The 144,179-nt window shown below is 34.4% G+C and overlaps 5 protein-coding genes across 6 annotated transcripts in view; 3 read left to right on the top strand and 2 right to left on the bottom strand.

Annotated features, from left to right (window-relative positions):
• Nucleotides 1-7,838, top strand: part of LOC138335764 (homeobox protein HMX3-B-like) — a 13,068-nt gene extending 5,230 nt beyond the window's left edge. The window contains exon 2 of the mRNA XM_069284930.1: nucleotides 5,415-7,838. Coding sequence (XP_069141031.1) covers nucleotides 5,415-6,073 — 659 coding nt within the window. The 3' untranslated portion in view covers nucleotides 6,074-7,838. The remainder of the gene's footprint in view (nucleotides 1-5,414) is intronic.
• A 37,736-nt stretch (nucleotides 7,839-45,574) lies between these two features.
• Nucleotides 45,575-66,589, bottom strand: LOC138335029 (mitochondrial proton/calcium exchanger protein-like). The gene is made up of 14 exons (XM_069283929.1): nucleotides 66,450-66,589; nucleotides 64,316-64,373; nucleotides 63,552-64,059; nucleotides 63,060-63,215; nucleotides 62,516-62,659; nucleotides 61,914-62,120; nucleotides 61,252-61,503; nucleotides 60,531-60,680; nucleotides 59,699-59,801; nucleotides 58,367-58,542; nucleotides 55,757-56,016; nucleotides 55,354-55,495; nucleotides 49,825-50,002; nucleotides 45,575-49,606 (listed from the first exon to the last, which is right to left on the bottom strand). The coding sequence occupies exons 1-13, from the start codon at nucleotides 66,484-66,486 to the stop codon at nucleotides 49,826-49,828; spliced, it is 2,370 nt and encodes a 789-aa protein (XP_069140030.1). The 5' UTR covers nucleotides 66,487-66,589; the 3' UTR covers nucleotides 45,575-49,606; nucleotide 49,825.
• A 4,351-nt stretch (nucleotides 66,590-70,940) lies between these two features.
• LOC138335028 (transient receptor potential cation channel subfamily M member 8-like) lies at nucleotides 70,941-106,719 on the top strand. Of its 2 annotated transcripts, none has more exons than XM_069283928.1 (25): nucleotides 70,941-71,022; nucleotides 72,712-73,031; nucleotides 73,279-73,394; nucleotides 73,810-73,913; nucleotides 74,215-74,387; nucleotides 76,978-77,151; nucleotides 77,606-77,803; nucleotides 78,330-78,504; nucleotides 78,773-78,938; nucleotides 79,646-79,781; nucleotides 80,055-80,121; nucleotides 80,594-80,844; nucleotides 82,161-82,399; nucleotides 83,609-83,752; nucleotides 84,040-84,181; nucleotides 84,409-84,486; nucleotides 86,126-86,269; nucleotides 91,598-91,729; nucleotides 92,050-92,295; nucleotides 93,004-93,178; nucleotides 98,505-98,670; nucleotides 99,040-99,218; nucleotides 99,655-99,787; nucleotides 100,170-100,338; nucleotides 100,967-106,719. In XM_069283928.1, exons 2-25 carry the CDS (start codon nucleotides 72,771-72,773, stop codon nucleotides 101,531-101,533), a joined length of 4,335 nt encoding a protein of 1,444 aa, XP_069140029.1. In that variant the 5' UTR covers nucleotides 70,941-71,022; nucleotides 72,712-72,770; the 3' UTR covers nucleotides 101,534-106,719. The 2 variants fall into 2 exon arrangements, with proteins under 2 accessions (XP_069140029.1, XP_069140028.1); XM_069283927.1 differs by lacking the exon at nucleotides 86,126-86,269 and adding an exon at nucleotides 85,910-86,053.
• A 5,974-nt stretch (nucleotides 106,720-112,693) lies between these two features.
• On the bottom strand, nucleotides 112,694-123,301 carry LOC138335027 (serine-rich adhesin for platelets-like). The gene is made up of 6 exons (XM_069283926.1): nucleotides 123,175-123,301; nucleotides 121,399-121,573; nucleotides 116,846-117,120; nucleotides 116,318-116,557; nucleotides 115,642-115,737; nucleotides 112,694-114,774 (listed from the first exon to the last, which is right to left on the bottom strand). Exons 1-6 carry the CDS (start codon nucleotides 123,197-123,199, stop codon nucleotides 113,861-113,863), a joined length of 1,725 nt encoding a protein of 574 aa, XP_069140027.1. The 5' UTR covers nucleotides 123,200-123,301; the 3' UTR covers nucleotides 112,694-113,860.
• A 10,624-nt stretch (nucleotides 123,302-133,925) lies between these two features.
• On the top strand, nucleotides 133,926-136,168 carry LOC138335026 (uncharacterized). Its single transcript, XM_069283925.1, has one exon. It carries the CDS (start codon nucleotides 134,034-134,036, stop codon nucleotides 136,089-136,091), a length of 2,058 nt encoding a protein of 685 aa, XP_069140026.1. The 5' UTR covers nucleotides 133,926-134,033; the 3' UTR covers nucleotides 136,092-136,168.
• The last annotated feature ends 8,011 nt before the right edge of the window (nucleotides 136,169-144,179 follow it).

Genomic DNA, 144,179 nt, shown 5'->3' with positions numbered 1-144,179 from the left:
TAAATTGGCACCTTTAATGTCTACTAATTACCGACAAGAAAAACAAAAGCTTAGAGATAATTATCCTTGTAAATTCCGCATAGTTATTTTAGTGATTTATGTATACCGGAGCAATGCCTTGTTTGTGTCCGAAGGTGTTTACTTCTCTTGTCATACAATGTGACAGTTCAATATCAGAACCGTAAAGCAGTGTTTAGCGCTATAAAACTTGTACTCAAAGATATTTTATATACCTGTCGAATTGTTTATTATCGTGATAGTATGACACACGTGTAGGATTGTTTTTTTACTTCTGTCTTGCCCGATAAAAATAAATAACTCACGTGCACAACAACACTGTTTTGTAAGAATTACACCCGATTCTATATATGACATAACAGCACACCCATTGCCCAAGATGAATTATTTCCAATTTATGAAATCATTAAAAATTTAACATTATGCTTATTATTATGCTAACCTTAGCATTTATTACAAGATTCCTAAAACGAACTTTATTATAACAAATGTGGTTTTATTTAAATTCAAATTATGTTATATATATATTAAATATAATATATGCTTTACATTTTTTCATACAAATGTTCATAAAAAAGATACTTGAAACAAGAACTGTTAAATAGATAAAATGCCAAGTATCTAAATATTACAATTTCTTTTCTAATCAGTCATATAGGTGTTCTGATATTAAATTTACGATTCAGTTTTACAGAATATAGTACGGAAAATTGCAAGAAATTTTATTTTATTTAAAAAATGTAAATTTGTAAAAAAGATTTAGCTCTTATATAATAGAGTATTGGTGTTCCATAAAAAATCGTGTAATGTTATCCTACTTTAGCTATTTACGATTTTAATATCCATCTAAATGCTACAGAAAAAATATACTTTGTGCGTGATACTACGATATACTTTATGTCATACGTATACAACAGAATAAGAGTCTAAATTTTGAAAAATGGCGCATAAATCACGTGAATCTTTGCATCTTTTGACACCAACATTTTTGTTTTCTTCAGAGTAAATTGGCTGTTGTTCTCCCTCTCTAAAACATATTATGACACTGACGTCTTTGACATAGACGTTTAATTTCCCTGGGGTTGAAACTCCCATCGTCTTCCTTGTTTTTCTAATGTCGATTTACACGTGATTTGTTGGTCTAGGTCTGTCGCCGCCTTGTGCTAGGATTTACTTTCACGGTTTGAAACGTTTTGGGGTAAAACAACATCAGATGATTTGATCGTCATTCTTACGGACAGGGAGCAGTTTGATAAAAACATTAAACATCGCCTTTGGCGCTCGCAAATTCATCAAAATACATTGTAAAACTAATCTCATCTTAGATTGAATTCAATTGGCAATCAACATCAGCCGATCCATGTTCGTCTTTGTTTTTAATTAACAATGATTATAACTTCTGCAATAACAATAAAATGTTTTGTTTTATTCTAAATAATCAAACGACATTATTCAATAATAATGTTTATAAAATATATTTTGAGGATACATCGCTCACATGATACTAACAATTTTACCACAGAAATCAACAATGTTTAAAATATAAAATGGGTAAATGATTTCCAGTTCATCAGATGTTTTTGAGATCAAGTTGTATATTTTCAATTGCTACATAAAATGTATATTTCGAAAAAAATCTGCATTAGGATACAACGGAATACCATTTAACTGTTATAACGTAGTCATATTTTTAAGATCGTTGAGAGCATTACAGTTTGTTATGTTTTAAAAGAAAGGTACATATAAATCCTAATATTTGAAATTTACTATAAAATGCATTGTTGCTTATCGTAGAGGAAAATGGTAATGTAAACAAATCATCAGTTGTGGATTTAACGAAAAATACATTTGTTTCAATCATTAAAATTTCAATAACAAAATTAATGTATTTATTATTAGTTGGATATCTTTGAGTCATCTTCCCAATATAAGCTCATGTATTTATTGCATATTGTAATTAGAATATTTTACGGAAAGTTTTAAATTAAAAGATGTAACGACTTATCGTTTATTCAATGCATTTTCATTTTTAGAATTTGACTAGTTATAAGTAAATATATTTCAATAATTTATCTTCTACCCAAAGCAATAAAGGATAAGGTAAAGTCGATATAAAAATCAAAAATGTAATCTTTCGGATGAGTATGCATTAGCTAAGCTCAAGTTATAAATTTTATTTCAAGTTTGATAAAAAAATAATGTGTGATAAAATGGAAGGAAGAAATTAAAACATGTAAGAAGGATAAAAATCGTTAATGGGGCAGAATCGGATCATGATTTTCATCCTCTGTAAACCCGTTAGATGGCACTTGGAGTTTTTTTCCCATGTTACCTTGCAAAGCATGTTCTTGCTGTTGGTTTGAAGTCATCCATTATCCCGGTATCGTCTCCTTCACAAAGGCTATTAAATCGGGTAAAAAGGGAGCTTGCATTTCTACAGCTTGACTATAAATGACAGATTACACTAAATCATCGCCAAATTTAAATTATAAATAAGTTTTCAATCCAATCTGTCGTAATTGTAATGATTAAAAGTGTTGGAATTTCCCATATACGTTTAATAAAATTGACAGGAGATTTTGAATGATTGTTTGGTTTTTCCTCTGGGATTGTCAATTAACCGGTGCATCTGACAGCGGTGACACATGACTTTACTGTGGATTGGAGAAAACAAATACATATTTCACTTCAGAAAAATGATAAATTTCTCCTTCAATCGATTATACTTGAGATGTGTGCGTGGTGGCTCATTAAGGTAGTAATTACTGTCTGATTCCATCAAACGACAACTAATTGTATTGTAATTGCTGAAATTTTACTGACATGGTAATAGTGTTAGCACGAAATAGAATAGGGTAATAGATTATGTGTAACCTTTATTTCATAGGGCAATAGATAGCTTTTGTCATATTGTTTATATTAATTCATTATAAGTTAAAACTGAAGTAAAATTTTATTTGGATAATTGTTAAAATCAAGAGGAAATACTCTTACTAGTAGCTTTAGGGGGAAGACGGCTCGGATTTATCTTTAGGGGAAAATATACAAAATAACTTTAATTATGTAATTGATCATTATAAGGTAACGAAGCGAACAATCGTTGAGATCGTATTTACATATTATCTAGTTGTACATAACATTATACTGGCGAATGAAACATTAATAATCAAGTCATTTATGTTTCACGAGAAAACATACACAGGTACATTTAATTCGTAAACAAAACAAAATTGAATTTAAAATTTAATTTGATAATACTGGTAGTATATAAAAAAGAAATACATTACACAAAGAACCATTTCGTTTGGTTCAGTAATAAACACTTTTACAGGTAATTATGAAATTAATATAACAAACATATCACTTAAATAGCAACATCGAACCTAATTTCATTTGGTATTATGCATCTTTTATGATATCATAGTTACATAATAAAAATTACATTTAATTGGTATCATTTGATATCAATTATACAAGAACGTCGGTCAACGGATATGGAATTATGAAAGAGAGTTAATTACACGATTATGTAATAACTGGGAAAACCATACTGTGTTATATTACACATATACATCAGTCAATTACAAGAAGGAGACAGTTTAAAACTAAGGGTTTCCGTCTCTGTCTCTGTGAGCCTGGCGTGTACTTAAATTACCCTAGCTATTAATTGGACATAGGACAACAACTTGTGCATACATCAGCTGAAGATGTGAAAGTTAGTTAAAAACTTTATGTGATGCTATATAGTACTACAATGTACACTGTTTATCTCTTGGGGCCCTTTTAATTTTTATCTCTTGGGGCCCTTTTAATTTTTTTCTTCGAATCTCGTGGTTGATCCAATGAACGTTGGTAAGGCGTGAAATACGATAAAACATTATAATAACATTATACTTGACACTCTGCAGTCGACTGTTTTATGACTATTTACATAAATTAATTATTCAGATTGATTGGTGTTAGTCGTTTATTAAAGCAAGTTTAAACTTATCATTGTTTTTGTTAAAATTATTATTCCTTTGGGCGGACATCATCGCAATGAAATATTATTGCTTAGTTTCACACATTATTTTACATGGCTTCCGATTAAATATAAGATTAAAACAATTATCTCCAGAAGTCATCAAAAAAACATGCCTCCATTATTCGTTTCCACCAGAGTATAAAATTTTATTTTAAAATAAACGTCATACATTAATTCGTTTTCAATCATTATCAAAATGTTATCATGTTTGTGTGAGAAATAAAGTGTGTTTTCCACCGTTATTAGATACTCATTATTGCATTGGTTTGTCATTTCATTATAATAACGATTAGTTCAACATAGACGACAAATGGCTGGTGTTTTTATTACCATACCACCATGATTTATCACTAGCAAATCACTAGGTCTTAACCAAGTATCCTTAAGGTTAATGAAGAGCTCTTCGGTTTGTACTTGAGGTTTTCATCCTTCAGAAATTCTACTTGAGGGTATCACAGTTCTTTACAATTCTACTTGACATCATCACGACTTTTGTATTCAAGTCATTGTGCTCGATGAATGCTCAAACTTAATCACGGGTCGATAGTGGTCGTTTGAAGTGTATGGGATCTTGTACACATGGGATTTAAGTGGCATGAAATTGACAAGCCTGTAACATCTCATTTTACGCTAGCTTATTTTCCGCTGAATCTGTAATGAAACGTCCCTTGCCAACACGCACGGCTCGCGGGGAACTGACGTGACTATCGCAGGCTACTGGTACAGATTGAGTATCGAATGGCGTGTAAATACAGGAACATTGGCCACTGAATGAGATATCATTTACATTTTTATTAATATTGATATTTACTAAGTAAATAAAGAAATAGTAAGTTTATATAATCTAATAGATCCATCGCAAAAACTCCCATATTTACAAACTTTCAATAAAGTTATTAAATCATTAAAATTTACAGCTATCTTACATGAACATTTACATGAAATTAAGGAATTTATTTTAATCTATATAGTTCATCCATATTCTATAATGACATCTACATTTTAATTTTGCATTCAATATCTTATTTAAAAGGTCTTGAATTTGCCACTACCATTGAACTATTTACAATCATTTCCATTGTCCATGAAGTTTGGTTTATTTTGATATCCATTGGTCTTCTTGGTTTCATTTACATTCATTAAAAATATTTACATTTTTATCAATAAAGAAACCATAAACGACCGAAGCTATTGGTAATTTACTTATTTCATTTATTTAGTTATCATTTGTTTTATTGTTTTATCATGTTTATAGGACCAATCGATTTCATTATATGGTATCACACTGCATATTTTTATGTATTTAAATATTTTTCCTGATAATGCATTTTATTCTTAACCATCTCATTTTGACGTTCTTCTCTTCCAACAGAGGCCTCCAGAATGGTTTCAAAAGTAGCACAGCCAACAGATCTGTCTCCAATATTCAGAAACAGTTCATGCACATCCAAGTCCTCGAGCAACAAGGAAGTATCAGAAGTTCTCCTCTCGCCTCCTGAATCTCCTTGCCCGGACAATGAAACCAACGACTCAAAGTCCGATGACGAGCAGAAGGTCTCTGATGGACAACAGTCATGTGACTTAACGGACGACGACAAGAAGAACAGAAGGAAAAAGAAAACGAGGACGGTGTTTTCCAGAAGTCAAGTGTTTCAACTCGAATCCACTTTTGACATGAAAAGATATCTCTCAAGTTCAGAAAGAGCCGGACTTGCTGCCTCTTTACAACTTACAGAAACACAGGTGAAAATCTGGTTTCAAAATAGAAGGAACAAATGGAAGCGCCAACTAGCGGCCGAGTTAGAAGTAGCCAACATGTCACATGTAGCGGCCGGACACAGACTTGTCCGCGTGCCTATCCTCTATCACGATACGCCCTCGTCCTCTCATTCTAGTTCGTCACAGGAGACTTCTTCAGGGTGTCTCAATTCGACATTGGCACACGCCAGTTACCGGGACTCCATGTTCTTATCAGCGGGGTACACACAGATGTCTCCCGCAATTAGATCGACCATGACTGGCATGGTCTAGGCTCGTGGACAAAGACGCAATGCTGAAAGTGTTATGTTTGACCTTTGTTCATATGAAACTTTTTATAAAGTGTGATAATCTCATGTTAAGTGACAAAAGTCAAAGCTGTTTCTAGTGAAAGGACTTCGCTGTAGATCACTATAAATATTTGTCTTGAGTCAAAGGGATAAATCATAGACTCAGAAGTGAGAAAGGTTCTATATTTAAACATTTCTGCACTATAGACTTTCTCATTTTTTCTGTTGGAACGGCAATTAGACAAACTTTATAGTCTTTAAGAAAGCGCTGCTGCGGTGTTAAGCACATGGGACACTTCTTGTACTGTTCATGTGGTTTTTGAATGACTGGTTTGAATTAAGGACATGACTTACGTGTAATGATTTCGTGAAAACCATAATGTGATGAAAACATTTAATTACAAACGTATTACTTCAAGAAAAATGTTAACACATACACATAGGTACGTATGCATCAATAGGTTAAGTGTAAACATGCTACGCTTAAGTCATAAGCATACGTACAAAAATGTATGTACATCATGAAACATAATTGATATTGGTATGAATGATACAAAAATGACCTGTTTAGATAACATGAGTGAAAGCCTGAATGTTCACCTTTGTGTTGGCATTGGAGCATATCGAGTCATCAAAGAAAACAATATGTAAGAAGTTGATTATTCGAATCAAAGTAAAATAATTGTCAAACTCGAACCATAAGTGAGGCGTGAAACGTATTGACACAATATGAAAATATTATCTTTTTGTTATATTTGGTACTATGAGTGAGATTGATACTGTAACTTTCACTTTTTCTCTCGCATTTACAAAGAGAGTTAATGTGTGAAGTCCGGAGACAATTAATTGTTGTTTATTTAGTATTGTTGAAGTGTTTTGTCTATTACTGATCGTGGATTGGCAGCTCTGATTTATTACTAAAATCTTATCCATCATATACAAGTAAATGATACCATTTAATAATGTAATACTAGTAAGATTTTATGGACATTATGTTCACCGTACAGTTGTAGTTATCAATGGATAGTAGTTTCAAAGTTTCAAGAAAAGTGATAAAGCATCATTATTTATTGTCTTATAAATTTAGAAATTATCTACTACATATTCTAAATAATTACTGTATGATATTCAGTTGCTGCAAATTGAAATTGCTTGTCTGTGTGACTATTCACATTTTATTATTTATCCTACTATTATTAACATGAAATAAATAAAATCTTCTGCTGCTCCTTCTCTAGCATATTCACAGATTTATTTCATTTGAATTTTATTATAAAGTCATAATTGTGTTAAAATTGTAATTTTAAGAAAAATGAAGTTACCTTATACATTTTAATTGCGCTATCTGAAACGCACGTTTTTTTGTGAATTGTTTATTTATTTTGGTTTTGTTTTTGTTTCTTTGTTGTTTTTTTCCTTATCAGATTTACCATACTTTTTTCCTTTTTTTGTGATTTTTTGTCATTTTGTTTTATTTATTTTAAATGTTTGACATAATAAATTCATTTCTAGTCGTTATGTAATTTTCTTGCCACGGAAATATAAATAAAATAATCATTATTATGATTTATTGTTTGTGTTTTGTTTTCATTTGGCATGCAAATATGACTCAGAATTATTCGCCTGTGATTGATATTTATACTTAAATAGTTTTATCACATAATCCGCCTAATATCCAGTGATTTCGCCCGTGTCATATTTTTGCGTATGCTACTAGTGTAATATGACCTGGAGCGATTCTCATTTGCTGGAAGTTCATTGTGACGTCAGACAGAAACAATAAAATGCATAAGGAAAAAAATATGACGTGATGTCAGGATTACGCGGCCTTTGCTAGATATCAGAATACGTTTCGACGTAAAATTCTTGGTTATGTAGGTATTTGTGGTTAAGTGATAAAAAGCATCTTAATTTTGTGTTCATTTCATATAAGGTTTTATGAAACTGGTCAAGGCTTGCAAAAATAAAAAAATAAAAACTTCTTAGACTCGTTTCATCAAATCTCATATAAAATGAACAATCATGTAAGATCCTATACGTATCAACGTACATATCTTACAAATCATGAAAAAATTATGCTTTCCTCAAAATGACGTTTAGGTGATATATTTCTGATAGGTAAGGGCCATCTATAAAGGTTTAGTTTGGCTTATGAGGCAACTATGATCAAGGACTGTCTTCCACTGTATGTAATATGTTGGTTGTGTAAATGTATGTATGTTTTGGGAGGCTGAGGTATATTCGTGTTATCTAGAAAGTCCTTACAACATGCTACTTTCGAGTGAGGATATTTTCGCGCTTTTGCAAAAACTTTCATACGAGAAAAATTGAGAAATAGTTTGAACACTTATGCTATGAAGGTAGAATGACGGAAATTGAAAACCGCTAAACAATATTATTTTCCCGTCTACAGTTAAAATCGCAAAAAAATAACCCTCGTAAATAAGCAGTTATACGGTATCTAATTGATTTTTCTTTTGAATGATCTCTTTATGTTTTTGTTTAACTGAATTTCGCTAAATGAATCTAATATACACAGGATATTTCACGGTCAGTTTATCAGACCTTATACCATCGACATCGCTCAGGCTGGTTTTCAGAAGTGTTTCTCAGTCTTATTTGACTATTCCGATCTCGAAATTGGTCCGTTATTCGGAATTGGGAAGATTTGATTACATCACTCCCATGTTACGTTTCAAGAGGTGATCGGTTTAGGGAAGTTTCTACCACTACTGTAGAAATCACAGAGTTATAGAACATAGATATCACATACTGTCTGACTTGTACATCGTAGTGTTCATGGCAAATCATCGATATGTATATATACTTTATACCATATCTTTTCCTGTATTCTGCAGGCGATCATTTAATTGAGACGCAGAAAATGGTCATAAACAAACATTTCATTCAACTATACAATAAGTATGGACCTTGTCATATCCGTCAGTTGGTTTGGAATATGAAACGTGAATTAAAGTTATATGTGCCATAACTAGACGAAAAGTTTGACATATTATTTTTTCCTCGGTTATCTATTTAAAACCATTAAGTTTGACGAATTGAGCTGTAAATATCATTCAAATGGACAAACAAATTTGTATGATACCTTATAAATATAAGTTACAACATAGAAGTTTGAAATGTAAAATTCGTGTTTTTATGGCTTATATGTGTTTAATAAATAGAAACATGCCAACAGAAATCACTTAACAATTACTAATAAAACTGTAAAATGTTAAATGAAATTGTATACCACATCTTGGCTTCATGATCTGACGATTATGTACTCACTTAACAGTACTATAGTTCTAAATATAATTATTTGTACTTAGTCTTCTAAAAGATAACTCTATGCATTGTTATGTATTGTAATGTTCAAAATGGTGGTAATGTTGAAAGCTCTTTTTGATTTGTTGAGTATGAAAATTACAGCACATACAACTTTAAATTATGTGAAGCAAGTTGATTAACATTTAAGATGTATAAAAAAAGTTCTGCGGATTTGAAAAATGGCACCACTGACATGAGGCCAAAATTGTATCATACAAGGGCTGAAACAAGCAAACAAAAACCCCACATAAAAACAAATAAAATTCAGGTTTATGTTAAACTATGATAACATTATAATAGTTTGTTAAATAAGAATTAATATATCATTAAAAGATATTAAATGGGTTATTAATTTGCGGCATTAGCAATATACCTGCTATGTTATCGATGGTATCTGTTACACATGAGGTGGGCAAAGAGGCTAAACATGCATGGCATTGGTCTTTTGTCATGGTTTCAATCAAGTATCCGTCCTTAAGAACACATTGTTGTATTTCAAATTAACAAGTTGTGATTTCTAATTAACACGTGGTACCTTTAGAAATAAGGTCTTACATTTTTAGATGATAGTAATTTGAGATCCTCTTTATATCAATATTTTCATGAAAGAGGAAAATTATCATATTTGACTTGATTTATAATTACAGATTTTGTCAGTGAAGGAGAAAACGCGATATGTGCTGGAGCACATGGTTCCCTTTGTATTATGCATTTTCAAGGATTTTCGCCCTTGGTTGCAAGAGGAAAAGGTGCACCATAAAAATAAAATAACAAATACCAATAAAATGCAAAAAGAAACACTGGCACAAAAAATTATAAAGTACTGATATTAGTTTACCGTTCGTAGTTTCGTCTTTTTTTTAATTATAACACTGATTTGTTTGTTATATATAACTAGGTCAATACCTGCCATTTTGCTAGCATGTTAAGATGGAAATATAAGAGAAGCATGAAGAATCTGTAAAGAAAAACATCTTTATTCAAGAAGGCATTAACTATTCGTTGTATAATTATAACTTCGAAAACCATTTCCTACATACCACTCTACGCTGTGTCTGACAGCTCCGATGGCCCTCCACTTAGGGATCATACGTTCAAAACAAGCTTGAAAATCGGGCTGTTGTTAACCAGGTGTTAACAAAATGCAAAATAACAGGTAATCACGAAGTAGAAAATAACTTTTGATGTAACGATCATCGTATTAAGTAATTGAAAAACAATTGTACTGTAATGTAGCTTCTTAATTAAATGTTTTGATGCAGTAAATTGTAACAAGTTTACCTGTACACAAAATGCAATTAGCTGCGAAAGTGATGCTATCTGTAAAGAGGAGGTAATTTGTAAATAGAAGACAAACAATGTATCAGGTAAGAAAAAAGAAAATACTGTAACACAGATCAACTATCGACACAAAATAGATTTAATTATTGAAGGTATAGCTATTTCATTTGAGAGATTTGACATCTATATAAAGTAAACATAATTTCTTTGGTAGCGCGACCAGATTTGCTATTCTAAAGTTCGTGTGTGTTACTTTGGATATTAAAATCACAACCATTTTGAACGTTATATTTATTTTGTATATCTTTCTGTTGCTAATAATTAAGCTGTAGTTTGTCTTTAGTCAGCTAAATCTCCATATCAACAAACATATGAAGGGTAGTTAAGAATACTGGTAATATTCTACTTTCTAATTTTGAAACATGAGTTAAATAAGAATAACTTAAACTACATTTAAATATTAAACATTATTTACACCAATCAAAAAATAATTTTGAACGACGTATATATCTGGCATATGTACAATAGTAAGTCAAGTTTTTGCATGTTTTCAAGAAATATGCTTACTTCCAGTATTAGGATTTTTATTCTTAGTCTCAACATAAGAAATAAACAAGCAGTGTTCCCGGATATGGTAATTTTCCCTCTTTTAATTTATTGCAGATTAACATCAACTAGGAGTGACAGAAACTCATGTTTTCCTATGAAACGCCTTATAAAAGCATCAATTGAACATTTTGATTAAAATGCCTTATAATGTCTGAGGATATCAATACGAGCCAGAACTATTCTAATTATTTCTATTAGCACGGATTATAAACATATTGGCTGGCTTACTCTCCAATAATCCCTGTTTATAGCTTGTATATAGTAGATGTACACATCTATATTAATATATATATAATAAGACTGAAGAGACATCTGCTTGGGAATGGCATTATCGTTGTCTTCATCCCGTGATATACAAATCAGATCTGAATAATCATACACCAGCGGGACTAATATTGATCAGTAAATATACTGCCTCGCTTTCGATGGCCTCCGGAAGAGGGCGCTCCGGTCTTTTTCTCGACAATGCTTTAATTTAACTGAAACATTTGCTTCCCCGCGGGAGCTTATAGAAAACGCTAGAAAAAGGTTTCTGCTAAGGTATCACATAATTCAATCTTAAGATCATGACAATACCTTGTCAAATGAAAGAGGAAAACGGTTTCACGTCGATGTTTAATTGTACGGGCATTAAATCTGCAAATACAGGGAACAGTAATCAGCGTAGCATAATGGATGATCGGTACTGATGGTCTCGTACAAGCTTACGGCGCTTGGGAGCCTAATGAAGCCAATGGGAGTCTCATCCGCTTGCACGTCTATTACTTAAGGAAATCCGAGTAACATGTTCGGAAACTGACAGGGCTAAATGGAAAATAAATTGATCCTGAGATATACGCTATCAGCCGACAATTACTCCCATTATCGACTGTCTGTTAAGACCAAGGATGAGCCTTAAGTTTTCGAGGTGTAAGCACGGTTGTATTGGCAAAAAAGATCGAATTATCAGATATGAAATGTTATCCAATTCGATTCCTAATAAAGATCAAAGAAGCCGACTGGCGACAGGTAATTAAAGAAGCGCTAGGTAGTCGGTATTTGTGAGTGAGGAAGGAGATTACTTGTTTGCGATGTCCTCTCAAATTAATATAAGGAATCAAGATTAATTTTCCGCGATATTTGGAAGATAAAAACAAAGAGAAGAGGAAATTAGGTATAATCAAGTGAACAGCGGAAAAACTATTGGATTTTAAAAGTCGCTGTAGTTATCCAGAATGATGACTCCTAAATTTAACCAGACGAAAAATCAAGCAATTTGTTTTTAAATTGATTTTCTGTAAATCCAAATGGAAAAACTACAAGCTGAAATAGCGAGTTGTTTAAAGACACTTGAATTTAAACGCACATAGTATATAGCAGGGCATTTACATTAATAGAACATCAAACTGATAAAAACTTATATATGTAGACCGTATTAAATACGTAATATTTCCAATTACTTTTATATTCAGAGCTGTCAGTGCTTGTTTGTAACAGAAACGGATTATATTTTTAAATAGACTACATAGGAATTTTGGAAAAGTACCTATTACATATTTCATTTAGACGAATATTATTACTAACTATTATGATTTTAATATCCTTCAATACTGAAAGGATTTGAATCAAGTTTTACTTTTGAACGCATGTATTTAGACTTATGGACAAATGTATAATTTAATTCTGTCATTCAATTTTTTAATTTCTTTTTGTTTTTGAGCATATAACAGAATTCAAACAATTCTCTCACAAATTCGAAAAATCCAATACACTTTTTGAAAACCAAAAATGACTTGCAATCCTTTTAGTTTGTTATGAATACAATTTGTGTAAATAATCAATAATATACAACACTAAATATATAATTTACTGCCAATTAGGTGTTTTGAAATGCTTGAATTATATTAGATTTGTCAAAATATACACATGCTATTGAATAGAGCTCTAATTGAAAGCCCTTCAAATACATCGTTTTCTACTAGATAAAACCAACATTTTTGAGTATCCTTTAAGCAAAATAAACATACATGTATCCAATTCCATTTCGTCAAGTTTGAAAAGCAAACTCTAATGTTAAAAGCCACCTAGGAAAGTGCAATTAAGAATGAAAATTACTATTGAGGTCTGCAAAACATCCATAATGTAAAAATGTGGCTTTTTGGTAAATTACTAATACAATGGCGGAGACCATATTTGTGGCTTTTAGGGGTGAATATAATAAGACTGAAACTAAATCCTGGTATTAGCACTTTCCCAATTTTGGTCGTTTGTTTTATTAACAAAGAACGTTGACTAATGGACGTGTTTTGTTTAACCTGAAGGCACGGGTAATTCACTTCTGTATTTGCGGTCGGTTGATACAATTACACTTCCATTCACGCCGGATGAAATACGACATATGGAAATTGACGAAGTTAAACAGAAGACCCTCCAAGTAAAATATAAGTATAAATTTTTCTACCATTCCAGTCGCTGAATGATTATCCCCTAATCATCAAGTCTATTAGACCAATATACACCTCGTCAAGGAGGTATTATTGAAATGAATCCTAGAAGTAAATTGTGTATATCATTGTCTGGAGTTTTAATATCAGACCAACCCTCGGGCGTTCTAGGGATAATTCTAGTTGGGTTTGTTCGTTCTACACCACACACGTTAATTGTCATTACTGCTTTCGCTCTATGAAAGACATCGGGGCCGTAAACCCGCAGAGCAAAGAATATCGTCTCAGTGGTAGGTCCATGTAACCTTTTTGTTGGGATCCTCTGCTTAATGGCAATAATTATTCCCTTCCTTCTGTTTTTAGGAGAAGCCTTAGCTCTAATGGTGGTATTTAGGCTGTGATATTTGAGCCTAATATGACTTTATCTTCATAAACCAAATTAATTCCGAATTACAGCGAACACCATATGTGACGTTTGTGATATCTTTTGACGCTAAGATTTGACAGACACTGATTAAACCCAGAGGATTAACAATTCTCGATATCATTAGAAAAGCATAAAAACACTTCATCACAAACTTTTCCAACGTCTTCACAACATCTATTGTATTCAAATAGCAAAAATGAGGTCCGAACAATCAAATAAGATATAGGCTAAAGCATTCTACTTTGATATAATCAATGTTTTATTACTTCATTAATGAAAATTCACAGTTTTTTGCACTAAACTGGTAAGGTTTTTTTTTTATAACAGCAATAAAGTTCAGTCAGAAAAGAAAAAGAAAAGAAAAACGTTATACATGTTCATTTCATATAAAAAGGGATCATCGAAGTAAGTAACGGTTCATATTCTTGATATTAAAACAATAAAACAAAATGCATTTTAAATACGATATAATTATAGGTGTTTACCTATGCTGTTTAACTGCTTACCGTTGTTTTATTCGAGATCCCCAGAGTCTCAATTTGATTTAATTTTTTATTGTTTTAAAACTGCCGCAGTAAATTCGTGCCGCATAAGAAAACTTCAAATAAGCAGTCTATCATAATTTTATTTGTGCCGGAAATCCTTGATAAGGAAGTCGATTCAGCTTTTTAAGCATTTAAAACAGACTAGACATCGAATGAATACGAATATATATATTACAACATATAAATACAATATAGGTTTGCACAGGGACTTTATAACCTATACACCGATATGTTCGATAAGAGATTTATCGCCAACTGTCATGTGTCAATTCATAGCCTTATATGAGATTCGTTGGCCACAAAATTAAAAAAAAAAAAAAATTGAAAAGAAAAACATGGTAATTTTTCAAAATGACTATTAGACTTACCAATAGTATTCTTCGACTAGCATTTTTGACCAAGGTTTGTTCGACTGTACCGTGTAGTTATTTCGTCACCCTAAGCTGTTGCCTTTCAGCGCTAATTCATGTACAGCGCTAAATTTTATCAAAAAGTATTTCCAGTATACTGAACCACTGAATTGAACTAATTCGTGCTTATAAATAATAACTTACACAACGTACATTTTTTTCTACATTTGCGCTAAAATTTGACTGCTCTAAAATAAGTACAGTACATTGACAAAGATGCTGATAATGGGATACGGACCAAAAAAATGAAAATGAAAAAAAAAATATAAGAATGCAAGTGTCAAGATAAACCTTAAAATATGCTAAATGGAACATAAGACGAAAATTATCAGACTAATTCATGTACACCGTGATACCCGATAATGTTTGTGCTGGACTGGGATCTTCTGTGGTGATGGAGCACTTGTAATCTTCCAACAGAAATGACGTTAGCGCAGGTTACGTCATACCATTACCAATAGAAACAATATCACCATACAAACATAATAAGGTATCACGTGAACCAATCTCATTGTGTCCCATAAGGAAGTTAGAAGCAATTAAAATTATGTCTATCGAAATATGAAAATCTAAATGCGAAGGACTGAATATGATTATTTATATAAATATTTATAAATACACAGTTTTACTGTCTCACAACTGTTTGTGTGTACATGAATATGCCCATTATGTAAAAACGCCGAATTTCTAAGAGGTATTAACATAAGCTAACACACTTTGTTTACCAATCCTAGCATTAAATGTATTTGTAATTCCATTAACTAACTTTTTTGCAAAGGTTTTATATTAAGAAGTGTTGTAACGAAGATTGTTTTAAAGTATAGGTTTTGTATTATTCTAACAAAAAGAAATACAAATAGTAAAGCTATCAGTTATTTATTGCTTTGGTCCAAATGATTAAACCTAATTATTTTTTCTGGAAAAGAAAATGCGCTTCGAGAATTTTTGAATATTTCGAATATTAAGTTAATATAAGTTTTGTTATTGTTCTCGCATTATAAATACCATTAAAGCGATCACACTTGATAACGTAAAAGTAGATTTGAACGACCTTTAGCAAAACAATAAATCAATACACATTATAATTTATCGGAAATACTTTCATTACTGGATAGCAGGCCCATGGAAATGACATCACATATTGTTCAAGGAAATTATCATTAATTTGGTTTGACATAGCTTTTTGTTTAACGCCAAATCAAATTAAAAACAATTAATTATGAAGTAAATAACGTTATTTAAAAGATAAAAATATGTTCTTTGTTAACATATATTAGATTTGGGTTAATGACAAAAAACATTTAAGATAATCAACATAGGATAAATGTTCGTTGGTAATTTGTTATCTTAGTTTCAAAACCCTTTTAACCGAAATTTAGTAATAATATATTTCAGAAAGAATACCGCTTATAATAAGATCTATAATGTGTATATATCAATTTAAATATGTTGATTATATCATTTCAAATTTCAGAATACATGTGAATGGCTGTTACGCGAGAATAAACCATAATGTTTGTTTGGTTACTTGAAATTCCCTTACTGCTGATTTTGAATTACAAATGATAATATATACTTGTTTCATTTCTATTTTATAACCAATTAAAAGGATTATTATTTAGCATTTAAGTGGGATTCCTTGGTCGTCGTTTTGACGTATGACTTAACGCCAGTCCTATTTACAATGTTCAATAGTTTTTACTAAATTTTAATCGATTCATATCAGCATTTTATCCCTGCTACCTTAAAGGAATTTATTACATAATACCCATAATAAAACCTTTCGACTTACGATGAACCGACAAATTGCTGTTTTGCATGTTCCTTTTAATTATAATACCGTGGTTTATATTCATTTTGCTATTCTCCTTTGTTCTGATTTTAAATAGTCTTTGTACAAAGTGGTGTGTGTGGGTTTTTTTATGTAAAAACCATTAAGCGGATAACAGTAAGTTGGGGGACACTTTCAATTTAACCGTCAGTGATACAACATCATGTTTGGCTTACCCATATACAGCAGCAGATGAAGTAATAAAGAGCCTGCAAGCTCTGATCAGCCCGTCACATGGTAATGAGGTCGTTCTCAATCAATATCTCTATATACGCATTAAGTTTGATGGAAACCCAATTAAGAAAAATGGCAGCTTAAGACTAATCCCTAAAGAAAGAATCGTTCATCAAGATAAACTGACGGCTAGAAATTTGATGGTATTACTCCGAATTCCAATTAATTTTCTCGATATATCTAAAATGTCGATTAGCCATGGAAATAACCCTGGGCGATTCCTTCAATTCGACTTTTTATGCCATTGCTCGGTTGTTGCCTGCCTCTGAGCCGCTTACGGTCTTTGCAGAAGCGCACTAAAGCGCCAGACGACAGAGTAGATTAGGGAACACGCCTTCATATGGTTTCACAAAAAGGGGACCGCTTTGGGGAACGTGTCTTTTTCCAGTTGACTGCTGATTTATTTCAACAATTCTTTGTTGAAATCTATTGAAGTGATTTGTAAAGTACTATTTAAACGAATCGGTGTCCGTAAAGCTTTCATCAAACGTGCGTTTGACTGGATTAGTATATTTATATACCGTACAAAACTATTGTTCTCGTCAACAAACATGGCGTTCAGGAGTGTTTATCTTATTTATTTTCACAGTCGAACAATGGTGAAGAAAATTATTGATAATAAAGGATTCACCTGCTTGTATAGACGTGGCCTGTATGATTTTGGAAGAATTTTCCATGTGGTTATATAGAATGAAAAAATATATTTAAAAAAAAGTAAACGTTTATTTCCTATTTGAATTACATCTAAACTGTATGGAAGAGTACATGCAAAGGATACTGCTGTAACTTTCTCTATTCGGCAAATACGTTGTCGCTGTTAAAGAAGATTATTTCTGCGAGATTTAGAGGATAAAAAGATTTCACATGAAAGAATAAATTCCACCATTTTCACTTAAAATTGAAATATTAAAATGTGTAATGTTTTAAAGCAAAGATTATGAAACAAGTTTTTAAATAATCATTTCCTATGATTTAAATAACGCATGAAAATGTTTGCAACACTGAGATATCATTGCCGCAGATCTGAGCATCACGGAAGAAATTAAGCAAAGCTTGCGAATATTTTTACAACAGGTTTCAAATAAACAAATCGTGATTAACATGCTATTATTAACATTAATATCCGAAACTCTACCTTCGTTCTTGGTTTTCAACAATTCTTCTCAAGTTGAGCGTGAATTAAGATAGTAAAAGAAACCTCAATTTTGAAATATTCATTTTTTCATCATAACTGACACCGCCTCACTATTGGCCATCAGTTGAGTGTTCGCCCCAGTGAGGAAGCGTTTGGGTTTTGTGTAATAGCAGTGACGTTTCCTGCTTATCTTCAGCATACAGGGAGTGTGACGACAGGTTTGCCCGTTGTCAGTATAGTGTGGCCGGATTGGATGTGATGTTCGGTGTTTGAATTTTTGGCAATGTGCTTCAGTGTGATTGCACTTTAATGTTGGAATGGAATCCCTCTATTTCAAGGAGCCGCAGTACGAATATACCAGCCTCCCAAAACACATTCTGAAATAGTGCGGATAGTTTTCAGTTTTGGCAGTGACACTTTGATCTTTTTGACCGACTTGAGTTCACTCTAGCAAGTTCAAGTTATCATTTTCCCACTTCCATTCTTGTGTCCTCTGCTGTGATTTCAATTATAAGTAGATCAAACCATTGTGTCGATATTCAAATTAAAAACATAATAGCTTGTTTTATTAGGTAGGGCATTAGCATAGTATCTGCTGACCCTATTGCATGATCGTAAAAGGCGACTTACATTAGGATCTTATTTTTTTCTCTCCATTCCAACTGACTGACCTTCAGCTGAGCGTTCGCCCATGTGAGGTAGTGTATGGGTTCTGTCCCTTGGCCGAGACACACCATAGTCTATGAAGTGGTAGTTTCTGCTCCTCCTTAGTGCTCAGCATACAGGGGTAGGACGTCTGGTTCGCTCGTTGTCACTATAATGGAACCGGGTGGGGTGTGCTGCTTGGTGTCTTCGGGAGTATGGATCAGTGACCTAACACTTTAAAAGGGGCAAGAGCTCCGCTATATACAAGAAGACAAAGCACGAATATACCGCAGTTTCCAAAAACACGCACCGCACACTACATACACGCTGCACACCGCGTACGGGAGGCCGTCATTACATGGTCTTTGCTAATATAACGTTAATAATTCAAATATGAACAATGATATGAGTTTTAAAAATCGTGGTATTGGAAAATTTTAAGTTAGTGATTTCCTTAAAGCTAAGGAATATTCGTGGAATTCGGGCCTTGTTTCATGAAATATATTGGAAATAAATAAATTCATGATTACGATGTTTTAAAGCTATATATTTGACTAAAAGTCATTTTCGACTTTCCAATCACCATATTTTGGCATTTGGCCTATTTAAAGTTTGATATTGGATTCATTCTGCCATCTTGTGAGACAACACTAAATTGTTCTTTCACACCTACAGATATCTCTATGATAAATAACGTTACATAACAAACTGTACCATCGACCTCTTATCTCAGATATTTTTCACACGAAACATTAAGCGCGTTACATTAACATGCATTTCCACGTGTTTGAACATGCAAACAGTCAATTTGTGTTCATATATTTTCATTTCTATGTGATATACCAAACAAACTATCGATTTTATATCATTTGTAAGGAGTTTTCGAGAACAATTACTTAGTTAGGATTTATATTTTAATATCATTTATTCTGCTTATTGCATACATTGCTATCCCCCTTTTGTTCTAGTTAAAATCTTCATTTGTGCAGCGCCATAAAAGTGAAATTATTGCGTAACCATAGCATGCGATGGGGTCGTTTTTCCTATATTGCTTACACAGTTATCAGTGACAGGCAAGCTATTTATAGCTCCGTGGCGCAGCACGTGGCGATTAAACCCGATTGACAAAGGTATTTGATAGAATTTAAATGTAATACATACATCGTGTGAGTGAGTATATCATGGTTCTGTAGCCCGTCGTGTCTCTTGTAATTGGAATACGAGAAAAAGCGTTATAAAGTAGTACACACGAAACATCGAAAGTTAAAAAAGGCAATAGAACATTGAGCACTAGATATTCAAACACCATAGCTACTTCCTTCACGGTCGCATGTATTCATGGATTTTAATTAAACCGTGCCTGATTGAAATGTTGCAAATAACAAAAGTGATATACATTTATTATCATTAAACTATTTACAAAACTATTCATTATTACATTATAATCTCACAAATACTCTATACAAGAGTATTCAATCAATATGTTGATTGGTGTCATATAATTTAGAGTTACCTAATCGTTGAGAACAAAAAGTGACAAATATTTTGCATATTGCATATTTATAACTTAAACACTAAAACAATTATGCTATAAAAAATGACAACATTAGGTGTTCTGAAAAAAATACCATTTTAATACGATTTGATAATATTATTATCAAGATAGCACCACACAAAAGGTTCGCTTTACATTATTCTGATATTTTGTTCTGATATATTTAAATATATTCTGACATTTTTAAAAAAAATTTTTGGCAATCCTATCGCTGACTAGAACTACAAGGTTATAACGAAGTGACAAGGTTGGTAAATATGTGTCGTTTAAGGGATTTTTTGTGTTAAATTACTACAAACTAATTCCAAAACCTATATTCATCTGATAAAACATTCCTTTAGGATAGATCTTCATTTTGACTGAGTATACAATAGAATGAACGCAGTTACCAACAAACATATTCTATAGTGTGCGTTAGATCAATCCGTATATTTATGTCTCTGTTTTAGTTTTAGGAATAATAAAGATGGAAAATACTTCGAATGTACACGCAATCGAACTATACAAAGCCGAAGAAGATAAAGATGTTAATATTTTACGGTAATAAGGGTTAAATATGTTTTAAATACTAGACATTTAAAAAAAATTTACAAAAACAACATTTCGTCAAGAAAAACTATACAAAAAAACAATGCCCTTTATTACAAGGAGGCACAACATGAATATATCGCAGCCATCAAAATATAGATATGCACACATGCAACAGGGCAGGCCGTCCTAAAATGATCCTTACTGCTACAGGACAACTGATCAACCAACTAAATAATGTTAAGGTTCTTGAAATCACTCGAAGTAGAGTTGAAGCAGTGGACATTTCGAGCTTTCAGTCTGAGGAATAATCAGATATTATGGGAATTCTCAAGTTCATCGTGTGGAATGGAGAAGGTGGATACATGAGAAGATAGGAAGGTCGTTATAATCCTAAGGATATGTTTTCAGATCGCGAGCGTTACACAGCCTGAAGACAACGACAAATAAAAACCCTTACAAAATAAACAGTAGAAGTGGAAGCACTTAAATAGCGGATCACAAAGAAGCCGAAGACAAATTAGAACCAATTAACAGGCCTCGCCAACCCTCAAGTATTCCTTGCAACACTAGATTTTCCTGTACCAAACAATTAATAAGAGCTAAGCGACATTTGTCTTCCGGAAAGACAGGAAGGCCGAGTTAGCGATCGGTCTTCCTTTAATGGCTCGAAAATTACACTGACGTGGATAGTAATATTTTGGAATCTAAGTTTTCTTCAGAAAAAAGTATTAATCACTGAAAGGAAGTAATTACCAGACTACATGAAAGAAAATTACAATAAAAACATCTTTATTAACACGAGGGCATCACGTCCAATCCGCTGTCGTCTCAGACTCACCGCGGTCATGTTCAATTTTCAGGGGTTTATTACTCGCCATTTAACGTAAATCACACAAACGTTTGCTTCGCATCGAAATAGTTATTAGAAACAGTATATTGCAGTTAAAGAGGATGAATTCTCCGGTAAACAACCGGCTCCGCTAGTTACATGACACCCTCGCTTTCCTGTTCGTCGATGTAACCAGCGTTGAGGTCTGCCTTTAATTTGAATCCAGTTTGACGAAACGAAAAACTGTCTCATGGTATACAATGAGAGATTCAATTGGGTCATAAAAACTGAGCTTCACCATCAAAGGTTGTTAACACTGACTTCTCTTGGGCATTTATTAACAATAAAACCCATTTCTTATAGATCGCGGTATTGTAGTGTGTCGTGTTTCTCCATCTAGTGGTAGGATAAATATATGGCTATCAAATAGATTCAAATAATGAATCACTCGTGGATTGTATTGAGGGTCGTTTTGTTGATAAAATCGTGAGATTTTATTTTACTGCCTTTAAAGATATCAAATAATCTCATAACATATCATACTATGTGAAACTGTCAGAAGTAATATGTTTTGGGGGTGGGGTGATTTTAAATTAAAAATCAGTTTGAGCAATATATATTGTAGCTTAGATGTACGATTCGTCATATATCGAGCAGTTAGAAATAACATTATTTCTAAAGGTGAAGTGATTTAAGATTAAAAATCATTTTATCTCAAATTAATATTCATCACAGAAAGGATTTATGAAAACATCGATGTTCCTAAAAGATCTTAAAAGCACTAGCAATATATATTGTATCGCAAATGTGCCTTCATAAATCGAACAGTTAGAATTAATATGTTTTCTATAGATGATGGTGATTTAAGATTAAAAATCAGTTTGAGCAATTAACATTTTATCTCCCACAGAAAGAATTTACAAAAACATATTAGTGTTTGAGTGATGATTCTAAAATATCTTAAAACACTATGCTTAAAACATTTTTTTCTGTAAGAAACAATAGAGCACAATTTTGAACACACATAATATTTACTGACAATATGAAGACACATATAATACATCTTTAGGAGAAGTATAACAGTTTGTTCAAGGCTGCGCTCTATGATTTCTAGATGAAAATGCAAATGCCAATATAGCCCAAAATATTTTCATAACTTATGCATATTTTGGATGGTTTCCATAGCAACTGCATCTACAATAATACACAACAATTGTGCCAAATATATCAGTAATTTACTTAATATTGGAAATAAAACAATTTAATCACTACATAACAGGTTTTTGAAACATTGACGAATTTCAGGGTCATTTTAAGTTCAATGAGATTGTTCATTAATGACGTCGGAATTAATCGATTTTAAGGTTTAAATCATATTTTATTTGTTTTTGAGAGAAACTATCAAATTGTTTTAAAATGGGCAAAATAAAGTGTTTTTTTTTTGTCCTTTTAACAATCAGCGTCGGTTATTTACAGTTTGTATCGATATTTGAAAATACAGGTAAAAGTTTCAGTCAACGAAATATGTTGAAAGATTAGCTGCTAAAGATGAGAAAAGGAAAGTTTGCAATAAAAGAGTACACATTATAATTTTTGTCGTTTTCGGCTAAGATACAAAGTTCTAATGTAAAGCCAATTGATTTTTGTGACTGATTTATTTGGCAATTTGATAGCTTACGCCTAATTTATGTTAGTTTTATTTAGCGTTATAGATACACATGGTATGCACTGCGATTAATTCCAGATATCAAATGCGCGAAATTTAATTGCTCACAAAAGCAAGCTGATATACAATATTACCTACGGTATTGAATGAGGACAGACTCCAAATGATGGTAACAAGAATCAATTCCATAACAGATTCAACTTAATAAAACTATCAATAATTACAATAGTTATACTGTTATTGATAATCTGCATTATCAACACGAATCCAACCTCGTGAACACGGTATTACATAGCTTTCACATAAATGGGATGTGACGACTGGTTTGTGACCGGCTGAGGTGTGCTGTTTGGTGTCTTTGACGGTATGCTTCAGTGAGGTAGCACTATAAAAAGTCAAAAGACCCAGTATTACATCGGGCCACAGCACAAACATACCACAGTCTCCCAAAATGTACAGACATTCACACACTCAACACTCACTAGGGAGCCCGTCCTTTAATGACAGTACATTTTAGTAAGATATTACGCCTTATATACAAACCAAACCTGTCATGAACTTGTTTCATGGTATACATCATGGAGTGTTGACAATATATACGCCAACATTGAAGCCAAACATGGTACGTTAAAGTCGACTATCAAGTTATCAGGATAAATATAAACCAGAGATTTTATCATGAGTGGAAGTGATTTTTATATGGTTTTTATTTCATGTTATATTTAGGTTAGTATAACAAGAGCTGTTGGAGAACAGCAAAGCTCGCCTATTCAGAAGAAATTTATGTTCAAGTATTTACTATTTAAACATGGAAATATGACAAATTAATAGACTCAAAACCCCCCTAAAGGGCCCACGATTGGTTGTATTATCACGTTCAGCATCAATACACATTAGGAAAATAAAATCATAACATTTATGATGACTTATGCTTAAACAATTGACAAAATAGAAACTTGCTCAAAAACTTTAACATGGAAATATGACAAATTAACAGACTCAAAAAACCGCTAAAGGGCCCCAAATTGGTTGTATTATCACGTTCAGCATCCATACACATTAGGAAAATAAAATCATAAACATTTATGATGACTTAAGCTTAAACAATTGACGAAACAGAAACTTGCTCAAAAACTTTAACGTGAAATGGGACGCCGACGCCGACGCCGGGGTGACAACATTAGCTCCCCTATTCTTCGAATAGGCGAGCTAAAAAGTGAGCTTTGTACCGATCGACTTTAACATCTTGATGATTCCCGACAGTGAAATAAACACAATATCCAACAACTGTCAGTCACGTGATATGTTACTACCTTCTTATAAGCTTTCTTTGTTTGATTAATTAACGTCCTATTAACAGCTATGGTCATTTAAGGACGGCCTTCCATGTATGCTGTGTATTGCGTGTATGTATGAGATGCGTGTTTTAGGAGACTGCGGTATATTCATGTTGTGTCTTCTTGTAGTGGAACTGTTGCCTATGCCGCCGAAGACACCAAGCAACATACCCCATCCGGTTAACGGGTGAACCAGTCGTCTCACTCTCTGGTGCTGAGCGCTAAGCAGGAGCAGAAATTACCACTTTTATAGACTTTGATGTGTCACGGCCATGGGACAGAACCCAGAGCCTTCCTCACAGGGGCGAACGCTCAACTCAAGGCCAAAAGTGAGGCGGTGCCAAGGGAGGCACTGGGAAAGATAAAGTCAGTTAGGAAGAAGAGAAAATATAAGATACTAAATTTAGTCGCCTTTTACGATTATGCAATAGAGGCAGCAGGTACAATTCTAACGCCCCACCTGCAGGGTGTGCTACAGTAATGTAATCAAATTCAGGTAAGTTTGATTTGCGGACATCATTTTTGGGACTCTTTTTCTAAAAAAATTCATTACGCCATTATCTCAGTCAATCAAATCGACGTTACAAACGACGACGCAATTTTGTTCCTTTATGGACTATTTGAGTAAACTTTCAAGCCAGTGAAAATGTTGTTATAGGCAAATTTGAATTATCTATCCGCACGAACACGATATACAAAGATTAAAGGATGAAATAATAGATTGTTTTCCCTTTATGAAAACTGTGCCAATAAAGAAGATAAAAATGTGGAAATAACATTAATATTCCAATAAGTATTTGAGTTTTGAGCAGTGAGCAGTGCTTTTTGCTCAGTCATGTCATGCTTTGATCAGATGCAGTCACTTATTCCTTTGATTCTGAGCACGGAAAGTTCATTTTAGAGACATTGGTACATCTCGCTCGGAGGGAAGGGGTTATAAGGAACCTGTGAACTCACATTAACAAATACCATACAACGAAGTGGGTTATGTTGCTTGGTGTCTTCGGTGGCATTCTTCAGTAGTAAAGCACTATAAAAGGGCCAAGAGTTCCACTATACAAGAAGGAACAACACAAATACACCACAGTCTCCCAAAACTCGCACCTCGCACTTCACACATGCAAGACACCACATACAAGGGAGACAGTCCTTAAATCGTCATGACTGTTATAAGGACGTAATTATAATAAACCATACAAAACGATTTCAGTGGAAACATTGGAAAGTGGTTAGTGAAGTTAAGAAGTCTCATTTAGCTTCTTTAACGACTATACATTGTGGACAGAAGACCAATTTGAATGTCCATTTGGAGAGCATTGTCACCACAAGGAGACGATCTATGTCATGAAATTTGATAAGCATTTTTTCGTCTCTCTATAAGAATTCAATTTTGCTTGGAACGAGGAATTTCCTAAACCTAAAATTACAGTCAATAGAGGAAAAAGGCGTCGCCATTTGATTTTGATTTGCTTATATAACGGCGCAATGGTTTTATAAAAAAAGAGTCGCAAAATGAAATTGGAATTTTGAAAAGATTAACTAAAGTAGATTGAATTGTAAGGATTGAATTGAATAGATTTTTTATGTTATGGATATAACAATATGAGTGTACATTCACCATAATCACCTTATTTTCGGTTTATTAAGAGTATACTCAGATTTTTGTGTAATATCTCCATAACATCAAAAGTGTATTCAAATTAATCCTTTAAGAAAAATTGTATTACGTTCAATAAAGAAAATAATAATATTTAACCGATGTCATCAAATCCGTCGAATTTGTTGAGACTTCCAGAATCACGTGTTTCCTTGCTGCATCTCCTTATTAGAAATATTCCGTTGGATCGAATGAGATTCTGTTTCTAATATCTACCACTATGCTATAACCATCATCACTGATTAGCTCTGCAGAAGCTGTGAGATTTTAATCGAGAATTATATGTATTAGTAGGTGGTGTGTTCGTAAAGAATATGATATGTTTTTTTCGGTGGCAATTCAATGTCTCAACTTCATCAATTCTCATAAAATGTCAAACGGTGTTATAAGATAGACAATTAAAGTGTTCTTGATTTAGATGTTATATTAAAATTTAAGTAAATCAGAATTCCGTCATTTTGATCTATAAATCACCAGACTAAACTAAAATATTAACAGCAACATAAATTATTAAAACGAAGTATTTTAAACCTTTTATGTGTTTTTTTTTTAAACTTTATAATACACACAAACAGACTAAGGTCATTTAAGCATGTGTCTTAGAAGAAACCAATATCTTACCCATGTGAAATATATGTTATATATAACACCTGATTTTCTATATATTACTTAAATACTGTGTATACGTTACCTCTTATGTACACTCTATCGAGTAAAAAGTAAAACTTTTTTGAATAAGGGGTCCAACCATTATAACCGGCCCATCAATAATTCAATTAATTCCACTAAAATGTTACACCAGTAATGCCCCTGCCTGTTAATAGGACGTTAATTAATCAAACAAACAAGCAATTGACAGAACAACCAATATTTAAATAACGATACTCATAATTCATCAAGGTTATCATTGTTTATATATTAACCAACCAAGCTTCCTTCAAACTAAGAAATTACCCACGAATGTTAGCTTCATATTGTTCAGACTCTGTTTAAAAAAGCTGTATAAATCATGCGTGATTCATCTATTTATTACGCAATAGAGTTTTGATTTGAATTCTGACAAAACGTGTGATAAAGAACAGACCGTAATACAAACTATCCGACTAAATACTGTTGAGGGTAATAAGTTGGAAAGTGCAACTCATTTCAGGAGTATTTTATTTACTTCACTCGCACGCTCTGATTTGATTCTTGCATGTCATAATAGGATTGTGTTGATCAAAGAGGAATTGGTCCGACATTAAATACCGAATACTTGACGGTGTCGACAGACAGGGCTCTCTACCACATTACGTCTACAGTTTCGACAGTGATAGGATTGCTGTACGATTAAAAGGGTCGGTGTCCGCATGCTACATAACAGTGTGTGGATAAGGATGATGTTGTAGGTTGTAATTGATAGCATGTTTTCACAGTAAATGATACTTATTTTTGTGCCAAGTATCGTCAACGTTCGGGCTTCAATGAGATTTGATTTAAAGTGGTTTTACCAATAGTAAAAAATAATTATACACTTATGTGAGAGTCTAAAACATGTTCTAAAAGGCAAAGAAGTAATGTATTGAAAAGCATTGCACAAAAAAATGCTTGTTTCTTGAATGTAACGTTGTATTTAAATTATGTTTGAGAAACGTTAATCAATTATAGAAAACTTTGAGTTATAACTCAATTATTAAGACAAATTGTTTTAACGTGGAAGTTCAGACAGACTTAATTTTCACAGTTGTATGATTAAGACAAGTTGTTTTAACGTGTAAGTTAAGACAGACTTAATATTCAAAGCTGTATGACTAGAGCAAATTGCTTTAACGTGTAAGTGAACATCGACTTAATATTCGAAGTTGTATGATTAAAGATGCTCCACCGGCGACAGAGCGTAATTGATGGTTAATCGTGTATATATATATATGTCTAATTAACTCAAAAACTAATATAAAATAATTGATTTTGCTTTCGGTGCATGCGCAACAGTACTGCATTCCATATAAGACATAGTGCCACAGATTTTTTTCGGGATGCAATTGATTATTTTTAATATTTTTTTCTTGAAGTAAAATAATAAGTTCAGACTTTTCAATGGTGGAAATGGTGTAAAGTAAGTAACTTTTGTAACTGAAGAAAAATACGAAATCGTCTGGTCCTGTTTTTGATAGAGAAAAATAATCATTTGTCAGCGGTTGAGCATCTTGAAGACAATTTGTCTTAATGGGTAAGTCGACACAGACTTGATATTCAAAGCTGTATGACTAAAACAAATCGCTTTAACGTGTAAGTGAACACAGACTTAATATTCGAAGTTGTATGATTAAGACAAGTTGTTTTAACGTGTAAGTCCTAACCTGCCATTAGCACCTTATTCCATTTTTACCTTTATCTATTTTTGTAGTAAAAGTAGTGTCTAGCCGTTTTTTCCGTGTATATCATCGCGGTGTAGCTGTCAAAGCCAATGGATAAACATCTTCCGTAATTTCCTAATTACAGATTACAAAACAAACAGTTTTTTAATTCCAACAAATTATAAAACTTTTGCTATGTTTATTTATTTCTTTTATTTCTATTGTCTATTTAGGTTTTTTTCTTTTCTTATTTTTTATAATTAATATTACATATACATTTTTCTTTTATTCTAAATGTTTCCCCGTAAATCATGTATGTGCCATTCTTTTTGCATGACGAACGGTTCTAGGACCGGTCAGAAACGGCTTGTGTTTTTGGTTTGTCCTTTTAAGACTTGTTAGTAATATAAATGACGTCTTGTTGTCGGTGTGTCATTCTAGGACTCGTCAGTGATAGAAAATGACGTCATGTTTGTTGATGTGTCCTTCTAGGCTTCGTCACTGATAGAAATGACGTCATGTTGTTGGTTTGTCCTTTTAGGACTTGTCAGTGATAGAAATGATGTAATGTTGTTGGTTCGTCCTTCTTAGACTTGTCGTGATAAAAATGACGTCACGTTGCTGGTGTGTCCTCCTAGGACTTGTCAGAGATAGAAATGTCGTATTGTTGTTCGGTTGTCCTTTTAGGCCTCGTCAGTGATTGAAATAACGAATTGTTGTTGGGTTGTGTTTCTAGGACTTGCCAGTGATAGAAATGAAGTATTGTTGTTGGTTTGTCCTTCTAGGACTTGTCAGTGATAGAAATGACGTCATGTTGTTGGTTTGTGTTTCTAGGACTTGCCAGTGATAGAAATGACGTCATGTTGTTGGTTTGTGTTTCTAGGACTTGCCACTGATCGAAATGACGTATTGTTGTTGGTTTGTCCTTCTAGGACTTGTCGTGATAGAAATGACGTATGTTGTTGGTTTGTCCTTCTAGGACTTGTCAGTGATAGAAATGACGTCATTGTTGTTGGTTTGTGTTTCTAGGACTTGCCAGTGATAGAAATGACGTCATGTTGTTGGTTTGTGTTTCTAGGACTTGCCAGTGATCGAAATGACGTATTGTTGTTGGTTTGTCCTTCTAGGACTTGTCAGTGATAGAAATGACGTCATGTTGTTGGTTTGTGTTTCTAGGACTTGCCAGTGATCGAAATGACGTATTGTTGTTGGTTTGTGCCTTCTAGGACTTGTCGTGATAGAAATGACGTCATGTTGTTGGTTTGTGTTTCTAGGACTTGCCAGTGATCGAAATGACGTATTGTTGTTGGTTTGTCCTTCTAGGACTTGTCGGTGATAGAAATGACGTCATGTTGTTGGTTTGTGTTTCTAGGACTTGCCAGTGATCGAAATGACGTATTGTTGTTGGTTTGTCCTTCTAGGACTTGTCGGTGATAGAAATGACGTCATGTTGTTGGTTTGTGTTTCTAGGACTTGTCAGTGATAGATATGAGTATTGTTGTGTTTTTTTAGACTTGCAGTGATAGAAATGACGTATTGTTGTTGGTTTGTGTTTCTAGGACTTGTCAGTGATAGAAATGACGTATTGTTGTTGTTTTTCCTTCTAGGACTTGTCAGTGATAGAAATGACGTATTGTTGTTGGTTTGTGTTTCTAGGACTTGCCAGTGATAGAAATGACGTCATGTTGTTGGTTTGTGTTTCTAGGACTTGCCAGTGATAGAAATGACGTCATGTTGTTGGTTTGTGTTTCTAGGACTTGTCAGTGATAGAAATGACGTCATGTTGTTGGTTTTGTCCTTCTAGGACTTGTCAGTGATAGAAATGACGTATGTATGTTGTTGGTTTGTTTTGTTTCTAGGACTTGTCAGTGATGAAATGACGTATTGTTGTTGGTTTGTGTTTCTAGGACTTGCCAGTGATAGAAATGACGTATTGTTGTTGGTTTGTCCTTCTAGGACTTGTCAGTGATAGAAATGACGTATTGTTGTTGGTTTGTCCTTCTAGGACTTGTCAGTGATAGAAATGACGTATTGTTGTTGGTTTGTTTCTAGGACTTGTCAGTGATAGAAATGACGTATGTTGTTGGTTTGTCCTTCTAGGACTTGTCAGTGATAGAAATGACGTCATGTTGTTGGTTTGTGTTTCTAGGACTTGTCAGTGATAGAAATGACGTCATTGTTGTTGGTTTGTCCTTCTAGGACTTGTCAGTGATAGAAATGACGTATTGTTGTTGGTTTGTCCTTCTAGGACTTGTCAGTGATAGAAATGACGTAGTTGTTGTTTGTCCTTCTAGGACTTGTCAGTGATAGAAATGAAGTATTGTTGTTGGTTATTCCTTCTAGGACTTGTCAGTGATAGAAAACGTATTGTTGTTGGTTTGTCCTTCTAGGACTTGTCGGTGATAGAAATGACGTCATGTTGTTGGTTTGTGTTTCTAGGACTTGCCAGTGATAGAAATGACGTCATGTTGTTGGTTTGTGTTTCTAGGACTTGCAGTGATAGAAATGACGTCATGTTGTTGTTTTTTTAGGACTTGCGTGATAGAAATGACGTATGTTGTTGTTTGTCCTTCTAGGACTTGTCGTGATAGAAATGACGTCATGTTTTGTTGGTTTATGTTTCTAGGAACTTGTCAGTGATAGAAATGACGTCATGTTGTTGGTTTGTGTTTCTAGGACTTGTCAGTGATAGAAATGACGTCATGTTGTTGGTTTGTCCTTCTAGGACTTGTCAGTGATAGAAATGACGTATTGTTGTTGGTTTGTCCTTCTAGGACTTGTCAGTGATAGAAATGACGTCATGTTGTTGGTTTGTGTTTCTAGGACTTGTCAGTGATAGAAATGACGTATTGTTGTTGGTTTGTCCTTCTAGGACTTGTCGGTGATAGAAATGACGTCATGTTGTTGGTTTGTGTTTCTAGGACTTGCCAGTGATAGAAATGACGTCATGTTGTTGGTTTGTGTTTCTAGGACTTGTCAGATAAAACCTTCTAGGACTTGTCTTGACGTCATGTGTTGGTTGTGTTTCTAGGACTTGAGTGATAGAAATGACGTCATGTTGTTGGTTTGTCCTTCTAGGACTTGTCAGTGATAGAAATGACGATTGTTGTTGGTTTGTCCTTCTAGGACTTGTCAGTGATAGAAATGACGTCATTGTTGTTGGTTTGTCGTGTTTCTAGGACTTGTCAGTGATAGAAATGACGTCATGTTGTTGGTTTGTCCTTCTAGGACTTGTCAGTGATAGAAATGACGTCATGTTGTTGGTTTGTGTTTCTAGGACTTGTCAGTGATAGAAATGACGTCATGTTGTTGGTTTGTGTTTCTAGGACTTGTCAGTAATAGAAATGACGTCATGTTGTTGGTTTGTCCTTCTAGGACTTGTCGGTGATAGAAATGACGTATTGTTGTTGGTTTGTGTTTCTAGATAGAAATGACGTCATGTTGTTGGTTTGTGTTTCTAGGACTTGTCATTGATAGGAATGACGTATTGTTGTTGGTTTTTCCTTCTAGGACTTGTCAGTGATAGAAATGACGTATTGTTGTTGGTTTTTCCTTCTAGGACTCAATAGCTATGACGTCATATTTGCTGAATTGTTCTTATAGGACTAACCAGAAATGACATCAAAGTGCTGTGTTCTTCCAAGACAGTGACTTAATGGTGAGTATATAGTGCTGCTGATGTTTTGTCCATTTAAGACTCGCCAGTTGTGTATACAACACATAACTTATATGATTCGTCAGTAATGTCTAGAACACCATATAACCACGGTGATCTCCTAAAACACATCAGCAAACCGGAGTTCAACAGTTATTTATGATTAGTGCTGGCAGAAAATACAATCACACAGATCAAACGCAATCACATATGATACTACAATTCTTAACAAAATGGTATGAATAATGTTTACATGTTTTAGTTTCATTAAGCAAAATGGGAAACATGCATGTAGCGCGTTAGAATTGTACCTGTTTTTCGAATTAAGAAACTGAGTTCAAGCCAAAATTAGTCAAGTATATATTGCCACCAGCAGATAGGGACTACTTTTCTAACGAGGTCCGAATCAAGTTATATACGTAAATCATATAACAGAAAATATGTGTATTGCTGATTAAAGCTTTGTATTTTTTCCTGATTTCATTTTGTTATTTTGGATTACAAAAAAGGAAGAACCGTATATCAGATATTAGAATTAATAGAGTTAATAAGTCATGGTTTATTGTTACTAGCAGATATGAGCTTTTCCGGTTTCCTGAGCACTCTGGAATACAGCTTATGTTCGTTGTGGTATGCTGCAGGTGAGCGACCCGCACTACTTTCCTCTATAAACGCTACGCTAGAATAGAAGACAATATGAATCTCTGCCAGTATTGTAAATTGAATCGTTGGAACTGTGTAACACTATCGAGTCCCGTTAATTAATTGTACAAACTGCCTGTAAAGGTAGCTTAATTGATCACATGGGGGTTAAAAAAGAAGCAGGGACAATTACGAAAGGAAATTAATCGGTAGTTGAGGAAAGTAATTGCCGGTGCATACAACAATACACAATTATGTATGATTTGACGGGCTCCGTTAGTTTGAAACGAACGCACCGGTCACGTGCCACTCCGGGGTGCCCATTGGTTGTGGTGGTTTTCCGTGGGTGTTCCAACAATTATTGCTGTAGTCATGTGACCTGAGACTTCTTTTAGAATCCTTGAGTCATCGGATTATTCCTGGACTAAGATGGTTGGGGTTTGAAGAGTGACAAAGAAATTCAAAGATCATGATGTCTTAGTCTTTCCAGAACCTTCTTTTGATTTATGTGGCTGAATAATATGCTTGTACTAACACGTGATTGTTAAATGCCATTTGCACAAAAAGAAAGTATGCTTTTGGTATTTTTGCAACAATATTCTAAGTGCACTAAATGTAAAACCGTATAATCAGTTTTTGATATAAATGTATCTTTGTCATTGTCATCACAGTCCGCCTGATATTTAGTGAAATGTGTCACTAGTGCAGTGTAACATGGAAAGATTTCGTTGGCTGAAAATCCATTGTGACGTATGACTATTTAAGACATTGTGACGTATGACTATTAAGACATTGTGACGTATGACTAAACGTCAGTAACCATTGACGTGGTGGTAGTTTTTGAGTACATCGTGACAAAATGGCGGCCTCCTCTTGATTTTTGCAACACAACGGTAAAGAAAGTTTAATGGAAAAATAATTGTTGAAGGCTAACAGCCTCTAGGTCCATAACATGTTACAAACAATTAGCTTTACACATAAACATGTTCATATGACAAACGCATGTGTAATTAAATATTCAACATTTTATAGTAATGTAGGTTTGTTGTTCTTATATGATAAAAAGTATATTATTTGTTGTCATTTCATATTATATTTATGAAAATTGAAAACTTATACTAATAAGTTATCTAAAATGTATATGAGTTAAAAGATGAAGTGATATCCATGGGCAAGGTAAGATATCTAGGTACACTGTCATAAAAATGACCCTAGCTGTTAATTGGACGTTAATTTATTAAACCAATCCGAACCAAACTGTTGTTAATGGTTATTGGCGATATCGAAATCAGCTGTGACTAGATGATACCTTAATATGGAGAATGGTTTTCACGTGAAAATCATCTGAAAGAATTCACGTGAAAATCATAATTTTCACAAGCAATATTGGGTGTGTACTGCAGGCAAATTATGGAAAATGATTTAGGTGTTGTGGTTTTTTTAAACAATGACTTATGTTGCATTCTCAGTAGAAAAATATTTCTTCGATTTGATGGTTCGCCAATCACTACAAAGGTGGTTATTTAAAGTATTTATCGTTATCATAGTATATTTGATTGACAACGTCGTGAAACTTACTACAGAATAGTGATGGTAGTAAAGTGACAAGATATATAATGTTAATCGTCGTTACGGATGCTCCTTAACTCATCCACACCTAAGACACAACTGTTCTAATAATGTTACATGTTACCCCTAAAGACACAACTGTTCTAATAATGTTACATGTTGTGTTCTAATAATGTTACATGTTACCCCTAAAGACACAACTGTTCTAATAATGTTACATGTTACCCCTAAAGACACAACTGTTCTAATAATGTTACATGTTACCCTAAATACACAACTGTTCTAATAATGTTACATGTACCCTAAATCAAACTGGTTACATGTTACCCTAAAGACACAACTGTTCTAATAATGTTACATGTTACCCTAAAGACACAACTGTTCTAATAATGTTACACCTAAAGACACAACTGTTCTAATAATGTTACATGTTACCCCTAAAGACACAACTGTTCTAATAATGTTACATGTTACCCCTAAAGACACAACTGTTCTAATAATGTTACATGTTACCCCTAAAGACACAACTGTTCTAATAATGTTACATGTTACCCCTAAAGACACAACTGTTCTAATAATGTTACATGTTACCCCTAAAGACACAACTGTTCTAATAATGTTACATGTGTTGTAATTTTTATACTCACGAATCTAGAAGAGCTTTGATATTTTAATTTTCCACCAAAAATTACAATACCTAGAATTCATAGGTTTTAATTTTACAAGTACAAATACGAGCTGAATTGATTTTTCGCAGTACTTAAAATGCAGTTAAAGGAGAACACACGATCAGACCACGAAGCCAAGATAAAGAAGTCTACAATTTTATGTAACATGATTACCATGTAATACGTAATTTTCAAGTGATTTCTGCAGGTATTTTCATCTAAACATACATAAGGCGTAAAAGCAAGAATTTTACAGTGCTTAAATTCTGTCCTGTAAATAAGGATTAAACTGTGTCATACAAATTTGTCTGTCCATTTGAATAATTACCACGGGTTCATTCATCAAACCTGGCTGTTTTCAATAGATAACTGAAGAAAAAGATAACATGTCAAAATTATCACCAATTTACGGCACATATTACTCAGTTGGGTGAGCTCATTTTGAAAATACAGGGGCAGGTGGGTTTATATAATATACTGTCTTCGTTGCAATCAATTATTATTATTTATTTTTTTACAATTTAAAATATCTATTGTACTTGTAATAGAAACGTTTTTGCGGGGATAACATGCATAATTACACTTTTAAAAGTCTTTAAATTATTTTTCCATTTACAATTACGTCACTCGTTAACTTAAACATTAGATTAATATTAAACTTTTTATCACGGGAATATGTAATGTAATACTCGATGTGATAGGATTACTATAAGATATTTTCTTAAGCTTATTTAACACTATGTTACATTTTTAATGCTTTTATTATAGAAATGTATGTTATTATATATTAAATCAGTATTTGCAGTTTGCAATGAGATAATAGATGATTTAATGTCTACTGTTAAATTGCATTGTTTGTGAGCGATATATTATTTCATTTTCGTAAAGAAAGTTTTTTTTTCACACAATAACAGAAGTAATATTGATGTAATATGCGCTCATGTTTTGTCCTCTGCAAACATATATTATATCCTTTTTTTCCCTCACGTAAATATGTCAAGAGTTTTGTGTTATTACCAAGTTTGTTTGGATGCTTGATTGGGCTTAACGTCTGCTAGGGTCAATTAAGGATATCTCCCCGTATACAACACGTTCAGATAGGATCAATTAATAAAGGATATCTCCCCGTATACAACACGTTCAGATAGGATCAATTAAGGATATCTCCCCGTATACAACATGTTCAGATAGGATCAATTAAGGATATCTCCCCGTATACAACACGTTCAGATAGGATCAATTAAGGATATCTCCCCGTATACAACACGTTCAGATAGGATCAATTAAGGATATCTCCCCGTATACAACATGTTCGTTCAGATAGGATCAATTAAGGATATCTCCCCGTATACAACACGTTCAGATAGGATCAATTAAGGATATCTCCCCGTATACAACACGTTCAGATAGGATCAATTAAGGATATCTCCCCGTATACAACACGTTCAGATAGGATCAATTAAGGATATCTCCCCGTATACAACACGTTCAGATAGGATCAATTAAGGATATCTCCCCGTATACAACACGTTCAGATAGGATCAATTAAGGAAGTCTCCCCGTATACAACACGTTCATATAGGATCAATTAAGGATATCTCCCCGTATACAACATGTTCAGATAGGATCAATTAAGGAAGTATCCCCCCGTATACAACACGTTGATAGGATCAATTAGGAAGTATCCCCGTATACAACACGTTGCGTATTTGGGAGGCTGCAGCAGTATGTTCGTGTTGTGCCTCCCTGTAATACTGAAACTATTGTCTTTTTGTAGTACTTTCTCACTGACGCATGACGCCAAAGACCCAACCCAGTAAAAGTATGAAGTATAAAGCAAGATGCAATATACCGGTAAGTAATTTAGTATTCATAAAATATTGTATTAATATGAGTTTTAAAAATGAGAAAAAAATATATATAAACACATATAACTTAAAGGGATTTATTTGTCTCTCTTGTTATAAAACTGTTTGATGGATATTATAGAAATAACAGAATCGGTATTTTTATTTTTTTATTTTTTTTTCAAACATTTTACACAGTATATATTAATGGACACTAACACACAAACACTTGCATACGCACTCATTCACAATACTTAAAACATCAAGTTGTACGTTATGAAACAGCCATAAAAACATATATTATTCATTAATAGCCAACCATAACGCACATATATGCATGCTCTCTCTCTCTCTCTCTCTCTCTCTCTCTCTCTCTCTCTCTCTCTCACACACACACACTCACATACAAATGTACATACATACAGACAGACAGACAGACTAAAGAAGAAAGATAAGAAGGAAGAAGAAAGAAGTGGGAGGAGGAGGTACCGTTATACATACACGTACATTATAGTTTAAATATATTATACTAAATAAATAAAAAAAAATTGTTCTGAAGAATCGTTGTGCTGATCAGCTTTATAAACCCCAACAAAAGATAAAAAATTAAATTAAATTAAATTAATCGGTATTTTTTAATAATAAAATAATAATATATTATTGAAAATAAGAAAATCATTTTACAGTGAAATTTGCTATATTACAGAGTTAGCTCCCTTTCAGGTAGGTATCGATTGTTATATTCGTCACTATTTTTGAGGGCAATTAACGTTGTTTTCTCCGAAAAGTATGACGTTACGCACGCAAACACACGACGTCACAATCAACGCCTACCTTCAAGGGCAGATCAATCTGTAATATGCAAATACAGAATTATTGAAACAACACCAGGCTAGGTTTAGACTCTATATGTCAACGACTTGTATACAAAAACGTTATTAATATTTGCCAAAATATTGTAAAGGTGTGATTTCTTGCTTAGTTTCAGCAAAATTGGAAATGATCATAGTAAATTTCAGTCTTATTTTGCTCTTGATTTTTTAAGCATTGTGATATACATATCTTTAAAGAAAAACAAGAACTTTGAAATACATTTAGCATGAAAAAGACTAGTTTTGTTTAAAATGTCAATATTTCTATGCTTTTAAAATTTCTTTAATCATATCTTCGATACCTTTTTGGCGAAAATACTAATTTATGTTTTGCTTTAAAATTGTAAATTAACTGTAAGGAGGTATTAGTGTTCAATCAGGAGAAAAGTCCCCAAACACATCTTTTGGTCTGGCCTATTACAGACTGGACCGTAATCCCTACAACATAGACACCATTTATACACTGCACCAAATCCCTTTCTACAAGTAGACGATGGAACATTAGCCGAACATCCGAGAGAGAAGAAGCGCTATCCAATGTAATTGAATCGTTAATTTGGCACAGCCGTCTGCTTGTAATGTAGATAGACTGTTCTGTAATTTAAGCCAGTACCACAAAATGTCGCCAAAAAAGCCCAAAATTAAAGCATCAATTTGACATCGGATAAGATTGGTCGGTTTGTAGGACTGTCGCGTATTCCAATTTCAATCCTGGAGATAATTGCGATGTAATAAACACAAGTAAAAGACAATCACCGGAGCTTGTTAACATGAGGAGGTTGGCCCAGTCGGGAACGACGCACGGCTATCATCCTCCACCGATTGACTATTGGTTCGGTACAGCTGGGAGAATCTGGATAGACATCTATTATGGTTGGGAAAGGAGATCGGTCTAAAGAGGCTCAGATCTTACGATAACATGAACGCCTCGCTAAGTGGTTACTAAGGAATTACCAAGGTCTTTATTTAAAGGTTTATGAATAAAAAATACCAAAGAATACTTAGGATCTCACTTAAGATCGGTTTAAAGAGATTCATATCTTACGATAACATGAACGCCTCGCTAAGTGGAGAGCTACTTAGGAATTACTAATGTCTATATTTAAAGGTTTATGAATACAAAAAATACCACAAAATACCAAGGTTCTCACTTAAAATTCCTAGAAAATACTAATAACAACTAGCTATAAAGTTTAGTACCAAGAAGAATTGTTCTTTCTATGAAATCTGCTACATTGTGTACCTATATCACAATAGTATAATTAATTTACATAGTACTAATTAATTTTACTTCTAATTAATAAAATTACACATCTTTAAGGACAATAAATAAATAATAGAATAAACAATAAAACAGTATAAACTAATAAATGATAAGAAATCAGCGAATGAAATAGATAAATAGATAGAGAATGTATAGTTTCAAATCATTAAACGTACTCTTTATTGAAGCTACAACTGGTTAAAATACAAATACCATTTACGTATCTATAAACAAATGTATAATAAGTACATGTAAAGGAAAACAATAGGATAAATACATAAAACGCGTATAGTTTCATATTATTAGACGTGCTTTTTGTGGGAATATTAACCAATATCATTGGTTATTGTTAAGTTTGTACAAAATAATTCTCAATTACGACATAAAAAATGTTACCTCAGTAGATCTAACGCAGATTCACAAAGTTTGCAAACAAAATTTCTTTCATAACCCTATGAAGTTAAGAAATAGTTACATCAATGCTTATAATTAATTTTTCTGGCTATTTGATAGCATCAATTACGTTTAAAAGTACAATTCAATTGATTTTCCAAAGGAATATGTTTTCTACATGTAAATTAATACGCAACGTTGACGTCTCTATTGTGACGTCATGATTACGTAGGATTTTCGCGCCATTCTGCCAATCAGAGAGTTTTTTTTAGGATGATAACAAATAAAAATCAATTATTCAGCTTTAGTTTAAACAAGATTTTATTCAAATAATCAATGAAGATATACATACACTAACCAATACATACAGCTAGGATGGGAAAACAAACTAAAGGAATACATGTATCAATTCCTCTCCTTATTCAGATTTGGCTTGGTATTATATCTGACGCAAATACATCTTTCGGAATATGTTTCACAGAAGCGGAATACCATTTACCATACTGATCATAAAATAGAAATTTCTAAATGGGACATTCATTGGCATTGGTTTTGTTAATTAACGGTTTTACGTCAAATGTGTGATATTATTACTTTCTCCAAAATGAAGAGAACAGCATAGATAATACTTATGGTAATACATACAAACGATATATATTTACATCACTATTGCACAGTACCTGTATGTTGCTACTATGTATGATATTTCCGGTATTTATATTGGCAGTTAGGCTATGGCGTAATAATACCACAATCAGAGTTGAAAAGGTCAAGAAATAACCAGGCTTTACGTAAGTATGATATAGTTCACAGAATAATATAACATATTCTGAAAATCGATCAATATTAGTATTAGTATTCGTAAAGTATTGGTTGTCATATTTTAACGTGCATTGGTGTGTTACTGTACCATGATAGATATACTAGAACACCCAATGCATGTCAAAAATATGACAGCCAATGCTTAATTACCTGTACAAAATTTGAAAGTAGTTTAGTTTAAACATATTTTATTGTCAAAACAAAAGACAAAGGGATCAGGCAAAAGTTATTATAACTTATAAAAGCCTTCTCCTTACATACAGTGACGAGACAAAAGACAATAGACCTAGACAATATTAATAACATTAAATACAAACTTTACATTTTCATAAAATCAAAATCTTTTGCCGGATTTTTATAAATTGATGCACGTGTCTGAAAATAATTTGGTTTATATGATGAGCGTATAGCTCGCTTTCAATACGGATAACGGATTCTCACAAAAGTTTGCAAACAAAATTTATTTCACACCACTATGAAGTTAAAAAAGTAACATCAATGATTATAGTTATATTTTCATACTGCTTGCTAGCATAACATACGTTTAAATGTACGATTCTAATGATTTTCCAATGGATTATTTTTTTTTCTAAATCAATACGCAACGTCAACATCCCAATTGTGACGTCATGAATACGTCGGGTTTTCGCGCAATTCTCAGATTTTTTTTCATAGTAAGAATCTGCCAATCAGAGAGTTGGATTTAGTATGAAAATAAATAAAAATTAATTATATCAATTTCACATAAAAAATTAACGTAAAGTTACCGTGAAGAAAAATCACCGGTATATATCATTGCGTATATTGAGTGATCTTGTTTTGGGAGACTGTGGTATGTCCGTGTTGTCTAATTTCACTCATAGAAATAGTGAAGCTCTTCGGCCAATACACGAAACAGGATATCTTACCCAATCATATTGTAATGACCATGGGCCAATAGTCGCCTCTTCGCCCAATACACGAAACAGGACATTCTTACCAGACATTTTGTAATGACCATGGGCAAATAGTCGCCCCATTTCTTGAACGCTGAACGTGAAACAATAGAAGAAAATATACCATTTGAAGCAGAAGCAGAAACTACACATGTATCATTTCATATACTGGTGTATCTCGACCAGGGGCAGAAATCCAAATTAATTAATTTCTACGAAATACAAAGCTCTCGTGTTTTCAATCTAGAGTATTTCAATGAAGGGTGTATTCTTTTCAAATCAAATTTAAAGTATTTTAATTAATGCCATACTCGAATCCCTGCTTTCCATTAACGACAGTGTAACCTGATTGTGACGTTACCAATCTAAGTCACAGCGTTAAAAGCTACATTTCTCTATCCTTACCACTAGGTAACGTTAAGATACATTGCTCAGAGAAACCCTGCTAGTTCAAATTAAATCGCTCAGTTAAATCTTAGTACTTATGTAATCAAATGTTATTTCGTCAAATCCAATCGCCTTTTTGAATTAAGTACGCTGCGGATCCAAATTGAATCTTGAACTGGGCTCTAACTTGGAATGTTTAATTAGAGCGGTGTATCGATCCTATCCTCCAAATCCATGGTTTACGATCTCCATGTAACGTAAAGGTAATGGGCGAGTCAATCAAAGACGCTTATCCCCAAATTCTAATTCCAAGGGAAGTACTAAAGTTCCGTTTAATTAAAAAGAGCGCGATATCTTGTTAGTTGCGTTTATCGATAAAACCTTAGTGATTAAGATATTTAGCCAACAAAACATAACTTTCTAAAACTAGGAATTTGATCAACTCGAATCGTAGATTTTTAAAGAGTGGCAAAGAGATTTAAGTCAACACCGATCATTTATAAATGCGGTATAGCGTTGCTATAGTTTCGGTAGGTGAATTAAAGCCATCATAAGTTGGACATATAACTGGATAAAACTTTGCTGTTTTTTGGCAAGCATTTCATAATTATTGCTTTCAATATTGAATGACGTTTCGTAGAAGGACGAGGCATATGAAGCAAGATGATCGAATTTCAATGAACTTTCTGATTTATCCCTCGTACACACCTTCTACACAATATTGTGATTATAATTATACATTAGACACATTGATTTACTAATGTAAGAAGGGGTAGTAAAGTTTGTTTCCTACTATTCAATTAGTGTGACTTTGTTTTACTATTTTTAACTGTATATCAACTGGCGTAGATTAAGGATGGTCTCGCTTTATAAAAGCGTAGGGATGACTGCTTTATAGTTGTCAAAATTCGTGTTGTGTCTGCTTGTGATATTGGAACTTACCGCTACTTTTAAAGTGCTATCTCACTAAAGCATAATGAGAACTTCCACATAATGGTTATAAAAATGATATTTAAAATTGATTTCAATACATGTATTTCAGCGGTATATTATTTAGATATATCACTATGATAATTTATTACCTGGTTTCTACCTCTCTTACCTGCCACGACCTGGGCCGGGAACACAGTCCATCTACTCTTCATTCAGTTTAAGATAAGTTCCTGCATATGTGAGCCCAATTTTCATTTTTCCCCCCGATATGAATTTTGTTATTTTCCTGTGTTGTATGAGCTCAAAATTGTTCACCAAAATATCAAAATGGTCTCAACTCATAATAAATAATAAAAAGATTAATCAATGGTTAATTACCTGTAATAATTCTGCATAAACTTTTTAATTTGGTATCGACGCAAAGTTCATCACTTATGAACTCTTAAGATGCAATAAGAAATGAAATAGGTTCCCAGAGAACGAAAACTGTCCATGAATACAGATAGTTTATTAACTTACAAACTATTAATACTAACACATTTCCCTGTATACCTGGGAATAATTCAGATATATCATGTTTACTTCAAAACTGATAGAGCTTTGGTTGTACGTGGAAGTGAATAGTTAGTTTAGATAATAAACATTTAGGTATATTCAAAATATGAAGAAAAACATCTTTACACTGATCTTTATACATTTTTAAAATGTATCACGTGTCCAAGTGGATAAGGTGTCACATCTTACTACCACTAGCCCACCTTTGTGAGGTCAAAATAACCTAGTTGCCAGATACTGTGGATCTTTATTACATTTTCTAAACTTGATTAATATTTAAATTACTCCGGATGGCTGTTAATTTTTGTGTAGATAAGGAGTTTTGTCATATTACCGCAAGCCCAATATCTCGAAACCAATATAAGACATTTGTAAGATGATTGCCATACATATATTATGTACGAACATTTGCAGACTAAAAAGATAATCTGACAGCATGTCTTGGTAATAATACAATATATATGTCAGTGTTTTTCCGAGTACTTCGACTTTTTTTCATACATTTTCTTCACACATCTTTAAATTAGTCTGACTGTTAATTATATAATAATGCGTTATACAAACAAATACAAACCCAAGTAAATTAATTCATCTGGTTTCCCAGTCGCACTCAACCGTAAGACGCCTTGCTGAATCAACAAGATTGATTGATAAATCTAGTAAAACTTTAATGTAATTGCAATATAACATCAGATAATGACATAATAAATTAAATAAATAACCACCCCTTAGCCATTCTATTATTTACATAATTGCGGAAACGATCTACTGTATAAAAAAACATACGGCTTGATTTCATATCTCCGTTAAATCAATACACTGATAAATGCAATTGCTTCCGATAGGTTTAGTAATTAATAGAAGAAAGTGATATGTGTATTTTAATTAAGTTTCTCCTCTTTTAGACTATCTGTGGACATCCGATATGTGACAGAATCCGGAGGAGACATAAATTCTAAATTGTTATCAATCATGTAAATAGGCGTCTTTTACTTCGGTTCATTTCCAGTAAAAATTCAATACTTTTAAATATAATTTACAAGGAACCTTGGAATTCTCGTTAACTTTGAAACCAGTTAATACTCTTTTGTTATTAACCCTACCTCCCCTTTAGAAGATGGTAGCTCTGACGCAATGTGATCGTAATTGTTCTCTGCAATCTTCCAATATATTTTGTAAGGAGAGACGCAGTATAATGCACAGTTTAAGGATAATGTACAAGGCACCTCTATAAATGTTAGAAACTTAGCAGAATAAAAAAACAGTCAAACAAACGATAATTTTGTGGTATTTCATTTTTGCTTGTAACTGGCATTTCCATTGGCTTGAAAATTTCCTTCATTGGTCCATAAAGGAAAAAATGACGTTGTCATTTGTCACGTCGCTTTTGATAGGGTGATATAATGGAGTAAATGATTTTTAAACGCGTATCCCTAGATTTTGTTTGTTTGTTTGTGTTCTTTTTTGAAAGGGAGGGGGGTGGGGGAGGGTTGTCAGAGAATCAGGACATTCACCCCACCCCAACCCCCGGTGCATTTCATTAACATAAAATATTTTCACAATTTTTCTCAATTCAAAACACCCACGGAACTACCCCTCAATTTCCCCCAAAAAACTAGATTAGCCAATATATTGTTCATGTTGAAATATTGGTTGTGGTTATGAATATGAACACCAGAAAAAATGGATCTACATGTTAGATGAGGAAGCGTTGTGACAGTTAATCACCACGGTTTCTTATTGAACTTGAGAATAACATACCTTTCTCATAGGCATTAAACTCGTCTGTCAATATACAAAAATGTATATATTTACGTATGTTGAAAGACAATTGTAATACCCATGTCCTTTCTCTCCGTTTCCATAAAACAACATAACACATCTACAGTTTCATCTTTCTTTTAATTTTCAGACGTTTCATTATAAACATTAGTCATTATTATTTTGGAATTTTGATTCCACCGAGAATAAGTGATTTCAGTGTACGTAGTAAGCGAGGACATAACGACAAAATGTAATGAAAGACATAGCACTAATTATAATTACATAACAGCAACAAAGGCATCAAAAAGCTAAAGAAGGGAGATAACTCGTACAGTACGAGTTTGAAACAATGGTTATGCTAGCTAGCTATATAGCTTACTTTACATTTTCGGTTATAATGGAATCAGAAACAAGTTTACTTTTGCATCGTTTTTTTTTTATTTTGATGAAATTCAATCAAATTTGAATTTGCAATTCACAAATATTTTTAGAATTTAAAATTACTGTTTTAATTTATCAAAATCAAAATGTTGAATCATATTGAATCATATCCATTAAATGGATATAGAACAATAAAAATCTATCCTAGTATATCTATGACTCGGGTAACAAAAAAAAGACTTTTTTCCCCCCACAAAAATCTAAATCAATTATAATGTTTTTATAATCCAAATGGACTTTCATGGATTGAAAAAAATGGCATTATACCATTTATCCAATTTTACTGCTTTACAAATGATCTCTTAAGAGAACTGTAGCTGAAATTTTAATAGATCTTTTCCTCACAGATATATTTCACTGTTTCTGTAAATTATGTATTATTGGGGATCTCTACCTTAACTAATGTACAAAATTAGCCAACTTATTTTCACATACAATTGATTTTTGTATATTTCAAATGTGATTTGGAATCACGAAAACTAAGGTAGTGAAAATGTTTCAGACATAGTCACACTAGAACAAATTGGGTTTCAGTCGCGAAATTAAATTTCTGTGAAAAAAATTTGTTAGTCATTAAAACACGAAACAAAGTCGTCACCAAAGAAAGTTGGTTAACAGTGATTGAACAGTGAACCCTCGATAATCCGGACACCTTTGATCCCATCCTAAACCTTCTAGATTCCAAATTTTACGGACTGCCTAATTTTGTTTTCTTAGTTGATATATGTAACCTTACATTAATCCGTTCCCTAACATCTCCATCCAGATTTTTCTGGACTATCGATGTCTGGTGTATCGGGTGTCCACTGTATTGTATTATAAAATGGTATAGTGTACATTCCACATAATATCTTTATTATACATAAAAATGTGTATTATATACACAGTTTATTCACATATTAGGTCAAAATAAATAAAATGCATTTCCTTGCTGACAATCACAAGCGGATATAAACAGAAACTTTAGTTAAACATGGTTTCCAGAACTGCGTACACAGGGGTACATATAAATAACCTATGTACAATTATAACAAATGCTTATATCATCACCAAAAAAATTCATAGAGATGATAACTCACACAGTTAATCTTAAAACAAAATGCCCTATAGAGGTAATAGAGAAATAAGTCGATAACCAAAAGAACAAATATTTTCTTGAACATTGGAAAGTGCATCGTCAGTGACCCACCGTTTATAGCATTATGCTACGCTGCACATGATAAGTTCAGTATAGCATAACAGGGCAATCCACTGTGGGTCTCTGTTGATGAGAAAAGGAAGACAGATAGAAAGATGTGAAGCATATCTGACCGAGGATTAAGTGTATTTTTTTTATAAGCTCTTGTGATCAAATTTATACATTAAGACAAGTCAGTCTTCAAACTCAAAGAAGAAAATGTGTATTTAAGTATCACAGAAAGGGGCATTACAATATCAACATGATATAACACATAGTATACAGTATAAAGTTTCTGAGAATTTGTATATTTGTAACGATTTTCAAGCAATTCCATGTGAAACCAGTCGAAATTACTTTAATTACATTTATATAGAGAGCCAGGTAACAATGGACATTGATATCACTTTTTTATGTATTTTTCTGTTACCAGTACTATATGCACTAACTCATAAGTCATATTAATATTTTTAAAAGTTTTGTTTCAAGCTATAACATTTGTGTAAACAGAAAAATTTACCATTTCTTATGTATTCTAAAGATCTCTTAATGTCTTGTATTGAATCAGCTGCAATACTGTAGCTCTCAAGACTTATGATATAAGTTGGATATAAGCTTTGCAAAAGACATCACTTGGTGATGCCATAGTCATAACAAGTATTTAGATTTCAAAACAAAAAACTGGTCAATGTTGACTGAAGAAAATGAATGCGTCTTGGACACAGAAAGACACTAGCACTTTCCTGATACAATAAACAACAACTCAATGTCACCTTTAAAACAAGACAACGAAAAATTCTAGTACTTTGCAAATAATGCGTAAGAATCTTACCAATACTTTAAATTTGACTGGGAAATTTGAAATATTAGTCATAAAATCTTACTGTGTATCAAAGGTCAAATACTTGATAAATGAACCTACAATGCTATTCTGTATTTGTATATTATAGAATGATCTGCCCTTGTGGACAGGTTCTGATTTTAATGTCATGTTGAAACGTTTCGTGGATGTAACATCAGAATTTTCAGAGAAAATGACAGATTGTTTGCAAATTAATTAGATTACAATCAATACCTACTCACAAGGGAGATAACTCTGTATGTTTACGGTAAATTGAAAAGACTAAAGATGAATAAGCTTAATGTGAAAAAGATTGGTTCATTTTTGTATATTGGAGGTTTAAATGTGTACAAACTAACAAAGAATTCTGAAGAATGTACTACCCTAGGCTTTTACAAGTATAGGACAAAGGTTACCCCAGTATTGTCTTGTATACATAAATAACAAATTGCAAACCCAATGGAACAGGAAAATATATGGTATGCCAAATATGATTATCATATACAATGAATCGAGGTATAGTATTCATTTTGTGTTCTGATGGTTATCATGAGGTTAGCTTTGTTATTTACATAATTTTACATGGTTTAGTATACATATATGAATAAACTAAAAGCAGAATTTATTTAAGTACAATTTCATCTATAAGTTTTTCTGGCAAATCACATCATCATTCTGACATGTACAAATACAAGAAATCTATCAGAATGTATAATGCCTGGTGTTAGGGTCAGAGGAAACTTAAGTACCAGGTATACATTTTTTTTTCATTAAAGACAAATCCTCTATAAAAAGATTATAAAATTGTATCTGGGTGGTAGTTATAATGCAAATTCAAGCTCTGTAGAGATACAACTCAATATAGAAATTTGGTTTCACTTTCCATGTTTACTAAACAAATCTAATTGTGTTTTACTAAGATTTTATTTATATCATTCCATATATTTGCATGTGTTTAATTTTGCCTTCAAAGTGAACTGCAAATTCAGATAGCTATTACCCCTAATTACATTGATTTACAAAACTATACAAATGATATATTGACCAAAATTTACATCATATTAAAAATATGTACGATTTCCTGACACTTTGATCCTTAATTGTCCAGATAACACAATTATATCACGTAATAAACTACTGTATGTAGCAATGTACCCATATTAAAAAGTTAAGATTAAGGATCACTGCATCAAGCCTAATACTACACTAAGCAAAGCACTTTTTATATTTGTCTTTCTAATTGTTTAGATATACTCTGAAGTATCATTACCTTTAAACCAAGGCATATATTATTCTATGAAATGCTACCGCTGTAAACAAAGAACAGCGTTTTGTCTCCTTCTTGGCAACATATTTCTTAGCACACTTCTAACATGAATAATATCATGATGAATATATATGTAAATACATAAAATCTGGAAAAAATGTCCCTGTTATAAAATAATCTGTACTTGATTATTGTACAAATATGAGATCCATACCATCACATCTCCTAGTTTTATAATATTGAACATGGAAGTTCAACGTCAATGAAAATGACTTTGCACCCAGTTAATCTCACAAGATACCTATAGCACTGAAGTCCTCTATTATAGTTCATCCTAGAGGAAACGACATTTTTCTGTGTATAAGTAAATATTTTTGAAGGATACCTCTTTAATATTAATTCCTCTGATATTTTGTGATGGGCTAGGCTTGCTCTTTATTTGTTATTACCGAACAAGCCCCACCTCTGGATTTAAGTTGTGTGTCTTGCATGCTCTGGGCTTCCACCATCATCAGTCTCTGTCCTGATTGGCTAATTATCAGTCATTACCACCACAAACTGTCTTTGTAACGTCTGCTTTGATTGGCTGTTTCTCTCCATCACCAGACTGCTTTCCTAAGCTCTGTGATGACTTGCTGACTTCATGATGAATTGTCTTGTGAGAAGCAGTGAGACTCATTAACACAAAACTTACCAGGAATGACTGAAAAATAGTATGAAATTTACTTTGATTTTTGTGCTAAGTGTTTTTAAGTTAAAATTATTTTCTGTCATGACATTATTCAAAGACTTTGCAATATGAAATTTTAGATGAACAGCTTTGTATAAATAAACCAAATTAATAGATGGATTTCCATCAAAATATCACACAGAAACCTTTACCATTAATGATAGAATTAACATTCATGGTAAAAATGTTACCTCAACCGCTGGCTTCCTGTTTAACCGCTTCTTCGTCCTGTTGTTTCTGCTGTTTCTCTTGTTTTTCCTTTGCTTTCTCCTCTTCCTCAATCATTGACTCCTTCTTTAGGAGGTCGATAACGTCAGTCACCTGGGTAGGACTCAGTTTAACGTTTTCTCTGGCCAGCAGTTCTATAACCTGTGTGTTAATGCCAATCAAAAATGCTCATGACATATCTAAAAAAACATTTTGAAAAAATGTATGTATATAGCTTATTATGGCTACAAAATTTATGCTTATGTACTCTTCTTTCAATTGATCTTCTTGTTTGTGCAATGTTGATGGTATCTCTTTTCTTTTGTAAAGAATTATTTCTCTCATCGGAAAAATTACCTTTTAACACACTGGAATTTGATTGATCTCAAAATACTTTTTTGAATTTTTTTCACACTTAATTACCATCAAACCATTTTTGAGATTTTTTTCCATCTTAAATCAATCATTAAGTCACTGTACATACATCGTCAGAGACCCACTGGTGATCGCACTAAACTACGCTATACTTATCATTTATCACTATGAACAAAAGCGTTGTTAGCTTCTTTCATAGCGGTGTAGGACTTTATTAGGTATTTCTGTAATAATACTATGCTTTATCAGGGCAGAAATAGGTATTGTCATATGAGGGTTTTATACAAATAGAAAGCGCAGCGAAGCGAACTCTTGTGATAGAGATGTCTCGGTAACATTATTCTATGTTAATTCATCCAATATATGTGTAGTTGGAAAACTTTTTCCAAAACCGGAAACCGGAAGTCAACACAAGATCCAGCATTGCGCAAGATAGTATCCAAAGTCACACTCACGTGTGATTACAAAATCACAATCTCGCGTGATTACAAACAAGTTATACTTTGAAAATTTCAAAATGAAACATTAGTGAAAGATAAACATTCCAATTTATTCTTGCATGAATCTAACATTTACATTTTCTCCTGAAACTTAACTTAAAAGTCGTTTTACGTGATAATTTTCTTTGGAATTTTCCGCCTGTCAACGGAGAATGACGTTCAGATATATTTTGTAGCCACAGTCACGTATTTTTGCAGAAAGTGAAAGTAGAAGTATCCTGTGTTAAATATTGTTTTTCTTGTTATAAACTCAATTCCAGTAATCCAGCAAAGCTATGATTATTATAATTAATAATTATATAAATGGTTTCTAGCAGTACAGTTAGTCAGCGCACACAATAAGCAATTAGAACAAAACAAATGTCAATATCAATAAGACTGATGGGTCAGGGGAGATAACTTATTCGTCGTTAGAAATCCTTTATTTACCTGGCATATTTCTATTTAGTAATAGTTTTAACAAGAGGCCCATGGGCCTTAACACTCACCTGAGTAAGAATATATAATGAAACAAATAATGAAACAAATTAAAGACATATAAACACCATATGCTGGGCCTTGAAGTTGGTCAGTGATTTATAAATTTGACTTTTTAGACTATGAAGAGTATTTGCTTCCATCAAACCTGTGAACTTAGAGGTATTTTTTGAAATTTTAATGATTTTTACACTTTTTTAGCCCCACCCCTCTGCCCCCAGGGGGTCGGCCTGGACCAATATGGATATGATATTAAAATGCTATCTCAGGCTAATAATTCTAACCAAGTTTGACTCGTTTCCAATGAAAATTGAGCAAAACATGCTCATAAATGTGTTTTCCCTATATAAACTATAGTAAACTTGACCCCCTCCCCAGGGAGGAAACGTGAGACCCCAGGGTCATATAATTCACAATTTTTGTAAAGGACCTTAAGACCTTTCTATTCATGAAAAGTATTTGATTCTACCATTTCCAGAATTTCAGAAGAAGATTTTTGAAGTTTTAGCCTATTTGACCCATTTTGACCCCGCCCCTAAGGCCCCTGGGGGTCAGTCATTGAAAATTTGTTAATAGGATGAAATGGCCTTTTCATACTGATAATTCTGACAACATTTGACTCATTTCCTATTACAAATGACCAAATAATGCGCAAAAATGTGTTTTCCCAATATAAACTATGGTAAACTTAACCCCCTCCCCAGGGGGAAACTAGAGACCCCAGGGTCATATATAATTCAAAATTTTTGTAAAGGACCTTAAGACCTTTCTATTTATGAAAAGTATTTGATTCTACCATTTCCAGAATTTCAGAAGAAGATTTTTGAAGTTTTAGCCTTTTTTTAGCCCCGCCCCTCTGCCCCCAAGGGGTCGGCCAGGACCAATGTGGATATGATATTAAAATGCTATCTCAGGCTAATAATTCTAACCAAGTTTGACTCGTTTCCAATGAAAATTGAGCAAAACATGCTCATAAATGTGTTTTCCCTATATAAACTATAGTAAACTTGACCCCCTCCCCAGGGGGGAAACGTGAGACCCCAGGGTCATATAATTCACAATTTTTGTAAAGGACCTTAAGACCTTTCTATTTATGAAAAGTATTTGATTCTACCATTTCCAGAATTTCAGAAGAAGATTTTTGAAGTTTTAGCCTATTTGACCCATTTTGACCCCGCCCCTAAGGCCCCTGGGGGTCAGTCATTGAAAATTTGTTAATAGGATGAAATGGCCTTCTCATACTGATAATTCTGACAACATTTGACTCATTTCCTATTACAAATGACCAAATAATGCGCAAAAATGTGTTTTCCCAATATAAACTATAGTAAACTTAACCCCCTCCCCAGGGGGAAACTAGAGACCCCAGGGTCATATAATTCACAATTTTTGTAAAGGACCTTAAGACCTTTCTATCTATGAAGAGTATTTGATTCTACCACATCTGTGAGTAGAGAAGAAGATTTTTGAAATTTTACTCAATTTTACCCCTTTGTGCCCCTCCCACAGCCCCCTGGGGGGTGGGGACCATATAATTCACAATTTTGATTGGCCTTATACCTTAGAAGGTTTGTGCAAAATTTCATTGAAATTGCTTCAGGAGAAGAAGTCGAAAATGTAAATTGTTTACGGACATACGACGGACGACGGACGACGCACGACGACGGACAAAAGGTGATTAGAATAGGTCACTTGAGACTTCGTCTAAAAAACCAACAAACAAACGAATGGATTAACTGCTGCTCTCTTAGAAAGGCTCTGCCTTAAATTATATTAGTCTTAATGTTATTAGGTATTAGGTATTAATTACGGCATACGTATGTTGTAGCTCAAAGTCATGGAGCCAACATCGCCTTGACCTACATATTGTAACCAAACACAGCTGGTTAACAATAACCATGGTCAACAACTCCATTCTACTCTTGGTGTCATTCCTCCATACTCACCATACTACCATAACCTATGTGAGATAGTTTTGTAAGTTTTTTAGCCCACCATCATCAGATGGTGGGCTATTCAAATCGCCTTTCGTCCGTGGTCCGTCGTCCGTCCGTCCTTCCGTCCGTCCGTCCGTCCTTCCGTCCGTCCGTCCGTCCGTTAACAATTCTTGTTACCGCTATTTCTCTAAAAGTACTGAAGGGATCTTTCTCAAATTTCATATGTAGGTTCCCCTAGGACCCTAGTTGTGCATATTGTATTTTGGGACTGATCGGTCAACAAGATGGCCGACCAGCCGCCATCTTGGATTTTGATAGTTAAAGTTTGTTACGGCTAATTCTCAGAAAGTACTGAAGGGATCTTTCTCAAATTTCATATGTAGGTTCCCCTAGGACCCTAGTAGTGCATATTGCATTTTGGGACTGATCGGTCAACAAGATGGCCGCCAGGTAGCCATCTTGGATTTTGATAGTTAAAGTTTGTTACCGCTATTTCTCAGAAAGCACTGAAGGGATCTTTCTCAAATTTCATATGTAGGTTCCCCTAGGACCCTAGTTGTGCATATTGTATTTTGGGACTGATCTGTCAACAAGATGGCCGCCAGGCAGCCATCTTGGATTTTGATAGTTAAAGTTTGTTACGGCTAATTCTCATAAAGTATTGAAGGGATCTTTCTCAAATTTCATATGTAGGTTCCCGTAGGACCCTAGTTGTGCATATTGCATTTTGGGACTGATCGGTCAACAAGATGGCCGACCAGCCGCCATCTTGGATTTTGATAGTTAAAGTTTGTTACGGCTAATTCTCAGAAAGTAGTGAAGGGATCTTTCTAAAATTTCATATGTAGGTTCCCCTAGGACCCCAGTTGTGCATATTGCATTTTGGGACTGATCGGTCAACAAGATGGCCGACCCGTGGCCATCTTGGATTTTGATAGTTAAAGTTTGTTACCGCTATTTCTCAGAAAGTATTGAAGGGATTGTTCTCAAATTTCATATGTAGGTTCCTCTAGGACCCTAGTTCTGCATATTACATTTTGGGACTGATCAGTCAACAAGATGGCCGACCAGCAGCCATCTTGGATTTTGATAGTTAAAGTTTGTTACGGCTATTTCTCAGAAAGTATTGAAGGGATTGTTCTCAAATTTCATATGTAGGTTCCCCTAGGACCCTAGTAGTGCATATTGCATTTTGGGACTGATCAGTCAACAAGATGGCCACCAGGTAGCCATCTTGGATTTTGATAGTTAAAGTTTGTTACCGCTATTTCTCAGAAAGCACTGAAGGGATCTTTCTCAAATTTCATATGTAGGTTTCCCTAGGACCCCAGTTGTGCATATTGCATTTTGGGACTGATCAGTCAACAAGATGGCCGCCAGGTAGCCATCTTGGATTTTGATTGTTAAAGTTTGTTACCGCTGTTTCTCAGAAAGCACTGAAGGGATCTTTCTCAAATTTCATATGTAGGTTTCCCTAGGACCCCAGTTGTGCATATTGCATTTTGGGACTGATCAGTCAACAAGATGGCCGCCAGGTAGCCATCTTGGATTTTGATAGTTAAAGTTTGTTACCGCTATTTCTCAGAAAGCACTGAAGGGATCTTTCTCAAATTTCATATGTAGGTTCCCCTAGGACCCCAGTTGTGCATATTGCATTTTGGGACTGATCGGTCAACAAAATGGCCGACCGGTAGCCATCTTGGATTTTGATAGTTAAAGTTTGTTACCGCTATTTCTCAGAAAGTATTGAAGGGATTGTTCTCAAATATCATATGTAGGTTCCTCTAGGACCCTAGTTCTGCCTATTGCATTTTGCGACCACCATCTTGGATTTTGATAGTTTAAAGTTTGAAAAGCAGAAAAAAGAAGTGTAAGTTTGAAAAGCAGAGAAAAGATCCCTCTTTCATTTGTCAGACATAGATCAATCTTTGGTGGGCGCCAAGATCCCTCTGGGATCTCTTGTTTATACAAAACTCACATGTTTTTATGGGCACTTGTTTATCTTCAAGTTAATAAACCAGCCTTCATTCTGAAGAGTTCCGAACTATCTATCGAGTATTCTAATTGGTGAATTCTAGTATGTAAATTAGCATAATTTATGAGGATTTTACAAAGAGTTTCCCCACAGTGATAAGTGTAGCGTAGTGTAATGCGATGACCTGTGGGTCTCCAACGATGCTGTACATAAAGCAAGATAACTTTGTGACTATACATTCATACTGACCTTGAGCACATGTCCAATATCAATATTTCCATCCTTGTCCTCATCCAAGACTTCTGCAATCCTCTGGAGTCTTGTCTCATTTGGCACCTTCTGAAGCCTCTTCAGTGCCAGTAACAATTCATTGATGCTGATCAAATTCCTCCTGAAATACCAATCAATTATCATTAACAATCTCTGGTTTTATACAAAAATTCTTACAAACAAAATTTTCGTTGTGGTTAACAATTTTTTGGGAAGCATTAACCACATAAAACATGAGATCCAATAAATAAATAAACTTTCCTCAACACTTTATGTTTGTTTTCATGTGTATAGATTTTGGATTAAAATTTAAAACTTAGTTTCTAACAAAAGTTCAATGCCTCATGTGGAGTGAAATCAGCAGTAACTACAGGTAACCTACGTTTCCTCAGCCATTTTCTGTAAGAATTCATCCCTCTTTTTCTCGTCATCCTTGAACTCAGCACTGCGGCGTATCTTGACTTCTCCCATTTCTAATGTTTCCTGGATTTCTTCCTTCTTGGAGTGGAGTTTAGAGAACTCTGTGTCCATTGTGTCAATCAGTTTGTTGACCTGTTTGGCCAAACGTTTAGCACCCTTTGATTCCACAAGATCCTCCTCGAGTCCTTTGTCTAGTATCACAGCCTTGAGGTCCTCCAAATCCTAGGTAATAGAAAGTAAATCAGTTTACAATGCAATGAAAACACTAGAGATATCTGTATGCCGTTAAAGCTACTATGATCATTACATAGGTAACACTATATATCTCTTATGTTCTGGTAAGTTTTGCATGTGTATTTGTCACAGAAAAGTATAATAGAATTGTATTGTCAGAAAAAATACACCACAACCTATATATCAAATACAATGAGATAAGGCGTTCACAATCATTTCAGCTTAATGTTAATTTAGTTAATTTTCTTAAAAGACAACCATAAGGGAATGTATTAAAATCTTCTTAAGGCTTAGTAGGGCATTTCTGTTCTTACAAATTCTGTTCTTACAAATTCTGTTTTTATAAATTACAATTGAACTATTCCAAATCTATCTAAATCTTGTGTATTTTACTGAAGGCTAAAAGGAATTTCTGACCTATAGAGCAAAGAATTCCTTGAGTCCCATGGCATCATTAAAGACCACTTTTACTTCACCATAAGACAAACAAAATTCACCATAAGACAAACAAAAAGTTCTTAGTTCTTTAGTTCTATATTTTTGTATATTTGACCATCACTTCCTCCCACATTTTGTATATTTGACCACCACCTCCTCCCTAGTTTTGTACATTTGACCACCACCTCCTCCCTAGTTTTGTATATTTGACCAACACCTCCTCCCACATTTTGTATATTTGACCACCACCTCCTCCCACCTTTTGTATATTTGACCGCAACCTCCTCCAATGTTTTGTATATTTGACCATCACCTCCAACGCTTTGTAAATTTGACCATCACCTCCTCCCACATTTTGTATATTTGACCACCACCTCCTCCGACGTTTTGTACATTTGACCACCACCTCCTCCCACCTTTTGTATATTTGACCGCAACCTCCTCCAATGTTTTGTATATTTGACCATCACCTCCAACGCTTTGTAAATTTGACCATCACCTCCTCCCACATTTTGTATATTTGACCACCACCTCCTCCGACGTTTTGTACATTTGACCACCACCTCCTCCCTAGTTTTGTATATTTGACCACTACCTCCTCCCACATTTTGTATATTTGACCAACACCTCCTCGGATGTTTTGTATATTTGACCTTCACCTCCTCCCACCTTTTGTATATTTGACCATCACCTCCTCCCACATTTTGTATATTTAACCACCACCTCCATCGCTGTTTTGTACATTTGACCACCACCTCCTCCCTAGTTTTGTATATTTGACCAACACCTCCTCCCACATTTTGTATATTTGACTGCCACCTCCTCCAATGTTTTGTATATTTGACCATCACCTCCTCCCACATTTTGTATATTTGACCACCACCTCCATCGATGTTTTGTACATTTGACCACCACCTCCTCCCTAGTTTTGTATATTTGACCAACACCTCCTCCCACATTTTGTATATTTGACTGCCACCTCCTCCAATGTTTTGTATATTTGACCATCACCTCCTCCCACTTTTTTTTTAATTTGACCAACACCTCCTCCCTCCTTCTGTATATTGGACCACCACCTCTTCCAATGTTTTGTAAATTTGACCATCCCCTCCTCCCACATTTTGTATATTTGACCACAACCTCTTTCCATGTTTTGTATATTTGACCATCACCTCCTCCCACCTTTTGTATATTTGACCACCACCTCCTCCCATGTTTTGTATATTTGACCATCACCTCCTCCCACGTTTTGTATATTTGACCACCACCTCTTCCAATGTTTTGTAAATTTGACCATCCCCTCCTCCCACATTTTGTATATTTGACCACAACCTCTTTCCATGTTTTGTATATTTGACCATCACCTCCTCCCACCTTTTGTATATTTCACCACCACCTCCTCCCATGTTTTGTATATTTGACCACCACCTCCTCCCATGTTTTGTACATTTGACCACCACCTCCTCCCATGTTTTGTATATTTGACCACCACCTCCTCCCATGTTTTGTATATTTGACCACCACCTCCTCCCATGTTTTGTATATGTATTTGACCACCTCCTCCCACGTTTTGTATATTTGACCATCTCCTCCCATGTAAATATTTGACCACCACCTCCTCCCACATTTTGTATATTTGACCATCACCTCCTCCCACGTTTTGTATATTTGACCATCACCTCCTCCAACGTGGTGTATATTTGACCATCACCTCCTCCAACGTGGTGTATATCTGACCACAACCTCCTCCCACATGATGTATAGTTGACCATCATCTTCTCCCATGTTTTGTATATTTGACCACCACCTCCTCCAATATTTTATATATTTGACTACCGCCTCCTCCCACATTTTTTATATTTGACCACCACCTCATAAAACCTTCAATAATCCTGCTCACCTCTTTGTATTCCTCCACATCCTCCTTCAAGTCCTTGATCTTCTCTTCATCAATAAAAATCGCCTTCTCATGGGCAATCTCTCCAAGAGCAGCTTCAATATCCTCCAGTTCTTTGGGAGTTATCTTTTCCTCTTCGACCTTCTCCTCAGCCATAGAGGGCGCTTTATCCACAATAGCTGGAAATATAAATTCACTTGATACTTAACGTCTGAAGTTCAATACCATTTAGAGGCAGTTTGTGTACAAGGAAATGTTTTGAACCACAGAAGTCATATAAAACACCAAAGGTCTAGGTGACACAGACAATATTTGACAATCTATTTAATTCATTCTAAGTGTGTACATATGTTTTTACTATACAAGCTTTTGTACATACCTTTACAGTCCTGAAATGATTGAGTCATTTTTCAAAAATTGCTTATCAAAGGACACCCTTACAGAAAACTTAAGTATGCAGCAAGTTACTGCAGCAATTGAGCAGGTTAGTGTGTCTAGCTGCACCATTCTGGCATAACTGTAGCACAAATATTTTGTTGCAGCCATATTGCTGCAATATTTCTGCTTTTGAGCAAGAAACTTTTCTTTAAAAACTTGTGTGCAGGAATAGTGCCGCAAATTGTACTAGAAGCATCCTACACTGAAAACTTTAGGAAGGTTGCGGCAATATTGCTGCAATATTACTGCTATATAATGCCGCAGTATAACAAAGAATTATGGGTACTCCCTTAATCCTTTGCTAAAGGTTAAAATCAGTTGACCTTCAATTCAAACATTGATTCAAGAGGTTGTGGTATATATGAAGGACTGAGGTAATGGAAACTTCTTCCATTGGATTTATGATAAGTTACAAGTGGATGTAGTCAGATAGTGTCATTGGATTTGATAAGGTTTGTTGGTGAAATTTAAGCAATATATGTTTTTATTTGTGCAGTCATTTAATGTCACAAACACTTAAATGTACATGCATATAACTTATTGTACATGCATATAACTTTATTAAATTCATGTTTCCTGGAACATTCGATGCTGACAACGTAATTCTTGGTCAAGATTAAGACCAATTTCATCACCAAATGAATTCAAAAGGTCATTGCATAGTAGGTCCATACATGTACCAAGAATCAAAAGAATGACTCTTGTGATTTTTCAAACATTTCTATTTATACCTTTGTACTTGTTTCAATATAAACAAGGAAGCAAACGGCTATGGTTCAACCTATTAGGGTTAAGTCTGAGAATATAAAGATCTCTTTATCAAAGTAGTACATTGTGGTGAGTATCTATTAGTATTATTTATAACATTTGTTTAAAGTATATGTAGAATATATCTACCCTCTGTAGGTTTGGCCTCCATTACTGGTGCCTTGTCCTCCATCACTGGTTCCACAGCTTCCTCGGTAGGAACAGGTTTTTCTTCCTCTACTTCTTTCACCTTCTAATAGAAACAACAAAATCATGGTTACCTTATTTTCATGTAAAAGTGACATTTATTACATCAGTGATTTACACTAGTAAATTAGCAAGTCAATTTTCACATCATGATTTATAAGGTGACAATGCTTCCTGGAGAGAGGAAAAATAATAATATTTCTAAAATTACTATATAGTCTTAAATTTCAAAGCTACTGAAAACCAATTAGAACATATTCAGGTTTTTCCCAGACCTTCTGGGTCTGACAGAAGGACCCATTCCCCAATGAAAATTAGCACTGTATTTCCCCTAGCTTCAGTCAATATTTTCCTAATTGTGGTAAAATTAAGTTAAAACTCTAATTCATATCTTATACCAATAACATTGGTAATTATTATCTTGTAACAGTTGGAAGAATATCAAAATATTATTGAAAAAACAGCTAAGCCTTTTTCAATTCCCAACTTATATCATTTCAACAAGATTGCAAAGAAAATTTAATTAAAATGATACTGATGACATTTTGACAATTTTTGAAAAACATCAATGATATTTTTCAATTTTTACTTTGGGTCCTTTTCCAAAATAAGTTGGCAAAACCCCTGAAATTATGTCATTTTCAAACAAGTCTTGATTATGGCAGGTATTTTACCTTACCACGTATCTTTTTTTAAACCTCTGTCAATACACCCATGTAATAATCCATAAAATAGAACATTTAAGAAATAATCTACACCCAAATCATGAACTAACCTCCTCCTGTTTGGTTTTCTCCAGCTCCTCATCTTTTGCTTTGCGTTCTGTCTCAATGGCTTCCTCCTGTTGTCTGATCAGCTCCAACTTGGCCTTATTATCCACTTTCTCTCCGTGGATTTCAGCCACCTTAATCTTAGCCTCTGTTGTCTGTAAATAGGTTGCAATTTTTTTCCAAAACAATTACAAATAATGAAAATTTCATAATCAAACCATGCATTTGAATTGCGATTTTGAACTTAAAAAGTTTTTTCAGTTATATTGCAATGTTAACAGTTTTGAAAAGATCATATTTTGTCAATGACAAGTTTCCAAAAGCAAGTAAATTGATAAGGCATTTAAGAATTTATTTAACCAACTAGTAACTATTACAATGGTAAGGCATACAGAATCTGAGTTTTCCCATAATCATCGATTCATCAGAGATTACTTTTACCAATTAGATATTCATACATTAATAGCTTTACCTACCACAGTGTTATATAGATATGAATTCTCAATTAAATTAGATGTTTTGTGACTATTTGGTTGTAAATAGCACTGTATATCTGGTAAAACCAATACAGATCTTTTATTGTTGATTATGTATTTTACTTTTATTTTCTAAAATGTTGAATAACTTCTGCAATCTTACACACAGAGCTTACAAAATAAAAGGCAAACAATCATAATATATAATTAAAATTATATCAAACTGAACCAGTTGGCTGATCGGACGTACCGTAGACTCTGGCAGGGCTGAGATGGTAGCCTTCAGCTGCTCGGTTGTAGAGAGAGTTTCGGGGAGGTATAGTGCCCGTGAGAGGAGGAGCAGTGAAGTGGGGATCTTTTGTGTCAGATGAAGATCAAGCCATTGTTGTAACTGTAGTTTTAATCTCTCCTCTGACACACCTAAAGCTCGCATTCCTCTGGCACGCACGGCTGACTGTAACTCCCACGTAGTCAGACTGGCTATTCCTTCCTTCTCTATCATCTAATCAAAACCATTTATTATCATAAAATTATTTCAAAACTGACCATTTATTATCATAAAATTATTTCAAAACTGATATGTTATTAATACATTAATTCCATTTAATGTTTTTCATCATTCTGCTGTATGACTATGACTGATTGCATTTACACTTTACATTTTAAATGTTACTTGCCATATTTTTTAATAGCACAAAGTTCCAATTTTTGTAAAAGGGGAAACAACTCAATTTTAAACAGGTTTATCATGAGATAGGGGAGACAACTCATAATACAAGTGAAATTATGTCAAACAGGAAATTTACTTTATTTCATTGTAATCTTATCGTATAATCTACATTCAACTTGACAAACATATCTAAACATTTAAAATGACATATTTACCATGAATTATATCATATGACTATATACCTTGTCATCAGCCAACAGTTGCCGTAGTTTCATTCGTAGCTGGAATCGCAGCATGTTGTCTGGAGCGTACGAGTTAGGGATGTTTAATACATGGTTCAGGGCCTGAAGTTGTGCTCTGGACATGTTCTCTAAGGTGATCTCGTCTTCGAACAGTTTACTGTATCGCAGAATCTCCTCGTTTGCTGGTACATAGCCCTTCTCACGAACCTGTTAGGAGAAATTTAGAAATAGGCATACATTTTTTTGTTCTTCCTCTTTTGTATTAAATATCTTATAGAGAAATGAAATTGAAAAGTTTGTCTATATTTAACACTTATATTAAGTATGTGATTAACTTGTAACAAAGGCTTGTGGCATATCACATCATTGAATTTGTTGACAATAAATTTCATGTTACATACTTATATCCACTTATATAAGTTTATCTATTAATTTTATTTCACAGGAGTGCACTATAGAACTTGTAGTAAGCTTAATACTATGGGCAAGGCTGAAGTACTTTGAAGAATTCCCCCAGATTTTTTTGTTGCCAAAACATGTTATTCTTTTTTTTTTCAAATTAAAATTTGATATGATTCAAACATACCATAAAGAAAGATTACCTTTTGTAAAAATTCTGAGAATTCTCCCACCATCTTGCTTTCCTTTTTGCCCTTCTTGGACTGCAGGGAGCTTTCTTCAATTGTATCCTGTAAGAACTTGGCCATTTCCAGTTTTACTTTCAGTTTCTTCTTGCTTAACTCAATCTGTAACAAAATATCCAATTCTTTAATAGCATACAAAAACAAAAAGAAAAGCCCCAAATAATACCCATTTATTTTGTAAATTTGCTAATTTTCATGTACAATTAATCTGCAGAAAGTTAGAATTATTACATTGTTCTGAGTACAGGTATTATAAAACCATCGCAATTTAAAAATGCAAAATTAAAGGGACTTGAAAATTTTGTTGAAGCTTCATTTCATCATCAGTCTAAAGCAACAAACAGAAAGTGCAGTTGTTCATTATTTGCTTATTTCCTGGCTTGGAAAAACAAGTTTAAGTAAAAAAGAGTTATAAATCTGACTTCAAATTTGAAAATTACAATTTACAGAAACATGCAATCAGATATACCATAAGTTGTTTTAAACAACAAAGTTTATATACCTCTTTCTTGCTGCCAGGCTTGTCATCTTGGAAAGTACTAGGTAACATATTGGGGAAGAGTTTTAGAGCTACAGGGAGGAGGAACTCCATGAATGGGATGATCAGAAACACCATAAAAGGCACCAGTCGGAACAAGTCAGCAGACGTCCTCACCAGCTGGAGTAGAAAATACATCTCATCAATAACACACAGGTAAAACTTGTTTATTAGTAATGATTTTTTTTTTTGTATGGAGACCTGGTATATATTGTCTCCTACTCATTTGATACTATTGTTGAGATAATTGCTTGTTTATTCTTATTTTTTTTTTCTTGCTTTGTTTTGTTTATAACAATTCAATGATCAGTGACTATACCTCACAGAGAAAAAATGGTGCTTTGAAAAACCACCCAAATAAAGTGTCAGGCCCATGAACAATACTACACCAGAGCAGACCAGTCTGTTTCTCAGGTCTCTGCTTAAAAAACCACAATGGTTTATTTATACATGTACCTGTTTATTTTCCCTTCTTGTCAGCTGTTTGCCCATCAGCAGTGCCCACACAAGCCTTCTGCACACTTTGACATCCAGCCACAGCAGTCGAAAACCATGGTAGTAGTGTTTCAGCTCAGCCACAAAGCGCTGCCATAATGTCTTTTTCGCCACTACCTGAGTCTCTGGTGCACTTTCAGGTGTCACTTTAGTCTCTGCTTCTTGAGACTTTTCCTGTAATGCTTTCACTGTCTTTTCAACAGTTGATTCATCTTTTCGAAAACTTCTGGAGGTATGGAAATGACGATTGACAGTTAACACAGGATGATAAAATAGCCTATTGTCTACATGCTTACTAACACTAGAGCTGCCCAGACGTATATATTTAGGCTGGTTCTCTCTGAACCAGTCATCTAAGGTTACTGAGAGGTTGTGTGAAGACGAGGTAAGACATTTGACAGGTGTGAAGTCTCTGTACAGCTGGGAATGTCTGCTTTGTAAAACTGTCGATCTTTTACTCCTTGAATACCTGTAAATAGAACATACAGATACTTCTACGGTAAATGATTTAAATTTGATAATCATTGAATTGCTAGTTAGAATAGAATTCCGACAAAAAACAAATTGTGATCCATTAACAACACAAGTCAATTATAAGCAGATAATGCATAAGATATTCAAAGTCCTTTAGACTTTATTTCTGCAAGATTAATTTACATGTTTTAAATACATTATAGTATATGACAAGTGATGAGAGAATTAATGCATATTTTGTAATTACTTACCACTTCTGACCTGCCCCAACGCAGCCTCTACAAGGACCTAGGACTCCTTGAAGAGGAGCTAACAAAACAAAAAGCAATACTTTTGATAATATGTACTGTAATCAGATTGAGTGAGTCAGACTATCTTTGATAAAATAAAATAAAGTCAATTTTATGAGGGACACTTTTCTCAGGCATGCAGTCAAACCTAGGCCTGTCTATACAGACCATCCAACACTCAACAAGCTAAGGGGTCAAGAAAAATGGTCTTAATAGCCAAGTGGATTTAAATTGACCATTTGGGAATCTGAGAAAGTGGTTTTGTTAAGCAGGTGGTCTTTATACAAAGGTGCCATGGTTGCTAAGGCAAGTGTGACTGGTTTTCTTGGCAAATGTTTGTGTACATAGTACAGCCAGATGCTCTACTGACCTTGCAGCAGCGAGGATTGAACAAAGTATAAGTACAAGGTGTGGAAAAAAGGTTTATTTAGTTATTCGCTTCCTCTACGACTTTTAAATTAGCTGTAGAGGAATCAATTATCTGTATAAACCCTGTTCAAAATATAAGTACAAGGTGTGGAATACGGTTTAAATAGTTGTTTGCTTCATCTACAACTTTTAAATCAGCTGTAGAGGAATCAATTTATATCTATATAAACCTGTTCAAAGTATAAGTACAAGGTGTTGAATCAGGTTTATATAGTTATTTAATTCCTCTACAGCTTTTGAATTAGTTGTCAATTAGAGGAATGGATTAACTATATAAATCTGTTCATAGTATATGTACAAGATGTGGAAACAGGTTTCCACATCTTGCACTTGTACTTATACCTTACTTGATATACCAGGGGTTACTATAACTAACATTATGTTCATGATCACTCCTGGACTATCTCATAGTAAAACCTGAGGCAACAGAACAGAACAGGTTATTCAGTCCTTTGAATTGATATACATCAAAAGAGTCGTATAACGGTACACTGTAGTTGTCTGTGTGACTTTGAAGTTGGGCATTCATGCTCTCTCTGTGGTCTTCAATGGAAATCTTTTCAGGTTTGTGATTGGTTCAGATTTTTTCTCCTGAGCTGTCTTCAAATTTACGATGAAAGGATTAAATATGCCCTTAATCTGATACTTTTGTTTTCACATTAATACTAATATAATCTATGTTGATTTTTCATATTTAATTTTCTGAGTACATTTCTGAGACTTATTTTGAATATAATATGCACATAGATTTATCACTGCAAATTTCATAATCTATCTTCAGCTATTGCCACACTATGTGTTAGATGTTAGAGGAAAGTTTCTGATGTTGGAATAAATCTGAAGAGAAATAAATATAAATTGCTGATGAAATAACTAACCTACCACACATCATCTTCAAATTCTTCAAATTTGATAATCTTACACATTTTTACGTAGAAAAGCCTTAAAATGGTGCATCATTTACATGGTATAAGAAGTGTTCAAACCAATTTGAAATTAAAATCCAATTGAAATGTGATATTTCTGAAATTGTATCCGTTTTTACTCCATTCATGCATTTCTTATGTCAGATGATGATGGCAATTGGAGGCTTTGGAGCAGTGATCATTCATAGCATATGGCACGCATTATGTTATTAATAACACTGAACAATAATAATTTAATATTGATTTATGTCAAAGGTCCTACCATAAGGACAAATGATTTTTTTCTTTATTATATCAATTAAATTAGAAATAATTTTGCCATTATGAAAAATGTCAATACATTCTGCCCTAAATTCAATAGATTATATTCCAACGTATAATTCACAAGTACAGTACTTTATTCTAATAATGTTTTATTTGTTATGATTCTATGTTTAATTAGGCCTAATAGTCCATTTAAACAAACAGTAAGCCTAACAAATAAGTTAAAATTGTTTTTGCCAGACAGTGAGTAGCAAAACTTTTCCTTGAACCCATTATAATTCTAAACATATATTTATTTGACTAAGGTCATTGAACACGATAAAGAAAGGTTTGTTTACATATGATGGTTGTTTTCATGTTTTGAAGGTCAGTATCATGCTTCGATCAGCTGGATTGTTATTTTTATAACCCGGCTGGTGTTTTGTAACCTCCGAGAGGTCATGGAAATAGTCAAGTATTTGTGTGCATATACCCACCTCTTGTTGAAAGGCAAATCAAATATCGATGAGCCATATTACAACGGAGTCCAAACTATACAGTATATTGTTGCAGAATATAAATAATCACACATCACCGGCCTGTTGGTTTTCATCTGAGGCGAAGTTCGAATAACAATGTCACGCAGACGCTTTGTTATTTGCGTATAAATTGACTATGCACGTTAAGCGTTTGACTGAGCATGATCATGATCGATCAGGGTCAGAAAAGTTTAAGGTGGAGAGCACCAATGTTTTTTTGTGGTTTCCAAACAAAAGAGTTCCGTTTATATTTAACAAATTCCTGTGATTTTATTTGAAAACAGTACCATTATTTTTTAATCTGCAACGATCCATTACAATTCAAAATAAATACCAAATTGTTTATCGACATATATACATTTGTATTTCACAATAGGAGTTTCCAATCTCTCTAATATACTGTAGCCTATATGTTTCTGCTTGGGGGTAAATCCTCAACTATAAATTCTTGAGAGAAGATCATTTCATCGCATCAAAGATCTCTGATCGCATCAAACACTTATGTTTGCGTCAAATTGTTTCGTACTGATTTTGGATGTTGATGAAACTAGGTCAAGACCTGAACCATTACTCTAAGCCTCTTGCATTTTGATGATAACGGAAAAATTATTTACATGTAAGTCGTTTGAATATCAATGACAGTAAATCAGATCCCCTCCGCTATATTTACCTTTTTTCAGAAGGAAGGTTATTCCTTTCCAGGACCGTTTTCGTTTAACTACTGTACACTGTAGGTCCAACCGGCAGATCCAACCAGTCAAACCGTATAATCGAAAACGGCCCAGCTCTGCCCCCCTTTGTTATCTATTAACTTTAAAGGGACAATTCAGTCAAAGAGTACATTAAAACTAAAACTTGCACATATACCTAAAAAAAACAATTCTAATGGAAATTAGATTAGTTGGTTGTTCAATCGCCATTACACATAGCCTTGTATGCCGAACCCTGACCCTTGCCTGTTTAGCAATGATTTTTTTTTGTCTAGAACTACTCAAATCGCTTGTTGTGTTACATTATGAGATGCATATTCTTGTCTAAAAACAATTTCATCAACTCTTCTGCAGGGGCGTAGGAAGCGGGGGGGGGGGGGGGGGGGGGGGGGGGGGCCCCCCCCCCCCCCCCGTTACACAGGACAGGCAGATGTCTTTTTGCCCCTCCCCCCATTTTCGCCGAGTGAAATGTTCTGAAAATGCACATTTGAAAGAAAAAAGGAGACCCCCGAACCCCCAACACAACAAAATCTCGCGCCTTCGGCGTTCGGAAATTCATCAAAATACATCGTAAAACTCATCTCAGCCATTCTAAATCGTATTTTTTTCCCGGGGGAGAACCCAGGACCCCAAAAAACAACAAAGTCTCACGCCTTCGGTGCTCACGAATTCATCAAATACATCGTAAAACTCATCTCAGCCATTCTAAATAGTGAAATATTATCCCATGGGTGACCCCCGAACCCCAAAAACACCAAAATCACGCGCATTCGACGCTCGCAAATTCAACAAAATGCATCGTATAACTCATCTCTGCCATTCTAAATCGTAATATTTTCCAGGGGATACCCCTGTGTTGTGTGATTGATAGGTTGGTTATAAATACTGTATTGGGGAAACTCGCTACATCTTCGTCAGATAAACGATAACACGTCTTTCTTGTTCCAAGTCTATCTTTATTCTCCCAAAACGTCGAGATTCAGCAAAGGGTAATAACCCATATACAGTAAGGGTTATGATTATCTCCCTTAGACCGTACAGTGTGTAAACTAGCTACACCCATCTAACCATATACAGTATACACAACATCCCCGCCCACAAAATAAAATTGGGCTTACACAATTTTACCATGGGTGTAGTAGATTACAATTTACAATAGAAATGAAGTGATATGAAGAAATATTGAACTTAATTACAAGAGAATTTATGTTTACTTTTTTGTTGTAGTACAAAATCATTTTCATACAATGCAATTCTATATATCAAACACTCACGCTTACACTTTCCATTGAGCTCAAGATGGATCATACATACACCATACAGATAAAATAGCAAGGATTGAAGAGATTTAAGATACACAAAATATATAGTCAACCAAGATATCTACTTAAACCAGAGAGACGTTTTATCAAGCTCATTTTTTTTAGACATAAATAGCAAAGGTAGTACATATTTATTATTAAATACCATCCATTTCGTTTGCTCTGGCAATACTCAACTAACTGGTTTTTTTTTTTATAACAGTATCAACATGTTGCGTCATAAGACCATGTGATTTTAAAGTTATAGAGAAAATGACCATAATAAAACTTACGATATATCAACAATACACAATATTAACCTGCCAGCTTTATATCTATCCCCATCAGCCTGATCGTAGCTTTATATACGCGCTAAAAAATATCGCAGCGCGTAATTATGGTTCCTCAAAATCATACAATTCCTTAATGTATCACAAAGTCACAAATTACAATAATGAAATCACAAAACCTTCAATAAACCATTACAATCAGTGTTAACAGTTATAGAGTACTACTACCCCATCCGTATGAATTATATGCTTATCTCTGGAAATGTTTACCAAATATGACATGTTATTCACAGTAATATCAGCAGAGATTTCGCTCTTAATTAACATAGTATATTTCTGATATACTTATCTGAGAAAACAGACATTTGCATTTAGAAAACACTTATGTTGTGCAATATAATCAATTAATGGCAGAAGGGCAATTAAACACATATGAAAAAAAATCATGAGCTAGATAAAAGGTGCATATTTATGAATAACTTTCAATACAATCATAATGAGGAACAACGGTATAAAGCTAGTATATTAATAATCCGAAATAAAAGGCCAAAATAAATAAATTCAAAGTAAAATCAAAATCATTTCTATGGAATATATATTCAGCCACTATAGGGCCTTCTTCAGTCCGAAATAACACTAACACAATCAAGTTCAGATATATCTATTATTCAAATGTCAAAATCAAGAGTTCTTTTTCTTTTCATTTCGGCGACATTTCAAATTTCTGTATATCTAGAGTAGTGGGCGGATTTAAAAATGTCAGACTGGAACCGTTCAACTTATAAAAAATCAACAACGAACAAAACTTCAAAGTTCTCCTTGAACATCAAGAAAGTTCAGCGGGTACAAGACATCGCTGTCTGTACGATCTGGGCCAGGTTGATACGAAGTAGCAATTATTCCTGCATGGGATGGGCTGATAGTATCCGGGCCGGGCTCGCTGGCTGGACATTTAAAAATCGGACAATAACAGATTTATGAACAAACACGAAGATAGAATTCCTTTTTCTTGGAAAACAAAGTCAACACAAGTTGATCATCGGTGACGTCATCGACGAGGAAAAATCCACACTTCAGAGTAGAATCAAAGTCAATAAAGGCATAACAGTAAAAATGCAGCAATGACGTGCATTCTAAATATCACCATGAATACGTAACCATTCAAGGAATGTAATGTCCAATGATAATACAGTTTCCCGCCAAAAAGCACATGGTACGGGAACAATGTCTGTCTGGCCGGCAAGCCAAGACCCGACGAGTACTGAGACTCGCCGGCCACACGGGTGAAACGTTATCTAAAAGTTACATACTGTTGCTTGTAGTCACCGAATTTGGATTCTCGACCATGTTGTGTGATTGAGAGGTTGGTAAATACTGTATTGGGGAAACTCGCTACATCTTCGTCAGATAAACGATAACAAGTCTTTCTTGTTCCAAATCTATCTTTATTCTCCAAAAACGTAGAGATTCAGCAAAGGGGAATAACCCATATACAGTAAGGGTTATGATTATCTCCCTTAGACCCCCCCCCCCAGAACTCGCATGCTAATTTGCATATTCATTAATTTGCTGTTAGCGACACCACTGTCTATAAATGTGTACAAGGATTATATGTAATGATATATGAAAAAAAGTATATCAATTATATCATGTGGGTGCGGGACGCGCGAGGGGATTCTAGTAAAGCAGCTGGGCAGTTTTCGATTATGCGGTTACTGGTTGGACCTAAAAAATATAGTTGTTCGTTTATTAATTAAAGACGGACCTGGTGATTTTGCATTGTTTTCAGATGAGCCTTGGCAAAACCCTCACAGGCCTGTATCAAAAACTGCAGGTCCGTCAGGATTTATACTTGAAATAATGACTTTAACCAACGGTCGAACCGGTTGTTCCAAATAAACGAAAACGGCCCAGGTGTGTACGTCCTTGAGTAAAGTAAATCGATGCATGCACCCTTAAACTTATTGCGTTTTTTTCTTATATAGATCTAGATGTTTACAAGACCCGATTTTTTCATATTGTTATAATACATTCCGTAACAACATTAAGGATTCAGGAACATTTTGTAAGACTGATCACGAGCATCGATGCGATGACCGGAAGTAGAAATAAAGTATTCGGGTCCCTTGCCATAGCAGCATTATAAACTTCCGGTTCAAATCAAAGATGTCGGCTGTGAATGTGGAATGAATGGACAGGTGTTAGGAAGTGTCTAGCTTACGTTGATCAGGTATGACACACATCATTCGGTTATTGTTTTCAATAACTCAAAATAACTCAGCAATCAAAATAATATACAATCTACAATACCTAGAATCACTGAATATTTTCTGACGCAGCGCACCTGCAATCACCTGGCCAGGTGTAACAGGCTGACAGGTACAAATGTAGATGATTGTTATAACGCGTTTGTGTGTGGAGCATATGTATTACAACATATCATTTTAGCAATGGGTCAACAAAATTAAATTTAAATCATGCAACATTAGCGTAATATACGAAAAAGGACCTAGCCTACCAAATGATTATGCTATAAATATAAGGGATAATTAGCAGTGCATGGGCAAATTTGAATGGTTGTAATTGAATAGATTTTGTAACATTATACATGTGCGTTTGTACTTCATGCTAGGATGTGCACATAAGAATATAAATTATATGACAATACATGTATATGTGTATAAACATTGTAGCCTATGCATCAAACAAGAGTGAGAAGTATTTATTTTAATAATATCTCTGATTATATATCTTCAAAATATATACATTGTGTGAACTTTAAAAGAAAATAGAACTGGTATGTATACTGATCAGAGTATCTCAATAAGGTGCTATCATATCTACAATTTGTATATATGTAGGTGTTCAGCAGTCTATGACGTTATTTTTTTTCGCTGCTAGTCATTCAGACTAGTTAAACACAAAATTTTAGTAGTCCGGTTATTTAATCACTAGCCAAAATTAAACACATACAGTAGTTTTGCTTCAGCACTTCAGTCACCATCACTTTACGATTTTAATACCCAAAATACAGTCTGAATAGATGCGTTCATGAACGCAAATTTTCACAAAATGATGCATACAGAATGAAATAATTGCATACAGAATACAGTGAAAATGTGTGGAAAATGCAATTTTCCATAGTTATTGTGAAAAGAGCATTTTATACTGATTTTGATTGGTGAAGAACACCTGTCCACACTAGTCCAATCGGACTAGATCATTATAATTGGCATTAGTGTGGCCTTAAAATTACTAGTCATGGGCATCGGACTAGTGCTTAAAGTAGATTGTACTATCAAGGTGATAGTTGGTTGATTGGACTTAACATCCCGTTAAGTTATTTACAGTTTTAACAGAGCTCTAAAAAGGCATACATGTATGCAATGTGTTGTGTGTATGAATGTCTATATGTTTTGGGATGTTGTGGTATATTCATGTTGGGTCTCCTATTGTAATATCATGGAACCTTTACCATTTTATACTGCTATTTCACTGAAGCATGGCGCTAAAGACACAGAACAGCACAGTGACACACCCCACACGGTCAAATTATTCTGACAACGAACCAATCAAATAGTGAAATATCATTATATAGTCTATAACTTTATATTAGTGTCTGACATACATGTACGATCTTATGTATGGACTTTCAAAAGGAAAAGACCAACATGCTGTTATACACTAAAATAAAAAATTAATCGTCTTTGAAATCAATAGACTTATATAATTGCAATTGGAAAAAAAGAAGAAAGAAACACATTTTTTATACGAAGAAAAAATTCTGACATGTACAGGTCCAATTTAGGATAAGAATTTGAATTGAAGAAAAAGTTTTCCCACTTGTAATTTGTTCTATCAATGATATTCAAAGTTTATTTATTAAAGACAGATTTATTTCTGTGTGGTTTTTTTTCAGATACAGTAAAAAGGTAGAAAACAATGAAATGATTGAGCTGTAAACCCTAACAAACAAACATGGCGGGAGTGAATGTAGGGATGGAGTCGATGAGTAACAGGGTGTACCCTGCTCACACATCCTCTCGTGATCAAGATGTATGGATCCAGAACACAGGTGGAGGACACATGTCCAAATCACGCAGCTCTGAAACCTACGCCAAGGTCCAAAGTAATCTAACTATGGAAGAAGTTAGATGGTCAGAAATGAGGAAAAAGATTCCTGGAATGGGTCGTGTACCCAGGACAAAGCTCTTCACAGAAGAGGATGGCTTTGAAAGGGTAAATAATAATACTACCAAAGATGACAAAGATCTTTTATTTATACAATTGGATTTTTATGAACATATTATCTGCTGAAATAAAAATTAATTTTCAAAATGAAAATAAGATGCTGTTGCAATGACGATCTAAATTCTTTCAAAGGGGTTTTATTAGAACATTTTGTTACTGTGCGTTTGTATGGCTTTAAACTATAAAATGACATGCTTTAAACCTGTCAATTAATTTATTTCTGTTGTGATTGCAGGCTCGACAAGAAAATAATTTCTACATCAGAACACATTTCAAACAGAAAGAATGCTTTAGATTCGTACCAGCTAAGAAAGGCCAACTCCCAGAGGTTAAAAAGGTTCGCGATATGAGGTAAGATAAAACTCCATGATTAAATAGTCGACAGGATTCCAGCTACAGTTTTTAATTATCTCTAGATTTATAACTTAACTCATTCACCTAAAAAAGATCATACTGAAATGTTTTAGCCTTTGACTTTGAAGAGTCCAGAAGGCAGCATTGGTTATCAATTGACAATAAAAAGAAAGCTTGTTACATGTATATATCTAAAGCAATATGTGAATTTTATATTTACAGTTCTAATCATCACTATTATATAGGTAGTCTTGAAATCTTAAAGGTAATTGTCATGACATAATACTTTAATTGAATATATTACATACTATGTACAATCAAATAATCAAATAAATCTTTATGTCATTTGAATCTGTAGTGATTTCCCCATGGTTATACTGTCCTAAGAATTATAAACATACTAATTATTCAGATGTGAGTGTGGTGAAGTGCTGCTACGCCATCATGGTATGCAGGGACCGACACAGAACTCACATGCTGATCGTGATATGGTGGAGAGCTACTTGGTGCCTGATGGTAAGTCTTTAATAAACTCAATATAAACCACCCAATAGTCACCAACCAAAAACCAAAACTTGATTTTGAAAAATATACAAAGTTTTTGTGAATACAGGTACTGATTCATATTTTAAATCATACATGTAAAGAGATTTTTTCATGCCATCTTATGTTATATCTTAAGTTGTTTCAAATAAAATTTTCAGACTTAATGGTCAGCAAAGGAAAAAAAAATATCTGCCTCCACTGCAGGACTTGTTATACATGTAATTTATGCTTTACATTTATCATTCACAAGCCTTTTGTACATTCTTTACAGAATTGAAGCCATACGTAGCCGTAGATAAAGGAAATAACGACATGCCAGACATGAAGGACCTTCCCTCGGTCAGCTGGAACGCAGACACTGCAATACGTTCTAGTGCAACAACGTCATTTGGAAAAATCAGCTTTGTCAACGTAGATGCCATGGGAGGACAAAAACCTGCTAAGGTAAATATGACTTATAAGCTGTAGAAAAGAAAATAAAGCTTCAAACAAAATTCTTACTGACATGAAATGCTCTAATCTTTTTCAACTGGAATCAGTGATCAACTTTTTGCTTTAAACAATTCTTTAGAATTACAAAGTGGCCAAGGGATCTGATGAAGTGCTTGTAGTCATGCTGAGATAAAGGGCTCCCATGTTTGTTCAAATGAATAACCTTGACCTTTATTCAAGACCACAGGTTATGGATTAGGATTTTAAAATTCTTTAAACAACTTCTTGTCAATAACTAATTAAGAAACCTAGAACCTAAACTAGGAAATAGCTATAAGTTTAAATTCATTCAAATGAACAACGATGATCTTAATTCAAGGTCAAAGAAATCATATAACCTATAGTAGTTTTAATAATTTCCTGTCAATGATGAACATACCTAGATACCTGATATCTTACTTGTAACATATTGGGTTTTAAGGATAACAAACTATGTTTATTCAAATGCTTGACCTTGACCTAATTTATTCAAAGTTGCAGGGTTTAAATAATCTAAAATCTTTGGATGACTTCTTATCAATAACAATGCGGCCAAAGAACTTTATATTGAATATGACACTGTAGCACTCTGGGATAAAGTTCTTCAAAGTTTGTTCAGTTAAGTGAAATTGATCATCATTTAAAATTACTTGGTTCAAACATGGAAAAATATGTAATTGTTTATTTTTAGGTCACCTGAGACGAAGTCTCAAGTGACCTATTCTAATCGCCTTTTGTCCGCGTCGTCGTCCGTTGTCCGTCGTGCGTCGTGCGTCGTATGTCCGTAAACAATTTACATTTTTGACTTCTTCTCCAAAACTGCTGAAGCAATTTCAATGAAATTTTGCACAAACCTTCTAAGGCATAAGGCCAATCAAAATTGTGAATTATATGGTCCCCACTCCCCAGGTGGCTGTGGGAGGGGCCAAAAGGGGTAAAATTGAGTAAAATTTCAAAAATCTTCTTCTTTACTCACAGATGTGGTAGAATCAAATACTCTTCATAGATAGAAAGGTCTTAAGGCCCTTTATAAAAATTGTGAATTATATGACCCTGGGGTCCCTAGTTTCCCCCTGGGGAGGGGGTTAGTTTACTATAGTTTATATTGAAAAAACACATTTTTGCGCATTATTTGGTCATTTGTAATAGGAAATGAGTCAAATGTTGTCAGAATTATCAGTATGAGATGGCCATTTAATCCTATTAACAAATTTTCTATGACTGACCCCCAGGGGCCTTAGGGGCGGGGTCAAAAGGGGTCAAATAGGCTAAAATTTCAAAAATCTTCTGAAATTCTGGAAATGGAAGAATCAAATACTTTTCATAAATAAAAAGGTCTTAAGGTCCTTTACAAAAATTGTGAGTTATATGACCCTTGGGTCTCGCGTTTCCCCCTGGGGAGGGGGTCAAGTTTACTATAGTTTATATAGGGAAAACACATTTATGAGCATTTTTTGCTCAATTTTCATTGGAAACGAGTCAAACTTGGTTAGAATTATTAGCCTGAGATAGCATTTTAATATCATATCCATATTGGTCCAGGCCGACCCCCTGGGGGCAGAGGGGCGGGGCCAAAAAAGGTAAAATAGGCTAAAACTTCAAAAATATTCTTTTAAAATTCTGGAAATGGTATAATCAAATACACTTTATAGATGAAAAGGTCTTAAAGTTTGTTTATAAAAATTGTAAATTATATGACCATGGGGTCTCCTGTTTCCCCTTGGGGAGGGGGTCAAGTTTACTATAGTTTATATAGGAAAAACACATTAATGAGCATTTTTTGCTCAATTTTCATAGGAAATGAGTCAAACTTGGTTAGAATTATTAGCCTGAGATAGCATTTTAATATCATATCCACATTGGTCCTGGCCGACCCGCTGGGGCAGAGGGACGGGGCTGAAAAAGGGTCAAATAGGCTAAACTTCAAAAATCTTCTAAAATTCTGGATATAGTAGAATCAAATAATTAAAGATAGAAAGGTATTAAGGTGTTTTATAAAAATTGTGAATTATATGACCTTGGGGTCCCACTTTACCCCCTGGGGAGGGGTCAAGTTTACTTTATAATTAGTTTATATAGGAAAAACATTTTTGTGAACATTATTTGCCCAATTTTCTTAGGAAATTAGTCAAACTTGATAAGAATTATTAGCCTAAGATATAGCATTTTAACATCCATATCCGTCCTCGATGACCCCCTGGGGGACCAGAGGGGCAGGACCAAACAGGGTCAAAATGATTAAAATTTCAAAAAATACCTCTAAATTCACAGGCTTGATGGAAGCAAATACTCTTCATAGTCTAAAAAGTCAAATTTATAAATCACTGACCAACTTCAAGGCCCAGCATATAGTGTTTATATGTCTTTAATTTGTTTCATTATTTGTTTCATTATATATTCTAACTCAGGTGACCGTTAAGCCCCATTGTCCTCTTGTTTTAAGTCTTATACCTATATGAACCATGATCACCAGGTAGTGGACGAGCAATTCTGGCCTATTGAGTACTTATTACATGGGATCATATTAGAATTACATGTTCAATTGGTGTATTTGCTGTTTCAGTATGTAAGACTAGCACCTGAAGACTCAATAGACCACCTTATTGAGCTGATGGAAGTCCATTGGAAGATCAATCAGCCCAAACTTCCTAATTTGGTCATATCGGTGATTGGAGGTGCAAAGAACTGTAAACTGGATGGTCACATTCGTGAGAAGTTTTCTACAGGATTGATAAAGGTAAGACTAAAATTCACATCTCCATTTATAACAGGGGAGATAACTCCATTCATAGCAAGGGAAACAACTCCATGCATAACAGGAGAGATAACTCTGTTCATAACAACAAAGGAAATAACTCCATTTATAATAGGGGAGACAACTCCATTCATAACAGGGGAGAAAAATTCATTTATAACAGGAGAGACAACACCATTCAGAACATGGGAGACAACTCCATTCAGAACAAATGAGATATGTAAAAAAAAAGATAGAAATAAAATGAAATTAAAAGTAATAATAAAGATGAATTATGAGATGTAATTATTGTAGAAGACAAATTTTTTTTGAGCTGCAGTGGTCAAGTGGTTAGAAATTCTGAAACATTAACACTAACTGTCCACCTTTGGTTTTCATGATTTAGCTTTATGGTTCTTACTATGTTTTTTATTGTTGCTAATCCTTTTGATTATAGGCCGCCAAGACAACAGATGCCTGGTTAATCACATCAGGATTTAACATGGGTGTGATGAAGTATGTTGGAATGGCTGTTAAAGATGGACAGTCCTTCACCTGGAATAACGACAGAATGGCCCACGTCCTTCGCTGTATCGGTATCGCACCTTGGGGCTATGTCAACCATCGTCAGGTGCTGGAGAGCCCCGACAGTCAGGTGAGGATCAATAGAAGTTTGTTGAGACTGTGTGTATTATCATAGGGAATGACTGAATCAATCATTGTAAAAAGAGTTATTTGAGGTGTGGAAATTTTTATTTACTCATTAAATCTTTGTGAATGCATTTATAAGTGTGCATATACCTGAGAGTGCAATCATTGAGATGCACAAAAATTATGCCATAAAAAGTGTAAAAGCCAATGGACATTTTGTACATAATGGCAAAAACATCCACATGCAAAAATTATCCATGTTTAAGGTAAACCATGTTCATGGCCAATTACGAAATAATGGTTACATTAAGGATTGGGATCATATAAACTTTGGTATCTCTCTGTAATATAATTACACATTGTCACTCATTGTCATGAACTCAATACCTATTTAATTGTTACTATCATTCTGATATGTCAGAGTTACTTCCCTTCATTTCACTCAATCAGTGACAGCATGAAACAAAGGGAAGTAACTCTGATAGGTCAGACTGTGTTACTTTATATATATGGCATTCTATTTTACCTAGGGCCTCTACAATGCAGAGTATAAGACAAGCAATATCATCCTTCATGGTCAGCCCGTCCCTCTGAACGCCAACCACACACATTTCGTTTTTGTCGATGATGGCTTCCGTAATAGATACGGTGGTGTCGCAGCATTTCGTGCAAAGTTTGAAAATCGAGTACAGCAGCCAAGAGAAGGTAAGACTGGTATTACAAATTATGGTAGCTTTTTGCAGTTTGGAGTTTTCTGATTAAATGTTTTAGACAAATTCAAAATGTTTATTCATTAATATGTTCATTTAACACTCAAATATTGTTCCCATTATTAAAGTTAACTGGTTTGGGCATACCTCTTCTTCAGAGATAATCATATTCCTGTCTTTAGAACAGCCTCATGTATTGTGTTAACCTGGAAATCTGAGCATACTTTTAACGATAAGGACTGACTATTTATTCATGGTTACAGAGGGAGGTTTGGGTATACCTGTTGTACTAGTTGTGGTAGAAGGTGGAACAGATGCTATCGACGACGCCAAAAATTCCCTCCAACAAAACATTCCTGTAGTTGTGTGTGCTGGGACAGGCCGAGCAGCAGACATTCTTAGTTATGCATACCAACATTACAATTCAGGGTAAGTTTTATTAATGCTCAGTACCGTACAATAGAGGAAAGTTCTATGTTATGATATATTTGTTTGTTATCTATCTTGCAATTACGATTGTTTCTAATAGGCTTGTCAGTTTAATATTTTGTGATTAAATCATGAAACAGCTATTTCAAAATACAGTCAAACCTGTCTATAAAGAGCCATCCACCCCCTCGAAGGGTCACATTCAAACCTGTATAAAAAGACCACCCAAGGGACCAAGAAAAATGGTCTTTATACCCAATTGGTCTTTAAACACAAATCAATTTGTTGAAATTGATTATTTGGGATCATAAGAATGTGGTCTTATTAAGTAGGTGGTCTTTATACAGAGGTCACAGGTCACTAAAGCAGTAGAAGCATGAGGATCTTCAAATATTATTGAACACTTTTGCTAATTCCTGCAAGATCAAATGTTGAAACATCAAGTCAACTTAAAATCAAAGATTATCCAGTTTAGAACATCTTCTATTGATTGTACAAACTGTGTTTGAATATGTTGTTTAATACATCTGCCTAGGATTGTTGAATACTGAACTATTATGAAATAGCTAAAACTATAGCAAAATCTACACTAACAGATGGAATATCTGGTGTTATTTTTCATTCATTATTCATTATATCATTCATCTTGTGTAGATTTTACTAAATTGTTATTAATGAAATAAATATTTAAAAAAAATATATTTCAGAAAATTGACGAAAGAACACAAACTGAAAAGAAAAATACAAGAAGCTTATGGAGCAAAATGGAAAGAGGAAGAAATAGAAGAGAAAACAGAACCCATATTGAACAAAATAAAATTATGCCTGCAGAAAAAAGATTTGGTAATTACTGGTATTTTATCATTATCTGAAGCATGATAAGTAATTTGTTACAAATGTTGAATTTAATTAAATTAAATTTTTGTATGCTGGAAAATATAATTCAATTTAATTCCTCATGAAATGATGCTAATTTTTTGTAAGATTGAATATTTATTATCAGATTTAAGAAACAGCTTAAACCACTTCCTACTAAATATAAGTTAGTTTAAAACACATTTGAGCTTGTTATTTTTGTTAATGAGTTAATATTTTATAATATTTCTTTTGAATTAGATGGTAAACTTTAGTATGAATAAGAACGAGGATTTGGATCTAGCTATCTTGTCTTGCTTATTGAAAGGTAAGAATATTGTATTGTTATAATTCCATTGTTTTACTTGTATTTATAGAATTGAGGTACAGTTTGTATCTTTAGGACACAGTACATGTACTACATAAGTATCAGTTGTTCATTTAATACCTTGTGAAATTTAATTCTCAGAAATCGCTGTTTTACATATCACATCCTATCCAGAGAATGATACTTTTAAGGCTTCAAAATTGATTAATGAAAACTAATTCCCAGGGGATTGATTCTAAATAGAAAATTGTAAAATTTTACACCTACAAAATTGAGCAACTATGTGTATACAGTATAAGCAAATCTAGCTTCTAAATAGTCTTGAAAAGAATTGTATTGAGAGATGTTCTAACCGTTTACCTATTCACCGCACTACAATTATGTAGCATTGTATTAACTTAATATTGTAACAGTTCATAACTTAGAGAAATCGTATATTTGTTGCATATAGATTTTAATTTATACATTGCAGCTAAATCTGGAGAAGCGACTGAGAAGGAACGCTTGAACCAGCTACGTCTTGCCCTGACTTGGGACAGAGTAGACATTGCTCAGGAAGACATTTTCCGTGAGGATTGTATTTGGACTCCTGGGAGTTTGGATGATATCCTGATGGACGCCATTTTCATGGAGCGTGTGGAATTTGTACATCTTATTCTACAGCAAGGAGTTGTGATGAAAGAGTTCCTTACCAAAGGCCGACTGACTGATCTTTATAAAAGGGTAACTATAATGTTTACACAATATCTTTGTTTTCATTGATAATGCTATTGGTGTATCCTTGGTAACTGTCCTTTTATGGTCCTAGCTCCTGATGCCTTTTATATGACCTTTGCTATTGGTGTCTCCTTGGTAACTGTCCTTTTATGGTCCTGGCTTCTGATGCCTCTTATATGACTTTAGCTATTGTTGTCTCCTTGATAACTGCCCTTTTGTGGTCCTAGCTCCTGATGCCTTTTATATGACCTTGGCTATTGGTGTCTCTTTGGTAACTGTCCTTTTATGGTCCTGGCTTCTGATGCCTTTTATATGACCTTTGCTATTGGTGTCTCCTTGGTAACTGTCCTTTTATAGTCCTGGCTTCTGATGCCTTTTATATGACCTTTGCTATTGGTGTCTCCTTGGTAACTGTCCTTTTATGGTCCTGGCTTCTGATGCCTTTTATATGACCTTTGCTATTGGTGTCTCCTTGATAACTGTCCTTTTATGGTCCTGGCTTCTGATGCCTTTTATATGACCTTTGCTATTGGTGTCTCCTTGGTAACTGTCCTTTTATGGTCCTGGCTTCTGATGCCTCTTATATGACCTTGGCTATTGGTGTCTCCTTGACAACTGCCCTTTTGTGGTCCTAGCTCCTGATGCCTTTTATATGACCTTTGCTATTGGTGTCTCCTTGGTAACTGTCCTTTTATGGTCCTGGCTTCTGATGTCTCTTATATGACCTTGGCTATTGGTGTCTCCTTGATAACTGCCCTTTTATGGTCCTAGCTCCTGATGCCTTTTATATGACCTTGGCTATTGGTGTCTCTTTGGTAACTGTCCTTTTATGGTCCTGGCTTCTGATGCCTCTTATATGACCTTGGCTATTGGCGTCTCTTTGGTAACTGTCCTCATATGGTCTTGACTATTGGTATCATTTGACATACAATGTCCATGTATGAATCTCTATATGATCATGATACCATGCTATGATTCCAGTTAATTGGCTCTACACATAGATCTAAAGTTATTATTTTGAATAGCCTTTTCCATTTTTTGTGCAATAATTAGCTAGGGCAACTAGATGACTGGAAAGTGTATTCTTAACTTGTTTAATTATTAATGTTTCTAAAAGATCTTTGCTTTTGTTTGACTATATTTATATACATGTAGTAAATAAAACACCAGTCTAATTAAAGATTATGACTATAATTATTATTATGTGTATTATGTTGCTTCTGCTCATGATTGCCTTAATTTCGCTTTGAATATATCAAAAGTTTTAATCGATTAAAAGAATTCTCACATATGTTTATATTCTATGTGTTTTATAATGACAGGCATTGGCAACAAAGAAAGCTGACGTAGTACACCTGAGGAGAATTGCGGTGAGGCATGGTATCTACAGAAGTAATGAAGAATTCACAATCCAAAGTGTTAAGCTATTGATGGAAAAACTCATGGACAAGTACTCAGAAAATTTCCAGGACCCTCCACCGTCAAAAAGTCAGACCGACGATAACATGTTGTGCTCATACCCATATAAGGAAATTTTGATCTGGTCTGTTCTTCTTCTTAAGTAAGTCTTCATCTTGTTTCTCTTGATTCATGATCATGATTTATGTGATTTGTAACCTGGATTATATCAATCCTTTACTAGTCACTGGATATTTGTGGATACTAGTTTCTGCTTATTTATAGCTTGCTTCTTGAAGATGGGGAGCTTTTGGTGTGACCCTGGCATCTGTCTAAGCATTTATTTGTTAAGGTTTTGTTACAAGTTGTAAAATGCTGTTATCCTTTGGTTTAGTTTTATTAGTTTAACCTCCTATTAACAGCCAGGGTCATTTAAGGACATGCCAGGTTTGTTGGTGGAGGGAGCCGGAGTACCCAGAGAAAAACCACCGGCCAGTGGTCAGTACCTGACAACTGCCCCTCATGGGATTTTAACTCATGACCCAGAGGTGGAGGGGTTGTGGTAATATGTCGGGACATCTTAACCACTCGGCCACTGCAGCCCCGTGCTGTTATCCATAACAACTGACATTTATTTAAGGTCAATTGCCACTTTTTAGCTCGCCTATTCAAAGAATAGGGGGAGCTAATGTTGTCACCCCGACATCGGCATCGGCGTCAGCGTTGTCGTCCCATTTCACGTTAAAGTTTTGAGCAAGTTTCTGTTTTGTCAATTGTTTAAGCTTAAGTCATCATAAATGTTTATGATTTTATTTTCCTAATGTGTATGGATGCTGAACGTGATAATAAAACCAATTTGGGGCCCTTTTGGGGGTTTTTGAGTCTGTTAATTTGTCATATTTCCATGTTAAAGTTTTTGAGCAAGTTTCTATTTTGTCAATTGTTTAAGCATAAGTCATCATAAATGTTTATGATTTTATTTTCCTAATGTGTATGGATGCTGAAGTGATAATACAACCAATTTGGGGTCCTTTAGGGGTTTTTGAGTCTGTTAATTTGTCATATTTCCATGTTTAAATAGTAAATACTTGAACATCAACTTCTGAATAGGCGAGCTTTGCTGTTCTCCAACAGCTCTTGTTCTGAAAATTGTTCTTCCAGTAATTGCTTTGTATCGCAGCTTGTATTGGCATGGAATTGGTATTAACGTTTCATTGGAAGGAGAGGCGAATGTATTTTGATATTGTGTAATTTGTGGAGAAATGGATTAGTCTAATCAATTAAATAATGCCAATATTTAAATGGAAGGAATATACTTAATGCCATAATTGAGGTTTTTGAGTGTAATATTGTACTATTTTGGAAATTTCAGACAGAAGATGGCCAAATTTGCTTGGGAGATGGGTGGAGAGCCAGTGACTTCAGCCATAGCTGTATCTCGTATGTATGGCAGTATGGCCACCTACATCAACCGTAACGAGCAGGCCCTCAAAGAGAAGATTCTGGAGCACAAGGAGTGAGTAGTTGTTGAGAATAGAACATGCAATATTTGTTAACATTTCTTTCGAATACAGTCACATACAAATGGCATGCATTTACATCGGTCTCTCAATAAAGTTTATTATTCTTGCAGACAAACTTTTATATCCAAAATATTGGAGTAAAAATTACTGTTTTACGTAATTATTGATATAAAAGGATAAAAAATTTGCATATCATGACATCAAATCTTACATAAATGTATTGAAAAAAGATGTTTACTTTTAAATGTGTAATGGAGATAACTGTTGTGTTATTTTTCAGTGAGTTTGAGAAACTGGCCGTGGAGGTTTTGGATGAATGCCATGTGAAGGACCACGAGAAAGCCATGATGTTGGTTGAGAGATGTTCTCCAACCTGGAGTGATATGAGCAGTCTGTCCATGGCCGCTTCCGCCTATGATAGGGTTAGTGTAAACGTTGTGATTTCTATTTAGAAGATAAGGGATATTTTTCATGAGCTGGATTGAGCTGGTTTTTCATAAGAGATAAAATTGAAAATGTTTGTTAGACATAAAATGCTCCCACCTGAGGACAGGTGAGGCCTGGACTGGGCAAAAATATTGTTAACATAACTTGGATGTCTGGTAAGATTGAATTAATATGTTTTCAACTGTCTCAAATTATTTTCTAGGCATACCTGGCTTCTGTTGCTTGTCAGAACTCCATCAGTATCACATGGAAACGAGGCATTGTATCACCATGGCAACGGGTATGTTGATTATATATTGGTGAAATGTAAACCCCATTGTTTTGCTGTTATGTGAAATATATTTCAAATAGTAAAGATTTTAAAAATAAGTATTTTTATAAATATGGATAATTATTCAAAAGCTGTACCAGAGTTGTAAAGTTTATGTGTTTACTTGCATGCAGTTGAATTCCTCAATGTTCTTGTATTTCAAAAATGTCAGATTCTTGGGATAACACGACTGAACACGGCTGTCGATTTACATATGTTTGCTCTTGTTATTAAGTTGTGAATTGAAATATGTATACTGTAGAATTTTTTCTTGTGTAATCAATTTATTCCTTAATATTTATATATTTAGTTCCTTGTGTAATAAGTTTATTCCTTAATATTTATATAATTACAAATGTAGTTTCATTTTGAATAACAGATAAATCTTCCATATACACTGGACAACTGATGTTGAACCACCCAGCCCAGTCAAATTCTTATACTGGAATTAGCATTTCTGTCTGTCTGTCTGTCTGTTTGTCTGTCCATACAAAAATATTGTCCAAACAACTCCTGTTTTAAACTACTGGGTCAATTTATCTATAAATTGACAATTCATTTCCTTCAATAACTGTTACCATGGAAACATAGTAGAGGAACATTTGGTTGCCAGGTTTTCATATAAGAAGTAGTATTGGGGTAATACATGTAGTTAGCCATTGGCTTACAGTTCTAGTTGAATAAGGAAAGTCATTGAGATTTTGTAAAATAATACTTTCCCTGTGAACAGGTTGATTTCATTTAAGCTTATATTCAAAGATGTAGAACTATATGGTGTGTAAATGTTTTCTTCCGACATTGTCTCTTTCTCTGTCTGTCCCCTCTTAACTTCTGTCATATCTATACAGTAACTTCACGCTGTGGCTATATTGTTTCTGAGTGCTAAAAATAGGAGGGATGGGTGAGGGGTATTTTTCTGTGTGTTATAGACCATTCTATTGTTCTGTTTTATGTTCTGAATTTTCTTTTCTCTTTCTACTGCACATAAGAGTTCCTAAAATGTATAAAACCTCATTCATTTATTACAAAAGGTATATATATATATGTAATGGACAAAATGGATACATTTATACATGTAGTTGAAATACATTTGTAGTTGACTGAAATATTCTTCATGAATAAACAAGGGATTCTGTGTTTAAGTAGAACACAGAAAATGCCTTTACAAAAAATTGATGCCTTTACAAAAAATTGAAAGAAATTAAAGTTAATGTCAAATCTCTGGTATAAGTAAATAAAGTTTAAAAAAAAAACAAAAAACTATGAATAACTGCTTAAAAGTAGAAATAGCCCTTAGTTACAGAGTTGTGACAAACTGCATGTGTGTACATGTCTACCCCAGTGATATATTTTGGTACAACACATACCTTAACGAACTAACTGTTTTTGTCAGGTCGTTCCTGTGGTGTTATTTCCATTTCTGTTGTTGTTTCCACGTCTCCTGGAGCTCCACCTCCTCGGAGAGGACAAACTAACTTTCTTACACAGAGTGACAACCTTCTTCACGGCTCCTATTACTAAATTTGCCTACTTCTCCGTAAGTATTTTACGATTACAAATATTCATGAATCATTTCATTTATTCCGTTGCTTTGGTGTCATTTCCCTAGGTGCTTGTGTGTTTGTTTATGCCATTCATGCTGATGCATCCCCGGTATATGGAGATGAGTTATATGGGAGAGCTTGGCTTCAACCTTAGACAGAAGATCACAACATTTTACACTGCACCCATTACAAAGTTTGCCAATCATACGGTAGGTCATGGCACAAGTCCTCTTCACTGTTCTGGTTGATTTGGGATTTCTCCTTCATATTGTGGCACAACCTCCAGGAACATAACTAGCTATTAACTAGCTGCAATATTGTAGCTCAAAAGACTTTTAGACAGATAATGATGTCGTCTTTAGAGCTACAATTGGTGCCTATTACTGCTAATGGAGCAAAGAAATTATTATGCAAACCATTATAAAACGTTTGCATGCATTTTATCTTTTTTGTTTTATATCGCTTACCTACTAGACAATAAAACTGAACCGTATAAAATATCAAATTCTCAGCTAGACATTATTTTTTTACATATACATATGAAGGCCTTTCTGAAGAGAATATATACCGGAAGTCTTCAAATTATGAATTTGACGTCTTGTGAGCGGTACAGTTGATATTTAGAATGTTAGTTATGTTTTTTTAGGATAACAACATTATGTAAATCCTTGTATACGCATGAAATAATCGGAAACCTACAACAAAGTATAGAAAATTGTGCCCGAGTGATTTTCGGAGGCGCTGCTCCACTACGACACATAGGGACCAATTCGTACCCGGCCGAAAGGTATAGTAGGCCGGGTACGTATATTCGTTCTAGCTATTAACATCATCAACATTTGTTTAACACTTCATTATCTTTGTTGTGACACAATCTAAATGAATGTAAGACCATGTATTTAGCATCAGTATTTGTGACAACATCAAAATTTTAGCCATTCCATTCATTTGTATTTGTGGCACAAATCAAAAGAATTCTAATATGTGGTGTAATGTTGTATTAACATTTTGCTGTGGACCTGCGATAATCCAGATGCTGATAGTTCAGAAAACCAACAATCTGGGTGGAAATATCAAGGAATGGATTTTATTTATCTAGCAATCCGGAAAGTTTGTAATCAGGACTGTTTGGTCTAGTTACCCAAGTGTTTGGATTATCAAGAGTCTACTATACTCACTGATTATTTCAGTTCACATGCATTAAAGTAAAGAGAAGGAATGTATGTTGCAACAATCAACACATTTTTTTGCAATTGGAAAATATCTGTAATGGAAATACATTTGACACCATAATGTATGTGTGGGTTGAGAAGTACACCATTTATATTTGACATACATTCCTTCACGTGATTGTGTGTTGTAATGTTTTTATCACTCTGTTCTATCACAAGAGGAACCTTGTGTGTTTTAAGTCTTAAGTTATAATTTCTGAAATGAAAAAAAAAAAAAAAAAATGAATAACATATACATGTAATTTGAACCTAAAATTTCTTTGTGGTAACTTTATCTTATCTACAATTCACACTCAATATTGAATTTGACTAATTATGTATTTCTTCAAAAATAGCTGTACATTATGTGAGAAATACTGTTAAATTTTTATTTTTGACATGAAATTGTACTACGACAGCTTGTTTACCACTTCAATATCTGACCATTTCTCAAAGCAAAATGATTAAAAAAAAACTTAAAATGATAAACGTATAAGGTACCTCTTGCACTAGTACACTAGAATTATGTTGTACAACTGTACTATTAGGTATGTAGATGGTTGGATATAATGATATTTTGGTGATATTTTGCTTCATATGTTTTGTTTATATAATTTTCATAATGCATGATGGTCTCCATGTCTTCTACAGTGAACATGTTTATAATTGCGCAATTTGCATGTGTAAACATTTCACACTGTTATCATTTTTGTTATAAATGGATCTATTATTATTTGCAACTTAGTTTCATATACTACATAATTTTACATTGGGGGATAATCCTGGATTTTTGCGATAAAAAGTGTGTAAAATTTCCATTCGCATAAATTTCCATTTCTGAATTATATCCTTTCATGTATTATGGTTTTCGTTGGTTAATTTTATTCACCATTTATTTCTGGTAGTCACCATATCATATCTCAACATATAGATCTCTATTCATGTGTTTTCTCTTTTAGCAGAACTAATTGTTAAAAAAACAGTATTAACAAGTCAATATTTCCTAGATGTATAACTTATGACTTATTTCTGGATACAAATCTTTTAAGAATTAGTAAAATTTCATTTATAGAGTTCTTCTAGTAAAATCAAACATTAATTTTCAATTTACTGTGATAGGAAATAAAGAAGCAATAAAATTCTTTACATACACTGTATGATTGGAGGTATAATGTGATCAGATATAAACTGAAGGAACATATCCTAAAATATATTTTTATTTCTCTCTGAAAATCAATGCTGAGTCACAGTGAGCATTTGCATTGTTATCAAATTATAGTGAAAATCGCTTTGGACTTATACAAAGGCAAAAATTCTCTTTCGACCCATTTCAAAACAGAATTCTCTTTAGACTTATTTCAAAGCAAAATATTCACTTTTCAATTTGGACTTATTACTGTTAAAACCTATGTTTACCAATGTATTGGATGGTTATATTGACTATGTTGTAGTTGTTGTATTGGATGGTTATATTGACTATGTTGTAGTTGTTGTATTGGATGGTTATATTTACTATGTTGTAGTTGATGTATTGGATGGTTATATTGACTATGTTGTAGTTGATGTATTGGATGGTTATATTGACTATGTTGTAGTTGATGTATTGGATGGTTATATTGACTATGTTGTAGTTGATGTATTGGATGGTTTATATTTACTATGTTGTAGTTGATGTATTGGATGGTTATATTGACTATGTTGTAGTTGATGTATTGGATGGTTATATTGACTATGTTGTAGTTGATGTATTGGATGGTTATATTGACTATGTTGTAGTTGATGTATTGGATGGTTATATTGACTATGTTGTAGTTGTTGTATTGGATGGTTATATTGACTATGTTGTAGTTGATGTATTGGATGGTTATATTGACTATGTTGTAGTTGATGTATTGGATGGTTATATTGACTATGTTGTAGTTGATGTATTGGATGGTTATATTGACTATGTTGTAGTTGTATTGGATGGTTTTATTGACTATGTTGTAGTAGTATTGGATGGTTTTATTGACTATGTTGTAGTTGATGTATTGGATGGTTATATTGACTATGTTGTAGTTGATGTATTGGATGGTTATATTGACTATGTTGTAGTTGTATTGGATGGTTTTATTGACTATGTTGTAGTTGATGTATTGGATGGTTATATTGACTATGTTGTAGTTGTTGTATTGGATGGTTATATTGACTATGTTGTAGTTGTTGTATTTGATGGTTATATTGACTATGTTGTAGTAGTATTGGATGGTTATATTGACTATGTTGTAGTTGTTGTATTGGATGGTTATATTGACTATGTTGTAGTTGATGTATTGGATGGTTATATTGACTATGTTGTAGTTGTTGTATTGGATGGTTATATTGACTATGTTGTAGTTGTTGTATTGGATGGTTATATTGACTATGTTGTAGTTGATGTATTGGATGGTTATATTGACTATGTTGTAGTTGTTGTATTGGATGGTTATATTGACTATGTTGTAGTTATATTGGATGGTTATATTGACTATGTTGTAGTTGTTGTATTTGATGGTTATATTGACTATGTTGTAGTAGTATTGGATGGTTATATTGACTATGTTGTAGTTGTTGTATTGGATGGTTATATTGACTATGTTGTAGTTGATGTATTGGATGGTTATATTGACTATGTTGTAGTTGATGTATTGGATGGTTATATTGACTATGTTGTAGTTGTTGTATTGGATGGTTATATTGACTATGTTGTAGTTATATTGGATGGTTATATTGACTATGTTGTAGTTGATGTATTGGATGGTTATATTGACTATGTTGTAGTTGATGTATTGGATGGTTATATTGACTATGTTGTAGTTGTTGTATTGGATGGTTTTATTGACTGTGTTGTAGTTGATGTATTGGATGGTTATATTGACTATGTTTTAGTTGTATTGGATGGTTATATTGACTGTGTTGTAGTTGTTGTATTGGATGGTTATATTGACTATGTTGTAGTTGATGTATTGGATGGTTATATTGACTGTGTTGTAGTTGTTGTATTGGATGGTTATGTTGACTATGTTGTAGTTGATGTATTGGATGGTTATATTGACTGTGTTGTAGTTGTTGTATTGGATGGTTATATTGACTGTGTTGTAGTTGTTGTATTGGATGGTTATATTGACTATGTTGTAGTTGATGTATTGGATGGTTATATTGACTATGTTGTAGTTGATGTATTGGATGGTTATATTGACTATGTTGTAGTTGATGTATTGGATGGTTATATTGACTATGTTGTAGTTGTTGTATTGGATGGTTTTATTGACTGTGTTGTAGTTGATGTATTGGATGGTTATATTGACTATGTTTTAGTTGTATTGGATGGTTATATTGACTGTGTTGTAGTTGTTGTATTGGATGGTTATATTGACTATGTTGTAGTTGATGTATTGGATGGTTATATTGACTGTGTTGTAGTTGTTGTATTGGATGGTTATGTTGACTATGTTGTAGTTGATGTATTGGATGGTTATATTGACTGTGTTGTAGTTGTTGTATTGGATGGTTATATTGACTGTGTTGTAGTTGTTGTATTGGATGGTTATATTGACTGTGTTGTAGTTGTTGTATTGGATGGTTATATTGACTATGTTGTAGTTGTTGTATTGGATGGTTATATTGACTATGTTGTAGTTGTTGTATTGGATGGTTATATTTACTATGTTGTAGTTGATGTATTGGATGGTTATATTGACTATGTTGTAGTTGATGTATTGGATGGTTATATTGACTATGTTGTAGTTGATGTATTGGATGGTTATATTGACTATGTTGTAGTTGTTGTATTGGATGGTTATATTGACTATGTTGTAGTTGTTGTATTTGATGGTTATATTGACTATGTTGTAGTAGTATTGGATGGTTATATTGACTATGTTGTAGTTGTATTGGATGGTTATATTGACTATGTTGTAGTTATATTGGATGGTTATATTGACTATGTTGTAGTTATATTGGATGGTTATATTGACTATGTTGTAGTTGATGTATTGGATGGTTATATTGACTATGTTGTAGTTGTTGTATTGGATGGTTTTATTGACTATGTTGTAGTTGATGTATTGGATGGTTATATTGACTATGTTGTAGTTGTATTGGATGGTTTTATTGACTATGTTGTAGTTGATGTATTGGATGGTTATATTGACTATGTTGTAGTTGTTGTATTGGATGGTTATATTGACTATGTTGTAGTTGTTGTATTTGATGGTTATATTGACTATGTTGTAGTTGATGTATTGGATGGTTATATTGACTATGTTGTAGTTGTTGTATTGGATGGTATTGTTTACTATTTTGTAGTTGATGTACATGGTGTTCCTCATCCTGTTCACCTACATGTTACTGGTAGACTTCGAGGCTCACCGTATCACTCCCTTAGAATGCATATGTATCGCCTGGATCTTCACATTCATGGTCGACGACATCTACACTGTAAGTAACAGAAATTAGGTTCATAGAAAGATGAACAATACCATTACACAAATTACTTTTTTTGCAATACAAAGTGTGTAAAATTTCCACAAAAGATATCTCAATACTGGTTCATAAATGTTCTGAGAGTTTTTCTTGGCCTCAATAACTTTGATACACAACATTATAGCCTTTGATCAAGTTGCAACGTATTTTATTTTCAAGAGATTTTCATTTATGATAAACTTTATTTCATTTCATAGATAGATACAATGTCGCAAAACAACGACATAGGATATCTAATGAAACAAATATGTGATCTTTTTACATTCATTTTTCAGTTGTTGACTTTTCCGTCGCCGACATTTTACGGGAAGTTACGTGACTGGTACGGCTTCCTGAAGTGGCTTGACTTGATCAACTTTATCTTAGCCTTTATCGCCTTCATCATCCACTTCTGGGAGGACTGGTTTGGGGTGACTAAGATCATGTACTGTATCAACGGTGTCATTCTCTACATCAGGATCCTTAAGACCTACACTGCCAATGCTAACCTGGGTCCTAAGATGGTGATGATACAGCGCATGGTACGTTATGTTACGTTTTGTACAGCTATTAAATCATAGGGATATAAGATCTGAGGGTTCCTTTATATATTTGTTATCCATGATACTCCAGGGGTTCTGATCACTTACGATTTCAAGACCCCTGGACTATTTCATAATAAAACTGTAAGCAACAGAACTATCAAAAGAGCCATATAACAGTACACTGTGGTTGACTGTGTGGCTTTGAGGTAGGGCGTCACTTTTTCTGTAGTCTTGAAAGGAATATTTTGCAGGCCTGTAATTGGTCCAGATTTGTTTCTCTGTGCTGCCTTCAGTTTTACTATGAGATAGTCTAGGGGTGTAGAGTTCGTATGTGATCAGAACCCCTGGAGTATTGAGGATGTATACATGTATTAGTATATTTACACTTTGCAATATGTCTTCGTGTGAATTCAGGTGAATTTCAATTTAAAAAAATGGGCGATTTATTTATTTATAAAGATACTTTCCCTGGGTACTTCAAATGGCATATATCTTTGGAAAGTTATTTCACATTTCTCTACTTTTTTACATAGGTCCGTTTTTGCTAGAGTTACGTATTTTGGAATCTTTAGCTAATTGTTTTATAGATAATTTTTCTTAATCGTTATGCTAATAGAAGCTTTACCGTGCATGTTCAGGATAGAGACAGCAATGTGAATAAATAATTTCTGCTGCTTCAATTGAACTTTGACCTTCTATTTTTAGATGGCTGAATTAAGGATGTTTGTGATGGTACTACTGGTATTTCTGCTCGCCTATGGAATATCTAGCCAAGCCCTGTTGTATAAACAGAGACGACCGAGCTGGATCATCCTCAAGGATGTCTTCTATTTCCCATATTGGCAGCTATTCGGAGAAATCTTTCTGGATGACCTGAACAGTAAGCAATTAAGATGATTAGTAATATCTCACAGTTTTGATTTTGTATCCTATAATATTTACAGTCAGTGGTGAATTGATAGTATAAACCCTGTTGATTTCTACCAAAGGCTACTCAACTTTATTTCTCGATAAATTGAGTATGTCACGCGCAATTTGGAGCCTCGGGATGAATTTATGATGGTCCAAATAAGAAACTTTTGGTGTTTTCAGTAACCGAACGTACGTTCGATGAACATGTACATGTATCAAAATAGGTTTGAACACATATACATGTACGTGTGTAAATACAAATGTAGAAAAGTTACATTGTTTGTGTTACTACTGTACCTCTTTGAGCAATGCTTCCGTGCGTATGATAAATAAACAATGTTGTACAATGTACAGTTTTGCACATTCCGATGACGTCGCAATGTTTACATGTTGTGTGTCGGTGAGTCTGTGTTGTTCTCTACAACATGTAGCCTAGATCTACATTTTATTCGTATTCTTAACATCTTTGGTTGTACGCAAATGGATAAGATATGTCAGAACAACATCAGTATTTGAGTTGGATAAGTTTAACCAAAACGACCTAGCACGACAATGCATTTTTGTTCACCTCGTAGGACAGACAAGTCCTGTACGTTATCTAGAATCTACTGTGAATCGGCGAGAGTAGGTCTTACATACACAATGTACGTTTGGGTGTTTCGAAATATCAATGAAACGGAATCCTACAATTGTAGCTTTACAATACTTGTAATAGATACCTCTAATATTTATTGAAGTGTTTGAAACAACAATATAAATATAGCTAACATTTTGAGAGCGGTACAGTAAACGTTTACAGTAGTGGGCCTACCTGTGTTTGTACATGTTCCTCGAAACGACGTCCGATACATTTGAAAATCTCCAAAATCCGGAAATAATGACATGTAAACATCCGTGTATTCAAGAAATTTCAAACGTGAACTGATTAAGTAGAACTCAAGTGATCAACAAAATTGCAAAATTGAAGAAACTCTTTGTTTGTCACACCTCCTTTAACATTGACACAGGCGGTTTGAACCGAAGTAGACAAATGAGGTATCAAAATGATCATGATGATAGAACCATCAAATTCATATCGGGACCATATAATCCAATATATGTAGTGATTTCTACGCAGGAAATGAAAAAAATAGGATTTTAAGCTCAAAAATGATAATTTTTTAGCAAATTTTTCATATTTGGCTTTACGCAGCTATAATTGTTTCCCAACAAGAAACTATTATTCGTAAACAGTTATTTGACCTCTAATCACTCAGTAAAACAATAAAATATATAGAGATACAAAAAAGAATTATTGTTATACCATCATTAAGTTTACAAAACATCACCGGGTGCGTATACTGGGTATATGTTATTTTTCTAACTCCAAACCGCTGACACTACAGTTTCCTGGTGTATTACAAGTTCCTTAAATAAGTTTGACTATTGACGATTTATAAGTAGGAAACATGAATGTAAAGTTGACAGAAAATATCTAGCCTCGGGTAGGACAAGTCACAGTTTCGCTTTATTTCCTATGCATATTATTAGCAAAAATGTCAGATAGTTACCACAATGTCACATATTTCCTTTCACTGGTTCTCAATTATAACCATTATCATTGTGCATGCTTTCCCACCTCACTGCACTATCCTCTGACGTGACTCGGCATGTCTGGTAGGCTGGTTACATGCAGTCCAAATCAGAGTAATCGAGATATCAGTATCTAATTCGTCGAAAGCCAGAGCGTCGTCTTCGATGTCGATGAGATGATGTGACACTACATTACCAGTGGTGTTTCTAGCCTGTCATCTTTCATGGCCCATCCATGGCCAGAGTTTATATCAGGAACAACAGGTTTCAGGGATGTGGGATCTCCTTCAGATTCTAACATATCGTATATGCTGTTTCAGACTTCTCAGGAAATTACACCAGATCCAGATTCTTCGAATGGTGGAATGATTCAAGCACCATTCATCAACCTTGTGGACACTCGTGCGACTATAGATGGCACAGTTGATATCCTCGAGGTCTTTAATGAGGTCATTATATGTTAAATGTTTTTCATTGGTCAGACTTTCCCATGTCCCTTGAAGGTACTGGTTGTGTCGCATCTGGTGTATGCGTGGATACACCATTGAAAACTCTCCAGAAAAAAGTTTTCTACAGTGCTCTCCAGACTTGGCAAAGAGAGGAACTTCACTGTAGACCTCATTTATGACCTCAAATAATTCACCTGTGTCATCTATGGTCACTGAGGGTTCACAAGAATGAGGAATTGTGCTTCATACGAATTAAGGAGATGCAACTCAACCCTTCGCAGAATGTGGCTCTGGTTGTCCTTTTCCATCCTACCGGAGAGGTCTGGAAAACATCATATACGATATGTGAATTCACTAGGTTGAAAACAGGATGAGCTCCAACATCCGCGAACACCGATGTTCTTGATGTTACCCCTCTGGCCATGGACGGTTGAGAAGTTAGAACCACGATGGTAAACCGGTAATGTAATGTCACATCGAGCTCACCAGTCTCATCGACACTCTGGCGAGAAAGCACGCACAAAGATAATGCTTATCATTAAGAACTATTGAAAGAAATATGTGATACTGCAGTAACCATCTGACATTTCCTTACGTTACACACAGACAAATAAAGTTAACAGTGGATGCGCTATTTCTAAAAGAAACAAATTTCGGAAAGTGTCGTGGTATTAACGGAAACAAATGCTTTCTTCAGTTTTAATTTGATACCCTATTAGTTGGCGTTGTGCAGTAAAAATTCATTTTGAGACGCAGCTACTAGTCTACAAACTTTCGAACACGAAAATGGATTTTGTTAGGAAATTGTCAAGTCCCACTTAGATATTAAGCCACCTTAAAATTCAAATGTGTTAAGATATGGATCGTCAATTGCCATTGTTATCTTCAGGAAGTTTCTAAGACATCTCGGAAACTGTAGTGTCAGCGGTTTGGAAAAAACAGCAATCATGTACCCTGTATACGCACTCCGGTGATGTTTTGTAAACCAAATGATGGTATAACAATCATTCTCTTTTGAATTTCTATATATTTTTTGTTGTTGTTGTTTTTACTAATTGATAAGAGGTCAAATAACTGATTACGAATAAATAGTTTCTTGTTGGGAAACAATTACAGCTGCGTAAAGCCAAATATGAAAAATTTGCTAAAAAAAATTATCATTTTTGAGCTTAAAATCCTATTTTTTCATTTCCTGCGTAGAAATCACTACATATATTGGATTATATGGTCCCGATATGAATTTGATGTTCTATCATGATCATTTTGATACTTCATTTGTCTACTTCGGTTGAAAAATGTTAATGCTATGACTATTTTTCAATTGTTAGTGAAATTCGAGATGGCGGCCATCTTGATGACGTCATAACCGGAGCTTATACAATGTTAACATTGTTTTTTTGTTGGTGTTGTTTTTACTGATTGATAAGAGGTCAAATAACTGATTAGAAATAATAGTTTGCTGTTGACAAACATTTTTGCTGCGTCAAGCCAAATATGAAAATTTGCTAAAAAATTACCATTTTTGAGCTTAAAATCCGATTTTTTCATTTCCTGCGTAGAAATAGCTACATATATTGGAATATATGGTCCTGATATGTATTTGTTGTTCTATTGTGGTCATTTTGATGCCTCATTTGTCTTCTTCGGTTGAAAAATGTTAATGTTATGACTATTTTTCAATCTTTAGTGAAATACGAGATGGCGGCCATCTTGATGACGTCATAACCGGAAGTTCATCCCAGTTTATACAATGTTACCTCTCGATTTCGTTATCAGTGGGTCACAAAATTGAAGAAACTCTTTGTTTGTCACACCTCCTTGACACAGGCGGTTTGAATCGGACGCCGCGTCACAACTACGTTAAATATCCTGCCACGTTATGAATTGTGTAAGCGTGTGTAATAATACTAAGCAAACGATTAAAACCAAACTGCTTTGCACCATGGTGTTTTTAACAACAGATAAATAAAATGATTTATAGTTCCATACCGGGAACACCCAAGATATATGCTTCATCAGACGGAACTCATTTTATTGGCATGTTCATTGATAAATTGGCGGGAATTTCCGTCACTTCAAGTACTAGTGGCTGTTCCAAATGCCTGTCGGAACCAAACGATATAATTCAATTTTAGTCTTATAAATGCCATAAACACTATTAAGGGTAAATTTTGAGCTATGAAAATAATAGTTAAGACTGTCAATATAAGGATTAAAGTCTCTTTCTGGTGGTTCTATCGAAGAATAAAGTTGAGTAGGGTATCGATATTTGTTTCATGGACCGCTTCGCGGTCCATTCCAAATATCGATACCCTACTCAACTTTATCCTTCGATAGAACCACCAGAAAGAGACTTTAATCCTTAATAAATGATTTTATTTTGGTACTCAAGTTGTATAAAAGGTTACACAATGAGTGGTTGTTGGATATGGAATTTATTCCACACGAGTGAGTTTTTTTTGTAACTTTTACAAAATATTAAAAAATATCATTAAAGTTATTTTTTCAAGGTTACATAAAATATTACACTCTTTGTCGGACTATGAAAAAACAAGCACATGGCAGAGCCATGCCGTTTACTTCCCGCCAAATAATTATCAAGCTACTGTAATCAAGTTCAAGTCCGTTTCAGACTACTTTACTCTACCAAACTCACCAGTATTAAGATCCTTTTCCTTCAAACAAGTTACACAAATTATTATACTTCACATAAAAACGTCACGTTTTTGACACATGCAACAACAGTGGCACATACTGTACGCTTTCCAACAGCAGTTTTGAGGTCAGGCGGCCATCACAACAATACATTTTAGTGTGACGTCACTCGATTATTGATGATGTTGACAAATTAGGACGTTGCACTGAGAAATAAGTAGTTCAGTCAAAGTTCACCTTGTCAGCCAATCAGAACCTGTGTGGCATAAACAAATTGTAAACAGCTGCATCGTTTATCTGATACCCTGAGAGTTGAATAACAGCGCCTATTGTGGAAGAAACAATACTAATGTGCTGTGAATTCATACTCCTTTTTAAAACAAAACAAAAGACTGATTTTCAAAACAGCATAACTATGAATCAGAGAAATTCCTTTATCAAATCAAAGACACATTCTTTACTCAAAACAAAGAAGTTAAAGTTATTTATGGAAAACAAAAACACATTAGTTCTTTACGGAAATCAATGTTATTTATGGAAATCGGTATGTATAAAGTACATGCAGAAACAACATTTTATGAAGAAGATGACAGTATTTGTGTTATCTGTGTTTCACAGCTGATTCTGACTGTGTGGAGGCTGCTCGTGCAATCAACGATACAGCGAAGGCTGCCGCAGAAGAATTGTATTGTCTACAGAACCACTGGCTTGTCTACTTCCTCTTGGCCGCTTACCTCATGGTGGGAAACGTCCTCCTTCTCAACCTCCTTATTGCCATCTTCAGGTATAAATATAATCTTTGATTTTAAGTGTCCATTGTATCATTATTTCATGGAAAATATGTCTATCATATCACTGGAATGTACTGGAAAGAATGTTCTTAGATGCATACTTACATGTATGATGTTTTCCTTTCTTGGTAGTAATCACTTATACATTTTTGAATAACCATTTTATTGTAAAAAGTAAATGTTGCCATGCCTAATTATCATTGAAGAAAAAATGGGATCCCAAAAAAAATAGCCATATTTAAAACTGAAGAAGATCGCACAATTCTGATTATTTAGCTTGTAGTGGAATTTCTTGTTGACATCTTGTACCTTTCTACCTAGGATCCAATATGATATTACAAGATTGATTTTTTTTATTTCAGTCACGTTTTCGACACTATTGAGGAGAACTCTATCGAGATTTGGAAGTACCAGATGTATTTCCTGACAATGGAGTTTGATAACAAGACAGCGTTTGTGCCGCCGTTTAGCATCTTTGCCCATGTCTACCTTATATTTAAGTGGTTCTTCCGGCACACTTGTTGTAAAAAGGGCATCAAAGGTAAATATGTTTATCAAAATTGATTCTTACTCATGACATTAGTCATAACTTTTTTAACATCTGACCATAGCCTATTGCCAAGAAATTGTCAGGACATCTGGACATCTGGACATCTATTGCCAACAAATATGAATAACATCTTGAACATATGACCATATCTGATGTTATTGCCAATAATCTTCATAACATCTAGAACATCATGCTATAACTTATGCTGTTGCCAACAAAAAGGATTGGGGAATGTTTGGTAGGAAGTTTTCTATTTATTGAAAATGATTGTGAAGTTAATTTAGATTAGCTGCATCAGTGTATAAGCCCCACTCTCGATTTCTAAGTAAAACAGGTGCAAATTGTTCCCTGTCAAATATGATTAATGATATGTGACTTTAATTATACAAGATTGCAATGTTATGGCATGTATCTTTATTGTTTACAGGTGTACAGTTTACTAAAAGACATCTAGAATACCTTCAATTATTTGAGAAAGAAGAGATGACAAACCTGTTGCGAAGGAAGAAGGCCAAAGATAAGGAGACAATTGAAACCAAGATAAACCTTCTCCAGAAAAGGTATGTGATTATTGTAATGCCTTGTATCTAGTTAATTTAACAAATGCATATGTTTCTCTGTTCAAAGAGACAGCACTCTAGCTTAAGTTATTTAAAGCAATCAGAAAAGGAACAGAACAATCTTCTAACATTTGGAGTGAAGTCCAGATAGTATTTTTGTTCATTAGGTAGAATTGAAGTATATGTAGAGCTATTATTTGAAATCAAATTATTTACAAAACATTGTGCTACTAGTGTGTCTTTTGAGAAAAATGTCATTTCTTCAGATCATCAAAGAAAGTAAAAGATTGAACAGACAATGTCTATTTTAGCTATAGCTCTCTCTCTCTCTCAAAATATCAATCTCTGCTTTGTGATATTATTGTGTGTTTATCCTCTGTAGGAATGAGGAGCTTTTCAAGGTGCTGGAGGAGGATTTCTTCCCTGAACTTGGCGGAATGGAGGATCACCATAGAATTTACCTAGAGACAACGTGCTTCCCACCAGCAGAGAAACAGCCAGAACCAACGTTTATCAAAGAGGATACTAAAGAAACTCTTGTCCTACCAGAGGTTAGTTGTGTCATAATCTCTACATAGATTGTCATCGTGAATTGATTCATTTATAAATCCTTTGCGTTTGAAATTTCTGTTTTGGAATTTCCTTTAGTACTGGTATTTCTTTTAGAGAAAAAAGTCTTATAGATCTGTTTCATGACCATGATTTCTTGTGTTAAGAACGCTCTTTGATAGCAAAAATATTTTAAGTTGAATACATAATCATTTTAAATAAAAAAATTGTTGTATTGTTGTATTTTATTCACAGTATTTACCATTCATTGTTAAAAATGAAATTTATTTGATTTCTTCATTTAAATACCAGCATTGTATAATTACTGTATTCTAACGGCCATAAACCCCTCAATAACCTAGAAATAAATGTTGCTATTTGAGGAAGGGGTCTACCGAATGTAGGCTTAAGTTTTGTTTTACATAGTACCCCAGATTTGGATTTTCAACAAGCATAAAATGAAGAGGCACTATTTCGCTGGTAATTTGTTTTTGTGTTATTATCCATCGTTTACCATTTTGAAATAAATGGTCTCTTCTTTATTTAAAATCAGTTCAATTGATTTATTTTTTATTATTTCACTACTAGTAAAATGTTCTGATAATTTAAAAACAAACATTATTATTTCAGCCGGAAGAAGATGAAGAAGCAAAAAAGAAAAAGAAGAAAAAATTAAAGAAGGAAAAGAAAGAAAAGAAAAAGAGAGAAAAAGAAGAGAGACTTAAATTGAATAATTTTGACAATCCAGTTTTTAAACAAGACACTGTACCAGATAAAACGTTACAGTTTTCTCCCCATCCAGAGATAGTCACCCAACCAGAACCGGAAGTGTCTCCAAAGCTGACCAATTCGCTGACAGAAACTTTACAGCGCCCCTCCCTCTACCGAAGGATCTCCAGTAGATCGTACAGTCGAGGTATGGAGGATCTAGATTCCTCAGATGAAGAAATAATGCACAGGAGTGGCCACTTTGGAAAAGGATTACGGAAGGCCTTGAATGTGCCGTCCCCAGGGGGACATCTAACTTTGAGGAGAAGTGTGTCAAGAGAATCGTCAGATTCAGATGAGAATAACATGAGAGCAGCGTCTCCTCGCTTGTTCACACGCATAGCAAGAGAGAGCAGTACGGAGGATGAGAGGAGAAGTAAGAAGAAAAGGAAGAAAATGAGAAAGAAACTTATCTCTGATACCGAATAATTATGTCTGTTAGAACTTGTAACTATTGTTGGTAAGAAATAAGTTGTGGTTGTATCTCTTATATTAATTCAGAATTAAATGCTGTTATAAGCTGATATTGATTGTTGCAAGGGTAGCGTCATAACATAATACTATCTTGGACACTTACGACGACAGTGATTCTTGATCCCAAGGGTAAATAACTCTACATTACTAAATATAAATGAGCCAATAGTGTACTCCTGATAATGAACTGTGATATATTGTAAGATTAACAAACATGTACAATTTACATATGTCATATTACTTTGTGAATAATATTCATCATGCATTTATAGTGTATTATAGATGTTATTTATATGAATATGTGTTTACTTCTATTGTATATGTACATTCTTAATATGAGCATTCCTATATGCGTTCTGAAATTTAAGTGCTGTTGTATATTTGACTTTGTTAAGTATTTTGCCAGATACATGATAATTGCAGGTAATTATTATTTATTTTGTGATCGTTTTTATATGACAAATATGACTTGGTAATATCATGGGTATGTGCACATATATCCGTCCAACTGGTAATGCTGATAAAATTATGGAATGTGATGTTAAGAACATGCAGGCCATGTTTATTTTATGTTCGATTTACATGATAATTTTAACTTTTACATTTATCTACATACTTGACCGTTAATATTATATTTGCTCAGTCTTCAAAATCTTTCCAGACTCATTTATTTTAAACTTCTCTATGAATCTCTCATCACATTCCCTTCAATGAAAAATATAAAATCAGTGACTACATATTTATTATAATGTTTGAATTGACTATCGTAAAATAATTTTAAAAGAAATTTATCTATTTCATAATTTATTGTTTATCTTTACATTTTCCACATTCTACATAATCGAGAAACTCACGATTTTGTTGCAAATTTTACATTAACAATGCTTACAAGTGTTGCATTATCTACAACTTTAACTTGTTTTCTACAAGATTCATTGGATTTTACTGAAGGGGATTTTTTTTATTGTGGATGAATTTTAAAGATGATGTTTGTGATATATCTGTCATTTTTATTTCTTTAATGGCGTTGCTGAGATAGGGAATTCTAATGTGAATTCCATAACATTATTACATGTACCTTTCTTAAACGGCTTTTAATTTTAAAAATGGGAATGTAAACGAGATCGATAATTTTGTAGTCGCAAAAGTTATTAACTTACATATTAATACCATACGTATCATCACCTTCTGAACAATTTGATTAAAATAAATGAAATGTAAATTTTCATAACGCGGGTCGGCTTCTGTTTCCTGCCTTCGTGCTTAATACCGCGCGGTAGTTGACTATCACTGCGCCAGACAGCAAAACAGCGAAATGACTACACTGTTACCATATACATGTATTAAGCAGGAAATCTTGCAATGTTTTGTGTTGTAACCTCATTTTAGGCCATCGGTATATATTTTCTGATGTTAATAATGTTTTTAGAAAACTTTGTTTTGCTCTGGATAGGTAGTGGGCCTTTAATGCTTCATTTTTTTGCCCAAAATTGCTTCACCTTTTTTCGCTATATATGTTTTTTATAGTCTTTTATTTTCAAAAATTGTGATAAATCTAAATACCTCGTGTTTTTATTCTATTTCCAATACTTATAAAATCTCCTGTTGATTTACAAATAATTTTTCATATTCACCAAAATCATAATTTTATCAAAATCAATTACATTGTATAATTTTAAACACATTTATGAGAAAACCATATGTTTTACATGTAAAGATATCCTTTTTTGACTAAATTTGGGATAAAAATATTATGATATTGATTCCAAAACATATACGTAGAATTTTTCAGATATTTTTAGAAATGGAAAGAACTGCCCTGAATCACGTACAAATGCTGACGTATGTACTTGGTACATGAACTTGTTACTGGTATACGAATTGGTAACAATCGCACTTCAATAGATTATTTTTCCTTCTTCAAAACGGAAATTTTAATAATTGATTTTGTGCCTTGTGAAATCACAAAACTGTTTTTTTTATTGCATTGACTTTAAAATATACAGATACATGTATTGATATAGTTGTAGTAAGTAGAAAACCATCAAATAACCAATTATGTAAATTTTGCCGGATATTTTCAGAAATGTAACTATAGAATACAATTTATGTATATGAATTTTGTCGTACTGAATTTTCTAATGCCATCCAGTTTATAGCTTGATACACTTTACAAGGGATAGGTTTACCAGTGTTATTATAGCTTTTGTGTTATACTTTTGTAGGTAGCCGTCCTTTGAAAGAATTAATTTATAAATATATATTATCTTTTTTTCTAGTCACACTTGACTTTTGTTGCATTTGTATCTCTAAATACGTCCTCAGATGGTTCAAAGCATGATTTATAATTACCTATTTATGCCTATTTAATCATATGCTGCTGGATATCCACTATTTTTGCATATTGATGTAAAAAACCAAGATGTTTGTGTCATGCTGTGATTCGCTACATATCAAGAATTTGAAATGTTTGATATACAATGGAAAGGAGATCTTCATACAGTCAAATCATCTTAACTCAAGGTAGACCATGATAAAGCTTGAATAATACAAATACCAGTATTCAAATTTATAAAGTGTACTTGCTTATATATATAGTGAACAGTTTAATCGTAATTCGATTTAAATAACGTCTTCGAGTTACACATTTTACAATATTCATCTGTATATATCTATAATCTCTTATTCCCAAGGCAATAATCTAGAAATAATGGGACATTTTGAAGACCTATTTTATTTCTTAATCCTAAATTGTTGAATTTCTTGAGCAAAAAAAAATAATAAAAAAACCTTACCTTAATTACATTTGATTGCAAATTACGGCATCCCAGATGTTGTTGGCTGTGGTTGCCACAAGATGATCCCAGATGTTGTTGGCTGTGGTTGCCACAAGATGATCCCAGATGTTGTTGGCTGTGGTTGCCACAAGATTATCCCAGATGTTGTTGGCTGTGGTTGCCACAAGATGATCCCAGATGTTGTTGGCTGTGGTTGCCACAAGATGATCCCAGATGTTGTTGGCTGTGGTTGCCACAAGATGATCCCAGATGTTGTTGGCTATGGTTGCCACAAGATGATCCCAGATGTTGTTGGCTGTGGTTGCCACAAGATGATCCCAGATGTTGTTGGCTGTGGTTGCCACAAGATGATCCCAGATGTTGTTGGCTATGGTTGCCACAAGATGACAAATCCCATCATCCCACTAGACTGTCAAAAACAAACCAGGCTCAAATTTCGACATTCCACTTGTTAAAATGTTTACTGACTAAGAATTTTATAATGAAAAATGGCTGAATTTATCAACTTTACATTATCATCTACAGAATCCCCATATCATGTAGTTATAGATTTTGTTTCTAATACTTCTAAAACAATCATTTACAACTGATGTAAAGCAGTGTTTAAATCGTTTATCATATGTAATATTAAGTTTGCTTTATTTGAAATGTTACATTGTGAGTCTTGTTCAGTAGAGAGGAGCGTTGTTTGTTCAATGGTAGGTTGCTATTTAGAAGTGTCCTTCAATGGCATACAAGCCTTCTAAATTATGGAACATATTTGAATCATTTGAAGAGTGCCTGAAATCATATCAAGTTTTTATTGTTTATATTGTAGTACATTGTACATACTGTAAACACTTTATTTTTGCGTATACAATATTTCGCGTCTTATTTTCAACATATTTGTGAATATATGTATTCGCAATCAATGTCTGTTGCTGATGGTAATCATGTATTCCAAGAATTAATTGCGAAACATTAAAATTCGCGATGTTACGCGAAATATGTATGTCGCAACTTTAAAGTGGTTAACACAGTTGTATGATCTACAATATGACGAATGATGTAATTGATCATGAACCATTTGTTGTGATATTTGATTTTTATCTGAGTTGATGTTCATGGGCTCATAAACTATTGTCAGAAAAATGTAGGTGTGTTATTTTAAAGAGAAATGTGTTCACGAAGAGCAACTTCCAGCAAACATATCTTTTCCAGATATTAATGAATACTTAGGGTAATACAGATTTTCGTTATTTTTGTACTTAATGTTATAAAATGTAATAAACAGGCCTCAAATCAAGAATGAAACTTAAAAAACGAAACGTGAAATTTACCCGACTTTTATGTGAACACTGTAGTTTGAAGCACTAGAAATTACATATCCCATAAAACACAATATTGATTGTGACTATCAGGTGTTAACTTTAGACTAGTAGTAGACAGTGAACCGACAGTGACAGTTAATAAACTGGGGCCATGTATGCTAACCGTATGCTGACGAAGGGTAAGAATGAATGTCAGCTGTGAATTAGATGACTTCCAAATGGTACAAAATGACTATCAAGTGTGAATTAGATGACTTCCAAATGGTGCAAAATGACTGACTAGTAAATGAAGACATAAACGTTTCCTATTACAAATACATGTTGAGCATAACACAACTGACTCACCACTTTATAGGCAAAGACTACCCATTTGGAAAACATAGTATGTACAATATTGTACATCCATAAACTGGCCATGATTAATTAGAACTCTTGCACAAAAATGTCCAGTGACAAAGGATGATACAAACACATAAGCGCTACATTGAAAGACATACTGCATACCGCGGCCTCCCAAAACATAGAGACATTCACGCAGACAACGCATTGCAAATACGGCTCTTGAATGAAAATTGACATTTTGATGACACCAACAAAAGAGATATTTGACTTCGAATAACTTAGCAGCATGTTGAGTGTAATTAAGGACAAATAGACTGGGTTAACATTGTGCCTGTGATAGGTAGAACAAAGTGATATAAATCTGCACCGGTAATCTATATTTATTATTATAGAATGTTTGGTAGAATTTTGAATTTGTCAGTGCAGCAATAAATATATCTGTATGATATGTATTTGTTCAAATTGTGTATGTATGATATACGATATATATATACATTAATACCTGCAAAAACATCGATATGTGATAATTTGCTGAATTTCTTTTGCAAAAAATAATTGATCCGATAGTTTGTACTAGTGTACAATAGATGACATGTCTATTTATGTTTTTATAGATTCTGTTTGTAGTTGTTTTGTTTTAACATTAATTTGAAAAAAAGAATATAGAATAAAAATAAACATTGAACAATTATCTGATGTGTATGCTGTCATTTATCATCATTTTCTTTAAGCGTGACCAGACCAGATATTTTTGTCATACATTCCAAAGATACTAATTTGAAAAAGACACTTATTGTCCATAGGATCATATAAATATCATGAATAGTAAATAAAAAGAGGCGACAAAACTCAAAATTCTCGAAAACGAAATAACGTCATGTTAACATAGATGAAGAATATATCTATGAGGATTTAAGAAGGAATTGTCATTTTGGGATGCCAACATGAGATTGATGAGAAATAGAGATATTCCGATGTTTCCAACTTTGAATACAACAAAGTATACCAATTTGACAGCACATGGAGAAAAAAATCCGAACAATTATTGATACAAGATTATACCACTTGAATTTTGAGCAGCAATACCTTTAGCTGGCACGTCCTTAAATAACACTGGCTGTTAATAGGACGATAGACCAATTAAATCAAACCAAACACATTGAATAAATGTCTGAACAAAGCTGAATAATAATCCTAATTCAGAAAAAATAATTTCAAGATGTCCTAAATCCATGGTGTATAATGGATTGTAAGTTGGACTGTAAATTGTCATCCCGTCTTTGGGTATTGCATCGTCATAATCTCCCTTGCGACTATGTATCCATTATGACGTCATTCATTATTGTGTGAACAAAACTTAGGTCGTTTTCTCTGAAAATTGTGACATTTTTCTCGCAAGCACATGACGTCACAATCAATACCTATCCAAAAAGACAGATAGCTGTGTAATAAGCAGGTACGCATTTATGCACATTTCCTTATACTTACCAGCCTAAACATTTTCTATGGTGTGTCTTTATTTGAAGCCATGCTGGTAACGCATCCTTTCTGGTATGATGGTATATGTTGCTCTTCGCCTGATTCTCTGTTAACATAAAACTTTTTTTTATCTTCTCGCAGAAAACTTCATAAGCTTCTTAAACTTTTAAGCAGGCAGATTTACATTGTGGTACCTTATTACCATTCACACCTCTCCTTTCGTTACGATGAACTTAATAAACAATACATGGTGTCAATATTTCAGAACAAAGTTGTTTTCAATGCGTCGTCTTGGTTCGCTCCCATGGTTACGTACATACTCCACTATGCAGTTGATTCATTCTTTAGACAGTCACTTGGATTCTTTGTTTGGCATTTACTACACATACTGTGTGCCGGTGGAATGTGACCATCCTCGATACTCCAGGGGTTCCGATCACTTACGATCTCTACACTCCTGGACTATCTCATAGTAAAACTGGAGACAACAGAACAGAACAGGTAATTTAGTCGAACGGTACACTGTGGTCGACTATATGGCTTTGATGTTAGGCGTCGCCCTCTCTGTAGTCTTCGAAGGAAATCTTTCCGCTGAGCTGCTTTCAATTTCACTATGACATAGTCCAGGAGTGTAGAGATCGTAAGTGATCGGAACCCCTGGAGTATCGAGGATGGAATGTGACAGAAACATTACTGTGCGTCATCAGTTTGCAAAAAGCCAAGAATTCTTCAGTCGCCTCACTTATCCTGACACTGCTGGATGGAGGATATTCCAAATTGTAAATGCCCTGAACTGAATGTGTTTGCATCTGGATTGGAGGGATCACTTTAGTATCCCTTGTTCCTATATTGATAGAGCAGATTGTTTTGGTTAGTATTTTTGCTAAAGGTAATAATGTGCTGAATGAACACTATATTTATCTTAATCGTTCTTGCTTTTTCGTTGTGTTGTGTCTTCTGTCTATCAATCAAGGCCACCTCTAAGTTTCGAATTCGGCCCTCAGATGGGATAGTTGTCCCTCTTGTACTCTGGCTTTTCTCCACCTCAAATGCACATGTACTCAACTAACCTTGACTATCAATTGAAAGAAACAGACAATCAAACTATAAGAAGACAAAATATAAGTTAAGTTTAGATAAGCAGAATACATGTTTGGGCCTGGTCCTTTACTTCGTGGCGATATTGATAGTCTAGTCATTGCGTAACTATACCCGGTCTCGCTTGCCTTTTGAATTTTTTAATTCAGTCACAATAAAACCGGCTGTAATGGTCACTTCTATAAGAAGTGTCTATAAAGGACAGATGCATCAATCCCATTTGGTAAATTAACTACATAATTTACCTCCGTATAACATCTTCACGATGTCCATTTTGTGTCTTTCATAGACAGTTTTGACTTGATTTTGAATTACAATATGTTTTTGAAGTTTCAATATTACTTGACAAACCAAATGTTATCTAGTTGTTCAAAATAACCTCGTTTTTAAACATTGTTTCACCAAACATTGTTACATATATTTGTATGTCGATTCATTGTATAGATAAAATATATTTCTGTTAAAGTTCTGATTGAGAGTTATTTTCAGTGACTGCTAGACGCTGCAAATACAAATTCATACAATGACAATATTTGTAATGTCATAATGAAAAGGTTTGTAAACACAGGGATCTAAGAATTAGTTACAGATTATATAATCATGGACCTACCAAAGTGTCCTAAGACGTTTTAGAGATCTAGATAAAAAAACCTATAAAAATCATACTCTACATGGTGCTATATACTAGAAGGTTGGCAAGCTCACAGGCTCAAAATTTCCAACCCACCTACCTTTAGCGGCTATAAAAACATATTTCTAGTACATCGTCATAAAAACGTTTACTACCGTTGGAAAGAGTGATAATTTTCCTTTCAAAATCATCCAACACATCTGTAAAAAGTGCCGTCATTAAGACGATTTAAGCCTCATTATGATAAACATTACTCTAGATTTTTGACAAATTTAATAAGGAAAATTTGTGTTGTTTTCAGATTCATTTCGAAACGTTGGTAATGATATAAATCGCAGGAAACAAAACGAAGAATTCAATTGGTATTTGCTTCTTAATTGTATTTGGTTCAGGTATTTGTATATTATGAATAAACACAATAGTGGCACATTTCATATAAATCAAATCAATGTTCTCTTGAATTGGTGATCCAATGTAGACACAGAATCAACTGCCTGTAGATGGCGATCCAACATATAAAAGTTCACAATTAGAATAATATGTCCATGATTATATAATATGTAACTAATTCTCAGATCCCTATGGTGTATAATTGTAATGGCGCAATTTAGTTACCTTTATTGGAATTAATTTATTATTGGAATTGATGATGACGACATTTCGATCCGGGTCTTTATCTTTGGGTAACCAGTCTTACGGCGGAAATGATGATGTCGAACTTCTCATCCGAGTCATTCAACTTTCCAGTTTACCACGCCTTTTGTTTGTATACCATCGATTGTCCTTGTGTTACAAAACATTATACATAGTGTTGCTATTGATTTTTTTCTTGTTAATTTGTTTTAAGAGAAAAACAAATCAAGAGCTTGTTTACATTATGTGTATTAAAACAAAAGACGTTGAAATATAATGTGGTGTTTCAGATTATGACGTGGGTTTTGCGGTTTAAAAGAATCATTAGACAAAAGTACTTTTTACTATCTGGATTTTTGTTTAAGCTCTTCCTGTTGGTAGGTACATCATCCATTGTCAACAGTGATGGTAGATACAATGTAATTTTCATTAGGTTTGATTTTTAGCTTCTAACCTTTTGAGTATATTTTACAGATGTGTTTCTGTTCTCTCTATATTCTCTCCTAGTTCCTATCTCTCACCCTATCTTTCTACCACACTCACTAAGACTATCTCTCCAGCTGAATCGTATCAGAGGGGATTACCCATGAAACAAAAGCTAACAGGTGCGACCTACATAATGTACCTCAGTAGGATACTCAAACACCTGCCAACGAAAATCCATGGGATATATACAAGTGTAGATGCAAGTGTAGAATTATAACACTGTATATATAATTTTTATCAGGGTACATCTATAGGGTGGCCAATCAGGATTTAGGGGCGCTTTGATTACACTTAAGTACATTAAACACACGTGTTTGAAAGTACTAAATGTAAAACAATAAAATATAATTATATTACAACTAAAATCGCTCTTTATAAGTATTCATTTCTTTAGAATTCAAATCTTTGCGTTTTAACTGAGATAAATATTAAAATAATTGAACAAAAATCATTTTGACATAGACCATTCATAAACTGATTTGTATTATTACATGTTAAGTAGAGTATCTGTTTGTTTCGTTCTATTTCATTTCTATGTGAATACAATCTCGATAACTCTAGATTTCGTTTCTCCTAATCATATCTACATATGTGTAATACGACCAGTCCCTGTAATTATCACTACTAACAGCGACAATTGTTTAAACAGCTGATCCATAAAAGATATTTTTGTAATACGTTTGACATATATTTTTGTATTTATATGTATTGGACTCTCCAACTCGTACATAGATATAACATAGTTGTGAGGATGAAATTGCCAATTGATATCTGTATTAGTGCTGTTAGAGGTATCTCATAGCATATATAGCCAACGAAAAGTAGCAAAAACGTAAGAAAAAATAATATTGTATATACAAAGTAAAAAAAGAGTTGTAACTGATTAATTAATTACCTAACATTTGATCACTGTCAATGGGAACATGCCTACAATCTTTATTGAAATAAAAATATAGACACAAGATATATCACTGAAAATGCATTTGTCGCAAAAAATAGTATAGGTTCTCACATTTAAGGATATCCACCTCGAAAGTTTGAAGTATTTCATCAAGCATGTCAAGTATAGTAGTTAAATGTCCATTTGCTGACGCAAAATATAGAAATATGTACCTGTTAACAGGTGCGAGATGTATGGCGGCCTATACGATGACATCGCTGATTTTCAGTTCGAAGTATATGTGTATATGACGTGGACAACTTGCAGTAAAATTCTCTTACAATGTACCAGTGACTTCTAACCAACACCTGTGAATATCGCCACGTCACCGGCAGTGACAATGGTTTAAGCTGACACAAAAAAGATAGTGCATGTGTACACATTTTTCAGGATGAAATTTCAAGAGATATGTATCACCCCATGCTACCAGTTTATGGAGATCTTCTTGTGTTTACGTTTTGAGAGACTGCGGTATACCTGCGTAATACCTAATATCAGACCCTTTTATATAGTGTTATATCACTTAAGCATACTGTCAAAATATCAAACAGCCGGTTATATTAATGTAAACCAACATATTTTCGTGAAATAACTTTTACGCCTTTCGCAGACAATACAATTTGTCAAGGAAAATAATCAACTACAAGAACGATACAGAGAGGATATTCATTGTTTCTTGATGAATACCAGTTATGTTTCATCAAGTGAGTTGAATCGCACTCGTGAAAAATAACAGAGTTTCGACTTCACAAGATGAAATATAAAACTGGTATTCATCAAGAAACAATGAATGTTCTATTTAATACATTAGTTTTCTCGCTTCCATTTACAGAAGACCATCACTAACACAACTAGTTCCGCCAAAGGTCATTCCGCCATTGCATTTTACAGAGTAATTTGCCTATGCGCTTATTACGACGTATTTTTGTGAACATAACGCCACATTTCTACACAAAAATATAACGATGTTTTTGTGCACAAACTAATGACGTAACAATCAGAATGATATTTCACTGTCAATGCTGCATTCCGGTTGGTCAAAAGCAAGTGGAAATTTTCACCATAAAACCTTTTCGACATTTTGTGATTCTCGGGTAGAATATCACTATCCTTCATATCCACATATGAAAGAGTCTCATAATATTTCACTGCGAAAAATAGCATAAAGCGTTTTAATCGCGAGAAACGTTGGTTTAAATTATACTTACCGTACAAACCAGTCGTCCCATACCCAATATGCTTGACGTTAAGTTGGAACTGAAACTATCACAATAGTTTGTCTAGACCAAGGGATTTAATATAACATTCGCGAAGCTAAATTCCGGGCGAAATCCGAGGCCATGTCAAGATAATCGTTAGGACGATCAGTTAGTTATGAAGAATAGAAAAAAAAATAACTCACAAATTTAGTCGCCTTTACGTGTAAAACCATGTTATGAACACAGCAGGTGACATTTTACCAAATGCGATGTAAATATTAAGAGGTATAGATATACAAACCTGAATTTATTTACATATTAAGTAAACAATGAATAAAACCATCTCTCACTGACAATATAACAAAGGGAACTCCTTAACAATAAAAGAAACATTTAGAATGGTAAACATTGGTTGTAGCATAACCAATAACCATATAAACATTTACAATAAGAACATATCTATATACGAGTATATAAAAAATACTAGTTTTCCTAGAATCATTGAATAAATAAGAACAATCGGATTTGGTTTGCTCACAAATATTTGCACATACCCTTTGCCATCAGATTGTATGTTATTGTATCAGCATATCTTTTATAATAAAACCATGGAACATTTACAGTACTTCCAAAATTTGATTGCTTTTCAGATACTTGTCGCTTTCAGATCAATAATTGACTGCGATTTATGTGGGATACGTCTCTAAAATGTAATTGCAGCTGCAACGTTGCAGCAGCAGATTTGTGTCACGAAGTCTGAAGGTTATTTACCTTACAAGCCATCGGCCAGGATTTTGCTCTGTTACACTTGTCTGACATATAGTGAATACATGCATGGGTTAAGTATGTCAATGGCGCATACAGTGCATATTTTATAATCAGTGTTTTATCAACACACAGTGTGGTAATTCTGGACACATAACACCACGAGGAACTTATTTACACGCTAATCCCCTGCATTAATAGCCTTTGATCTGATAAGATATCGTACCCGTTCACACTGACTCTTAGGTACACGGTATACCATGGTGTTCATTACTAGAAGAATAACGGATTTGAAGCCACTGTAGATAAAATACATACACCAAAGGTGATGTCCACGCATACGCCGCCTTAATACTATTTCCTGGCAAATATTATTTAGTATTCATATAAAGCAATGTAACGCTCTCACAAATCGAATGCTCGCTATGTTAAACATATTGACTTGTCATTTTAAAAAGAATTAAAACAGCATATACCCACGTGATACAAACATGGTTTTGCCAGTATCATCAATCTGAAACACAGCTTGATAAAATATATTTCTCAGCACCGTATATGACAATTATTTAAGTCGAAAATTCACAATTCCAACTTTCACCAATCAAACCATTCCTAGCCATGTTGGCTCCTTGTCGGTGCTTCTGAGACTTTTATGCCTAGTCTGAATGTCTGTACCCGTGATTCTTTGTACCAGTGCATCGCGATCGCTTTTGGACAACCTGCTAAGTTGTATATCCCCGTCGCTTGGCATATCGCTTTCCTTCACCGACACCACTCCTGATGAGGACCTCGCAGAGGATTTAGAAGTGTTCCTGGAAAGGTGTGAGGTGTTTGAAGAAGTCTTGGATAAAGACCCGTTGTACTTTGGTGAGATATTGGAAGCTCTGTCCGATCTGTTCGAGGAACTTCTTGATGTCACTGTTGATGTTGAACCACTGCATGAAGGAGACGGTGAACTATATGTTTTCGAAATTCCATTGTCTTTCGGTACCGATAGCAAGTCTCCTCTAATGTCCTCCCTCTCAGATTTATTTTTAACTGGGGAGGAAGTGGAACTCAATACCACAGGAACACTTGACGATATAAACATTTCCACTTTCGATTTGGAAGTATCCACATGGCGCACATGCCGCACGTGACATTCGTCCTTGTCCCTACAGAAACAACTCCGGATATTGCTGAGCATATTCTGTAGATCTGCCTTTAGCGTACCTAGATCCATTATACAGATGGACAGGAGGACAGCAACAAGCATCCCCACTCCAAACGATCCTATACCAGTAGCAGACATCCTGTCATCACTCGCACTTATGAACTTTCGTTTATGGAGAGACGTATTTTTCTTATTCACCGTGAGCTCTCTTTTGATTTGTTCGACCTTTTCCTCAAGCGTAAGTTCAGGTTGATTATTATTATTACAAGTACACACACACATTGGTGAGGACGTGGTTTGTCGTGCCTCTGTCGTCGGTACGTCTGCAGTTGTCGCAACTTCAGTAGTGATAGTTGTATCCGCTGTTAACAAACAGACACAAATTAAGATCATAGTTCAACAACAGATATTCAGGTCTTTTTGCTACATTAAACTTATCCCATTTCCTTATCATTTATGGAGTTATCTATAATATCTTAACCACAAATCTGTCTGTCGTAGTTTTCTTACTCCATCAATATCCTTTATCTTAAGCAAACACTTTAACTCTCAATAGGAAAGCAACAAAGAATGTTTAGAAAGTGTATCTTAACTTAAGTAAGTTTTTTCCGTCCTGATATTTTCGAGTACTTCCCTATGGAAATTAAAGGTAATGAATTTCCTAAAAATAAAGCAAGTTTATGAAACTTTGGCTTAGTTAGAGAGTTATATCAAAATGAATGGATGTTAAGAATTGAAAGTCTTGGTTATTAAAATAAGTTATCAACTTAAGTTCGATCTAATTTTGTATGTCAAGTGTCAATTAAAAAAGCGGAAGACGCTCACGCTTCTGAAACATCAGGTTTATTTCCTTTGGTAATATACACCGTATATATGTTTATCTTATTTATAGCACGTTCTTATTAATCAAGTGTGACGACCGGTTCTCCCTTTGTCAGTATAATGTGACCGGGTGGGGTGTGTTGCTGGGTGTTTTTGGCGCAATGCTTCAGCGATATAACACTATAAAAAGGGCAAGAGTTCCACTGTTCAATAAGACACAATACGAACATACCACAGTCATCCAAAGAACGCACCACGCACTGCATACACGCTACACACCGCATACATGGGAGGCCGTCTTTACATGCGCCTGGTTGTTAATTATTCAAACAAACAAACAATCGAGAATCATTTTCGTTAATAAGTTTGCTCTCAATTCGGTATTCCGGTATTTTTTGTTGTTATACCTGCACTAAAACTTGATGTTGTTTGTTGTTGTTGAGTTAGACAAATGCCAGAAGGATTTGGATCAGTACTGACTATGTCACTAGTATCTCCGAACCCTGTAATATAGAAATCAGTTCAGTTCAATAAAGATTCATTTCACAACCAACTGTGTACTTCAAACTATATAAGAAACATACTACTACTACATGTACTTTGAATATATTTTATAAAGAGTGCATAGGAATGACCGAAAGGATAGTTGTCTAAGAATTTCATACTTCAAAAATTTTCTTGTGATAACATCATAACGTACAATATGACGTCTTAGTTTGTAACGTTACCTTTGATTGGCTAATACAACTATGAATATCATTGAAAAAAGTAGATCCGTCAAGGAATAAGCATTTTTGGAATTAGAATGAATTAAAGACCATAAAATGATTCTCGATTAATTTAGAGCACCATATGTTTTTATGTTATATCAATGAAAATAATTCAGGTACCACGTGATGCCCGACAACGTTTGTGCGGGACTAGTATCCCCGGTGGTGACGGAACGTAATTATTTGTAATCTTCCCGCTACAATATATCTTTACGCGTAATTCCATCACCAATAGAAACAATAATACCGCAAAACTTTATCAGGTATCAGATGGCACGTGAGTTATTCCCATTTGATTTGAACCTCTACTCACCGTTATTTCCTGTGCAAGGATTTATTATATCATTTCCAGTTAGAAAACACACCCTATTGAATACAGTCTGTGCGATTGTAGTTACGGAGAATACATGACAAATTCCTAAACCGGAAATGATGGTAAAGTTAGTGCGGCAATCTGGGGAGCTAACGGTACACATGTTCTCACATTCATTGTTACCCGAGACTACCCGGACATATTCGTCACAGCCATGCGTGATACACTCTCCATTTGTCGCTGAAATGGAAAAAAACTGGATGAATCTAATAAAAAAGGTTAAGCTTGTTATAAAAATATCAGTGGCGAAATATTTGAATCCCTATCAAAGCCAAATGTCAATTACAATAGAACAAAATATAGATTTTCACGCATGACCAACTAAACGTGAACAGAAGCAAATAACATTTCATTGTCACTTTTTCGAAAAACATTTATTTACAAGAAAAGCAAATTTAATGGCAACTGCACTAAACTGAAATGTAATGAAAATGCGAAAAAGTGCTTTACATTGTTTGCTTAACTTACCCGTTAGTGGTTCGCTACAGACGAAATAGTTATTTACGGGGCAGGATTCGGCCAGCCAGATTTTCAAAAGAACTGTGCTGAACGGCTTGAAGTATACATCGAAAGCTAAGCATGGGTGATCAGGAATATAGTTACGGCCATTACTTCTCCATTCGATCCAAGAAGGAGCTGTACAGTCAGCCCACCTCAGTGACGTCATGTCGCTAGGGTCTGGCGCGTGGAGACCAAACCAGTACCTGGAATTATCCCTGTGGGGAGCTTCGCCTTCAGGACTCCTGCAACACAAATCTACAGGTCGAGAAAAATATCACATGTAACAGTACAAAAACACAAAACATAAAATAAGTTTTGTAGAAAAAACTTTAAATCATGTTTAAAAAGGTACATTTGCCGTAAATGTCATACTCACGAATCAAGAACAGCTTGTGGTATTTTTTTCACCACCAAACTTTATCATTATTTTGATTGAGAATTGCAATATAGTCCATAGGTTTTTAATTTTACAAGTACTGTCAAACATTATATTTACATCTACATTGCAGTGAAATAAGTATATACTGTCCTACCATGTAGCCAAGAAGCTGTCTACAATTTTATTGCACACTTCACAGCGATACTAGTAAGTATGAAGTGATTTCTCCGGGTATGTTACCATCTAAACATGTAAGTCATCAAAGCAAGATTTGTACTGTGCATATATTTTGTTGTAACCAAATCTTAATGTTTATACGGTATCATACATGTTAATAGTCAACTTGAATTATTTTAACAGCTTAATTAATCAAACCTGACGATTTTCAATCATAAAATGAAGGACTCGATCGATTCCACGCAACTCGCACTTTGAGATCTTGCAATGTGACAATGGTATATATTGGCGTCAAGACATCTATAACAAATTATCACAAACTTCATATCTAAAATAATCATTTAATCACATTTGATCACTTAACAAAAGCATGAATAATCCGGCAATGTAAAGTTAGCACCGGATTCGGGATTTGGGATTCGAATATTCGAATAAGCTAGATACATCGATAAATTGTTTTGAGTTTAAATAACGAATACGTTGCCAGCATCTTATTCGTTATTCGATTTTTAATTTTGAATAACTGCCGAATAATCCTGCAATTATTTTTTTTCCAATGACGATCGATATTGTACGGGTGTATATGTTTCAATTATCGCTTTATGTTACAATCCGGTAACTTATCGCATTTATTCAATGTAACATCAGAAAACACCGTACTCACATTTGTATTAAACACTTTATATCATGTTTATTGCCATGAAAATAACCTGTTATTCCACTAGTTATAATCACGACGGTTAACTATATCTTTTTTCTTTGTTTGATGTTATGATGCACACAGATACCATATTGATGTGAAAGAGTTCCAGCTGGTAAATCCAATGGACCGGAAATATAACTGTATAAGACCACTCACGCAGAACACGAACATGAACTTTACATGAACCCTTGCTGTGGCAATAACCGCGGTCGTTATATGGTATTATGAAAACAAAAGGCCCAAAGGTCTTAGTTGTCACCTGAGTTTAAACACACTATTCTGTATTTGCATATTACAGAGTTATCTGTCATTGCGTGTAGGCGTTAATTTTAATGTCATGTCATTGCGAACGTAACGTCATACTTCGTAGAGAAAACGAAGTGAATTTCGCTTACAAAATTATGAATAATATCATAATGAATACCTACCCGCAAAAGAGGTTATACTGTAATATGCAAAGACAAAATATAAGTTACAATAAACATATTTATTGAGTATTGCTTAAGCAATATATCTACATTACAGAAGTTTTAAGATATCTTTGATGAAATGAAGCCATGAAAGAGTGCTGGAAACTGTTTCAAGGATATCAAACAGGTCCTTGACCTTTATCTGATAATTGAAGCATGAGACTAAAAAAAGTGTTCTCTAATAAAATATGAACTTTGGTGCCAATTCGTGAAAAAAGAAAATTTAAAAGTTCAGCACGATTTTAGAAAAGTAACAATGACTCTGACCCTGACCTTAGAACATAAAATAAACCTTCACAAGATATTATGATGATAGTAACAGTGACGTAGACCTTAATTAACCTGAACCCTTAACTTCACCAAGGTATTGTGATTATTGTGATGATAAAAATGATAAGTGATGAAGTAATGCTATGGAACCCTATTCCAAGGCCAAGTCACTGGCCTTTGTCGACCACTCGACAGGTATTTGATGATGAATTGTACATGTAAAGTCGATGGCTAGACAATCCAATTTTGAATTTCATTTGTTCAAATATTTAACAATACATTACAACACTTTCAATATACAAACAGTATACCATAACTACGTGTGTGTGAAGCTACGGTAGTCAGCGTTTCAGTTGGGACAATAGTAGACAAACTGTGCAAATGGTTTATAAACAATATATCTGTTAATACCGGATATAGATTTGGAATTTTAGTCGATAATAGGAAAAGGATATTCAAACCGAATGCTCGATGTAGACATGTTTGCAAATCGGCTTTCATTCATATAGATCTCAAAATAATTTATATTATGTAGCTTTCATTTATTTAAATGCGGGAAACTACGTACGTCGGTGAATGGATTATTGAACAAAACAGTATGTATATTTTCCCATTATTTTATTCCTTTTTTTTTCTACATTTTATTTCTGGTAATGAAGCCTGGATTATTTGATGATCTGCCGTGTATACTAAAATGGACACAGGTCTACCCAGGAAAATCGGGGTGAATTTGTAATACAGGTTTTTAAGTAAGATCAATTCATTTACATTATTGTAACATTTACATTAACTTTGTTACCAAGCCATTTTCTTTTCAGAATATGACTGGATAAGGGTGATTTTTTTATGAAACATAGGACGCTCACACCTCCTTTACACCTGGTTCTAGTTTGTTAAACAACACCTGTTGTATTTTCATGAGTGTCAAGCGAACAAATTTTTTTAGATTGATTTTAATACATTTTTAGACATACAAAAACAACACAATTTTATATGATAATTATTTTTTCTCCTTCTTTAAATGATTTTATGTCGTTTTTCTATCAGCCTTACATATCTACATTGTTTGCGTGTCTTTGTATTATGTCAATACCAGTAATTATATTTATTTACATATACCAATTAGGCCTATATCAAAATTTATTTTCAATAGCGATCAAGTCAGATAAGGTACAAATATATCCATTAATTTTCACTGATCGGAACAGGATCATGCAACATTAGCTTGTTGACCTTTCATGATTGATACTTTAGACATAATAAATACAAACTCTGGCCTAACGTTAATTACTCTTTAGGGTAGAATGCATACTATAATATCATTCATATCTAAAATGTACTTTTATCAAAAATATCCTTTGTCATGATCAGTAAAAATATTTTGTCTATCGCTAGATAATAACGAAGAATATTTCCAATTCATTGGCCGGGTTAGATTAATGATATCACTGACATGGATGCTCGGGTTTATGCAAATGAGTATCCATTTCGGGATTGATATATCCTATTTTTTGTTTATTCAGGCTGTTTTGTACCATTACATGTGTTGACAAGTGTTTGCGTCTAATATGAAATTAGCGCCATGTATACATCGCCTGTAATCAATACTCGCAGAACTAGTGATTGATAGGCATTTCATTGCACGTCTATTGACAATAATGGAAGAGAACTGCAGTTAAGCAAATTGACAAAGAAGATTTGATGAATGCTTTAATACGGTATGCGTTTGCACATGTTTTATTTTTGGTATGCAGTTACTTCTGCAGTGCTTGCTGGCGAATGTGAATGAATTCTCATGAAAGTGAATACGGTACAGAGGTTTCAAGTATTAAAAAGTATAGTATTTAAGTACGCTTTTACATTAATTGCTGAATGAAATCTATCAAATATTTATTTACATGGGATACATGTATTCAATCTATTAATCATATGAACATATCGAATATTGCACACATATTTACTTTGATGCAATCTATTCTCTCAGTGATTCAATTTACTGGATTAACGAACTAATTAATTCATGAATCAAATGTGCTTTGAATGCATTACCATTGCAATAACACAATAATGAAACGGAACCAAAATTAATCAAATGCCAAATATGCCTTCTAACAATAATAGATACAATACATCAAGTAGAATAGGTAATAAATAATGAAGGAACACTATCTCTAAATCATGTTATGCAAGATTGCGCTATTTCTGTTGTTTAGTATTTTAGAGTTGATTAGGATCTTAAGCATTAATATACTTTATTGATTTGACGTTGTTGTCATTCACCCTATTTCTCAACACTATCATTAAAGCTTTTGATCCCAGCTTTGAATAAAAATAACTTTACTTGTAATGTTCAGTCTATTTCGTAATCTTTGTGCCTTCAACCTAACGGCAATAGAAGCTTTCTTGGATAAAACCAGAAGTCACCAACAACAGCAACGACTAAAAATGTTAAAATAACAATGCTTTTTGCAATATCTTAAGTTAGCTTCAGTCGCATTTCTGAAAATCTTATCATACTTACAAAACAAATTTCCAAAATGTCCAATAATTTTCATCAGGTATCGTCAGGAGTGTGTTATTGTTGTGTCTGCATATTTCTCGTGCTTCATTCCATGTATGTCCGTCTCGGAACACAGTGAAGACCGTAGGCTCAATCGTCCAGCAATGAGCATGGTAATACATGTCACACAATAAACCTGTTAATAAATGTATAATGTTCTACAACCCAGAAACTAACATGGTAATACATGTCACACAATAAACCTGTTTATGTATAATGTTCTACCACACAGAAACTAACATGGTAATACATGTCACACAATAAACCTGTTAATATATGTATAATGTTCTACCACCCAGAAACTAACATGGTAATACATGTGATACAATAGGCTTGTTAATGAATGATAACACTATCATGTTCTACCACACAGAAATTTACATGGTAAGACATGTGAAACGATAGACCTGTTCATATATGACATTAACATGTTCTACCAACCAGAACCTTACACGGTAATGCATGTGATACAATAGGCTTGCTAATGAATACTAACATTAAAATGTTTTACCACCCAGAAGTTTACATGGTAAATCATATGATACAATAGGCCTGTTAATGAATAATAACATTAACATGTTCTACCACCCAGAAACTAACATGGTAATACATGTCACACAATAAACCTGTTATATGTATAATGTTCTACCACCAAGAAACTAACATGGTAATACATGTGATACAATAAACCTGTTAATAAATGTATAATGTTCTACCACCCAGAAACTAACATGGTAATACATGTCGCACAATAAACCTGTTAATATATTGTATAATGTTCTACCACCCGAAACTAACATGGTAATACATGTCACACAATAAACCTGTTAATATATTGTATAATGTTCTACCACCCAGAAACTAACATGGTAATACATGTCACACAATAAACATGTTATATGTATAATGTTCTACCACCCAGAAACTAACATGGTAATACATGTCACACAATAAACCTGTTAATATATTGTATAATGTTCTACCACCCAGAAACTAACATGGTAATACATGTCACACAATAAACCTGTTATATGTATAATGTTATAATGTTCTACCTCCCAGAAACTAACATGGTAATACATGTCGCACAATAAACCTGTTATATGTATAATGTTCTACCACCCAGAAACTAACATGGTAATACATGTCACACAATAAACCTGTTATATGTATAATGTTCTACCACCCAGAAACTAACATGGTAATACATGTCACACAATAAACCTGTTATATGTATAATGTTCTACCACCCAGAAACTAACATGGTAATACATGTCACACAATAAACCTGTTAATATATTGTATAATGTTCTACCACCCAGAAACTAACATGGTAATACATGTCACACAATAAACCTGTTAATATAATGTATAATGTTCTACCACCCAGAAACTAACATGGTAATACATGGTAATACATGTGATACAATAGGCCTGTTAATATATGACATTAACATGTTCTACCACCCAGATTGGATTTTCGCAATACTTTTTGACGTGAGATTCTTTGAAATGTAGGTTTTTGTAGTTATGCGATAAAAAGTATCTTAAATGTGTGTTCATTTCGTAAGAGATTTTATTTTCTCGAAGTTTTAAATTTTGCATACCATGGTTCGTAAAAATAAAAAAACCCTGATAAACTCATAAAATCTCCTATGAAATGAACACTCACTTAAGATCGTACATGTATGGTTAAGTATTGTTTTGACATGATAAAGTAATTGATGTTAAACTTACTGAAGACCAAGACTGTCCAAAACATATTTGTGATTCAGCTGAAACCAGCGGCCGTAAAGAGAGTAGTTGATCTGATAAAGTTCTCGAAGTGTAGCTTCCCTTTTTTCTGTACTCCCATTGTGTGTCCCTTTATCTGAAAATAACGAATTTATAAAAAAAATCCTAAACTTATGGGTCCTTTTATATTTCAAAAACAAAGATTAATTAAGTTTATTCTGAAATAACGAATTTATAACAAATTCCTAAAAATATAAGATCTTTTACACTTCAAACACAGAGATAAACAAAGTTTATTCTGAAATGACGAATTCATAACAATTTCTTATTATTTAGACTACAATAGTACAAAAAATTGTCGATATCGTCAAACTACTTTTTTGAAATTCCTTTAACACTTCAAAAAGGAGACGAATAAAGTTCTTACAGCGTATTTTTAACTGAATGTAAAGGTAAAACTGTAGACAACACGTTTGTTTACTTTTTAATGCCTTCTTTTATCATACGTACTTTGACGGATTTAACCTATAACCAATGTTTAATCCACGTTTTCACAAAAGGTCTTGATTTCAACACTCATTGAACACTTTTCAAGAAATCGCAAAGAAAATTTCAAAGAAAATTCACATACATGTATATTCCTTAAATAATCCGCAAAGAACTAAATGTTGTTGTAGAGTAATCCTGAATTCAAATATTGAATTTCACATCAGATAACTTCTTGTATTAGACAGACGCATGTTGGAGGTTCCGAAAACAATGACCTACTCCCCAGTAGACAGCGCATTAACTTCAGTGTAGAAGGTATTGATTGTCCAGGTGCCATAGCGCTGATGAAGCGTTGAATAGCTTATCGATTCAATTTACATAAACTATCAACATTAATCTAGTTCTGTTATGGACATATCGTACAATTTTTATTAGTTGTGGTAATGTCGTTTCATTAGAGTGAGCAATTACTTCTTCTGTTCATCACGAACTGTTAATTACACAGGAACAGAGGGATATTCGGTTGCTCCCTACAACATCCACAATACCGTATAACGAGTCCGTTTGGCCATTTATCCAATAATTCGAGATGTTCGGTAAAATTCGTTTTGATCTTTTCTTATTAAACACTGTCAGGTCAATAGTACAATAGTACTAGTGACTTTGAATATCCATGTTACACAGTATATCAATTTTTATTTTTAGCCAACGTTCGAATATACCAAATTCAAATTTCGCGATGTCCGTTTCAAAACATGTTTGATGAGACTTATTTCGCCGGAATGCCAGCTGAATAGAATTAGCTTTCATCAAATAACTTCAACACCATTTCGCAGAGGTAAGCTTTCGTAATATTACGTTATATGCAAAATCACACGCAAAAGAAAGTTGTTTTACAACATTTCAAAGTACACAAATGACATTCACCTTGAAATCCCATTTCTTCCTCCTTTTTTTCGTATGGCCTCAGTGTGTATCCTTATAATTGTTTTAATATATTTAATAAAGTAATCAAAAGGAATGCAGGATCTGGATCAAACGCCGATAAATTTCAAAATGTTTAATAGAAATAAATCATGGCTGACTTTCGATCCTCGAATTACAATGGTTAGAGTAAATCGAAAAGATCAAAGCTTGATATGACAATAGAATTCCTTACCAAATAAAGAGAGCATCCTAGAAATGCCCACAGAGTGAATATCGAAAACTTTTGTTACAAACCAAGAGCGGCGACGATATCATTAGTTACACTACGTTTACTTCCCGGCATTGCTGTTAACATAAGAGAGACAATACTGAAAGACTTTGGTATGCAGCTCCCTCATACAATTCTTGCCTGCAGGATGTAGCAGCAAGAGTTTCTACTTTACTGAAAGTGTAGCATTATTCGAAGGACATTCTTCTCCTTTAAAAGTCAAACCATTCCCGACGCTTTTTGACGTGACTACTTCCGCTTTTTTTTTCAAAATGCACGGCAAGGTATTGGGTCTATTCAATCAATTTATAGCTTATATAACATGCGGATTCAGAAACAGCTTTAAATTACTAATATACAAGATGCATTATTCAGATGTTCTTTGAACATGGGAAACAATACCATATCACAATGATTTCCTTCGGTCTTCCTGTTTGCCTTTTTTATACATTACATTTACTGAACTGCGACAGTATTAAACCACTTAATGAATTCTCAAAGCAATAACAACAAATTCCACCACACAAAAGTTATATTTAGAAATCTAATCGAATTGTGTAACGCCCTCAACACGGTTTCACAGCTACATTCATTGATATGTCATAAAAACCGAATGACAAACTCAATAACTTTACTAAATGAAAAATGAATATCATTTATGTTCAGAGACGGCGAGTCGCTCAAAATCGATAGGTCTGGTAAAAATCTATAGGTCTGGTAAAAATCGATAGGTCTGGTAAAAATCGGTAGGTCTTGTAAAGATCGATAGTTCTGGTAAAAATCGATAGGTTTGGTAAAAATCGATAGGTCTGGTAAAAATCAATAGGTCTGGTAAAAATCGATAGGTCTTGTACAAATCGATAGTTCTGGTAAAAATCGATAGGTTCGGTAAAAACCAATAGGTCTGGTAAAAACCGATAGGTCTGGTAAAAATCGATAGGTCTGGTAAAAATCGATAGAGCACAATTTGAAGAAATCAACAAGAAAGCAACGACCTGATTTGAAGGTCATGGGAATTTGGGCGTAATGCAAATACGAGAGATAACAGTGGACAATAAGACGTCACCAAACGAAAGAACTAACAACGGTATATACCATAAAGAGGTATGTAACAGAAAGGAAATGTATAGATATCTAACAAGGACTCAGCAATGTGTCGGACAGATACATTCGTAGCTCTTTAAGGGGTGGGGTTCACAGCCTATATTATAAACCTAATATGGTAGCCAGGGTTTGATAAAGATATGTGGTTAATAGTATTGTCTGTGTGATTTAGAAGCCTAAGCAGTGTCCGCTTGTGATATCGAGAACTCCTGTTTTATTCATAGCAATGTCTCACTGAATACCACTGCCGGAGACAATGATTGGGACATCCCACGTGATACCAATAGGGACTATGTAGTCGATTCACTTCTCTATTGCTGATTGCTAGGCAATTCTAGGGCTCTATTTGCTAAAAAATAACTATGCGTAGAGACGAAAAACTACCAAAACGATAGATCGTCACGAATAGCAATGCAATAGCAAGCTTAAACTAGACAACTATATATTGCGTAGATAAAACAAACAAAAATGAAATCTTACATACTCGTAGCGAAAGAGGAGACAATACAAATGACAGACAACCTTTGAGAGCGGTAATAATACAAACAACAGTCGTGGAGAATATAACTGAAGTTGAAAATGGGATAACGAGGTCAGTACATGGAAAATGATCTTAGTGGAGGTCAACTTGTAACCTAAAGATGGAGGACTAGTGGTAGAAGTCGGTACACCTTATTATATCTACACAGCTTTTAAGCAACAAAACGACAGATAGCAAAAGTCTGTGTGGAGGCAACAAACAACATATACCGACGAGGGACAATTTAGACACCTCATACAATTCTTGCCTGCAGGATGTAGCAGCAAGAGTTTCTACTTTACTGAAAGTGTAGCATTATTCGAAGGACATTCTTCTCCTTTAAAAATCAAACCATTCCCGACGCTTTTTGACGTGACTACTTCCGTTTTTTTTTTTTCAAAATGCACGGCAAGGTATTGGGTCTATTCAATCAATTTATAGCTTATATAACATGCGGATTCAGAAACAGCTTTAAATTACTAATATACAAGATGCATTATTCAGATGTTCTTTGAACATGGGAAACAATACCATATCACAATGATTTCCTTCGGTCTTCCTGTTTGCCTTTTTTATACATTACATTTACTGAACTGCGACAGTATTAAACCACTTAATGAATTCTCAAAGCAATAACAACAAATTCCACCACACAAAAGTTATATTTAGAAATCTAATCGAATTGTGTAACGCCCTCAACACGGTTTCACAGTTACATTCATTGATGTGTCATAAAAACCGAATGACAAACTCAATAACTTTACTAAATGAAAAATGAATATCATTTATGTTCAGAGACGGCGAGTCGCTCAAAATCGATAGGTCTGGTAAAAAATCTATAGGTCTGGTAAAAATCGATAGGTCTGGTAAAAATCGGTAGGTCTTGTACAAATCGATAGTTCTGGTAAAAATCGATAGGTTCGGTAAAAATCTATAGGTCTGGTAAAAATCGATAGGTCTAGTAAAAATCGGTAGGTCTTGTACAAATCGATAGTTCTGGTAAAAATCGATAGGTTCGGTAAAAACCAATAGGTCTGGTAAAAACCAATAGGTCTGGTAAAAATCGATAGGTCTGGTAAAAATCGATAGAGCACAATTTGAAGAAATCAACAAGAAAGCAACGACCTGATTTGAAGGTCATGGGAATTTGGGCGTAATGCAAATACGAGAGATAACAGTGGACAATAAGACGTCACCAAACGAAAGAACTAACAACGGTATACATAAAGAGGTATGTAACAGAAAGGAAATGTATAGATATCTAACAAGGACTCAGCAATGTGTCGGACAGATAGCTCTTTAAGGGGTGGGGTTCACAGCCTATATTATAAACCTAATATGGTAGCAAGGGTTTGATAAAGATATGTGGTTATTAGTATTGTCTGTGTGATTTAGAAGCCTAAGCAGTGATCGCTTGTGATAACGAGAACTCCTGTTTTATTCATAGCAATGTCTCACTGAATACCACTGCCGAAGACAATGATTGGGACATCCCACGTAATAATAGGGACTAGGTAGTCGATTCACTTCTCTATTGCTGATTGCTAGGCAATTCTAGGGCTCTATTTGCTAAAAAAAAACTATGCGCAGAGACGAAAAACTACCAAAAACGATAGATCGTCACGAATAGCAATGCAATAGCAAGCTTAAACTAGACAACTAGATATTGGGTAGATAAAACACACAAAAATGAAATCTTACATACTCGTAGCGAAAGAGGAGACAATAAAAACGACAGACAACCTTTGAGAGGCGGTAATAATACAAACAACAGTCGTGGAGAATATAACTGAAGTTGAAAATGGGATAACGAGGTCAGTACATGGAAAATGATCTTAGTGGAGGTCAACTTGTAACCTAAAGATGGAGGACTAGTGGTAGAAGTCGGTACACCTTATTATATCTACACAGCTTTTAAGCGACAAAACGACAGATAGCAAAAGTCTGTGTGGAGGCAACAAACAACATATACCGACGAGGGACAATTTAGTAAAACAAATCTGACAAAATTGAATAAAATGTGACAAAATTAGAACTACAGAATATGTACAACAACAGGAAAGTTCACAACATTCATCATAGTCAATGAGAAAGAGACAAGTGAATGGTAACAATGGGCATGAACCAATGGTAGAGACTTATAAAGTGGCAGAACAATAAGATCGTAAAATTTTGTTAAAAGCAAAATCGATGAATAAAGATTTTTGATCTAATATTCACTTTATATCTTTATTTATACTATTACTGTAAAACATTCTTGTTGAAGATGGAAGACACGGTGAAACAATAAGTACACGAATCACGCCTTATCTAAATATCAAGTATAAGGAACCACACAAATACTAAATAATCTATAAGATGTTGTGCTGCAAACCTCACAAACAAACATTATCACATCACACCCCTTATATAGTATTTACCACATCCTAGCACGTGCACCATGCTTCAGTGAACATTATGTTGCAGCAGATAACGAGCCTAATAAAATGATTATATATTGCGTATAAATCACTTTGATAAACGAATTGGAAATATCGGTATTACCATGTGTGTTCAGCATGACAGATTGGCACGTGCGATAGGCCCTCTGATTGGAACTGTTGTGGTAGTATACACGCCACTCACAAAGCCGATCTGTAAACTTGATTAAATTCCTTTGGAACAGAAACACGCAAACAAAGTCTACTCAGAGAAAGTAAGGCTGAATCAGACTAAGGATGAATGTACTCCTTTTGTTCCCGTTCGTACTTAATACGATAATCAGGACTTCTCATGATTGGATATATAATTGAGCAGCTACCGAATTTAATTTAAATGGGATCTCTTTTGAGTGCAAGAAGTTACATTTACTCAAATAACATATTTCAGTAATTACATGTACTTATTTTTGTATAGATTTTTTTCATTCAGTTAACATTATGCTCATTCAAATGTGCCACTATTGTTGGAAATCGACTTGCTTATTGTATTGTAGTGAAGTTGTAATTATAATTTCCCCCATATACCTTAGAATAGTCATTAATATATAAGAAACACGTCAACATCCTTTCCTTGTAGGAAGTGATGACCTAAAAGATTCTGGTGCACCCTTGTTTCATCCTAATCGCCTTTCAATACCATGTACAATGTAATGGGTCAGCAGGTACGATTCTAACGCCCTACCATCATGCCAATATTGATAAATTGCAAGTTTAAAACAAATCCAAGTACTGGTTGCATCACAGGTTTCCTGGAAAGATCATTCGCCATCATATGCACAAGGTCATCATCTGTATGCATTTTTTGCAGATTATTTGCAATTTGGTCCTAAATTACCTTGTTTGTCGATGGGCCATAAAACTAACAAAAATGCAAAAACAATCAAACAAATAAAGCAACCAGACGCACCTCAAAACGTCAGCTTGATGTAAGCTATTGAAGCTAAATTGAGTTAGAAATGGACGAACTGTTAGGTAGCAACTAGAGCTGCTGAAAAAACGGGGCGTTACATTGCCATAGGCATTTGAGAGCGATGGACCTAAGTTATTAAATACCAATTCATACTGTGGAATGCGTGTCTCCAAAAGATTTATTTTACATTTCCTGCATACTTACGTGATATCCTATCATAAAAATAGCCCAGAGATTTTCCTGTTTTAAACTATCAGTAATTTATATCCATTAATTCCTACTAAATGATATTGTAGAGAATTGGGAATTTAGTTCAAAGATACTCCACCGCCGACAGAGCATATATGAAGCTCATAATTTGAACAATAATTGGTGTTCAATCGTGTATATGTATGTCTAATTACAAAATTTGGTATTTTTTCACTATCAAAAACAGGCGCAGACGATTTAGTATTTTTCTTCAGTTACAAAAGTTACATACTTTACACCATTACCACCATTGAAAAGTTTAAGCTTCTAATTTTACTCCAAGTTAAAAATATGAAAAACAATTAATTGCATCCCGAAAAAATTCCGTGGCACAATATCCTATATAGAATGAAGGTAATGATTGTGCATGCACCAAAGGCGAAATAAATTATTTTATGTTATTTTTTGTGCTAATTAGATATACATATATACGATTAAACACCAATTATTGTTCAAATGATGAATATCATTTATGCTCTGTCGGCGGTGGAGCATCATCTTTTAGTTTTGTGTGTGAAATATTCAGAATTAGTTGAATGATATATCAATGAAGCCAAATCGCGCAATTTTGATTAGATAAAATTTATTTAATTTCACTAATCGCGAAAATTTTGATCTTTGAATATACTCGTAACCGTCTATGCAGTAAAGTGACAAGCGTTTAGTTAGACCGAAGCGATATTGTGTCAATGATTTTGTAGGATCACAAGATAGGTGCCCCGAGAGGTTTCTGTGCATCTGTAAAGCCATTCAAACAGAATAATTGTATCTGTATGATAAAAGAATGATGAAATAATGAAAATCAATATTGCAGGGAAATCTTTATTTAGAACGCGTTGTCGATAAACTGCATGCATGTTTGTAAACAGTGGCGTTGATAATTGCTTTAATTATCTTAACGTATTTAATTTCTATTCTGGATGGTTGTCTCGTTGACTTTCAATCTAGTGTCAGATAATTCCGGTCCGACAGCATCTCCTCCCGTGACACGGTGACATATAGCTTTGCCGATCAATTACAATTACCTGTCTGAATCCCTTATCAAAGGTTCGTCATGCAGTCAGACTGCATACCGATCAATCTACGCGAAGAGATGCAGAAAAAATGAATAAATATAAAAAAATGTTGATGTTGAAATAACGTGCGTCGTTCAAACGTAAATATCTGACAGCATGTCGACTTTGTAGAGCTCCATCTGTCATATATGATGTGAAAAGTGTCGAAAAATATATCGATAAACATTTTTCATTATGATTTTTTTTTATACATTTATCGGTGATCAAAGACGCTTTGATTCTAAAACAATTTGTTTTTTCTTCAGATATATTTAAATAAAAATATTTTTAAATTAAATGTAAATATTTATACTTCGTAGCGAGCAATCTAGCGCTGGAATATATAAATATGACTTTACAAGGAACATAATTATATTATACTGGCCCTTTTTTGTCTGATATACATTAGTTTCTGTCTCCAGACCTTTCTATCCTTCAGGTAGGCCTTTAGAATTGTACCTGGGCCCAGTTTCACGAACATTCATTTTTTAAGGAATTCCTAAACTGAAAATTATCCGTAGGAAAGCATTCTGCAATGTTTTCCGATACGGAATTTTATGTAATGAATTTCGTAAAGCCCCTGCGCCTGCTTTTCTCGTTTCAGGATCCTAAAATTCCTGACTAATTTTACGATTAATCTTTTCTATCCTTCCTGGCCTTTTCCTTGTATATCACTGAGTTATATATAAAGAATGTGTATATATAGCCATACAATAATTAGAAGTGGTCAAACTCAATCATTTGTTTTGATTGTCCGTGTCCTACCTTCTTTTTACATCCATTTGTCGAGAGTTATGAGACATTTTTTGCAGAGGACCTTTAATGGCACTGTTTATCGATGTCGGACATTTGCTGTACCCTTTGTTTAGAGCATTGTCGTTCATATTTGATATGCTGTCATGAAATGGTATTATCATTTCAATGGGTTATAAATTAATATTAATTTTCATTGAAGTTAAGTTGTTTGCAATTACTGTTTATTGCTTTTAAAATAATAATTAATAAGACCTTTCGATTTAACATCGTCACAAAAATTGATATCAATTTACATAAACTGTATGCAGTTAACGTTTATATTTATTTACTTAATATCAATACACAAATACATATACGTTACTTATGTAGCCATGACCTGTCAATCATCAAAAAGCACAATTGAATTTGTAAAATGGTTGAAATGTATTGAAGTGAACTCGATTTTAATTTGTATGTACTTCATACACCATTGTCGCATATACAACAGTTGTAGACAAATGCTACTCCATTACATTGACCTATCAAAGGGATGTATCTGATAGTCCAATGGACACCAGTTCCCTTTGTCATCACGACACTGGGATACGTTATCATCCCATAAAACGACCCACTGTAATAACATGCCGTAACATTTTAGCATTAATGTGCCATATTCCTATCACATTAACGGCAAACGTCCATAAATCGTTATTGGAGGAGAAGGGATGCCATTCAAGAGTTGACACCCAGGGTATGTAAATAAATAGCAATTATGCATTTGATCTTGTGTCTATAACGCTAAAATGTTGTTTTGAATGTCAAACTGGAAAATCTATAAACAATGCTAATGAAAAACACACCCACTTTTAATATCAAAATATCACATTTCGTTGTAGCCTTTCATGGAAAGATTCAATTGTCATTTTGAAGAGCTTAAACATTTGAGGTACAAGCATCGATTTCTCCGTCATTTGAAACAATGGTTAGACTTAGTGGTATTGTTTTGTAAGAGGGTCGATGTTTGACGTCTACGATTAAAACCTACATGCTCAGCATTTATGAAACAGTTTGGCAAAAACAACATGATGTATTGTATATACAAAGACAACAAAGAATGTAGTCTGGTAAGATCGAAATACCATTCGATATATTTTGACACATAAACAAAAACCAACGAATTGAGAACTGCGCAAAGCTATTAGGTTTAGGTATGTATTCTATACATATGGCAATAACAACTTTTTATTCCTATTGCTCCATTCTAAAGCGTGCTGTAATGTTTAAGATATTTTAAGTAAGGTGAAATGTCAGTATAATAAAAATAACTTCGATTAAAAACCATGGTCTTTAACCACACAAAGAAATTGTCGTTGGCGTCAAAGCTTCACGTTATCCAAATGCGCCGCTCACATTCTCGATATCCCAGAGATTACTTTCACTGTCGTTATGTTGAATAATAACAGACCAAAAACTATGTAGATCTACATGGTTAGGATGAATTCCTTGTCCCATATTAGCTGTTTGAAGTAACTCGTATCCTACTGACATACATTTGTAAGGACCCCGTGTACCGTTGACATGACTTCTTTGACCCATAAATGACATTAATACACCACGAAAGGGACACGTGTTGAATAATGATAGTGAAACAACTATTAACATTGACGAAATACATAGAAAACTGTGAAATCTACATTGACATCTTACTCAATAAAAAGGGCTTTCTTCAATATGGTATAAATATCAATATTGACATCAGTCAATGAAATAGACTTTGTGAATAAACAATAAAACAATATCAACAATGACAAACCATAGAGCGTGGTATTTTCGCTGGGATGATGTTTTCGCGATTTTGCAGAACATTCTTAAGATCACAAAAGTTTGATCCGCGAGATATTAATAAATAATTGAATCATATAAGTCATGAAAGATACCCCAAACTAAGTTATTAATGTAAATATAAGTAATGGTTTACATAGATGCCAGAGCTTTGAAGAGAATCATCTTACAATACGTGAATTTTAAATTTCCCGCGTTTCGTAGAATAGCGGGAAATATTTGTCCTGCAGTTACATAACGTACACGTGGCATTGTATAGCACGTGCGGTTTTTTATTCGTCCAATGAGATTAGGTGGGCTAGTAGGGTATCGGGTAGCGAGGTTTGGTCATTCTAGCGTTCGGTTAGCTACAGGAACGACCTATTCAATTTTTTCTCACGTAATCATGGAGAGTCAGCAGCCACTACTCGACAAACTGGAGACCATCATGACTTCAAAATTAGAGACTTTCAAAGTAGAAATCAGCGAGTCACAGAAAATGATTTCTGAAGCTCAATTCTCCAGGTTTTCGGAGATTTCTCCTTATCATTTTAAGAAGAAAGGAAACGAAGAACAGTTTAAAGTAAACGCCAAAATCAACATGAAATTGCAGGAGGCGCATACATCTTTACAAGAAAACCCTTTACATAATGCGCATACGGAGAGAGCTAGTGCCAGTATAGCGGAAGGTATGGACATTGTTAAGCACAGGCAGAAATTGATAAAAATGGCCGACTCATCAGAAACTGGTTGGAAAGTCGTCGAGGAATACGAAACAAATGCTTTAGCGGAGGATTCCGAGGACGAGAAGCGTATTACTAGGGCAGAGGCTAGGGCGCAACGGAAGATAAAAACCCAGAGAACCACTCGACAGAAGCGTTATTTCCCCTATGGTACCTCCGCGAGACAACACACTCAGAGCCAAGCGGGTGCAGCGGACACGACGACGGCGGGTGGGAGCAGGCGACCAGGATTGTGCTTCGCGTGCGGAAAGCCCGGTCACTGGAGGGTAGACTGTATGCAGAAAGGCACAAATAAGATAAGTAACACTTTTTGTTTTTGTGTGGAAGCACGTTTGTCAGTGAGAGACGTATTTGTAGCGTATGAGGATATGTTGGACGAAACACGGGTTGCTACGTCCAGTTCTGCTTCAGTGGGTAATTTTACTACCGTAGTGGGGTCGACAGGTGAAAGGTCAGATTCAAAGGTCAGGTCACCCGTAGGAATGTTGCGTAGTGCTTTACATGAATGGGAGAGTATAGGTGCATGTTCGAATGTTTTAAATGTGATACGTGACGGTTATAGGTTACCTATGTATTCAATGCCGGATTGCATTGTTTTAAGAAATAATAAATCGGCACTTGACAATGCGGGTTTTGTACAGCAGGAGATAGAAACATTGCTTTTGAAAGGTTGTATAAGAGAAGTAGATACTATTCCAAAGGTGGTCAATCCATTGACTGTAGCTGGCAATAAGGAGAAGTTGCGTTTGGTGTTAGATTGTCGACACATAAACCCTTGTTTGTTTAAATACAGGTTCAGGTACGAGGATTCAACAGTAGCATTAGATTTGTTTAGGAAGGGAGATTGGGTTTTTACGTTCGATCTCAAATCAGCTTATCACCATATCGAGATTTTTCCAGATCATAGAACATTTCTAGGATTTTCTTGGGTCGTGAACGGCCAGGTGAGATATTTCGTTTTTAATGTATTGCCATTTGGCCTTTCCACAGCAGGGTATATTTTTACAAAGGTCACTCGTGTATTGGTCAAATGCTGGCGCTCAAAGGGTCACAGGGTTATCATGTATCTCGATGACGGCATCGGGGGTAAAGCTACGGAAGCTGAGGCTAGCGACCTGAGTAGGTCGGTACAGGGCGATTTGATAAGATTTGGTTTTATGATTGCAGAGCAAAAATGTAGCTGGGTGCCAAGTCAGGAAGCTATATGGTTGGGGTTACGTTGGTCATTCTCTGAGGGATTGGTTTTTGTACCGGACAGCAAGATAGAGAGGTTAAAATCGGCGTTACGTACTCTATTGGATAACGTATCGCGTGATCGATGCTGGGTGACAGCGAGGCAGTTGGCTGCACTAGTAGGTCAGATTATCGCTATGAAGGTAGCTATGGGTCCTGTCGTCAGAATGATGACGAGGCATATGTATGCCAGTGTGATGATGAAGGCAAGTTGGGATTCCAACGTTTTGATATTAAAGGAAGCTTTAGACGAACTACGATTTTGGTTTTACAATGTTGAAAGTTTGAACGGTGCTCAGATAGACAGGTCTTACAAGCATGATTTTGTAGTGTATAGCGATGCCTCGGCTACAGGTTACGGGGGGGTACATATTGCACGTAAATAAAAGTGAGGTTCTGGGTGAATGGACAGATACAGAGAGCAAGGAAAGCTCAACTTGGAGAGAACTGGAGGCTGTACGTCGTATGCTTTTACATTACAATGGAAGCCTGGTAGGGCAGAAGGTGTTGTGGTATACCGATAGTCAGAATGTAGCTTCTATATTGGTAAATGGTAGCAAGGTACCGATACTGAATGAGAAGGCTGTAATGATCAGAGAGGATTGCCTTAGCAGAGGTCTTAGATTGTTGCCAGCCTGGGTGCCAAGGGCGGATAATCAATTGGCGGATAGATACAGTAAGACGGCTGACAGTGATGACTGGTATATACGGAACAGTGTGTTCATTGAGCTCAATGAGAAATGGGGAGAGTTTACAGTAGACAGGTTCGCTAATTATAATAATGCAAAATGTGAGGTTTTCAACTCGAGGTGGTGGTGTCCTGGGACAGCGGGCATAGACGGTCTGGGTCAGGTCTGGGCTGGCCAGAACAATTGGCTAGTACCGCCCCCTGCTTTGATACCGAAGGTTGTTGATAAAATGATGGACGAGAAAGCCATGGGTACTCTGGTAGTGCCATACTGGACTTCTGCTCCATTCTGGCCTGTGATAGCTCCAAGGGGAGACAAATACGCGTTTTTCGTGAAAGAGCATAAAATATTACCTTCGGGCAGTGTAGTTGCCGGAAAAGGAAAGAACGGGGTTTTTGGTAGGGACGGGGGTCCGGAGATGATTGCTTTAAGGCTGAGGTTTTGATCCAAATTGCTTTTGTGATTTCAGGTGTCGGGCTACTCACAAACATAGATGAGGCAATCAAGCGTACAGGGCAACATACCACCCGGACACACGATTTGGCCAAGAAAATGGCGGGATTCATTTTAAAAGCGAGGAGCGACAAGACTGTTGAAAAGTATTATAACGCGTTCAAAAGGTGGGAGACTTTCGCAAAACAGGACAACGTTTGTCATCTTCCCGCACAACCGGTACAAGTAGCCTTATACTTGACTCATATTTTGGATACGGGCGGATCTGGTAGCATGGTTACTGCCGCAATTTACGGAATTAAATGGGCGCATTCGATCAACGGATTCGAAGATCCCACAGTGAACAGTTTTGTTAAAAATTTGATGGAGGCCGCTAAAAGGCAGGTGCGAGCGCCCAGGAGGAAGAAGGACTGTGTGTCAGCGGACATGTTGATATGTTTGTGCGATATTCATAAGGACTCTAGGGACATTTCAGTGGTGCGAGACTTGGCTATGATTGTTTTATGTTTTGCGGGATTTTTAAGGTACAATGAGTTGAGTGAGTTGCGATGCGAGGATGTGTCCATTTCATGAATCTTGTTTGAAGTTAAACATTAGAAAGAGTAAAACGGATCAATATAGATTAGGAAACGAGGTGGTGATTGCGAAAGGTAAGACTGTGGCATGTCCTTATTTGATGTTAAAAAGGTTTATGGGTCTGTCTGGAGCAACGGTGAGTTCAAAAGATTATTTGTTCAAACCACTGTTTCGTAGTAAGGCAGAATGCAAGCAGATATATAAGCAAAAACCTTTGAGCTATACAAGGGCCAGGGAATGCGTTGTAAAGAGGTTAAACGAGGTAAGTAAAGGACTAGACTTAGGGTTACATTCTCTTAGGGCTGGCGGTGCTACAGAAGCTGCTAATGGCAATGTAAACGAAAGGTGCTGGAAAAGGCACGGAAGATGGAGAAGCGATGTGTCAAAAGATGGCTACGTGGCCGATTCGCTTCAGAACAGATTGGAAGTTACGAAGCAACTAGGGCTGTAGATTAATATGCACTTGTAGATAATTATGACTACCCTTTCCCGTTCTTTTTTATATCTAGATGCCGAGCAGCTAACTGCATACAATTAGTTTGTTGTTATTTAGTTTTATAGTTAGGGAGTATATGGAGGACTTTTAAATTTCCCGCGTTTCGTAGAATAGCGGGAAATATTTGTCCTGCAGTTACATAACGTACACGTGGCATTGTATAGCACGTGCGGTTTTTTATTCGTCCAATGAGATTAGGTGGGCTAGTAGGGTATCGGGTAGCGAGGTTTGGTCATTCTAGCGTTCGGTTAGCTACAGGAACGACCTATTCAATTTAACCTTTTTAGGTGATATTGATATATATAGATACACATATAACATATACATGGCTGTGTTTTTGTCAAGGCCGGTTTGCGTTTTGTTTTTCGTATTTAGCATCTTTAGGCAATATCAATGATCAGTGGGTGATTGATGATCGGGTTTTTATTCAATGAAATAGAAATCCCAGCGAATTATAAACCTTAAGCATTGGGCTGGTACACCTCCTGTCACCCACAAGCGGTTTTCAGGTTGGGTGTCGGGCTTGGTTTTATGCTATATAAGCTCGATCTGAGAGGGAAAGTGTGTTGGGCGAGCATAATATGTATTCCTGTACGTAATATATAACACATACATGAATTAAACGCTGACTCTGTCGTTCCAGATGCCGAGCAGCTAACTGCATACAATTAGTTTGTTGTTATTTAGTTATATAGTTAGGGAGTATATGGAGGACACAAGGGATAAACAACTACGTGTCAATAGTGTTAAACATGAAACATTCGTGGGTACTATCTCTCGTGGTCTGGAGCAAATTAATTTTTTCGTGGGTAGAATTATTCGGGGATATATGTTCTTTGTAATTGTGATTGAAGTTTGGTATTGAACATTTTTGTTGTTTTTTATATTCATGGTTTCAAAGCAACAACGAAAACAACAAGTTCCCATACAACGAATAGTTCATATGGTGTACAGTATCTTTCAATCGGATCAGACGTTCAACGTCATGTTCATGTATTTACAACGAAAACAGAATACTATAACATGTGTTATGTGGGTGAGGAAACGGAATAGCTTAAGCCTCCATAGAAATAATTGATTCTGTATCAAATTAATCAACACCCGGTATAAGTGAAATTAAGTGACACGGTAGCATATGCCTATTTATAAGGTAATTAATTGGCGTTTTGTTCTCGCTCAATAGTATTGACAATCAAGCCACAACATTTATGTTCGAGATACATAATCGTTCCATATAAGGCAAATCAGCTATCCATTTGGTTTCTATCAATTCATTATATATCACGTAATTGTGTGGTAGTATTATCATCAAGTCTCACTACATTATGGTTCGGCCTCCATATGTACATATCTGATATTGAAATTAATGATACATATTACGCCAGTTTATTAGGATTCGACCATTATTAGCGGTATCTTTGATAATTTATGTTTACATTCTAATTCAGTGTAAACGATAAATCATGAAGGCAAAGCGAAGCCCTGGTCGCTAAATTGACTTTGCTAATATTACCATTTGAACACCAATGAAGATGGAATTCCAGGGACTTAAAAAGGTCTAGTATAGGTTTTTCTGTGGTTGCCATTGTTTGATTTTGTTTAAAGATGCTCCACCGCCGATAGAGCATTGAACGATACTCATCATCTGAACAATAATTGGTGTTTAATCTTGTATGTATATATGTCTAATTAACACAAAAAATAATATAATTTATTTTGCTTTTCGTGCATGCGCAATCAGTACTTCATTCTATATAGGACATAGTGTGCTAAGGAGTTTTTCAATTTATATCTTGAAGTAAAATGATAATACCAAACTTTTCAGTAGTAGTAATAATGTTACACAAGTAACTTTTGTAACTAAAGAAGAATACTAATTTATCTGGTTTTGATAGTGAAAAATACCAATGTCAGTGGTGGAGCACCTTTAACGTATCCATTTACTGACGGTCTCTCCTGTATGCGACATATTGCGTGTTAGGACAGCGTGTGGTTTGGGAGACTGCAGTATGTTTGTGTTGTGTCTCCTTGTGATAGTGGTGAATTCCCTGCTTTCTAGCGCTATCTTACTGAAGCAATACTCATAATCTGTCTGAGATTAGCTGTCGTAGAAACGCGCTATATCAAACTCATAGAGGTCCTCAAAACGTGATCGTTTTTCATCATGTTCATTTAAAGACACGAACTCAAATATATTTACCCATAACTTTCACTCTATATATATACCGTGGTGATCAGTTGTTTTTCGTCTTTAATCAGGGAAACTAAAAATTAAATATTGCGTCAAAAGATATCAGTTATTAGCTAGTACATTTGTTACACATCAGGTGGGCAACATCACTTCAGATTGTGCTAGAATGACGAAATAAGCGTCTGTTTGATGAATGCTGCCTGTACATATGCTAAAAATTTCATGTTTATAAAGAGCCATTTGTTTTTGCCTCGTGACTTACTCATTATCAGATGCATAGTAGAACAAATACCCTAATTAATAAACTGTAGATGATTTTGTGTATCAATCGATCATCGTTGACGTGATGTTTTCCGTCCGGGTGAAGATTCGCCTGGCGTGTCAATGAAACGTGTGACCTTATTGAACATTGATAATATGATAATCACATCCTTAGTTCAGACAGAAACGTGTGCAGAAGCATTAACGACAAACGTGTTAAATCGGCTGCACTAACTACATGCAGAGTTGTCAATAAATGTGCATTTTCAATATACCGTACATTGAACATTGCATGATGCAAAAGATCGATTAAAAGATGTTACAATAGGAAAGCGCACAACTTGTTATCAAAATAAAGGCCAAATGGGAAATATTTTAGATAGATAACCACCTTTATAACAAGAAATTATAACCATTAGTAATAGCGGAGCACAATAAAACTCTTATGCAATCAAGTAATAATTAATTTGAAATCTGAACAACAGCAAAAGAAGTCTTCATTTCACTAGTGGGACCCTACAATTAAAGTGAATAGTCGGGCAAAGAAAACCAGTCTAAATGCGTTCATTGGCCTTCCAAAAGTCCTCACATATTAATACGACGGTCAAGTTCTGCTTACGTTTCCCAGTTCTGACCATTTAAATAAAGAAAAGTTGAAAGCATTGAAAGCGAGGCTGCGTGGAAATGTAACCACGGACATAGTCAGCCGGGAGCACGTTATAGGATTCCTATACTATAAATTAATTTCTTCGAACGCAGACAGATTTTGATGGGAGATTTATTTTTCTATTTCATAAGAAATTATACTGGATACATTCACACCATTTTTACCGTCTTTAGCCAACCTTTCCCGACTGTTCACTTTAAGGAACAGTAGTCGCGATTGTGTGCATATTCTGCTGTGCATCCTGATTTCTGAATGTCTGGAGCTGTTGACGAATACTTCATGATGGTGTTGTTTGTTTATATGGAAATATTGTGTTTTGTGAGATGCAAACAATTATTTTCACCTAAGTCACGACTACTGTTCCTTTACGGCTACCAGTAGAGTATAAAATCATTTGCAAAACTTTTGTTATCGCACAAAGAGTCGACTTTGTTCTTTGCGCTCTTGCTAGCATTGGCATTTTGTACGAAATTGTATATCTTAATTCACTTGCATTTTAATATTTTAGTTATCGTTGCTACGGCTCACGCCAGAAGAGGGATTGTGGAGAGGACTATTTAAATACTATCGATGGCACCAGAAAGTAACATTAAATTATTTGTAGCCATTCCACGATGCATGTGCAAATTAAATCATTATCGCGTAGTCATGTGTTTTTACTTTTTAAGAACGCTGCCCAGCTTTGCTGGGATTTTTATGACGAGTGTCGACAATTCCATCTTTTCCGGAACGCATGGTCAATTTTCATTCTTATACGTCTGTACTGTGATATTCTATCAAAAAATACGATAATCTTGCCAATTTCATTTTAATTTGTAGTTCCATTACATATATTTTTATTTTTCAGTCGCATGAATTTACTACCTTTGGTCTATTTTATACCAGCTGTGACAGTTATATAATTAGCACTTCTGAGGTATACAAGGTAATTACGTATCTAACAAACATAAACTTTACTAAGTAAAGTATTGTTCATTTATGTAAATTTTTCTGTCATCAACCTCAAGACCGAGAGAATTTGTACCGAAGTCATCAAAATTGGATGCTGGGTATATGCTACAGACCTGCACGTAGGACGCTGAAATTCTACCTGTTGCCCATATTGCATGACCAAAAGGCAACTAAATTAAAGGGACAATTCAGTGTAAGAGTACATTTAATTTGCACATATTTCGGAAACAAACCAGTTCTAATAGAAATTAGATTAGTAGGTTTTACTGTGATATCCCAGAAAAGCCCACTGTAGTGAAATGTATGTGAAATGTTTAACATCGCTTACTATCCGCCATTACACATAATGGTCGGATGTCTTGCATGCCGAACCTTGACCCTTGCCAGTGAAGTAGAGCATTTTTTGTCTAGAACTACTCAATTCGCTCCTATAGTAGTGTGTTTACCTTATTAGATGCAGATTCTTGTCTAAAAATAATTTCACCAACTCCTCAGAGGTTATGTATTGCATTTGTTTAACGTATATGTTGTACCTGCTTAATCATATTGATTTTGGAATTTCAACGATATTAATCAAAATACTTAACAAATTCATGAAATTTGTCAAAATTTCTTGTTATTTGTTTCATAAGGAATGAAGAACAATACATTTATGTCGTATTTTGCTTCGTGGTTATCTAACAGATTTAGCCTCACTGAATTGTCCCTTTAAGGATATTATCTCTTCCTTTATTCCTAACTCAGTTTCTTCTTCATAATGTCTCCCTTGACACCGCTGAACTTTGGCCTTTAATTGAGCTCCTGTAAGGATGCTCTGGGTTCTGTCCCTGGTCGAGACACACCACAGTTAATTGAATTGGTAGTTTCTGCTCCTTCTTAGCACTCAACATAAAGGGAGAAGGACGACTGGCTCGCCGTTGTCAGTATAATGCGACAGGGTGGTTGTGATGTCCGATGTCTCCATGTCTCCGGAGTATGCTTCATTAAAATAACAATACCAATTGGGCAACAGTTACCTCTATTCCAAAGAGACATCACACAAACATACCACAGCTTCCTATACAGATAATCACACATACACATTCATAATAGAGGAGCTAAATGATCCTTGGTGTTAATAGGACGTAAATAAAATAAACAAACATAAGGCCCATAGGACATCTTCAACTGGCGATCAACCAGAGACTATAACAACACTTCTAGACAAAGATAAATTGAGAAGAAGTTTCAAAATGTGTTTTCAAGATGGCATCTGTGGCAGCCATCTTGGATCATCTGTGGCAGCCATCTTGGATTTCTGGATCGACATAAAATATAATCAACACTTGGTCGGGACCATGTCAAGGATCATTTCGCATGCAGGTTTCAGCTTAATCACACTGGTAGAACTTGAGAAGTTCAAAATTCAAGATTTTGGAATATTTGACTCTCGTGACCTTGAAAGTATGTCAAGGTCATTCATTTCCACAACTTTGATAGCCCTTTACCTCAGCATGCTACTGACTAAATATGAATACCCTGGAGCTTTCGGCTAATTAAAAGGTGTATTTAAAAGATTTTTAGCTTAATTGACCCCTGTGACCTGAAAGAACGTCAAGGTCATTAATTTTCACAACTTTGGTAGCCCTTCATCCCAGCATGCTACAGGCCAAATATGAGTACCCTGGACCTTTTTGTTAGTAAGAAGAAAGTTACGTTCGAAGATTTTAGCCTATATTGACCCCTGTGACCTTGAAAGTAGTCAAGGTCATTTATTTTCACAACTTTTGGTTGCCCTTCATCCCAGCATGCTATAGCCAAATATGAGTACCATGGACCTTTCGGTTAGTTAGAAGAAGTCGTTCAAAGATTTTAGCCTATTTGACACCCCGGTGACATTGACAGTACGTCAAGGTCATTAATTTTTCACAACTTTTGTACCCCTTCATCCCAGCATGCATCACAGGCCAAATATGAGTACCCTGGACCTTTTGGTTAGTTAGAAGAAGTCCTTCAAAGATTTAAGCCTATTTGAAAACCCTGTGATAAAGTAGGTCCTTCATTTATTTTTACAACTTTGATAGCCCAGCATGTTGAGTACTTTGGCCCAATATTGAGAACATTGATCCTTTCCATTTGATAGCCCTTCATACCAGCATGAGTCATTTAAGTTGTTTAAAGATTTTAGCCTATTTTACCCCTGTGACCTTG

Source organism: Argopecten irradians, chromosome 11 (genome assembly GCF_041381155.1).
Source record: "Argopecten irradians isolate NY chromosome 11, Ai_NY, whole genome shotgun sequence".
NCBI lineage: Eukaryota > Metazoa > Mollusca > Bivalvia > Pectinida > Pectinidae > Argopecten > Argopecten irradians.
Note: the sequence above shows the minus strand (reverse complement) of the source record. Positions and strands in the feature narration are given on the sequence as shown.

Bases quoted from the DNA above. Each gene is read 5' to 3' on its own strand.
- LOC138335027 (XM_069283926.1), bottom strand. From the start codon at position 123,199: ATGTTTTGGACAGTCTTGGTCTTCA. The intron at 115,738-116,317 runs GTGAGTAGAGGT...TCTATATTACAG, and splicing joins TCCTTGCACAGGAAATAACG to GGTTCGGAGATACTAGTGAC. The intron at 114,775-115,641 runs GTATAACAACAA...GTTTGTTAACAG, and splicing joins AACATCAAGTTTTAGTGCAG to CGGATACAACTATCACTACT.
- LOC138335026 (XM_069283925.1), top strand. From the start codon at position 134,034: ATGAGATTAGGTGGGCTAGTAGGGTATCGGGTAGCGAGGTTTGGTCAT.
- LOC138335029 (XM_069283929.1), bottom strand. From the start codon at position 66,486: ATGGCTCATCGATATTTGATTTGCCTTTCAACAAGAG. The intron at 62,660-63,059 runs GTATATAAACTT...ATTTTGTTACAG, and splicing joins AGCCTGGCAGCAAGAAAGAG to ATTGAGTTAAGCAAGAAGAA. The intron at 55,496-55,756 runs GTAGGTTACCTG...TTGGTATTTCAG, and splicing joins CAGAAAATGGCTGAGGAAAC to GAGGAATTTGATCAGCATCA.
- LOC138335028 (XM_069283928.1), top strand. From the start codon at position 72,771: ATGGCGGGAGTGAATGTAGGGATGGAGTCGATGAGTAACAGGGTGTAC. The intron at 82,400-83,608 runs GTAAGTCTTCAT...TGGAAATTTCAG, and splicing joins TGGTCTGTTCTTCTTCTTAA to ACAGAAGATGGCCAAATTTG. The intron at 93,179-98,504 runs GTAAGCAATTAA...TGTGTTTCACAG, and splicing joins CTTTCTGGATGACCTGAACA to CTGATTCTGACTGTGTGGAG.